General features: G+C 38.8%; 1 protein-coding gene across 1 annotated transcript; it reads left to right on the top strand.

Annotated features, from left to right (window-relative positions):
- The first annotated feature begins 23,592 nt into the window (after window positions 1-23,592).
- IFT57 (intraflagellar transport 57) lies at window positions 23,593-84,364 on the top strand. The gene is made up of 11 exons (XM_060010606.1): window positions 23,593-23,903; window positions 26,451-26,613; window positions 27,446-27,564; window positions 31,403-31,493; window positions 39,457-39,525; window positions 57,685-57,807; window positions 77,823-77,894; window positions 78,683-78,814; window positions 80,302-80,364; window positions 82,173-82,239; window positions 83,533-84,364. Exons 1-11 carry the CDS (start codon window positions 23,698-23,700, stop codon window positions 83,709-83,711), a joined length of 1,284 nt encoding a protein of 427 aa, XP_059866589.1. The 5' UTR covers window positions 23,593-23,697; the 3' UTR covers window positions 83,712-84,364.
- The last annotated feature ends 59,815 nt before the right edge of the window (window positions 84,365-144,179 follow it).

Here is a 144,179-nt window from a genome sequence, read left to right as displayed (position 1 = left end):
TCTTGCCCTGCAAATAGGTTTATCTGTACCATTTTTCTAGATTCCACATATATGTGTTAATATACAATATTTGTTTTTCTCTTTCTGGTATACTTTGTTCCTTTTTATGGCTGAGTAATATTCCATAGTATATATGTACCACATCTTCTTTATCCATTCATCTATCATTGGACATTTATGTTGTTTCCATGTCCTGGCTATTGTAAATAGTGCTGCAGTGAATATTGGGGTACATGTAGCCTCTTATTTATAGTTTCTTTCCAATCTATTCTATAGTCCCTATTGCTTATGGAAGAATATAGCCTCCCAGGCTGTTTTAGCTGAGACTGAACGTATGTTCCAACATGTAATGGGATTTCAAAATGGCAGGAGACGTGTACTTTGTCACTAACACTTTATGTCACAATATATGAAATTTTAACACCATACTTGTAATACTGAGTTCATTTGCAAGAATATCTCACCATTGCTTTCACTTCAACAGTCTGTAATTTTTAAAAATTAAAAAAAAAACAGTCTGTAATTTATCTTGGCATATTAGTCCTACTTCAACTGGGGTTGTTCCTCCTCATTACATATAAATAAGTTCTCTTTCAATTATGCACAAGAGTGATACTAGATTTTATTCTAGTGTCCACTCATACCAATGCTTCAATTTCCCTCTGTGTCTTGCATGGAGTGACTTCTGATCTTCTCACTTATTCGGGAAGAAAGTACTAATACCTGACTACTTCATTGTCTTTTAATATATTTATGACTGAACATCTACATGCTTGAATATCTAATTTTTAATTTTTAAAATTTCTCCTGTATTTAACAATCAATTATATTGATTTTTTAAAACTATGCAGTTAGGTTATATTACTGATTCATTTCATTTTGGCATAGAAAAGAAGGCATTACAAACATTTGTTGTAAGGGTGCACTGGGTCTGATAGGGCTGAGAATCATGGATTCCAGGGAATGTTTACAAACATGGGCTCTCCGGGGTCTTCAAGAAAATTCCTTAGCAGTGAGGCCAATCCTTATTCTGTGAGGAGGAGGCAAAGACTATGGTTATCAGTGTCTTTGAAGAGTATCATTTCCTTTAATTAATTCTTCTGCGTTCATTAAAAAGAATGAAATAATACCATTTGCAGCAACATGAATGGACTTGGAGATTATCATACTAAGTAAGGTAAATCAGACAGAGAAAGACAAATATCATATGATATCACTTATATTCAGAATCCTAAAAAAACGATACAAACAAACTTATTTCCAAAGCAGAAACAGACTCCCAGATTTAGAAATGAATTTATGGTTACCGGGGGGAGGGGTGTGGGGGAGGGAAAGATTGGGAGTTTGGGATTGACATCTACACACTGCTATATTTAAAACAGATAACAAACCAGGACCTAATATATAGCACAGGGAACTCTGCTCAATACTCTGTAATAACCTAAATGGGAAAAGAATTTGAAAAAGAATAGATACATGTATACGTATAACTGAATCACTCTGCTGCACACCTGAAACTAACACACAACATTGTTAATCAACTATACTCCAATTTAAAGAGAAAAAAAAGACACAGAAAAGAAATTCTTCTGCATTGCAAAATAATCTGTTTCCAGTATATATTTAAGAATAAAAATGTAATTTACACTACCCATCTATTATAATGGATAATTTTTTTTTTAAACTGAGAATCCTAATTTCTGGTGAGGATGCAGAGCAACAAGAACACTCATTCATTGCTGATGGGAATGCAAAAAGGTACAATCACTTTAGAAGACAGTTTAAAAGCTCATTACAAAGCTAAACATAGACTTACCATACAATCCAGCAAGTATACTTCTAGATATTTACTCAACTAATATGAAAATGTATGTTCACACAAAAATCTGCACATGAATGTTTATTACAAATTTATTCACAATCACAGAAAACTAAAAACAACCTAGACATTCCTAAATAAGTGAATGGATAAACAAGCTGTGGTACAAATGGAATGTTAGTCAGCTATAAAAAAAAGAAGCAAACTCTCAAATCAGGAAAGGACATGGATTAATTTTTCTTAACATCTTGATTGGAGTATAATTGCTTTACAATGGTATGTTAGTTTCTGCTTTTTAACAAAGTGAATCAGTTATACATATGCATATGTCCCCATATCTCTTCCCTCTTGCGTCTCCCTCCCTCCCACCCTCCCTATCCCACCCCTCTAGGTGGTCACAAAGCACCGAGCTGATCTCCCTGTGCCATGCGGCTGCTTCCCACTAGCTATCTATTTCACGTTTGGTAGTGTATATATGTCCATGCCACTCTCTCACTTTGTCACAGCTTACCCTTCCCCCTCTCCATATCCTCAAGTCCATTCTCTATTAGGTCTGTGTCTTTATTCCCGTCTTACCCCTAGGTTCTTCATGACCTTTTTTTTTTTCCTTAGATTCCATATATATGTGTTAGCATACGGTATTTGTCTTTCTCTTTCTGACTTACTTCACTCTGTATGACAGACTCTAGGTCCATCCACCTCACTACAAATAGCTCAATTTCGTTTCTTTTTATGGCTGAGTAATATTCCATTGTATATATGTGCCACATCTTCTTCATCCATTCATCCGATGACGGACACTTAGGTTGTTTCCATCTCTTGGCTATTGTAAATAGAGCTGCAATGAACATTGTGGTACATGACACTTTTTGAATTATGGTTTTCTCAGCGTATATGCCCAGTAGTGGGGTTGCTGGGTTGTATGGTAGTTCTATTTGTAGTATTTTAAGGAACCGCCATACTGTTTTCCACAGTGGCTGTATCAATTTACATTCCCACCAGCAGTGCAAGAGTGTTCCCTTTTCTCCACACCCTCTCCAGCATTTACTGTTTCTAGATTTTTTGATGATGGCCATTCTGACCAGTGTGAGATGATATCTCATTGTAGTTTTGATTTGCATTTCTCTAATGATTAATGATGTTGAGCATTCTTTCATGTGTTTGTTGGCAATCTGTATATCTTCTTTGGAGAAATGTCTATTTAGGTCTTCTGCCCATTTTTGGATTGGGTTGTTTTTTTGTTATTGAGCTGCATGAGCTGCTTGTAAATTTAGGAGATTAATCCTTTGTCAGTTGCTTCATTTGCAAATATTTTCTCCCATTCTGAGGGTTGTCTTTTGGTCTTGTTTATGGTTCCTTTGCTGTGCAAAAGCTTTGAAGTTTCATTAGGTCCCATCTGTTTATTTTTGTTTTTATTTCCATTTCTCTAGGAGGTGGGTCAAAAAGGATCTTGCTGTGATTTATGTAATAGAGTGTTCTGCCTATGCTTTCCTCTAAGAGTTTGATAGTTTCTGGCCTTACATTTAGGTCTTTAATCCATTTTGAGCTTATTTTTGTGTATGGTGTTAGGGAGTGTTCTAATCTCATACTTTTACATGTACCTGTCCAGTTTTCCCAGCACCACTTATTGAAGAGGCTGTCTTTTCTCCACTGTATATTCTTGCCTCCTTTATCAAAGATAAGGTGACCATATGTGCGTGGGTTTATCTCTGGGCTTTCTATCCTGTTCCATTGATCTCTATTTCTGTTTTTGTGCCAGTACCATTTTAAATGCATAATACAAAGTGAGAGAAGCCAGTCTGAAAAGGCAGTATACTGTACAATTATGTGACATTCTGGAAAAGTATAACTGTAGAGACTGTAAAAAGATCAGTGTTTTCTAAGAAGGAGGGGTAAGAGGGAGGTTGAATAGGTGAATCATGGGGGATATTTTTAAGGCATACATTCTGTATGATAACATAATTGTGGATACATTAAATTATGCATTTTTCAAAACCCACAGAATTCCATAGCACAAAGAGTAAACCTTAATACATGCAAATTTAAAAAAATCATTCAGGAGCTCAGGGGATTCTAGGATGGAATGCAAACTGTGACAAAACAATCTAATTGTACTACAAATGTATGAAACAACTTTACTGAAAAGGTGGAAAGTGGGGGAAAGGTGTTGAGCAAAGTAACTCTGGAAATGAGTGGAGTCTCTAACAAAAGAAAATTGTACGTAAGCACTGTACTCTCATTGATAAAGTTGTTCCCACTGGGGTACAGGTTAACAATTCTGACACCACTATATATGTACATTGGAGCTGAGCAATTAAGTAAATAGATGGCAGATGATAGGAGTCAGTTTTCTCACTGTTGGGAATTTACAGATAAGCAAGGGAAGGAAGCTAGAGTGATCCATATGGTAATAGATTAGAGTTTGAGACATCAATATAAACTCAAGTTTAGCTTAACTATAGACATAGATGGTTACATATAAAAATATTTCTAGATATGTACATGCAAGTTTTAGTGTATGAGTTAGCATAACACATACTTCTTTGATTTGTAGGCTAGAATAGTTGATTCTAGGACTGACGCAGAAAATCAGCCTGAACTTAAGAATAAAAGGTAAGACTGTGAAACTTTTAGAAAAAAAAAAAAATAAGAGAAAATCTTTAGTAACCAGAGCTGGGCAAAATTTCTGAGATTTGACACTAAAAGTATGATCCATAATCATACTTATAAACTTGACATCATCAAAAATTTAAACTTTTACTTTGTGAAAGACCTTGTTTCTTTACAATGAAAAGGAAAACTATAGATTGAGAGGAAATATTTGTAAGCCACATATCTGGTAAAGAACTAGTATCTAAAGTATATGAAGCACTTCCAAAGCTCAAAAGTAAAAAAACAAAGAATCCAAAAGAAAATAGACAAAAGGCATGAGGAGACATTGTACCTAAGAAGATATTTAGATAGCAAATAAGCACATGAAAAGATGTTCAGCATCACTAGACATTAGGGAAATGCAAATTAAAACTACAGTGAGATAATCACTACACAACTATCACAAAAAATTTTAATTAAAAAATTAAATAAAAATGATAAAAAATTTTAAATGATAATTAAAATGTTTTAAAAGTAATGACAACCCCAAACACTAGTGAGGATGTGGAGAAACTGCATCACTCATACATTGCTGAGGGGAATGCAAAACGGCACAGTCAGTCCAGAAAACATCATGGCAATTTCTTTAAAAACTAAACATGCAACTACCATACAACTCAACAAATGCACCCCTGAGCATTTATCCCAGAGAAATGAAAACTTATGTTCACACAAAAACCTGTAATATTCAGAGCAGTTCCATTTGTAATAGTCAAAAATTGGAAACAACACAGCTATCCTTCAATGCGCGAATGGTTAAACAAACTGTGGTACATCTACACCATAGAAAACTACTCAGAAAAAAAAACAAAAGTACCAACTATACATAGTTGTTGAACCATACAACAACGAGGATGAATCTCCAGAGAATTATGCTGAGTTTAAATAACCAGCTCCAAAAGGCTACATATTGTTTGATTCTATTTAAGTAACATTCTTTAAATGACAAATTATGTAAACAGAGAACAGTTTTGCAGATGCTAGTGGTTAAGTGAGGTGCGAGGGAGGTGGATATGGCTACAAAAGTTCAACATGAGAGATCCCTGTGGTGATGTATCTTGACTATGTCAATGTCAATATCCTGATGCTATTGCACATAGTTTTGCAAGACGATGCCATTGGAGTATACTAGGAAAAGGGGACAAAGGATCTCTCTGGATTATTTCTTATGACTGCATGTGAATCTACGATTATCTTAAAAGTTTAATTCAATTAAAAAATCTAACTGAGAATCAGGGCAATGGAGAAGCTTTATTGTATATCCAAATAATTCTGTTAGAGGCTGCTATATTACCCACGTACTCTGGACAAAGCATGGTAATGTTCACTTTGTAGTGGAAAGACTATGGGCTTTGTCATTAGAGACCTTGGATGAGATATAGCTTACCACATATCAGCTGTGTGACCTTAGACAGTCTGACCTTCAGTGTCCTAATCTATAAAACACTAGATTCCTTTTGAGGCTTAAGCAAGGTAGTGTCTAAATTAGATACATAAAACACTGTATACTTAAAACCCTTGGCACTGTGTCTAACCACACAGTAAGTACTCAAACGTTAGCTATCATGAAGGAGAAAGAATCAGAACAATTGTTTAGCAAGCAACTGTTTCCCTGTCCCTGTATTAAACTTGACAAGGGATTATTAGATTATAAAACAACATATAAAAGAGACATAGAACGCCAACTAAGCAAACATGTGTTAACAGAAGTGTATATGTGATTTTTAAAAAAATTGTCTAATAAATTTTCCTTATTTTTAAAGAGTGTATGATTACAGAGACTGGAAAAATTAAAAAAGAAACACAGATAATGCAATCATCATTACAGAATAACATGACTAACCTTATTTTTATATGCATATATTTTTAGAACACTGATATTATGCTGCTTATATACCATTTTCAAATCTACTTTTTGATTGCATGAGTATTTTTCCATGTCATCCAATATCTTAAAACATCTTTTTCAATGTTGCCTAAATTAGCACCTATATATACAATGGAATATTAACTATGTACCAACGGACACGTTAGTTGATTCCAATTTTTTTCTACTGTAAAAACTAACAGAAAAATTCTAGTTACATAAAACTTTGTCTAAGTTGGCTATTGATAAAGGAATGCTTCCTATAGAGGGGATATTAAGAAAAAGAATATACAGGTACCACCCCCCTTTTTGAAAGTTTGCTTTACGCCACTTCATTTTTATAAATTACCCACATTAGTACCTGTTTTCGCTAATGGAAGGAAATCCAAAGAGGATTTTGGGTTTTACAAAAAAAAGGCGAAAAGCAAAAATTACATTCAGCATTTGTTTTGCAGGGGGCTGTTATAAAGGCAGTGTGTGCCCCAAGCAGTGAGAGTGGCCCCGCTAAACTCCTTCCCCAGGAACTACACTCAGAATCTCAGCATCAAGCTGCCATAGCTTTGAACTGTTTCTGTGAGCATCTGTGCTTTATCTTGATTTACTTTGTGCATCCGTTAGCAAAATGTGTCCTAAGATAATTGCTTCTTTGCTTTCCACCATTTCGGCTTACGAAAAGTTTAATAGGAATGCTCTACTTTCAGGTAGTGGGGGAAATTTGTACTATAAAATTCTTGATTTGCGTGACAAATCCTTCTGAGAGGAATGAAGCAGGATTCTTAAGAAGATGCTTTTTTGGAAGTTAAGTATTTGTTCCACTTGAATTAGTTTCACTTTGATCAACATATATTATGCTTTTTAAAGTAGAAGTAATAGAAACTTTGGAAGAAAGTGAAAACACCTCAGAATCTATTACAATCAACGAAAAGAATGTCAAGTACATTGTGAAAAGTACACCAGATATTGGGAAGGTTTATTTCAAAGCAGTTAGAGCATTCAAATGCCAGACAGTCTATTATTGTGAAAGACAGTTCAGGCCTGCAACGGAGGCTCAAACTAAACTCTGGAATCGTTTAGGAAGTGACAGAGGAAAGAAAAAAGGGAAACATATACATAAATTCAACAACCCAAATTATAGTTTCAGGGAACAGGCATATAATCAAACAACAAGAAAGGACTGCAACAGGAAGTTGAAATTAAGTTTTCAAAAGAAAAAGCAATAAAGACAGGATAGACCCCACTACTTGAAGAATAGGATTAAAAAATCATCCAGTGAAAAGAGGCAGAACTGCTTAATTTTGGTTGTGTTTCTTCTTTATAAAGGAGAAAAAATCTTTATTGTATGGTAGAACAATATTGACAGAAAGTTGAAGCCCAAGATGGATACAGCAACGTGATAACTGAGGGAGGAAACTTCACATCGCAAAATGTCACAGGGTAGTGTAGTTAATCCAACAAGCGGTATTTCATGAAAAGGGAGGGAGTTCTGCATTTTAATCCACAGCAACATGATGCAAGATAGAAGCAGTAACGTTACTTTCCCAAGAGGATGATATAGCTCCTAGCTGCATTTCAGATTCAACTGTAGAGATTTTAACCATGTACATGTACAGGCGCCTTCAAATGCAGTAAATCAAAACATTCTTATTGGTTGGGGATAGGCATCTGCATAGCAGCAGCATAACTGCTGCTCAGTGAACTAGTTTTTAGCAGATTAGGGTCGCCAACCCTAAATATTTAAGAAGACTCTCAACAAATGTTACTTTTGTAATCTAAAATGTTAATCCTTAATTACCTTGACTTTATAGCCAGAAACTGCCAATGACAAATTGGTATTATAAAATACATGTTTTATTGATGTATATTGAAAGATTATCTTAAGACTCAGATAAGTTCAATTAATTTCTCAGACTAAAAGAATCTCCTCTCTAGTTTTGTAGCCTTAATTAATGTCAAACATAGGTGCCCTACTTCCCCTCTCTCCAAGACACTTAGAATTGATCTCTAATCAGGATATAACTACCCAAACAGATCTTTCTGGATTCATGGTATTTTTCATTATTATTTTAAGCTTTCAAAACCCAGTAGTTTATGCTAAAACAAATGAAAAGAACTACCCCCCATTTCTAAATAAATATTCTCTCTTTGATCAGAAGTGAGCCAGAGAGACCATGGAGAAAGCAACCCACTTTTTTCTATGCTAGTCTGACTACAAAAACAAAGGGAATATAAGAAAGATAAAGGTGTAATCCTACCAATCTTCGAGAAAGACAGGCCCAAGTCCAAAAATTAGATTCAGTACAACTCAAGGTAAACCTATTGCTTTATCAAAAAAATAATGAAAAGCATGGACTGGTAGGAAAACTGTTTTTCTAATTTCAGTAGATGTTTGTTTTCTCTTTAAAATTGTGTAGATTTCTTAAGTTACCAGGCTATGCAAATTGTCACAGGCAAAATCAAATTTATAAATAAATGATATCTATTGCTACACAAGACTAAAATAAGAATTTTAAATTTAGCGATAGGTCAAAGCTAAGTTTTCAATAAGGATTTCATTAGTGATAGAGCTTTGTACTGAGTTTTGCTAGTCCCTAAGCCAATTTATTTTAAATGGCGGATTTTCTTATCTTCCCAACTCATTTTAGTTTGGAAAAACTGCCTTCACTCTGATACCTCTGAGTTCTCCAAACAATATCACAAATTAGCTAGCTCTTCATGTATAAATCACATAGAGATTAAACAAACTCAGGGGTAATTTGACACTCAGCCATAAGATGTATTTTGGTTGGTCTCATTTATTTCCCTCTTGCTTCTTCTGTTACTTTGCATTTTAACCACTGTGCAGAGAGAGATTAAATACTTTAATCCATTTTATTATCTAACATTTGTCATTTACTTTTTGGTAATATTTTTAAAGGGAGATATAAGATATATGTCCTTCAGGACAAAGTCCTGTCATTCTTCCCAGTTCTCTATAGTTTTCTTACTGTGGTAAACACTGCACTTGAATACACTGAGAAGGTCCTTAAGAAGTCATTAGTTACCTATTAAGGCCATTTAATTACCTTTGGATGAGAACTCTTCCCTAATTCCCAGTTTAGAAAGGCCATTTCAGGAAGCAAGTTAGGATTTTATTATTTTGGAATTAAATATCAGACTACAGTTGAAATGTTTATCAACCACCTCAGAAAAAGGAAGAATCTTGAAATAGCTCCCTGTAGTTTGTTTATTTGGATAATTCCTGGTTTTCATCAACCTGGATTTAATTCAGATGAGGGAGAAAAGAAAACTCTTAACTCTGACTACCCTGAGATCATCATGTTGTAAGAAAGCCAAGCCACATGGAGAAGCCATGTGTAGGAACTCTTATTGGACATCCTAATCGTCACACCATCCCAGCCGAGGTGCCTGTCATGAGTGAATTTGCCTTCGGAGGAACCCAGTCCTCAGCCACGGAGTCGCCCTAGCCTTCCAGTCTTCCTAGCTGAGGCCTCAAACATCACAGAGCAAAGACAAGACATGCTTGTTATGCTCTGTTTGAGTTCCTGGACCAATCTACTCTCAAAAGAAAATTCAGAGAGCATTACTTGATATAAATATTTTATTGAGCAAGAGACAAACCTTTTGCAACAGGGAGACTTCAAAACCAAAAGTAACACGAAGCTCAGGTCTCAGCAGTTACACCTCAATTTACAACGAATGAATGAAAGAGTTCGTTGAACCACCCTAGGGTTAGGAACACCAACCTCCAGCACAGTTCAGCATCCTTGGATTCAACCAACTGCAGATCATGTAGTACTATAGGATTTACTATTGAAAAAATACACATATAAGTGGACCCAAACTGTTCAAACCCATGTTATTCAAGGGTCAACTGTAGATTGTTTTCTATTGTGACTGGTTACTAGAAACTTACATTCCTTTTAGGGTAATAGCATTGTATAAGTTTACTAATTTGCAGCTTATTGGCTAGGAAGCTGTAAGGTCACACAGACATGAAGAAAGCTTAAGATTTGTTTAAGGTCAGAGTCAGCATTTCAGGGAAATCAGCACAGCTTATTTTGGTTATGTGATATGAGTGTTTGATTTAGGGGTATATTCAAACTATGGCCTCCATTTTGTTTTTTCTTTAACACTATAAATATAATAGAATGGTGTCTTGAGCTGCAAAATTTTGGTGTATGTTGTGATGCAAAAATGGTAACTAGAACACTGATTAAGCTGTGGGGGTCATGAGAATGAGCAGAATTGACCAGAGGCTCCAACAGCTGTGCTCTGAAAAACCACTACATGTTTGGACAGAGGCAACACACCCAAGGGCTGCTTGCAGGCAATGACTGAGTTCTGTAGGAGACATGCACCTCCTTGGATGGGCGATTTTGACTGGACTTCCTTGACGGCCTTGCTGAGCCTTCCTTAGACTGTAATGGCATGCTTCCATTCAACCTTCCTTCCATCTCTTCCTCATTCACATTCAGACTTGCCCACGGTCTGACTGCTCTTCCAGCCTTTTCCATCTCCCTCATCATTTTTTCTCATATAGGCATTTTCTCTAATAAAATCCTTTTACACTTAACCCAGTCTTGGTGTCTGATTTCAGAGGACCCAGACAAACACCAGTAGTACCAGAAATGGTCCGAAAAAACACACAGTAAGATGGGGGTTTGGTACTGGCTTACCCACCACCAGGCAGACAGAGGACACCATCCTCCTTAGTAGGTGGATCACACACTTTCTGGCAAAAGATAGTGGCTAAATTGCTAGATTTTAGTGACCTCTCACCAGTGCATTCGTGATGGCCTTGGTAAATGCTCTCTGGAAAATGTTCAGGAGGTGAATGCTGCGACAGGTAGGGATGATACTGGCATTTGAAAAAAATTGGGGGGAACAATGCTTACAAAGATAGAGGGGTTGGCTGGTTACTGCTAAGTTGCATTGACACTTTACAGAAGGATAATGAGAGATGAGGGCTGTAAACATAACTCAGAAACTAAATAGAAGAGCCAGAAAGCCTTGGTGGTAGCTTACTAAGAGGCCTGTCTCTTGCTAGGAGGGTAGACACAGTTAAACAGCAGGCTGAAGACTTGATTATTAAAGTTCCAGAGCTCAAGAAACATTTTAATTCTCAGCCAAGGCAGGTCAGTTGTGTGAAGGTCAGGGCCCTGGTGGGGAAAACCCAGAACCCTGAAACTGGATAGGGACATCTGAGTGGTTGTCCTGAGGATGTTGATTCTGCAACCTTCCAGACCCTCTGGGACTGCAGAGGTAGCATAATCCTCCCCAGTAAGAACAAGCCCAGCACGGCAAAAATTTCACCCTGACAAGGCAGTAGGTGATATACACACGGGCTACCCCTACTATATGTCTTGGCTGCCAGGACAATAAACAGGGTTAAATCTCAGCTTAACCCAGCTGAAGATGGGCTGGGCCTTATAAGGAAGCAAAGAGACTATACACCTAAAGAATTATATGAATGACCTGGGATACACTAGCAGGAGCCAGGAAACTATTGCTGGAAGTGGATTTTGCAGTGCTTGATCAATGGGGACAGAATGTACATTTGAATAAGCCAGAATTCATGGACTTAGAGACACTTTATCAAGACCCAGGATTTAACACCCTAGCAAGGACCCCAGAGAGTAGGTAAACTAGCAGCTGGGGTAGTTCCTAAAAGCCCGGCTAATTCTCAAAGAGGTTACCCTAAAAGAAGGCAAGTGGAGGAATTAAGTAGCTGAGGAAAGAGGGCATGTGGTATGGATATGTAAGGCCAAAAGACCCACCAGAAGATCGAGCTCTGTAGGAGGGCACAAAGAGCACTCCATTTACCAACGCCATCAGGAATGCACTGGTTAGAGGGGCACCAGTACCACTATGAAATTCTGTGATGGCTTTCCTCTACAAGCCAGGGATGTTGATACTAGAGGCAGTTGCATAGCTAGGCTGGTTACCATCCATGGAGATGAAGGGGCTTTAAGTAATAGAGGACAGATGGCAGCACTTGTCTGTCAGGAGCCAGGAGGCTGTAATTATCATAATGACTGGCAAGGCCAGAGGGCAGCCAAGGCTGCTTGACCTGCCGGGAGTTGTAAAAATGGTTAACAGAGCATGGTGTCTCTAGAGGCAAAACATATGGGCAGCTAACAAGGGTGTTGCTTAATATTACAACCAAATAAAGAACAGAGGAGCAGGATGCTGAAAGTGACTGACCAACAAAGTCACAATCGCTTACTCAGTTCCCAGACCAGATGTTCACATCTGTAACCCTCTGACTAAAGAAGGGGCTGGGGATCCAGGAGGAAGGACTCTGTTACACCATGGCAAGCATGTACCATGACAATAGAGTGCCTGTACGTGTGATTCAAGTTGATACAATTGGCGGGTGGAGTAATCTCCACATTGTCTCTGGCCTCTGGAGTGAGAGCTGTCATAGTGGGGATAGTCATATGGAAACCTCTGAAACTGCCTCCCAAAATAATTTAAAAAAGGCATTATCATATCCCATGGAGGGGTGTGGCAAAGATGAGTACCAGCATTAAATAAATATCAGAAGGATGCAGGAATGGTGGGTTCTATCATATCTCAATTTAATTTGATACTCTGGCCCCTCCAAAAAGCCAGATAGCTCTTGGAGAATGACTGTAGACTGTCACAACGTCAACCAAGACGTATCCTAGATTGTAGCTATCGTACCAGGCATGGTATGCTTGATAGAGCAAATTAATATGGCATCAGGTACACATACCCAGCCATTAGTCTAGTGAATGTATTCTAATCAATCCCAGTCAGGAAAGAGAACCAGGAAGTTTGCATTTGCGTGGATGGACGACAATATTCATTTAAAATTTTCCCTCAGGGCTATGTTAACTCTCCTGTCCTTTGTCATAGTCCAAAGAGATCTAGACCTTCAGGACATGCCACAGAACATCACACCTATCCATTATATCCATGATATAATACTGACTGAGCAGGAACAACAGGTGGTTGGTAGGCTGGAGGCCATGGTAAAATGCATGCACTCTAGAGGGTGAGAGTTCAAATTTTCAGGTGCCAGTCCCTTCAGTGAAGTTTTAAGAATCCAGTGATCATAGGTATGCTGGGACATGCTCCAAAGTAGAAGACAAATCACTGTATCTCGAATTCCCTGCACAAAGAAGGAAGCAATACACGTGGAAGTTCTCTTCAGCTTCTGGCAGAAACCTAGGAATATTCACCCTGCCCATATACAGGGTGATACAAAAGGCTGCCAGCTTTGACTGAGGTCCTTGGACTGCATGGCAGTGAGGAGCGAACACTTCCATACACAGTTTCTTCCCTTTATTCTTCACTTGGGTCTCTCTTGCGCCAAGATCTGACTGTTGATCCAGCCTTTGCCAGCTCCCTTCCCATTTTCCATCCCAGGTATATAGCTTAATAAATGAGATTGCATGTCTAATCACATTTTGGCCTCTGATTCTTGGAAGACTCAAACTAACACAAGTGCTTTAGAGAAAAGTCACCTAAAGAATAAGAAATCACTGCCATCTTTAAAAAGAGGCTCTAGAGGAAAGAAAAGGGAGGAACCAAATTTACTGAGTGAAGAGAGGATGGTCACATGGGGTAGGAAACAATGAAAGTATGTGTAGCCGTTCTCATCATTCCACCATCTCAGTCTCAACTGAAAAGAAACCAGAACCATCATCTGGTGTGAGGAAGAGTTAATCAGAGCACGACTTTGGTGGTGTTGACTACAAAGCCAGACAAAGGCAGAAGAGATATAGGATCCAATCAGCCATTGTTAAAACATCATTAAGATTGGTGGCTCAGTCAGACAAGAAGACTGTTAAAATAGATATTTCAACCATGTAGCTAAGGATTAGCGAAGGAAGTTAGTTACTAACGTGTAGAGAGTTGCAATCTCAAATCAGAGGGAAGTAATTTAACTAACTTTAATTTAGTAATTTAAGGGTTGAACTGGAACCTATTTGAAATAAACCTAGTATGAAAACTATGGGCTTAATATTTTCCTTATTGTGGTGACTCTAAAAAGGCTCAAAATATGTCTCATTTTAGGAAGAACCATCCTGGCCATATGCAGCCACTGGGTCTTGAGTTCTAGTCAGATCTCAAGTCTGTAGGGGATCAGAATATAACACACAAAAATATGCCACTTCAGCATAAGGATTATTTTGAGCTGAAGATAGTTGAGAAATAGCAGACGCAAAAAAAAAAAAAAAATGTGCTCTGCCCTCCCCATTTGCCTGAAACAAACTTAGATTCGTAAATCACTGGAGACTCTTACCAGCCCTAAGAGGAATCTACATAACACGCTTTACCAAAACAACCCTCATCTTCCATTGGTTCCCCCATATATTTACCTTGGAAGCTTAAAACCCTCTTCCTTTGTCTTGTCTCTTCTCTACACATTTACTGTTCTTTGTTAAAATGCTACATAAGCCCAAGTTCTAACCACCCGTATGAGTTACTCACCACTGAGTTTCTCTCCTGCATGTGAGCTCACTGCACGTTAATAAACTGTTTATTTTTCTCTCGTTAATCTGTCTTTTCAGTCTAATTCACAGAGCCTCAGCCAAAGAATCTAGAAGGGCAGAGGAAAAAGTTTTCAACTTTAGCTTATTGGACACTTTACCTTAGTCATGATTTATTAACCTGGTAACTGCAACTCATTTGAGATAATAAAACAATTCCCTTAGTAGAGGCAGATACTCTAGGAAATTAGTAAAATTTATGTTTCAAGGAGAATTGCCCCTTGTATTACCCCTTCTAAGACCCTGAGGCTCATTTTGAATTCAAAATTTTATATTAGGAAGGATCCCCACCCCCGAATTGCATAAGCTTCAAGCCCCACAAAGCCAGGATGTGCCCCTAGAGGCTTCTATAGCAGGCTAAAAAGTGCGGACATTGTCCCAAATGCAGGGTCATGTACGGATGTCAGGCAGGACAGTGATGTGTCCATATTTGCATTTTAGAAAGATTACTCTGGGAACAATGTAGACAAAGTGTGAAAGAGGACTAGGTCTGCTGGGAAAACAGAAGGAAGCTGTCATTGTATTTCAAGCAAGAATAAAGACCTTTTTCCTTTTTATTTTGTGAAAGGACTTCATGTTCCTTTTGAAAGAGCAAGATCCTCTGGGGCATTTCTAATTTTACATATAAAAGCTCTGGCTTCCCATTTCAGAAGTATTATTCTTCCTCCAAGAAGCTGAGGAGATTCAAACCTTCTGCAGTATAACAATCTTTCCTTGCCTTCAGAAAGTAAAATATGGAGTTTCCATACTCAACAGTGTTAACCTACTAGCAAAAGTAAGTAACGTAAAAGCAACAGTTTGTTTTAAAATTACCTGTCAGTTTAAAAATTGAAAATATAACAGATTCTCAGAGACCTTTTTAACCCAATAAGAGATTCAAATAGAGTATATGCTATATCCCTGGATGATAAACTTAATATTACAAAAAATATCCTAAGAGTACATATTTTCACATTGAATACATTTTAGAGTTCATCTGGAAGAAGAAGAATATATCATAGTCAAGAAGACTGAGAGAATTAGAGGTGGGTTGTTCTACCTGAGGGAAAATCTTATTTTAAAGCCACAAAAACAAAAACAGTTTTTCTTCACAGGCATGAGAATAAGCAAGGAGAAGTCTGTTCAAAGTCTGAAGTCTGAAAATGGACCAAGTATAAATCTTTCACATTAATAGGGTAAGAATGGGCTGGTAGATGGCTAGCCATTTTCTTCACAGCTCTCTGGGAAACCAGCAACTCCTGCTCTATGTGGGAGCTGTGGGGAAGGTCTCTCCTTCCTCCTGAGGGCTTAGACAATCACACAGGCTATGTACCATAACAACTGTCTACTCTCCCAGAAGGTTACTGTGACAAATCCATACTCTGCCTTGGGGTACTGCAGAGAAGGAAGAAAAGTTTTATACAGAGTTTATGAGTATTCCTCGGAACTCGGTAACTACAAGTTTTCGAAATGTATATTGGGTGTGCAGATCAAGCACAAAGACATACTGAAAATAAGTTGTTAGAAAGTCAAAAGCATTTTTAGTTTATGCTCTTGATTCAGGACTACATTGGGGTGAGTTCTTTGGAATGCACTTAAACACTTTCCAATTCGAATTCTTAGTGAATGGGACATAGGTGCATGTTCTTCTCCAGATTCTGGAAATACCTGACTCTAAATGGCAGACCCCTTGCTAAAGTTCCTAGGTAGAGAGTCAGCTCATACACCCCTGCACCCTTAAGCAAAAGGCTAAAGGGCATTGTCCCCCATACTAGACACAAAGGAGAGGACCCATCACCTTTATTCTGAAGTTTAGCTCTCCAAGCAAGAGATCTACCTCAATCATATGAATTCTCCTACCAATTTCCCCTAAAACTTCGCAACCCTTCAGAGCATAGGAGAAAAATGGGACTCCCGAGAGAGAAAGTATCACAGGCCATGGGGGTACAGAGGAGGCACAACCAACTGTCTTGTGGAGGGGTACAAGAAAAGAATACACTCTACTCTTCTATATCCTAGGTTGCACTTGCCAATTTACACATGTATGCCGTGCTAGAGTATGAGTTATTTGAGCACAGAGAGGAGGCTCATAAGTCTTTGTATCACCATGCCCAAGCATAGTGCCTAACGCATTGTATGTACTCAAATATTTACTGCGAAAAAAAATTTAGAAAATACTCTGTGGCTGTCAAAAGCAAAATACTGATCTCTGGACCTATTAGTCTGGGCTTTCTCCTTCACACCTCCAGAAAGAAAGAAAAAAATTCTCTCGTCAAAATCTCACTAGATGCAAAGGCAGAATGGATTACCTGTTCTACTCATGAAGCAAAATATGTAGGTATGGTGTAGGAAATCATCTCCACTAAATAGCTAGGAATAAAAATAAGGTGTTTGGATTTAATGTTTGATTACCACGTAATGGTTTGAGCAATGGGTTCCAAAACCTCAAGACAAGGTGCCAATAACCATTTGAAAAACAGGCCATCAGAGAGCCTGGTGTACTGTGTATTGCAATGCAAAGTGTGGCATCTAGCAGATTTTGCTTTTATTAGGTTCTAGGGACCCCCATTAAGAAAGATTTTAGGACATTTATTATTTACCCTCCGTCTTGAATTTAATTTTTCCTTGAGGGAAAAAAATGCTGTCCCATAAATAAACTGAATCTTCTCAATCTAGACCTTAAAGAATAAACCTATTTCTATTTAACCTTTAAAACTCTGAAAAATCAATCTTTCTTGTTAGTACCCAACATGTGTCAAATTAAGTGTTACTAACGTATATGATGGAATAGGACTTTATCAAGAAACTAGAATGAGTGTTTCAATATTTGCAGAGTTACCTATTTTGCCATCTGACAGTATATACTACAGCTGATCAATCTTTAGCAGACTTTTTAAAAACAAAAGCTTAAGACCGTCTTCACTACTTCAGAACCACATAAGAAATTCAGAAGTGTTGCATTTTAATGTCAACTGTTGTAGTAAAAGTTGCCAGTGCCTGCCCAGATCCCTTTTCACCAGGCTGATATATGTATTCCCCAGTTGCTATGAATATTGGGGACTCAGTGTTCACAGCTGCATCCTTTTCCAGAAAATTACCCTTGATAATAGAGGCCACCTCACCCAGAGGTGTCTGGGACAGCCCACAGCCAATGACCCAGGAAGACAAGGGTATAAAGACCAGCTATTTTGCCCCACAGTGGGGCACCTTATGGTGCCATTCATGTCCCAGAGAACATATCATGGTGCCCATTACTATGTTCTGTTGAATCTCCTTCCGAATATCTATCATTTTCTCACCATTCTAATTGTTTCTCATCCCAGTTCAGGAGCATCTCTCACCTGACTATTTGAATTGCCTTCTGAATCAATGTTCATCTTTCCATAGTCCCTTCTCTACAATATTGTCAGAACACTCTAAGATGCAAATTTAATCACCTTCCACTGCCCCTCCCACAACACAGGTGCCTCTACTTGAAATCCTTCAATAACCATCGCCATCACCTACACAGAGGCATTAAATGGAACTCAGTTCACCCATGCACTTTGTTTCTCCTCCAAGAAAATGAGACCATGGAGCAAAGAAAAGCCTTGATATACATATAACACAATGCAACTTGATGGCATTTATCTACCTTGAGAGCCAAAGTTAGCTGAAACAGTTAACTATAATCTTGGAGGCGTTAGAAGACTTCCATTTAGTAGAGAAGAACTAAAAGACTAAGTAAATCCATGGGTTACAAAACCACTCACTTCCCTTTCTAAGTTAGGGAGTTTATTACAGCAAGCTAGGACTGAGTGTGTCCTACTGGTGTTTTGGGCAATAACCTCCTGGACCTCTGGCCCAGGAATCTCTTGGAACATTGGATGTGAAATTTCACAGGTTAAGGTTGGGATGATGATTAGTTCTTAAGTGGGTAACTAATGATGAAAGTCAAACCTACAGTAGTATAATTATGTTAAAGAATAATGTGTGCCTATAGATACTTAAGTATCTAATGTTTGAAAGTTTTGCCTGTTAGAGAAACAGACTGACTTGTGATTCCCATTTATAATACACAGTTGAGTAACTGATTTAGACTTTTGGTTTTACATTAAAATCTACCTTTACAACCAGTAATGGAATACTTCATAGAACTTATTTCCCTCCTCTCTCACTTTTTACTTTTAGAGTCAGGAGATTTTATAGTATCTAGAATAGTTTGTCAGATAATATTAAAACAATATAATAAGCTTATGAACAGTTTAAAACCTCTATAGGAATTTTTGTAAATCCCCTCATTAAACTCCACTGTAACAAATTTACTATATTTACAAATTGAATAAGATTTGAATATCAAAATAAAAGAATAAGGTTTCTCATTTTGAACTTCAATGCATTAATAAATTAAATACATTTAACAACTAAAGTAGCCCCTGAAATAGTATTTTCTGGGTTAGAAAGGTCACCCTCAAAGTCATTAGGATCTCACAGTGACATATAAATCCAAGCTCAGATCCTTGCAAAATCATAAAACATCACAAAATTGAGCTGAATTCCTGCATGACAAAAATGTCCCCTCCTTGAGATGGTTCATGAGTTTTCTAGGTCACCACAGTCCCTCCCCATAACACATACACGCATCGCTCAGTCACTCATTTACCTTTACATTCCTGGTTTTTACATAGGCATTAGCTACTTCAACCCATGTCTCTAGAGCAGTGGTTCTCAACCAGAGGGCATATTGTCACCCAGGGGCCAGCTGGCAAAGTCTAGAGACATTTTTGGCTGTTACAAGTATGGGTGGGTGCTACTGGCATCTAGTGGGTAGAGGCCAGGGATGCTGTTAAAATCCTACAGTGCACAGCATAGCCCCCAACAACAAAGAATTATCTAGCCTAAAATGTCAATAGTGCTAAGGCCAAGAAATCCTGACCTAGAAGAATGCATCTAAAACCCTCCAACACGGCACAGAGGCCTTACAGTGATCTATCATCTTTGTGTATCCTGGAAACTAATCCATTACATTAAATAGGTCACAAGTATCTCCTTTCTTCATGGTTTATGGAGTCCTCATTTGTATTTAATTTCTTAAATTTTGATGAGTTTCTCTTTTCTTTAAAATTTGTTCTTTATTTCCTTCAAGAAATCCTTCCTTACATTGAGATTAAAGATACTCTATTTTGCTTCCTTCTAACCATCCTACAAGTATTTCACATTTATGTCTTCAATCCATATGGAATTTATGTGCTGGAATTCAGAGATGTAATTTTGTTTCCATATGGATAACCCATAGCATCAACAGCATTTATTGAACAGTTCATCTTTCTCCACTAGTTGGTAACACCAACTTTGTCATATACTGAGTTTCCATGTAAACTCTCAGCTGTTTCCAGGCTATTCTCTATTTATTCCTGTGATGCTATTATTTTAAGTTATACTTTTATTAGGGAACTTACTACCTGATATGATTCCTTTCTCTTGCTTCTTTAAATTTACTCTTACATGAATTTCAGTGTAGGCCCTCTTGGAATTATACTTGAAATTGTTTATGGATTAGGTAAAGATAACTGACTTTTCTCGTTGATGAATATTGTATCCCTACTTGGATTTTCCATGACTTTAACAATTTCTCTGTAATCATAATGATAGACTTATTCCTGGGTGCTATATATGGTTTGTTTTTGAGGTTTTTGGTTTTTACATATTTTTTCTTTAGTTTGGATCTTATATATGGCTAACTTGCTGAACTGTCTTAATAGCTTGTCTGTACATTCTCTTGGATTTTTCACTTAATCATATTATCTGCAACAGTTTTTTCTTCTGCAATACTTACTAATTTTTTGTCTCATTGTACTGGCTCTGATCTCTAGCACAGTTTTGAAGAGTGGATGTCGTCACTTTGTTCTTGACTTTAAAAGGCTTTGCCTCTAATGCTTCACATTTAAACATTTTTTTCTTTCTAGATTTGTGGCCAATACTTTCTATCAGGTTAAGGAAATTTTATTCAGTTAGTGGTTTTCTAAGTTTTTAACATCCCAAATGGGTGGTACTAGACCATTTATAACACAAAGCAGCTTTGTTCTTTAAGTCTGCCCAGTCTTCCTGAAGGACTTCTTATATTAGGAGATGCAGCTGGAAAGCCTTCCTCCATCTTTGAACCTGCCTCCTTTTCACCCCTAGCCTTGCTCAGCATCTCCCAGGAAAATCTATTTAGCTTAAATCACTTTTGATTGGGATGCTCTTTAGTTTTCAGAGATTAATCCATTCACAGAAATATCTTAAGGGCCCTAAAAACTACCTCCTATCATTTCACAGATAGTTTGCAAGAGATAAAACAGTTAGAAGCCCAGCTATCAATTGTGGTCAACACATAGAGCCAGGGATAAATCTTTAAGATTCTTGAAAGCATACACATGCCTCAACATTCCATTCTCTTCAAGCTCTTATTTAACTCCTTAGTCAACCAGTGAGCAAGTCCTGCCAAAATACTAACACAACTGTACCCCAAAACTCCTGGGTGGCTGAGGAAGCTGGAAGAGGATTTGAGCGTGTACTCTCACACATGTGAAGGAAACTACCTCCATCAGGCAAAAGACCTCTTGAAGTGTTAAACTGTTATGGGTAAACAAAACTTCAGCAAAAATAATCCCTAGGTCTTATAAAAATAAAATGACATTTCAGTGTTCTTTCCCATCTTTTCTTTCTGTGAGAAAATATGCAGTGTTGAACAGTTGGTTTTTCCTTTGTTTCTTTCATTTTCTTCTGTGCCAGTTACTGGGGGACAGTTTATATTTTAATTTCATCTTTTCTTCTTCACACAGTTAAAGGGGAAAATAATTATTCATACTGGTTTCAAGCCAGGCTGCATCAGTATTGTACCTGGGGAGGAAATGGGTAGATTCTGGGAAAGGTTTTTTCTCCCCCCAATCAAAATACATATGTTGTTGGAGGATTTCTCATCAGCCAAAAAACAATGTTTGACTATTTCATTCTGAGTGTTATATATAACTTTCTGAAAATGTCAGAATATCTTATGTAGGCAGCCTGATTTCAAGTGAACATCTCCTTGGTTATAATCAATTTACCTGTAAAGTCTGACACTGTTCTGAGAGTCATCTAAAAAGCCACAGGTTACTTCTGGATTAATCAAGGACCTCAAAGCATATAACTGAGCTTATACTTTTTTTTTTTCAGTCCTAAAAAGCTATGCATCTATCTTGTTCTCTGAAAGTTATATAGACATACCACAGTACCCTTTACCCACAGGTATGGTGGTTGTTGTTGGTATGTATGGGGGAGAAACACTGTTCTACGGAGGCAAAGAAAAACAACAGTTCGGCAGTGGTGCAGAATCAAATCCAAATTTTCCACTCGTTTTTATTAAAAGCAGCTGTTAATGACCTGCAGTAGGCAAATGATGTCATTTATCTAAAAAAATTTTCAGTGGTCTTCCCCTTTGGGTTATTTTCTACATAAATCAGTCATTTTACATATTCCTTTTCTTTGGTAAATAGAAAAAGGTATTTGCCTTTCTGGTTTTTCATTTTGATCCTTTATTGGTATCAAAAGCAAGTTAGGTCTAGACTGATATTAAAATGAGAAGTGTTCTTCTGCCCATTTTTCTAACAAAAAGATACTACAAATAAATTTTAAACTTCAGTTCTGTCAAAAAATGGGCCTCTTCTATGTTCTCTAGTAGCAGATACAGGAGATCAGAGATCAAAAATCACATAAATACAAACATACATTCAACCTCTTGCCATACATTTTCTTCTCCCAGGAAACCTCCAGCATCCACCACTTACCTCATTTTTTATGTAGCTGGTAGGAAATCTGCTTGATACACAAACTCTTTTTGACAACTGTAAAGCTGTGGTCAATTATGCCCTTTCTTGTATTTTCCAGGTCAACAGCTGCGCAGTACAGTAGTTAACACTCTCTTTAGCCACACTTAAGAGTTATAGCGCAGGGAAATTCCTTTCAAGATTATCTCCTTTATTTTGTTGAACAAGGAACCCCCAAACTTTACACTACGTGTAATGGGCTTGCAACAGATTAAGCAGCAGGATGTGAGTTTAGAGTTCTTATTTCTGAGGTAGAACAAATCGTTCCTCATGCCTCCTTTCTGCTTATCCTCAGCCTTTCTTCTTCCCCACCCCCTCCCAACCAACAACTTTTCCCAGCCCTGGAGTAACAGCGGAGAATTATAATACTTCAAATCTTACAATATATTGTTAAACACAGCATTCCCGAATGAGAGAAAGATTAATGAAAACTCTCGTTGGAAAGCTCCTGAGGTAAGGGGAAACCTATGATATCGACTATCTTTACAACTGTGAAAAACTTTCAGTTTTGAAAAGAAAAGTAAAAAAGATACCAGCAGGTTAGCGTAGCCTTCAGTACTGCAGCACGCCTTCCTTTACTCTTTTTAACTGCTACCAGCTGACTCACACTCCGACTCAGGGGCCCTTGGCAACCAACGGCCCAAGCCCCCTAAAGACTGCTAAGGACCACCAAGAGAGCACAGCGGAAACGCCCGCAGACCCTCCTCGGTGTTTAAATTTCAGCGGGAGGAAGCGTGGCCTAACGTGAGTAGGAGAACGCCACGCCCCCACGGGGCGGGGCTGTCTCACAGCCACCGTCTCCCTAGAGGCGGGGAAGGGGCGGGGGCACACGTGACGTCATCCATGGAGCCCTCCCTGGTTGGAGGGAATTTAGAAGAGACAAGGTGGGAAGGAGGCGGAGTCTAGTTTCCCTGGTGATGGGTTGCCCGGCGGTCGCCTGGTAACCGGCCGCGGAGGTCTTGGCTGAGCCAGCGCAGGCCGCGGAGGTCTGTGGGCCGGGGCTGACGCTGGACTCTTTCTGTCTGTTCCGCGATGGCAGCGGCAGTGGTCACGCCGTCGGGTTTGGAGGATGGGGTTTCTCGGTCCCGTGGCGAAGGGGCGGGGGAGGCGGTCGTGGAACGGGGCCCCGGCGCGGCCTACCACATGTTCGTGGTGATGGAGGACCTGGTGGAGAAGCTGAAGTTGCTCCGCTATGAGGAGGATCTCCTCCGGAAAAACAACCTGAAGCCCCCGTCCAGGTGGGTGCCCTCGTCCCCCGAGCGCCTGGATACGGGCTGGGCTCTGGGGAGATGCCTTCCTCCGGCCTTCGGGGGAACGCCAAGCGCGGGTTAGCGAACACTTGCCTCTGTCTTCCTTCGCAGGAAAGGGCACTTCACCCCAAACTTGGCGACGGAGGGCCGGACTACTCACGGAGCTTAGGCTTCGTATTTTTGTAGGAAGAGTAAAGTTTTGGAACTACAGATAGGATTGGAAGACAGCTTGCCTAGAGCACACACGCAGCTCCATAAAACAGTTTTTTTTTTTCGGATTATAAACGTAATAAAACAACCTCATAGAAAACTCAGAAAACACAAGAAAATGTGTAAAAATAGTACTGCAGTCACTCATAATCTCATCCCGAAAGATGAATGCCATTATCAATTTAGATCTATCTCTAGTTTTTGTTTTTCTCTTTGAGAGCCTGTCCCTACAACTTGTAATTGTGGGTACCTGGACCTTGCTGAGCACTTTGTATGCAGTTAGTAAACTTGTTCACTAATTGCTATGGTTTAAAAGACTTCCGCCTTTGCAGTTAACAGTATTCTCGGAAACTGAGAAGTGAAAAAGACAAATGAAATGACAATTATTGGAATTGTCTCTCTCTCATAGAACCCAAAGGCCTGCCCTGTTCTGGTGGGGAATAAGTCCATCATCCTGAAGCCACTGGCATTAGTTACTGAGGGTAGTGGACAGCCAGCACTTTCTTTTCCAGTCAGTGTAGCTTAGTGATAGCCTCATAAATAAGTTTTATAGCTTTCCTTCACATTAGTACTTACTTAATTTTTTGTGTTTATTTTAGATCAAGAATTTGTAGTACTTTCTCTTAAAGGCTACAGCTAGTCTCAAATAATTTCCCTTGACAGTTTGAATCTCATTTCTTGCTCTCTTCCAGTAACTCACATTAGAAGATATGTAGGCTTCATGTAAACTGCCCATATTGCTAAGCCAGTCCATAATAGGAGAAAAGTTAGAGGAAGAATCATTGTTGCTTGATTCATGATAGAAATTGTAGGATTGGAAGTTTTTACTTAAATGAATAGGATAATATAAACAACCAACATCTTCTATGTTAATAAAAATGTGGTTTTTTTCTCCAAGTATATTTTTCAAACTAAAAGAAAGGCCTTAAGGTTCTATAGATATAATCTGTATACTATTTCCTCAGCAGGTTAGCAGGGTACTCTGAGTCATGGATTTGCATGGAAATATCCTAGTTTAATGGTTCTCAAAGTGCAGTCAACAGACCAGCAGAATCAGTATCACCTGGGAACTTATTAGAAGTGCAGTCCCGCAGGCCCTTTCCCTGGTCTAATGTATCAGAAATCCTAGGGGTGGGGCCGGGGCCCAGAAGTCTGTTTTAACAAGCCTTCCAGGTGATTCTGATGCCTGCTAAAGTTTGAGAGCCACTGTCCTAGGTCTACAGTATTTAACAGTATCCATTCCTCTGTCTTGGAGTTGTTAGCAGCTGATACGGAAAAGATGGGTTGTTAGTAGTGGGTGAACATATATTGATACCTACCTGGAAGGACTTCATGGCCTTTTTTTCTTTCCAGCTTTCTGTTATCTTTGAGAACATTTACACTTACCCTGCAGGAAAAAGTTTTGGAAACAGGAAGGAGTAGACTGCTGATTCTTATGAAAAATAGTTATAATATCTATAAATCCAAATGTAAACACAATAGTGATGGCTACACATAAAAGCAAAATAAGATCTTTGATCAAACTGACGAATGCTGTTGCTAGCAGGTTTTATTCCTGATATGTTTAGGTACAAATCATGTTGACCCTCATAGGGCTATTTTTAGTAGTCTGGGGATTTAACCTAAAGTCAACAAATGTTTGTTAGACTGGGGATGTGATAAAACACAGTGGTTCTTACTCCTGGCTGCACCTTAGAACCACCTAGGAAGCTTTTGAAACATGCCCATACTGGAGCTTCACTCCCAGAAGTTCTGATTTAATCTGCGAGGGAAGAAGCAATGTTTAGTAAGGTAGCAATAGTTTGACAAGATCCTCAAGTGATTCAATATGCAGCCAAGATGAGAACAACTGTTTAACCTAGAGGATAGGTTAGAATCAGTAAGCAAAGATAACAGTGACATTGTAAAAAATGTAAAAATGCATAGTGAATAATCATTAAGGTCTTTTTTTAAACTCTGAGCATCTCTTAATTCCAAATGACCATTTTCTGGAAGTACTCTCTTATTAATTATTCCTGACACATAAATGATTTTGGCCAAAGTTCTACATGCTCGGTTTTTTAACATGACTTGCACTTTCTGGATGTAAAGTCTTTGATCTAATATTTTGTGACCAGTAGTAATTGCCCTTATCCTGTTGATTAAAAACTTTAATGTGAGTGTTGTGGTTTACTAGAAACTTCAAAGAGTGAATTATCAATGTGTTTTGTTGTTAAAGCCATTTGGAAAAAAAATCCTTTGGCAATTTTGGATTTAGCTCCTTTAGCTACTATGGACTTGTTTGAAATATTTCATATTCTACCCTCTCCCCTTCTTTTGAAACAGACACTATTTTGCACTGCCTACCAATCCTGGGGAACAGTTCTACATGTTTTTCACTCTTGCTGCTTGGTTGATTAATAAAGCAGGACACCCCTTTGAGCAGCCTCAAGAATATGATGACCCTAATGCAACAATCTCTAACATATTATCTGAACTTCGATCATTCGTAAGTGTAAACAACTCTCTTCTTTCTGCATGTTCTCAAGTTAGGACATTTTTAATATTGGTAATACAGCCACATAAATGCTAGCCTTTTAGAAGAATTCTCTTTGAATAACTATATACACATGCATATATATGTGTATATATGTATATATATAATTATATCTAGATTTATTTTTCAGGTAAAATCGTCTCAGAATGGTTGATATTATAACATTAATGCCACTTCTAAACATGTTTAGTGTGCACACATTATAGCCCAAAGTAATAATATTTTTCTTAATCTTGATATGTCTCTGAGATAAATTTATGGATACTTAGTTCTCCTTCTAAAAAATGACTAAAAACTAGGAAGCTGGAACACTGTATTTTGAAAGGGAACTTTGATTTAATAGACCATGATAACAGTTGTACTTTTCTGACTTTTCCTGGAGACAAGCAGTAAGAATTTTTGGCACACATGTTATTGATTTTTGACAAGTGAATCACTTCATCCTTCGCATGGTTGTTTAATGATATGATACCAACCTAGTGGTTATACTGAATTTTCACCCTAACAAGATCGATGATTTTTTCTGCTGTCATGAGGTTATTGCCTTTTAATTTGATACTTTTGACAGTAAAACATATTCATTTTCCTTTAGTATTTCTGTACCAATGGATTAAAAAAAAAAGACTAAAGAGATGGATTTCTAAGAAGCAATGTAATTAGTTATTTTAAATCATATTTGAAGAATAGAGAAGTGATACATTTATTCAGCAGTACTTTGCTTAAAATATTTTGACATTTGCAATATAAATAACAAGTTATACCCTGTTTATCTTTTGTATTTCAGGGGAGAACTGCAGATTTTGCTCCTTCAAAATTAAAATCGGGTTATGGAGCACATGTATGCTATGTTCTTGACTGTTTAGCCGAAGAAGCATTAAAATATATTGGTTTCACTTGGAAAAGGTAAAAATTACCCCACCTGGCAACAGTAATTTTATGTGCGGAGCTTTTTGTTCTAAGGGTTCAGAGCTGTTTAGTTGAACTGATAGGAAGTATTTCTTCTTGACTGTTCTAAACTGAAAATGCCACACTTAATTAGAAAACTTAGTATAGACAAAATTGGAATATCTGGTATCTTCAAAACCAGTTTTGATATTGTGCCCCTTCCCAGTTCAGATATATAATTATTAAGGATTTAACTGTAACTGTATATCCTGGTCAATTTAGGACATTTTTTTAAAAGTTTCTTTGCATATATTTATTTATACAACCAAAGATAGTATATACATGGGGGTAAATGATAGCTACAGATTTAAGGAAAAAAATGGAAATTAATATAGTATTTTAAGTGGGATTTTCTCCTTTGTTTATAGTGACTGGGCAAGAATAATACTGAAGAAGCCACCTGACACTCTGTTAGACATTGTTCATTGCTTCTTTCTCTGACCTGTGATTTGTTTATATTTCTATTGTTGTATCTATACCATGGTATTAAAGTCATTTGTTTACAGGTCTGGCTTTCTTGCTAGAAATTATGAAATCTTTGTATGTACTCTATGGCAGTTAACATAGCATTTGATATATCATAGATGCTCAATAAATGTTGACCACATGGATAAGGGAATAAAATATTAAGAAACTATCAATTTGTATAGGTTATAATTAGAAAATATATAAATTTGGTCCTTTGGAGATTGGGATTATTGATAGGTTAGAGACTGTGGAAGGCATTATTCAGGTTAAAAACATGAGCAAGCAGTGAATTTGGATTAGAACTACCTTCTTGGAAAGGTGTATATATTGTTTGTATATTTTAATGTATATTCAGTTACATTCTCTCAGGAAAGTTATCTACTCTCTATTAATGAATACTTTTAAAAACGTACTTGGCTTAGGTTATCATCAGGTTGAACCATATGAAATTACCGATATTCATCTATTTTTGAACTAAAAAAAAGTGGTAATTTCATACGCTCCAACCCAAACAGTACCACTTAGTGCAGTGTGAAGAATGAGTACATAATCTACATTACTTCTTTATTAGATTCCATGAAATCTTATGAGATATCCTGCATTTGGCATTTTTTAAAAATTATTAAATCTATTGCCTAATGAATTCTAAATTCACCAGAAATTATTGGTATCTTAACCACTAAGATAACCAATTGGTATCTTCCCCCCCATGTATATACGGTTCCTATAAATTATACAAATCACAATGCGTGACCAAGAATAAGATATGCTAAGAAACAAAGTACCAAATTAAATAGATAATTTGGTACTTCCTTTGTTTCTTAGCATATCTTATTCTTGGCCATGGATTGTGATTTGTATAATTTATAGGGACCGTATATACATGGGGGGAAAGTAGGGGGAAACATTGAAAATAGGGATTAGAGAATATATCAACTATGTGATATGTAAGTGACGTAGAAGTTACGTGTTTATAGATTCTTATTTTATATATCTAAATATGCTAAAACAAACTAGTAAAAAAGAAGGAAATTATTCTTTAAGAAGATTGATTTGGTTTGTAGTACTTTACTTCCTTAATATTAAATGTCGATTTTTGTATTTTGTTAACCTGAGGTATGGATTTTTAAAATAACTTTCCAGAAATAAATGCAAATACTTTTTTTTTAAAGATTTATTTATTTTTTTAATTTTATTTATTTTTGCTTCATTGGGTCTTAGTTGCAGCACACGGGATCTTCATTGAGGCATGCAGGATCTTTCTTTGTGGCATGCAGGCTTCTCTTTAGTTGTGGTGTGCGGGTTTTTTCTCTTCACTAGTTGTGGCGCACAGGTTCCAGGGCGTGTGGGCTCTGTAGTTGTGGCACACAGGGTCCAGAGCGCGTGAGCTCTGTAGCTTCCAGCCCACGGGCTCTAGTTAAGGCACGCGAGCTCAGCAGTTGTGGCACGCAGGCTTAGTTGCCCTGTGGCATTTGGGATCTTAGTTCCCTGACCAGGGATAGAACCCCCATCCCCTGCATTGGAAGGCAGATTCTTTAGCACTGGACCACCAGGGAAGTCCCCAAATACTTTTGAGTATTTTCAGTATGGGAAATGTGTGTCATTAATCTTGATGGAGAAAAGAGTGCTCAATACTTAGTGTTAGGACCACTGTTTAGATTTTGGAAATAAGAACAAAGCTGGAGTCCTTCTTATTACCTCTATCAAAATAAATTTCAGGACTTCCCTGGTGGCGCAGTGGTTAAGAATCTACCTGCCAGTGCAGGGGACACAGGTTTGAGCCCTGGTCCAGGAAGATCCCACATGCCATGGAACAACTAAGCCCGTGTGCCACAACTACTGAGCCTGCGCTCTACAGCCCACAAGCCACAACTACTGAAGCCCACACGCCTCGAGCCTGTGCTCTGCAACAAGAGAAACCACTGCAGTGAGAAGTCTGCGCACTGCAACAAAGAGTACCCCTGCTCACCACAACTAGAGAAAGCCTGCGCGCAACAACGAAGACCCAATGCAGCCAAAAATAAATGAATAAATAGATACATTAAAATTTTTTTAAATAAATTTCAGATTGATCAAAGACGTAAATGTGAAAAATGAAACTATAGGAGTGCTGAAAGACCAAAGGGATGTGGGATGTGTCATGTGATGGAAAAGCCTTATGTATATGATGTTAAAGCTAGGACCCATGCAAGAAAATGTTGCTAAGTCTATGTAATAAGAATTGTAACAGTCCTGAATAGCTAAGAGTATAAGAAATAAATAGGAAAAATATTCTTAACACAGTTAAGCAAAGCATTAATTTTCTTAATATACACACAAGGGCAGGGGGCATAAATATGCATTTCACTGAAAAACACACATAACCAATTGAAATATGAAGAGGTATTCAACCGCTCTCATGTGAAAGAAATGCAGTTAAAACAAGAGTGAGGTTTTTTCACTTAGATGATTGGAAAGGATTAAAGTTTGTTTACCATATTGGCAGATGTTTACCATATTGGCGAATGTATGGAAACAGAGTCCCTGTTGTGCGAGTGTAAATTAGGGTAACGTTTTGGAAGCTGGTTTTAGCAATATCGAGCAAAACAATAAAATGTACAAAGTTGTCGACCCAGCCCTTATACTTGTACAAATTTATTTTAAATGATATACATAAACGATAAATGTATAAGGATGATCTTTTCAGTATTGTCTAGTAAAGAAACTAGAAACAACGTCAATTTTCAGCCAGAGATTGCTAGTCATATGACTTATGGTTCAGTGGAATACAGTGCAGGTATGTTGGGGGCGGTGAGGAGAAGTTGTACACTTGACCTTTGAACGATGCAGAGCTTAAGGCTGTGGAAAATCCATATATAACTTGTAGTAAGCCTTCCTTATAAGTCATCCCTCCAAATCCGCAGTTCTGCATCTGCAGATTCAATCTACCACAAAACGTGTAGCAGTGTAGTATTTACTATTGAAAAAAATCTCTGTGTAAATAGACCCATGCAATTCAAACCCATGTTGTTCAGGAGTCAACTGTATATATACTTAAGTGTGGTATATTAGTAAGTAAAGAAAGTAGGTTGGCTAACAGTATGCGTGGTATCATCCCATTTATGTACTTGATTCTTCAAATTTGGAGGTAAACATTTTTGCTTCTTTACATAGAAGGTTTCAGGAAGGATACGTGAAACATTTAACAGTGATTCTGGAAAAGGGGGCAGGTGAAAAAGGACCAGAACTGGTGTAGCGGGGGGATCCTTAATATTCACATTATGCCTTTTTGCTCTGCTGAAATGTTTTGTTCTTTACTCTCATCTCATGTTAAGCTTTATTATTTTAGACCAACATACCCAGTGGAAGAATTAGAAGAAGAAACTGTTGCAGAAGATGATGCAGAATTAACATTAAATAAAGTGGATGAAGAATTTGTGGTATGTGTGTTGCGGAACTTTTTGTTCATTTTCACCATTGGATTCATTTCCCTTAATCAGTATCAGTTGTTTAGACCTTTAGTTAAGTTAATACTCATGTTCTGTAATGATTGAGGTCTGAATTTTAGCAGAGGTTCTTCAAATGTAGACAGGAAGTAGTAGACCACTAGTTATATGGGTTAACATTTTATTAACAACCATTCATGATCTTAAATAGGCCATAAATAATAAAGAATTTAGAAGAGAGCAATAGAATTTAGGATTAATACATTCCGCTTCATAAGAACACCATTCATTTCTCAGGAACTCCTTTATGCTTCTAAAATTAGGATGAAGACCACCCTGCAGGAACTTAAAAAATACTTATACATACCAACATTATTTAAATTGTTTGGCAGCATCTGGGCCTATCCGCATACTTAACATTCTATCCATAGTGTGAAATTAAATGTTCACGTCTCTACAACAGACTAGACTAGGAAAATGGTGGAGCAAAAGAACTTTTCCTCAGAACCAGATATGGATTGACCCTGGTGTTTTAGGAAGTGTACATATGATTTGAAATTAAAATGGCAGGGAAAAAAACTTTGTAGTATATTTTACTGTCATAAACCAATTAAATTTTTCAGGTGATTTTTTTGAATCCACAGAAAGTATATTCTATATTTCAGCTTAAAGTAATTTATTAAGGTACTATATGCTGCAAAGATATTAATCACTGCATTATTTTATAGTGAATGATGAAAATAACCATTAAATAAATTAGACTATATCAGATAGTAGAATATCATATACCCATTAAAAATTGTTTACAAAGAAGGGCTTCCCTGGTGGCGCAGTGGTTGAGAGTCCACCTGCCGATGCAGGGGACACGGGTTCGTTGCCCTGGTCCGGGAAGATCCCACATGCCGTGGAGCGGCTAGGCCCGTGAGCCATGGCCGCTGAGCCTGCGCATCCGGAGCCTGTGCTCCGCAACGGAAGAGGCCACAATAGTGAGAGGCCCGCGTACCGCAAAAAAAAAAAAAAGAAATGTTAGTGACATGAGGATGACAACTTATACTATATGCATAAACTCAACTATATAAAATATGCAGAAAAAATATTAATATATTAACATTAGTTATATATGGGTAGAGGGATTATGGATGATTATTTTCCCTTCTATACATCTTTATATCTTCAAAGTTTTTAACATGTATTTTATTAGCAGTAGAAATATTTTAAACCATATGTATTAAAAAGATGACTGCTATTTATAGAAGGAAAAAGACCACTATAAAACAAATCAATTTAAAAGGTATCTTTCTTAATGTGATAAATTTTTAAAGTTAAGGTAAAAATGTAGTCATTCATGTGTTCATTGAGCATCTGTTATGTAGCAGGCACTGGGCAAGAACCTGATGGTGCTGGATGTACAAAAACTCTGAGGCAGGAAGGAGCTTAGCATGACCAAGGAACTGAGAGAAAACCACAGTGGCCGTATCTCCTAAGTGAGCGGGAGGGTGGCTTAAGATTAACTGGGAAGATAGACCAGGTCCAGATCATTTTGGGCGTTTTAAGTTTAGACTTTATACTTTGTGTAATAGATCTTTCCATTCAGGCTCAGAAAATTTTAAGTCCTCACATAGTCCCAGTTGTTCATCTCACTTATTTTACTCGGGTATCTTCCTCATCTTGTCTTCTTAGTTACTGTTTATTAGTTATTAGTTAATAGCTTATCTACAGATACCTGGTCCTAGTGCATCAATATTTAGCTTCAGGGCTTCCCTGGTGGTGCAGTGGTTGAGAGTCTACCTGCTGATGCAGGGTACACGGGTTCGTGCCCCGGTCCGGGAAGATCCCACATGCCGCGGAGCAGCTGGGCCCGTGAGCCATGGCTGCTGAGCCTGCGCGTCCGGACCCTGTGCTCCGCAACGGGAGAGGCCACAACAGTGAAAGGCCCGCATACCGGGAAAAAAAAAAAAAAAAAAAAATTAGCTTCAAAGACCTATAACTCAAAACTGCTCGTCAGGGGGAAAAAAGGAAGAAAACCTACTAATCAGAAGGAAAACTCTGTGAGGGCAGAAACCAATTTTGCACATTTTTTGTATCTCCAGTTTATTATGCAGTGCCTGGTGCCTTAGTAAGTGTTCATTAAATATTTGACCAAAAATCACCTGTCAGCATATTGCTTGTAACTTTTAGAAATTATAGCTTTTTTTTTTTTCTGAGAACCATTTAAAGTTCAAAGCAGCATTATTGTTTGTGTAAATTAGAGAAACAAACTAGAAAGCAGCCTCTTCACACATTTCTTGCCAACTGTGAAGTAGAGACCTTCTGCTGTCATAAGATCAAGCTGAAGGCCTTCCTCAGGGGGTTGCCTCTGAGGCTGTCATGTCTGTTGAATTTTTTTCTTTCCTTTCTTCCTTATTGTCATTATATTATCCTAAGGAACCCTCTCTTACCTCTCCCATTCCTCTTGCTAAGGAGAGCTGGATCAGTGCCAAAAAGCCTTTGGCTGGTGGGATAGTACTTCATTTTGTTGCCAGTTTGTGGGATAGCTCAAGGATGGTAAAGATCATTTCTGACAGAGTAAAGTTAGTCTATAATCAACAAGGAACTCAAAACCTTCAGTTTTAGACTGGCCAAATAAAGATAGGACACATTGGAAAGAAAGAAAGTGAGGAGAGAGAGGGGAGGAGGGAGAGAGAGAGGCAGAGAGGAAGGGAGGGAGGATTGGGATCATGACACAGAATATTTTCAAAGAATATTCTCACAGAATGTTCTCACAGTATATAATCATATCCTTAGTAATTGGCAATAAAAGAATTAAGAGGATACATACTAGGCAAAGAAATGACAGGAAATTGTTGAGTGCCTTCTAAATTACTGAGATTAAAATCCTCTTAATTTATTTTAAAACTATTTTTGAGTCTGTTTATATTCAAATTCCTTTCGAATGCTTTCTTAATAATATTTAGTAACTTAAATCCTTTTTCTAGTACCTACTCTTAAAGCTTTTTGCCTATGAGTGTTCAGTCCACCACAATTCAACAAGTATTTATTGATCACCTATATTAATAGTACTGATTAGGTTATTATAAAAACATTATAAACTTGTCTCTTCTCCCATGGGCACTAAGTCACTGGCATTTCAATCATTTGCTCTGGTTAAGTAGACCATCACTAGTGCAAACACAGGATAGACTGAGCTGTTTCTCAAAGGTGTGGCTCTGCATGTATGCTTAAGATTTAACATGTAAACAGATCAGTTTTGTCTACACCTCTATGCCCCACTGCCCCATCCCCAAAAATATGAACGTTAGTTGAGTGTATGGAATCTGCATTTATATTGTTTCATGTTTTACTAAAATCTTTCCAGTTCCCCAAAGATTAGCAGAGTTCCCCTATCTTATTTTAGTGGCCCTACTCCCAGAGATTCTACTTTCTGAGTAGCTCTGGGATGGAGCCTTACATTTTCACAAGCTCCCAGGTGATGCTGATGCTGATGCTGCCTGTCTAAGAACCACATTTTGAGAACCACTGTCTTACATACTTCTTTTTTTAAATTTCTTTTATTAATTTTTACTGGAGTATAATTGCCTTACAATGTTGTGTTAGTTTCTTGCTGTACAGCAAAGTGAATCAGTCATACATATACATATATCCACTCTTCTTTAGATTTCCTTCCCATTTAGGTCACCACAGAGCACTGAGTAGAGTTCCCTGTGCTATACAGTAGGTTCTCATTAGTTATCCATTTTATATATAGCAGTGTATATATGTCAGTCCCAGTCTCCCAATTCATCCCACCCCTCCTAACCCCCTTGGTAACCATACGTTTGTTCTCTACGTCTGTGACTCTATTTCTGCCTTGTAAATAAGTTCATCTCTACCATTTTTCTAGATTCCACATATAAGCGATATTATATGATATTTGTTTTTCTCTTTCTGACTCACTTCACTCTGTCTGCCACTCTCTAGGTCCATCCATGCCTCTACAAATGACCCAATTTTGTTCCTTTTTATGGCTGAGTAATGTTCCATTGTATATATGTACCACATCTTCTTTATCCATTCCTCTGATGACTGACATTTAGGTTGCTTCCATGTCTTGGCTATTGTAAATAATGCTGCAAGGAACATTGGGGTGTGTGCACCCTTTCGAATTAAGGTTTTCTCCAGATATATGCCTAGGAGTGGGATTCTGGGTCATACGGAAGCTCTAGTTTTAGCTTTTTAAGGAACCACCATACTGTTCTCCATAGTAACTGTACCAATTTACATTCCAGCCAACAGTATAGGAGGGTTCCCTTCTCTCCACACTCTCTCCAGAATTTATTGTTTGTAGATTTTTTGATGATGTCCATTCTGACTGGTGTGAGGTAATACCTCACTGTAGTTTTGATTTGCACTTCTCTAATAATTAGTGATGTTGAGCATCTTTTCATGTGTTTTTTGGCCATCTGTATGTCTTCTTTGGAGAAACGTCTATTTAGGTCTTCTGCCCATTTTTTGATTGGGTTGTTTGTTTTTTTGATATTGAGCTACATGAGCTGTTTGTATATTTTGGAGATTAATCCCTTGTCAGTTGCTTCATTTGCAAATATTTTCTCCTATTCTGAGGGTTGTCTTTTCGTTTTGTTTATGGTTTCCTTTGCTGTGCAAAAGCTTTGACGTTTCATTAGGTCCCATTTGTTTATTTTTGTTTTTATTTTCTTACTCTAGGAGGTAGGTCAAAAAAGATCTTGCTGTGATTTATGTCATAGAGTGTTCTGCCTATATTTTCCTCTTAGAGTTTTACAGTATCCAGCCTTACATTTAGGTCTCTAATCCATTTTGAGTTTATTTTTGTGTATGGTGTTAAGAAGTGTTCTAATTTCATTTTTTACATGTAGCTGTCCAGTTTTCCCAGCACCATTTATTGAAAAGACTGTCTTTTCTCCACTGTATATTCTTGCCTCCTTTGTCATAGATTAGGTGGCCATAGGTGTGTGGGTTTATCTCTAGACTTTCTATCCTGTTCCGTTGATCTATATTCCTGTTTTTTGTGCCAGTACCATACTGTCTTGATTACTGTAGCTTTGTAGTATTGTCTGAAGTCACGGAGCCTGATTCCTCCAGCTCTATTTTTCTTTCTAAGATTGCTTTTGCTCTTCGGGGTCTTTTGTGTTTCCATACAAAGTGTAAAAATTTTTTTGTTCTAGTTCTGTGAAAAATGCCCTTGATAATTTGAAAGGGACTGCGTTGAATCTGTAGATTGCTTTGGGTAGTATAGTCATTTTCACAATACTGATTCTTCCAATCCAAGAACATGGTATATCTCTCCATATGTATCATCTTTGATTTCTTTCATCAGTGTTTTATAGTTTTATGAGTACAGGTCTTTTGCCTCCTTAGGTAGGTTTATTCCTAGGTATTGTATTCTTTTTGATGCAATGGTAAATGGGATTGTTTCCTTAATCTCTCTTTCTGATCTTTCACCGTTAGTGTATAGGAATGCAAGAGATTTCTGTGTATTAATTTTGTATCCTGCAGCTTTACCCAATTCATCGATGAGCTCTAATAGTTTTATGGTAGCATCTTTAGGATTTTCTATGTATAGTATCATGTCATCTGCAAACAGTGACAGTTTTACTTCTTCTTTTTCAATTTGGATTCCTTTTATTTCTTCTCTGATTGCCATGGCTAGGACTTTCAAAACTACGTTGAATAATAGTGGCGAGAGTGGGCATCCTTGTCTTGTTCCTGATCTTAGAGGAAATGCTTTCAGCTTTTTTCACCATTGAGTATGATGTTCGCTGTGGGTTTGTTGTATATGGCTTTTATTATGTTGAGGTAGGTTCCCTTTAAGCACACTTTGTGGAGAGTTTTTATCATAAATGGGGTTGAACTTTGTCAAAAGCTTTTTCTGCATCTATTGAGATGATCATATGGTTTTTATTCTTCAGTTTCTTAATGTGATGTATCATGTTGATTGATTTGCATATATTGAAGAATCCTTGCATCCCTGGAATAAACACCACTTGATCAGGGTGTATGATCCTTTTAATGTGTTATTGGATTTGGTTTGCTAGTGTTTTGTTGGGGATTTTTGTGTCTATGTTCATCAGTGATATTGGCCTGTAGTTTTCTCTTTTTGTGGTATCTTTGTCTGGTTTTGGTATTAGGGTGATGGTGGTCAAATGAGCTTGAGAGTGTTCTTCCCTCTGTAATTTTTTGGAAGAGTTTCAGAAAGGTAGGTGTTAACTTTTCTCTAAATGTTTGATAGAATTCGCCTGTGAAGCCATCTGGTTCTGGACTTTTGTTTGTTGGAAGATTTTTAATCACAGTTTCAATTTCAGTACTTGTGATTGGTCTGTTCATATTTTTTCCTGGTTCAGTCTTGGAAGGTTTTAGCTTTCTAAGAATTCGTCCGTTTCTTCTGGGTTGTCCATTTTATTGGTGTATAGTTGCTTGTAGTCGTCTCTTATGATCCTTTGTATCTCTGTTGTTACTTCTCCTTTTTCATTTCTAATTTTGTTGATTTGAATCCTCTCCCTCTTTTCCTTGATGAGTCTGGCTAAAGGTTTACCAATTTTGTTTACCTTCTCAAAGAACCAGCTTTTAGTTTCATTGATCTTTGCTATTGTTTTCTTTGTCTCTATTTCATTTATTTCTGCTCTGATCTTTATGATTTCTTTCCTTCTACTAACTTTGGGTTTTGTTTTGTCTTCTTTCTCTAGTTGCTTTAGATGTAATGAGAGGTTATTTGAGATTTTTCTTATTTCTTAAGGTAGAATTGTATTGCTGTAAACTTTCCTCTTAGAATTGCTTTGGCTGCATCCCATAAGTTTTGGATTGTCGTGTTTTCATTGTCATTTGTCTCTAGGTATTTTTTGATTTCCTCATTGATTTCTTCAGTGATCCATTGATTATTTGGTAACATATTTTTTAGCCTCCATATGTTTGTGTTTTATACAGTTTTTTTCCTGTAATTGGTTTCTAATCTCATAGTGTTGTGGTCAGAAAAGAAGCTTGATACTTCTAAATGCTTAAAGATAAGGGTTATCCTTGAAATCTGCCACTGCAGCTTTTGTACAACTCTACATGTGTAAGTGTCCACCAAACAACACCCACTTATTTTTTTTGTTTTTCTGTACAAGACTTCAGGGCCAAGTTCCATTTGCTTTATTACCATGTCTTTAAGCTTTGGATATTCTTGTTAAATTTGTTTCACCCACTATGTCACTTGTCACCACAAAGACATTTGAAGAGAAAGGGGAACTAAAGTTTTGTTGTATATGCTTAGAGAGCCTGCTCAGACTCTGTATTTACTGTATATTGGAGAGGGAATTGATTCTCAAAGGGTCTCTTCTGACCCCATTCCCCATATCAGTTGGGCTAGGAATCAGGACCAGCTTGGAATCTACCTGAACTTTTCTTTTAGATAGTTAATATCTAAGATACAAGTTTAGTATCTTACATGTATATATTTTACATCCTTATATACATTTAATATTTAATATCTTTAAACTTGAGCATATAAAAGATGAGATGTCAAAAATATACGTTAATGTGATTGGTCCCTGGAGTAGGTGAGAGTATTCTATATCTGTCAGCCTCTTATTTTTGTCCATTTTAGTCATGTTACTCAAAATTTCCATTAACTCCTTCCAGTGTCTCTTTATTTCAGATATGCCACTTGGGACTGTTTCTTGTTATGTTTTTATGTTTATTTATCCCCAGTTTCACAGCAGTGGCATCTTTCTCTCTTTTTTTCTTTTCTTCAGTGACTCTAAAAGAGGTCCTATTTTTAAATGGCATCATCAAAAAACAGATAACATTATGCCCTACTTTATGCACACTACTAGGCTTTTAAATACCCTTTCCTGCATTAGTCTTTCTATAGAGCTTAGCATATTAAGTATGTGAAATCTGAAAATACCTTTTTTAATTACAACTTTTATAATTATTAACTTTTAAACTCTTTTATTTTTCTAAGGAAGAGGAGACAGACAATGAAGAAAACTTTATTGATCTCAGCCTTTTGAAGGCCCAGACCTATCGCTTGGTAAGTTACATGTGATACACACAGGACCAACAAGCAGTCAGTACACATATTCTGCTAGAAATTGAAACAAGTAGAAATCATTCTTGGCCATTGCTTTGTGTGTCATTTGAAAAGTAGCTCTCGAAGCTGTTTTTCTATATATACAATATTATAATTATAGCAAATATACAAATCAGAGGGGCAAGTGGGAAAGCCTTCTGTCCATACCATGGAATATCAACTCAGGGCTTCTCATGTAAACTGGAAATAATTGATTTGCCTTATGTTATTTTTTTATTATGGAAAAACATATATATATGTTATTTTTTATTATGGAAAAACATATATATATATATGTTATGTATATATAATTCAAGTTATTTTCCATTATAATGGGCCGTATTGAATGGTCTTGATTATAGGAAATACTCAAATGGTAATTCTTTGAAATAAAATGGTTTATATTAAGACTGGTATATGGATAGGTAGTCATATGTTGCTTCAAGTCAGTTTTTGCTCTGTTTTAATTAGGAAATAAATCCAGTCTATAAAAGAGAACCCACTCAATGAGATATTTCAAAAGTACATTTGGGATTTTTCTGTTTTCCTATATGTATGTTATATTTCAATAAAGTGATACCTATTGCATGCTCAAAAAAGTACGTATGAAACACAGTCTTATTTGTTCTTTATTTAATTATTCTTATCTCAATTCTACCAACAAGTTTGGATCTAGTTTTGGGTTCCTGTCATGAAGACTTCCTTGGCCACCTCACCCCATGCTAATCTCTTCACTTATCATTCACTGCCTTAGTATTGTTAGTCAGCATTAGTCAGTATTATTAATGATATGTGTGCGTTTTCTGCCCAACTTGAGATGTAATATAACATAACGCTGTGGCTAATTTGACTGAGTGTGTGAGTTGACTTTGAGACTTCCAGTACTTAACTAGCTGTCTGACCTTTGGCAGGTTTCCAACCTTCTTGTGCCTTATCTTCCTCAAATGTAAAATGAGGATAAAAATATTAGCTTTTATGTAGAGTTTTTAAAGATTAAAAGAGTTACTACATCTAAAGCATTTATAATGATGTTTGGCACATAGAAAGTACTTAAAAGGTGTTGGCAAAAACCAAAACCACACCTTCCCCCCACATTCCTTCTCTCAAATCTGACTTGTACAAGCTTCTTGCTAACACGGATAACTATCATTTTTTATATTCTCCATAGTATAACACAGAAGATTCTGAATAAATGCTTCTTAAATGAAAGAATGTATTTTTTGTTGCTCAATTGAAAATTATTTCAGAATAATGTGTTAACATTTAAATCCAAACAGATAAACTCCAGTTGTAACAATACATTTGCACATCACTTTGTAGTTTTCAAAGTACTTTAAAACACGTTTTTTAGTGACCTTGTAAGGCATTTGAGAAGATGTTATTTTCATTTTACAGATACAAAAACTGAAATTTATCACCTTGGGACAGTTTGATCTTTTAAAAAGCTAATAAATTACAGTGGCTTAATTTGAACTCAGTTTCTCCAGACTCCCAATTCTATTTCTTTTTCTCCTTTACCTTAAAACAAGAGTTCAACAGGGTAGATTCCTATCTTAAGCAAGGACACTGTGGTGCTTGGTGTTCCTGTATGTGTTGAAGATGTGATGACAGAGTTCTAAAGTATGAAGAAAAAAGCATAAGTAGAGATGCATACACCGTTATTCTTAGAAAGAAGCTGATATTTGTACTCTTCATTCTTCTGTTGATGATATAAATAGAGGCCGGTAAAGGCCACCTGTAATTCCCTCTGGGCTAAGTAGTTTGAGTATTAGGAAGGAGCAAAGTGATTTAACTTGCCTTTACCATTACTCTAAGTCCCTATTGGTCCTGATTTCAATTTTTCACTTCAATTAAGCTGTGTAAGGATGGGTTTTCCCCCTACGTATGACTTTATAATTATCTAGGTATTAGATCCTTTGGACAATGATTATATAACATATACCTTTTTGAACTAAGACTATGTATAGTTTCATTTTCACAAGAGGAAGAAGTCTGAACACCAGGTGTTTGTGGATGGTCAGCCATGAAGTACTAATGAGGCAGAAAACCCTTTCATATTTAAAAAAATCTGGCAAGTTTATGATGTTGCCCACTAAAGCCATCTGCCTGAGACAGCTGTATCTGACTACAGCTTGCGATGGCTCAGGCTGCTCTTCCCCCAAGACAGAATTGTGCTATAGGTTAGTAACACAGATTTAAGATTTTGTGTTTCATGCAGCATGTGGGCTCACAATGCAGAAGAAATATTATTTTACTAAAGTTGATGTGATGAATTCTGCACTAGAGCAAGAATGATGGATACTATCTAGGAAATTGATGTACTGAATGTATACGTGACTGCCAGCCTAGCAATGTGCAGCTTACAACAGTCCCCCTCTACCTGTGGTTTTGAAACAATAGATGTTTCTCCAGTCATTCTCTAATCCTCCCCATTTTATTGTTCTTCACAGACTTTGGCATTGTATTCATCTGATTTGTTTATTGTCTATCTCAACCAGTAGGATGCAAACTCATCTAGAGCAGAAGCTTTTTTAACTGCTCTTGTACCTGTGCCTGGTGTGTAGAAAGTGCTCAGTACTGAATAATGTTGAATGAATACACACGTGAATGAATGCTATTTTATATTTATAGCTTTATGAGAAAGTATAGTTTAATCTTCAGAGAGAAAAGAACTCAGCAATAATTGGGTCCTCTTCTATGTACTGTGTAGGATAATACAGGGAGAAATCTACTTATATTCCTTTCTTTCATTAAATAAAGCAAAGTCTAGGCCCTGAAAAGTGTGCCCTTAAGTATCATGGTGACTCAAGAAGCTGGGTGTACATGAGCATTTTCCTGAGATTTGTGGTAAATGGAGCACGAGAAAAGGTAAATGAAAGAGACATATGTTGCAGATTGTGTTCTCTGGAAGTGGACACTGAGACAGAGTTTGGGATGCAAGATGTTCATGGTGAAAGGTCGGGGTGAGAAGTGTTGCCTGCTGGGCCGGTCGCTGGAGGCGGTCTGCCCTGGGAAGGACGCAGCCCCAGGTAAGGTGGCTCTGCAGGTGGGACAGAGCCCGAGGGAGCTGACAGCTGGAAGCCGGCTGCTGGCCACCTTGCCCGCAACTGAGCGCAAGTCCTTCCTTGAAGGGAGACCCTAGAGGTCTAGCTTCCTGACTCCCACTGCATAATTGAAGCCTGTAACCGCTAATTTGAAGAATTTGTGAAGAGATGCTGTGTGCCCATTGACTAAACTTTAAGATGTCTGCCTAATCAGACTGTAACGCAGCAGCAGTATTTCATGAGCACTGAAACCGGTGTTCTAAGAAAATGGCGCTTCCTATCAATCACGAACGCTTATAGTGATTGTTTGGCACTGGTTTGTTGGGAAGCAGGTGTTTTTCAGAATAGTTATTTACTTTGAGGTTTAAAAGTATTTTAAAGCCATTTTTGCTGTGATTTCTTCCTCCAATTCTGTTACCCCATTGTGGTTTGACCAACAATACAGGCATACCTCATCTTGTGGTGCTTCACTTTATTGTGCTTTGCAGATACTGCATTTTTTACAAATTGAAGGTTTGTGGCAACCCTGCATCAAGCAAGTCTACTGGTGTCATTTTTCCAACAGTATTTGCTCACTGTGTCTCTGTGTCACATTTTGATAATTCTCGAAATGTTTCAAATTGTTTTCAAATGTTTCAAAATGTTTGTCATTGTCGTTATATTTGTTACAGCAATTTGTGATCAGTGATCTTTAATGTTACTGCTGCAGCTTGCTAAGGGCTCAGATGATGGTTAACATTTTTAATGATAAAATATTTTAAATTAGCACATACCTTATGTTTTTAGACATAATGCTATTGCACACTTAATAGACTACAGTGTATTGTAAATACATCTTTTATATGCACTGGGAAACCAAAAAAATTGCGTGACTTGCTTCTTTATTGTGGTATTTACTTTATTGAGGTGGTCTGGAACCAAACCTGCAATATCTCTGAGGTATGCCTGTACTTTGCAAGATAATAACTTCTGCAATTAGTGAAGGATTGCTTTATTTTTCCAGAGTTTGATTTGCAGGTTAGTTATTGAAATTTTGAATTTTTTCTTAGAAAGAAAAAAATATGGATGGTCTTTGAAGCTAGCCCACAAAGTTCTACACTCTTTCTGTCCCTCTGATTTCTGAATGGTCTTGAAATCTGAAATTGAGCGGAAGCGTCCCTGAGAGTGGCCGTGGTGGGAGGGACACTGGTGTGGAATTAAAGCTCTGACAGTTGGGCAGAGCCTGTGAGGGTTAGGGGTGCGGTAGAATGTTCTGAGATGTGAGGGGTGGGAGCAGGGAAGGAAGGCTCTGGTGGCAAGGTGTTCGGCAGGGTCGTTTCTGTTTCAAACTTGAGTATGCTGATTGGAAAGTACCTGTATGTTCATGGTAACTGTGCTGTAATTATGAGTGGTCTCTGTAGCTCCCCTCCATTCTGAAGCTCAGTAGAATCACAGCAGTAGTGTTCTGGCAGCATGGTGCAGATGTGTCATTCTTCTCCCCCAGTGGAAAAAAAAAAGATGGGAGGGAAGCTGTGTGCTCTCTGAATTCTATTTTTAAATGCCCATCACTTCATTTCAAAACATTTTTTTCAAACATGCCATAGACACCATTCTTACTTGAGATGCTAAATTTGAGGTTTTAGAAACCAAATCCTGAGTTATACAGCATAAAACCAACTATCTCAAAAGGTTTAAACACAATTGGTTTCTAATTACTTAGCAAAAAATTCATTGTACCAAGAATGAGAGAATTTTTAGCTTAAAAAGCAGAAGCTGTAAGGAAGTAAAAATCTGGGCGTAGAATAAAAATCATCATTTCAGTTTTAGTTTAGGATGTCATTGTGGCAAGGCTGCAATATTGTGATCAAAAGGGGGAGAAGATGGATCTACTTCGATTAATATCTTAAATACTTTACATTTTCCTCATTTTACATATGATTTACACTTTACTCTTCAACAAAATGTCCTTTCTTAATACAGGAAAAAAATACCATTCTACAACACAACGTGCCCCATAGGAGGCCCCTGGTTCTGATTCCTGCTCGAGGAAAATGTTTTTTCTTCTCTTTTCCTGAAACATTTGGGTGTGAGTTCTCCTATCTGGGCTCTGACTGTGGGAAGTCTATCGTTGGTGTTTCACAGAAGAAACAATTAAAACGCCACATGTTCGAGTGTGATGGAACACATTGCTGAGTAAATGCTTTTATTTCTCTGGTAGCTAGCCCGTACCACCCCATCAGTTTTACATCTGGAGGTGAATAGGAAATGTAGGTTAGAGAAAAATGCTGTACTCCTCACTGCTCAGAGGAGGCTCAAACAGCAGTCCTTGCTGGGTGTAAAAGAGACTTTTACTTGATCTTTGGTGTAGCTTTTGAACGCACACTTGAAATAGGAAAGATCCTTATTTTCATTCATGGTGTTATTGTGAGCCTAGAAAGAAGTAGGAAGCAAGGACTTTTCAAGGTCCCTTCTAGCTCTGAGTCCATACCTTCAAGGTCAATGCTACAGTGGAAAAGCAGCCTTAGATAAAATCCTGACCACATGTCACTAGCCATGTGGCCATACTGATTTATCCTCTCTGTAACTCAGCTTTCTTATCTGTAAGATGGGGACACAATTCAACCAAGCGTTATTTTAAGATTAATAGAACTTGTGCACCACACCTAGCATGGTGCTGGCCTAGAGTATACATTTGATGCATTTCTTATTTTGTATAATTTTTTACCTCTCCTAGAGACTGGAATTAGTTACAAACATTCTTAGGTGCTGTAGGAGAATAGAAAAAGCCCCAGTCTCTCAATACAAATAAATTTCTAGATCACCATGAGTATTTTTGAATAAAAAGCTTACATAGCATATAAGTTATCAAGAAGGTTGCATTTTGTTGTAAATTAGGAAGCTCTGGTGATAGCATGGCTTTATTTTCATAATCTGTCACGTGAATTATTATTGAAGTCCCACTGGACTCAATCTGCTGTCACGTAGGGTCTCCCCTGCGGAAATGACTAAGGGGAATTTAATGAAAAGTAATACAATGATTTTTTTTCCAGGAATCATTTGAAAGCCGTCCTTTTATAAACGGGTAGGTTGTATTTCCTAAATCAACACTAACAGCCTATATTTATTATGTAATTCAGTATATTAGATGCATACCCAGAATGTGTGCTTTTTTTCAGTCCTCCTCTGCAAACGTACAATCTTTAAATACACCCACCCCCACCCATCCCCCCAACAGTGTTAGTGCTTTGAATATCTGACTGATTCATTTTCATCCAGGACATCTAGTTAGTTACTAAGACCTCTGGATGCTGCCTTTGAAATCTCTCTCATCTTCATCTCCCCACCTCCCTTTTCCAAAATAGTTTTCATCTCGCTCCTCAGTCTTACTTACCAAAATGTGACTTTAGTCAGATCATTCTAAATTCAGTAACTTTTGATGGCTTTTCGTTGCCTTCAGGACAGTTTATACAGATTATAAAGCAATACATTTTTGGTCTGGCTTTCAAAACCCTTAGCAATTTGACAACTGTCCACATAGCCAACTTTATTTTCTTTCACTGGAATAACTTTTCCAGGTTAAGTTAAAGAGGACCTCTCGTAGGTTTTGAAACACCTCAGGAGTATATCTGCTCTCATCCTATCCTCTCTTCCTTTGTCTCTTACCCAAAATGCCTTCCCATCATCTCTCTACCTGACTCTTCAATGTTCAAGGTTCAGCTCAAATTCTGCCTTCTTAGTGATACCTTCCCTTCTAACCCAGCCCCATTTAATCCTATGATCCACAAATGTACAACCCACAAATCTTCATAAAACACAACTAGCATGTTCTTTTATGAGGATTTTTTATCATTTTATTCACTGTCCCTGGAGTAGCACAGTACCTGGTATACAGTAGGTACTAAATAAAGTTTGGTGGGCTAAGTTATTTTACCTTGTTTGTAACTTTACTTTGCCTCCCCTCTGGCTTAAAGGACAAAATTCACATTCCTCAGCCTGTCCTCTAAGGTCTTTCACAATATATTCAATATTTTTTGCTCCCCAGTATTCACCTTTTTAAGCCCCTCGTCTCTCTTCTCGTGTGATCTTCACAAGCTGTGTTCATTCAATATTTCATATTTTGGCTTATGATGCCTTCCTGGCTATATAAACCCTTGGCTTGCCTTTTCTGCCTGTTTACATCCCAAACTTCCTTGTAAAGTTAAACTTAAATCTCACCATCGCCATTAAAACGCACTTCTCTCTCTTATTCCAACTCCTGAAGCATTTACCACCTGTACCAGCTAGTTTTTGGAAGTTAATCAAACATATATTTTTACTTGTTTTTATTGAAAAAAACTTTATTGTTTTTAAAAGGGAAGTATATTCATTGGTTTTTTTTTTTTTTAATGAAAGCACAAAAGAGTACAAAGAAAAAATTTCTTCAAATCTCAGCTCCCGGATATAAACATTATATCCCTTTATGCATAATTGCCCTGAGGTCATGTAAGATGCTAACATTTAATGAATCTGGATGAAAGGTATATGGGAATTCTTTGTGCTACTTGTGTAATTTTTTGTGTAAGTCTGAAAAAAATTATACTGACACAAAAATAGATTAATGAAGTAGTGCAGAGTTCATAAAATAATCCACATATACAGTTATATTAGTATATGAAGCAATGCAAATCAATCAGGAAAACTATTCAATTAAATGGTGATAGGATAACAGGCTATTCATTTGGAGAAAAAAGATGGACTCCTCCCTCATATCTTACACCCAAATAAACCTCACATGGATCAACAAATTAAAAAATGATGAGGCACAAGAATATGAGTGGCAAGTGTAATATTCATGGGTTGAAATAGGCATGATAAAGCATGGCAAGGAAACTAAAAACCATAAAGGAAAAATACTAATAAATCTGAACGCATAAAAATTAAAACCTTATATATGGAGGGGTGGGGAACACCATAAAGTTAAAAAACAAGTAATAAACTGGGCGGATATAGTTGTTACCTATATGACAAAGGATTGATAGGCGTACAGTAAGGTGTTTCAGAGCTTGTGCTCTAGGGTAACATTGCCTGGGCCCTGCCACTTACTAATGATGTGACATTGGGAAAATTACCTAACTGCTCTCTACCTCATTTTTCTCATTCGAAAAAAATAGGAATAAGTCTCCTTTGATTCATGGTGTTATTACTGGGCACTTAACCCATATGTAAAGGTATCTAGTACCAAGCGTGGCATGTAATAATGATAATTATAGCTGCTAACATATATTGAGGGCTTACTACGTACCAAGTATTGTGAAAGCCTTTCAAATACATCATTTAATTTAATCACCATATCAACCCTTCCAATGAGGAGAGGGTACTATTATTATTCCCATTTTACAGATGGGAACCCTGAGGTTTAATGACAGCTAGTAAGTGATGAAGGGGGGGTTTGACCAGAGACGGCATTCCTGATTTCATCCACTTAACATTTACATCATGCTGTGGTGATTCTCAAGACAACTTAGTTCCCTTTTCCCTGAGTCCTGGGAATATTTACTCTTGACAGTTAAGTGGACTTTCATGTTCCTCTCAGTAAGTATATGAATCGAGTTCTTCAGATGTATTTGAGCACTGATATATCCATGTGGTTACAATCTCAAAAGAAACCTTATAGAAATTTGTTCCATTAAAAAGTTAGACTTATTTCACCCTCTACAACAGCAGTCCCCAGCCTTTTTGGCACTAGGGACCGGTTTCATGGAAGACAATTTTTCCACAGACCGGGAGCGGGGGTGGGATGGCTTCGTTCGGGATGATTCAAGTGCGTTACATTTATTGTGCACTTTATTTCTCTTATTATCACATTGTAATATGTAATGAAATAATTATACAACTCACCATAATGCAGAATCAGTGGGAGCCCTGAGCTTGTTTTCCTGCAACTGGATGGTCCCATCTGGGGGTGATGGGAGACAGTGACACCCGAGGTGTGTTGCTTATGTCCAGTTTACTCCGTGATCTCGTTTTGGTTGCTGTCACTGCAGAAAACCCTGCTTCACAAAGATAGGGTGTTGGAAACGGAAGCAGGCTTTTCAGTGCTTTTGTGGCAATCTCAGGATACTCCGCCTTGACTTTAATCCAGAATGTATGGAGATTTGAAGTTGTCTCAAACAAACTTTTAAGGCCACCGTCATTTGCGATCTCAAGCAGTTGATCCTCTTCTAGCACGGACAAAGTCAATTGCCACTCACTGGTAGGATTTTGATATGAGTTTGCAAGCAATTGATTTATTATAGTCCCTGTGCAGTCAAACCTCTCTGCTAATGATAATCTGTATTTGCAGCCGCTCCCCAGCGCTAGCATCACAGCCTCAGCTCCACCTCAGATCATCAGGCATTAGATTCTCATAAGGAGTGTGCAACCTAGATCCCTCACATGCGCAGTTCACGGTAGGGTTCACGGTCCTATGAGAATCTAGTGCTGCCGATGATCTGACAGGAGGCGGAGCTCAGGTGGTAATGCGAGCAATGAGGAGTGGCTGTAAATACAGATGAAGCTTCACTCACTCACCAGCTGCTCACCTCCTGCTGTGCTGCCTGGTTCCTAACAGGCCACAAATACAGGTGTGCGGCCCGGGGGTTGGGGACCCCTTCTCTTGATATTGACCAAGTATGGTATTTGAGCACTGGTATATCTATGTGGTTGCCATCTCGAAGGAAAGAAGCCTTTTAGAAATTCATGCCATAAAAAGTTAGACTTATTTTGCATACTCTGCAACACCAAGTATAATGTCTACATTAGTTCCTCCAGACATACTTCCAGGGATACTTTCTTTTGGTTTTATTTTGAGAAAATAAAAAGTCAGAGATGGTTTTATCTTAGCACTTAGTGTACCAATGTAGCTAAAGTAGTTAAAGTAGTAGCAAAGGTAGTTTGATGTATTAAATAGAAATAATATAGGAGGTTAAATTGTCATTCAAAAATAATTTCATATTTCCTATTGGAAAATTAAATTTATTTTGTGTTAATTTGGGGAGCTTTCTTTTTACCTTTTTTGATTTGTTGGAGCATAATTTATTCGTCTTGGTTCACATTATAACTTAGAATAAAATTTCTTTTGATAGTCTTAAAATTGAACTTAAGAAAACCTTTTATGAACTTCATATATTTAAAGATAGAGGCTACCATCTATCTATTTCTTTTGATAGATTAGCCGGGGTTTAATTTGGTTATTCAGAACAAATCTGAAGATACTTTTTTTATGGTATTAAACATTTTTTTTCTTCATAGTAATATAGTGTTAAATTATGTAAAACCTAATTTGGAAAGAAAATAATGAACCAAAATCACAATTTGTGCTTCTTTAATCATGAAGAAGAATTGGCTTGTAGGGACATGAAAGGTTTTAACTCTGCCTTAAGTATAGTTTGTTAAAATCATTGGATTTTGATGAACACTCTTGATTGAAATAACTTATCCCTCTATCTAGCTTTATTGATAGATTGTAAGGAAACAGGGACACTAGATATCCTTAGGAGAAACCCTGTTTAATTCATAGTAAGACCGTATATACTATGTTAGCCTTTTGGCCACCTATCATATCTTGAAAAAACAGCAGATGAGGAAAAATGCAAAAAAGGCCTCTGAGCAACCAAAATAAGTATAAACACTTCCATTTAAAAATATTCTATGAAGAGACCTAACCTCACTGCCCCCTGTCCCTGAGTGCCCACTTTTTTCCCCTGTATTCTGACTTTGCCTACGTTCTAACAAGCTTGGTTATTAGGTTTCTAAACCCACAGCAGCCTAGGAGGAGGAAGGGGTACTACAGGCAAGCAGGGAGACAGCCGCAGGTGATCACTGGCATCTTGATAACAGGAAGCTACAGGAACAGTATACAGGCAGAATGTGAGCAACTTTAGTTATCTGGGATCATTTAGTGTGGGATCAGTCGTATCCAGATTTCTCCGCCCTGAGGGCATCATTGTATTACGGAATAGTACATACAATACGAGACATCAGAAAGATGTAAGGGACTTCCCTGGTGGTCCAGTGGTTAAGACTCCATACTCCCAATGCAAGGGGCCTGGGTTTGATCCCCGGTCAGGGAACTAGATCCCGCATGCCACAACTAAGAGCCCGCACACAGCAACGAAGATCCTGCATGCCGCAACTAAGACCCGCTGCAGCCAAATAAACAAATATTTTTTAAAAATTACAGCCAGGGCTTCCCTGGTGGCGCAGTGGTTGAGAGTCCGCCTGCCGATGCAGGGGATACGGGTTCGTGCCCCGGTCCGGGAAGATCCCACATGCCGCGGAGCGGCTGGGCCCGTGAGCCATGGCCGCTGAGCCTGCGCGTCCGGAGCCTGTGCTCTGCAAGGGAGAGGCCACAACAGAAAGAGGCCCGCATACTGCAAAAGAAAAAAAAAAAAAAAATTACAGCCAGTAGGGCTTCCCTGGTGGCGCAGTGGTTGGGAGTCCGCCTGCCAGTGCAGGGGACGCGGGTTCATGCCCCGGTCCGGGAGGATCCCACATATCGCGGAGCAGCTGGGCCCGTGAGCCATGGCTTCTGGGCCTGTGCGTCCGGGGCCTGTGCTCCGCGATGTGAGAGGCCGCAACAGTGAGAGGCCCGCGTACCACAAAAAAAAAAAAAAAAAAAATTACAGCCAGTAAATGTCAGCATTTACCAGTATCCAGAATCCAGTCTGACAGTGGTGTCTGATCTTCCTAAGAGGTAGGGATTTTGGCTTGGTAATTGTAGACGTAAGCACCTCCACTTATTCTCATTTCATTACTAGTTCGGTGTTGGGATCTTCTAACTCTCCCTTCATCTCCCGTTTTCACCTGGAAGTCTGTGAATCCAGCTTCTGTCCAGGCCCTTACGATCTAGGTCCTCCCAGCAGGCTCCCATCTGAACTTGTGATCTCTCTGTAATGTCTGACATGGGGACTCCATTCCCAAGGAAATGTCTTCTCATTTCCTTGCCTGAGCCTTGAGCTTCACTCTTGGGTCTGCCCATGCAGGCATATATGTTCCCTTTACCAGACGAGGTCTCAGTCAGTGATCAAGGGATGTAGGGTGGCCATAATTAGTCAAGTTTTAGAAATACTGCCTTACGCTATTCCCAGCTTTCTTCTTTATTCCCAATGGGGGGATGTCTTAACCAGAGCCAACTGCCCAATCTGGCTTGGACCCTTGGGATCAAAAAGATCCTGTAGTACCAGGCTTTTGTTGTTATGGACCTAGCAGAGTTGAAATGAGTGGAGTTAACTCTTGCTGACATCAGGAAGTCATAGTCAACATTTCTCTGGCCAGTAACCTGATTAGTCCCTGTTCTCTTACCGGGTTTTCCAGTAATGTGTGTGCAGTACCCATTAGGAATAGTTTCTCCCCAAAGAGATAGTTTTAAGTTCTTTGTTTTAAGATGGCAACTCAACAGGTATACCAAAAACATGACCAGTGCTTCCACTGTATATCACCTGTAACAGTTTTCTGTATTAATACTTAATAGGTCCATCTCTCTCTGTTAATACATTACTCCCCCTACTGGTAGCCGTGGCCTACCTGTAGCCCCCAGAGTTAAGTAAGAGGTTTTGCACTTTGAAAATGTATCAGGTTTTGTAGTCATACTTAGCCTAGTTGACCAGAACAGCTTTGCAGCACTATGCACGCTATCCAATGCAAAGGGCTTTATATATCCTCACATGATCTCCCTTACTGAAATGCAGGGCCTTCTCTTATTACACCCCTATCTTCATAAGACCAACCACAACCAACTATGTATATTTATGTGTGTGTGTGTGTGTGTGTGTGTGTGTATAAATACACACACACACAGAGAACACAGTATTTCTTCAGATGCTTAACTATCCCATTAATATTACCTGGGAAAAGGGGAGACTACTTTCTGGAACAGGATTCTGAGCAGGCAAGTAACATTGCATTTTGGGGGGGGGGGGTTGTATTTCAGGTTCATTTTATTTTTTAAAAAAATTAATTTTATTTATTTTTGGCTGCGTTGGGTCTTCTTTGCTGCGCGAGGGCTTTCTCTAGTTGCAGCAAGGAGGGGCTGCTCTTCGTTGTGGTACGCGGGCTTCTCATTGCGGTGTCTTCTCTTGTTGCGGAGCACGGGCTCTAGGCGTGTGGGCTTCAGTAGTTGTGGCACGCGGGCTCAGTAGTTGTGGCTCGCAGGCTATAGAGCGCAGGCTCAGTAGTTGTGCCACACGGGCTTAGTTGCTCTAGGGCATGTGGGATCTTCCCGGACCAGGGCTCCAACCCGTGTCCCCTGCATTGGCAGGCGGATTCTTAACCACTGCGCCACCAGGGAAGTCCCTCAGGTTCATTTTAGAAACAAACTTCTCAGGACTAAGGTGATGGTGACATGGTTCAGATCAAATGTCTTGGTGGCAAGCTGGGGAAAATCATAGGAGAAGATCCCAGGCCTGTTGTCTGTCAGCTTGGCAATGATGTTTGAGCATTGACCTGGTTGTGAGGAAATAATGATATCGTCATCCTGTCCTTTATCTGGTCCAAAAGTAGAGTGCAGAGAGCTCCATACAGAGCTCTTGATATAAGGCTGTGCAAGGCAGATGGCCCTCACATCAAGTGTCTTGAGTGGTGGATGACCTGTGAAAGCAAGTTCCTTGACAAATTTTTTAGTGACCGTGTGGACAGTAATTAGCTTGGAAGGATGCTGTGGGAGAAGACACCACAAATATAAAGTATATTTGAATTGCCTCTCAATCAAAAGAAGAAATAGAAGTGACCAAATAAAAATATTTGGAGCCTATGAAATTAAATTTCACTGAAAAAGAAATAAAAATGATCATTTTACATATGAAGAGGCACCCAACCTCAATGATGGTATGGGGAAAATAAATTACAATGCCAGTATAATAGTTTTTATTTCCATTATATTGAAAACTGAAAGTGCCTTTGTAGCATCTCTTGTCATCCTCAGTGGAAACAAGCCCTTTGATGTACTCTTACAGGGAGTATACATGACTAACATCCCTTTTGAGGCAGTTTGTCTCCCCTTTTGCTTCTTCAGGATCTGGGCTTTAGGGGTTCTGTGGGGCTGATGTTTGTGTGATGACTTTTGGTATTTCCTGTGTTCTTGGGCCTCTGGTCAGTCTCCTTCGGGCACTGATAATTTGATTTCCTGGCCCGCGGTCCCCAGGAAGGTCACGGCTTCGGCCGGAGGGGCCCCTCCAGAGCTGGCGGCGCTGCAGCCGTGGGCGGGGGCGGGGTTGGGAGTCGCTCCACCCTCCCATTGGGCTCTGGGGCGGCTCAGCAGCAGTGGAGGGAAGAGATCCTGAGCCAGGAGTTACAGCTCCGCATAAACGCGGGCTCCATTCTGGGCGGCGGGGTTGGGGGGTGGGGCCCCTCTGCCCTTAGTCATTCCGGGAGGGAGGTAGGGAGGCAGGGGCTCCCGGGGAGGGAGCAGTACGGAGCGCCAACCTTCCATGTTCGATCCTTGAACTGACCCTGGGTAGTATGCCTCAAGGTTACGTTAGGGGATGCCTTGGACAGTTATCTTCAGCTCTCCCTTTGGCAGTCTTAGGGTCAGTTCTCATCAGTTTCTTTTTCTTAGGACCAATTATTACCCCCACTAACTAGCCTCAGACTCTTCCTAATAGGCTGTAAACTCTTTGCAGGCAGGGATTAAATCCTTCTATCTCTCCATACCAAGCACAGTGCCTGGATTCTTACCTTGAATGTTGTAGGAGCTTAACAAATGGCTTATTGGTAAATTAATTAATTATAAATGAGACTTCGGGATAACCTGTGTCTTATTGAGCTTCTAATTGTTTCTTCAGCAGCATTAACTGGAAAATGCAGTTTCCCAGGAGCCATGCTTTATCTTCGTTAATGTTGTTTCAGAGAGGAACTTTGTCATGATGATGTAAAATTTTGATTAAATGGAAACAGCAGTTTATTTCTCTTTAACTAATAGCTCCACATAAAATACCATTTGTTATTAGAGAAACAATCGGAAAGGAAAGGTTTTCTCAAAGTATTATAACCAAGGTGTGGTTAAAATGATTTATACTTCATATGTAGGGCTTGCTCAGTTAATGTATCCACTTATTAGGCATTAGGAAATTCTGAGTGAGGAGCAAGGTTATGAAATAGATGTGCAAAGATGGAAGTAGAAAGGGACTGTATAGTTTGAATAAGTTAATGCTGTTCTACCAAGCCTAATGTTCTCTTTTTTTGCCCTTTCTTCATTTAGTAACTAGGCCATTTCCCCCAGTATATTAACTATAGCCTAGGAATGAGTGAAAATTTTTGAGCTGCTACATTAAATCATTTCAGGACATTGGGAGTAGGAATTAGCAAATTATTGCCTGAAGGAACCAAATAATAAGCTAAGAAGGGTAAATGTAACTTACTGAAGTGCCCAATATAAAACCAAACAGTATTATAGCTTATGCACAGGGCTGTCTTGATGTGGTGTTTGATCTCCATGTACTCTACTGTTCGATTCAAACAGAGCCAATACTGACCATTTGCCTTCATGAAAATTAGAAAAATGTGCCCTTCCTTGAGTGAAAATTTTAAGTATGTTATGCACAGCTTGAACAATCTGATGTTCAGGCCTGAAGAAGGTGGGAATGTGGATGGGTACCCTCTCTGGCTTTGTTTGGTGATTTTGGACTCCACCCTCCTGTAAGGAAGGGAAGAAGGGGGGATGGGATGGAGGGGATGATGGGGTTGGGGAAGAGTGGCTCAAGGATTTAATCAGTAGCACTAGTTTCAATTCACCCAAACAGTGGTTCTGTAAGTCAAACTTATTTTTAAATCAGTGACCAGAACACCTGCGTTCTATTAGGAATCATACAGAACTGCTGCTTAAAAGGACGTGCCCCTTTTCGACTCAGTCTGGCTCTGTGCGATTGGGATGTGGAGCTCATAACCCTGGAAGGAGCAAGCCTGTGTATATATCACACACACGCTCCAAATGTCAGCGCTCACATCCCACTGGTAGTGTGTACATCCTCCCACCCCCACTGTCATCCTCATAAGTCTACCCGGTTTTTTATAGAAAATGAGCCAGTCAGAATTGGGCCTCCTAGAGCCAGGGATGGGTACTGGGATGTGCCAGTGAGTGTGCAAGTATATGAACATTAATGAATGTCAGTGTGGAGTTTCATGACTGAGAATTTTCCCTGTGGCTTTAGGTTTCCACTGGGAGACCCAGTATCTCTTCTCATGCCATCACATACATTCTTATATAACTTCACACATGTCTGCTTTGTGAATACTGCCACCCGTCCCCAGCTATGATGCTATTGTGCTACCTTGGATTCAGTTTATAGAGGTCTATAGCATTATATTAGGTGCTCAAAATAATACAATGTTTCTATATTTAAATGAGCACTTTAATGCTTAAAATAGAATCTTGGACATTTTTCATTTGGAGTTTCCACATTTTACTTTTCTTAAATTAATGCTTGTATTTTTTATACTAACTGAATAAATTCAGACCACATATTGTGAAATGCAAAAAGCATATATTAGTTACCCATTCTCTAATTGCGTGGTTAGAACTGTATAGCCCCCTGAATTTCTGAACAGAAAGCAATATATGCTCCTTTTAAGGCTCTGAGTCTGTTTAGAACTTGCTAATATGAGCTGGGAGGTAGGAGAGAGAGAGAGGTTTTTTCACATCAGCAGTGACCTAGAGACTCAGTCGGGAGTCAGTTCAAAGCCCCTGAAGACCTCAAGCTCCCCCCAAAATTAAATCCCAATATAAAGTTATTCTTGTACTTAGTGTTATACTGGACAAGAAGTATCTTTTAGTGACATAAATTCACAATGAGAATGTAATTTCACCATGAGGTTGTTTATATAGTCTTTTATTTTTAAATGTTGTATTATGGGAAATTGCAAACATATACAGAATTAGAATGAGATAATGAACCCTTATGCAACAGTACCTTGTTTAACAGTTAACCTTTGGTTGATTGTGTTTCCTCTAAAGCCCCTCCCTCCTTTTCTCTTCGCCCCATAGTATTTTAAAGTAAATTTCAGACATTATGTAAATTCACCTGTCAATATTTCAACATTTATCTCTGATTTATAAAGCCTTTTTTTAACGTATCCATCATGCCATTGTCATATCTATAAAATTAATAATAATTCCTTAATATCATCTAATACTCTTCGTATTCAAATTTCCCTAATTGTCTCAAAAACATCTTTTTACCGATTGTTTAAGTTAGAATCCATGTAGGGTTTATACCTTGTATTTGGCTGTTTGTATCTCTCAGGTTTCTTTTTTTCTATATTAATAATTTTTTATATTTTTCTTACTTTTTAAATAATTTTTCAAGGGAGCATAAAAGGAAAAATACTACCAAAATTAATGCATTAAACTTTATCTTTAAATCATTAATTTTTACGTTCTTTATGTTTTCAGATCCATACATACTTAATGCCGAAATGTGGAGGGCTGAGAAAATGGAAAAAAAAAATTTTCCTTTTCTGATTCAAAGACAGGACTGAATTGAGCTTATTACTCAACAGCAGAAAACAAATGCAAGAAAGTCGACCTCTACCCTATTTGAGTTCAAATAGGTCTGCATTAAATCACATTTTTAAGCTATATTATGGTTTGACCTAACCAAAGTATCATCTTATAAATACAAAATTTGTAAACAATGTGCCCTTTACTTCTGGGATCTTATCTTTTTTGTCTTTCAGATTTTGGGTTTGTATTTCAGTACAGTGTATTCAAACTAAGGCAATGTTTTGTTACCAAACATGTGAGTGTTTGCATCTTTTCTACCATTACCAATTAACATACCTAAATGGCTTATTCATTTGACAGTATTCCCATTGAGTTCACTCTGATATCTCAAAAAAATTATTCTTTGTAAAAATAGTTAAATCACATATTTGCTTCTTTTATAAATAGTAACTTTTCTATTCTACCAGGTTGGTGCATCATTTTCTTTCAACATGGATAAGAGGACAGAAAAAAATTTCTTCTGCCGCTGTAATTTTAATACTACCATGCTTGATATAAATTGTGCAGTGCTGCTAAAATGCCTCAAAATTTTACCATTTCTTTTTATAAACTCTCAATCCTGTGATATCTTTCCTTTCTTAGGATATGAACGAGTCTGCCAAACAAGAAGATATTTTGGAATCCACAACAGATGCTGCGGAATGGAATCTAGAAGTGGAACGTGTACTACCACAACTGAAAGTCACGATCAGGACTGACAATAAGGTATAGAAGAGAGAACACATTTTGTTCAGATAGATTTTTATAAGGCCATTTCAGGGTCAAGGGTACTCCCAGTTACAAAAGTGATTTAAGAAGGGATTCAGTTTCCAATGTTTTATTTTAATAGAGATTTAATAAATTGTTGTTGAATGAATAAATAATGTAATATGGCCCACAAAGCAAGGAGTGTATCTTTAAAATGATTTGGAACACATCACATTTCCCTAGGATTAAGGCGTATTTTCTCAATACATTTTGATATATTTTCTTGGCAATCATATTTTGTTTAGGTGAATAGTGAATGAAATTGGAATTCTGTGACTGTATACTAACTGAGTAGAGTTAAAAAATGGTTTAGAACTCTGCTGGTTGACAAAACAGAAGACATCCTGGAAGCTACCTTACATAATCTACTCAGTACACATGATTAAAAGTTTAATATTAAGAACATAATCAAGAAATCATATGCAATAAAGATTTGGGGATTAGGCCAGATGAACTGGCCCATTTAATCAAGTTTCTGCTTACTTTTTTCCTACAATTTATGAGTAAGAACTTCAGAACAAGCTAATAGGTGACTAGACAATACTACTCTTATTAGTATTATAATAATCTCTATAAAAGGGGCTAGAGAGACATCTAGGTAAAAAAAATTCAAGGATTTTTATCCTTGGAGGCTAGAGACAAGCCCCAGAATTATGGAACAAGGTTCTAGGGAAACTTGTCACTCTACAAATGTGGTTGTATGTCTGCTCCCCAAAGTAGCAGCTATACAAAGATTGCTGTTTTCAGTGCCTTGGAAGCTAATTCATACTTCAATTGCCTGGATTTGGGCATGTAAAACTGTGTCCTAGAGAAGCTAAGAAGTAGCCTAGACTCCTAGGGCAGTCCTAAAATAAGATAAGGACAACAGAGGTCTTCCTGGACTGTGAACAGCTGTGGAACAAGCTTTATCTGGAGTAAGTGGGCAAATCCTACAGCCTGTTTACAATATATTTACCCAATCATTATGGAGGACAGCTATTATTTGAGTACATTGGGGGTAAATTCTCTGTTTATGTATCTCTCATATGTAAATACATATTAATAAGAATTTCTTTCCTGATTTGATCTCTGCTGGAAGTCATAATTTTCAAAAATGGAATTTTTTTGTGAAAATCTAATTTCTGATTCTTTAGTTTTGTCAGAACAAATTTTCTTTATACAATTAAACATCACTATTATTGCGACTGTAGTTAGAACAACATGTTAAAATAATTGTGTAGTTGGGAACTCTCAAGTACATCTTAGTCCCGTGAGGAAGCAAGTTTAATTTGTTTACTTTCAAGATAAGTAAACTCTTGAAATCAAACATCTCACTTAAAATCTAATAGGATCACACGAGTGTGTGTTTTTTTTTAAGAACTGTCATTGATCTCCACATAGTAGAAGTAACTGAATAAAGAAAGAGAGAATATAAATGTAACTGCTAACCTATACAGTTTTATAAACCAATACTGCAGTAGTCAAAATCCTGGATTTTTAAAGAATCAATGTTCTCCTGATTTGGGGAAGAATTAACTAATTCGGGGTTGGACTCTTAGTCTCATGCCATTCATTACCAGCCTTGACCTTATGAGGATATACTGTGTCATTAATTATACAGTCCATGTTACAGGCAACATTCGAAAATGTCAGATAAAGTTTTGGGGGGGTTGGTATTTTTTCGAATATGTGAATGTCATTTTGAGTTTAGATTTTTGTGGTAAAAATACTGACATAGAGTCCTATTTGATTGCTTTTTCAGAATTCTTCTCTAGATAATTTGGTCCTTGTGTCCAGTGTTTCGTAAACCCTTCTTTCTCCTAAGTATTTCAGCTGTAGCAAATGGGAATTACAGCTTTAGGGTCAATTCTTTATTCAGCTTACTTAAGAAAAATAAAATTATACATTGATTTGAGAAAATAAGGGGCTAATGAATAGAGAAATGTTTTTCATGTCTCAGAAATAAAGTAATCTGGTTATACATGTGGTTTCTCACGGACTCATTATCCTCCTTAATCAGGAAGTGTTGACACCAGAATCATGGTTGATCCCATTCTTCCTCAACTCCTAACTACCAAAACCAAACCCTCTCCTTTACTTTTGGACAAAACAATAACCTCTTACTCACTGCAGGCATTTAGGACCTTTCAAGATTTCAACTTCATGTTTGAGGGGGAAGAAAAGGAATTAATTACTTTCAGATCAATGTGTTTTACTGATCACTGTTACATTAATTTTTAAGTAGCATAGAGATGTAGGAGATAAGTAATATAGGGTCAGCACTATTTAAAACAATGATAAATTTCTTTAAAATTACCTTGTGTTAGAAGTAAAAAAAGTCCCATATTTATTTGGCACTGGATCAAATGTTTTGCTTTTTTTTCTTCACAGGTTCATTTTAGTCCTTGTATGCTTCCCAGCAGTGTATTATATTAAAAAAGTAAATCTTCTTTTCCGTTCTTTTTGCATATTATAGTCTGTATGCTTGATGACATCCTGTCATACACCAGTATTTTATTTTGTATATTCTTCATAATGTAATCAGGTTTTTATTGCTAGGCTAGCTTATTCTTGTTTCTGGCACTACTTGTTACTATTACCAGTTCTCAAAGAATGCAAATAAATTTTAATATTAGCTTAAACAAATTACAACTGGGAAAATAAGTATGTTGCCAAAACTGCAAATAATACATTCCACAACTGAAGATAAAGGATTTTTGTCATATGCTGGCTTGAATGGACTGTATTAGCAGTTCCCTTTTTAGAGCTGGGTATAGAGAATGCTCCTGGTGATTACTTCTAGAGTAGCTATATACCCATCTCAGATCTGCCTCAATTTGGAATAATGTATCTGAAGACAGTCAGAAGTTTTGCCAAGAGAGTTGATAAATTCAGCAAAATCCTGGGTCATTAACCAGGTCATTAGCCAATCCTCGTTAAGGCCTCAGTTCTGACCAAGTGAGTAAGGCTCAGGCATCAATTCCTTAGAAGGGCAGTCTGAGGACACCTAAACTAGAGTGGATGTCGGTGCCACCTAATAAAATCGTCTACGAGTATAATACATCCTGGACTTTTTGTTCTTTCCTTTCTTTTTTTTTTACTCTTTATTTCTCTAACTCTTTCCTTTTCTGATTTTTTTTATCTCTTTTTTATTGTTCTTTATTAGACCCCATAGTAGTGCCCACAAGTGTTATATAACTACGCTGGTGGAATTTAACACTAAGAGCAAACATCTGTGATTATACTCACTAGACTTAAATCTGTAACTGGTCAAGAATTATCCTAATCTCTGAGTCTTTTTAAAACACAATTTTGTTGTTAATTATAAAAATAATACAGAAGTAATATTTCAAGGGGAGAGGAGGCAGGTAGTGTACTGTGAATTAGAAGCTAGGGATTACACATTTAGTCCCACCATCAAATCCTGATTTATTGACCCAGAGTTTCAGAAACTTAGTAGAACTTTGGTAGCTATAAAGACCCAGAGAGGATGGAGCCTATCTCACACACCTTCCCTTGACACCCAAAATTCATATTTCTACCACTTACTAGCTGTGTGATCTAGGGCAAGCTACTATAGCTCTCTGTTCCTCCTTTCCTCATCTGTAAAATGGGACTAATTATATTCCTCACCTCATGGAGGAGTTGTAAAGAAACAAGAACAGTGTCTGACACATAGTTACTGCCTAATAAATGTTAATTATTGTTATGTTACAATATTGTTTTGTAATATTATTGTATTCTATGATAGCTCTCTTAGGTTTGTATCTGTATCGGTATTCAGGAAGAATTTACAAAATTCCTGCCCTAATGCTTCCATCACTTAAGGGAATATTGATAACAATCAGCCTTATATTTTTACCTAGGGTGTAATTGGATTCATATAAGTATCACTTTGGTAAATCTTTCTAATTTTTTCCTTAGTAAAGGTATATATGATATGATGAAAATAATAATAATAAATGATATTTACTAAGTGTTTGCATTGTGCCAAGTGCTGTTCTTAGCACTACGTACATTGACTCATTTAATCCTTTCCACTGCCCTATGATATGCAGGTACCTTTTACTACAGATGAGGAAACTGAAACACAGAGAAGTTATTTGCCTCTGCCTAGTAAGTGACAGATATGATATTTGAACCTCCAACCCAGGCTCTTACCTATTCAATTAGTGACAATATAGCATACTGGTGAAAAGCACAAATTCTAAACTCAGGACACTTGAGTACTCATCTTGAGTCTAACACTTATTAGCGGTTGGAACCTGTGGGTAGGTTACGCAACCACTCTGTGCCTCAGTTTCCTCATCTGTAAAATGGAATTCATTATAAAGCTTACCTCAACAAAGTTATTAAAAGTATTAAATGAAAAAAAAAAGGGGGGCTTCCCTGGTGGCGCAGTGGTTGACAGTCCGCCTGCCGATGCAGGGGACACGGGTTTGTGCCCCAGTCTGGGAAGATCCCACATGCCGTGGAGCGGCTAGACCTGTGAGCCATGGCCACTGAGCCTGCGCGTCCGGAGCCTGTGCTCCGCAATGGGAGAGGCCACAACAGTGGGAGGCCCGCGTACTGGAAAAAAAAAAAAAAAAAAGTATTAAATGAATTAACATATCTAAAGCACTTAGAATGGTGCCAGAAGAATCACTTAATATATGTTGACCACTATTTCTGTGGGCTTTTATGTATGGTGCTGAGATTTTACCTCTTTTTTTAACATATCATTTCATCATGAGCATTTTCCACATATCCTTAAAAATTACAAACCATACCTTTAGATGGCTGTCTGTAGTGCTAGAAGGTTACTGTCAGTCTCCAGCTGAGTGCTTGGTAGGGAGATGGCTTGGCCAAGCTCAGCAGGTTGGGGTCAAACCAGGAGCTCTAGGATCTGGGTGGAGAAATGACAGGGCATTGTCCTGCAGGAACTGATGCTTAGGATATGGGCAAGCCTAAGGACCAGAAGATCTGAGAACACAGACCACTAGCAAGAAATGGATCGGCCAGTGGATCATTTTAGAGAACAAGTGATTGTTGAATTTGGAAATCCAGCTGAAAGAGAAAACATGGAGAGCAAGAAGCAGAAATGAAGATTAAATAGAAAATGAAATTTAGAAATCTTGTATACTTACTCATTGCTGCAAGAATGTAAGTCAGACCAGCCTGTAGGTTGTAGCTGCTTTTACCTGTTTTTAACCGTGTGAGGGGCTCTTCCTCAGGGTACTTTATGATAATTATTGAAGGGTAATATTTCCTACTTGATTGAAATATTTTAAATTCCATAATAGTAATTTTTTAAACTTTTAAGTGAGTCAGTTGACAGTTGCTGAGTTGAATAATAAAATGGTTGAAGCTGAGCTGCGAAAGAATTCTGCATGTCCTGTATTTCTAGGGGAATAGAAAATGTGAATGCATATTCATATAGATTTCACTCTCTGTATTTTTGATTAATTTTGATTGCTAAATAAATACTTAATGCCGTTTCTTGAGGAAAATTATTCTATCTTTTTTAGTTTCTGTTTTACTATTAAAAACAGCAAGCTTTTATTTGGCTTTGTGGAAATAAACAGAAGCCGCCTAAATGAGAACAGGCAGAGGCTATTCAGAGCTTGCCATAGCAAGGGAGTCAGCCATCACTACTTGCGTCGGCAGAGAACTTAAGGCACGCAGGAGAATTTGAAAGACGTGTAGTGGAAAAAAGGGAAGGCTTCAAGTATGTTCATACGTGACTAGAAATTTGGAGGTGGGCTCACTAGAAGCAGGGCCTCTCATGTGATTGGTTTAGGGGAGGATATTTGGCTTTGTCTAATTGGTCCTACATTGGAAATGTGGGGCGGGGCGGGAGAGTGCGGTTTGAGCAAAAATTGGGGAAGCTGACAGTTACAAAGTCCTTGCTACAGAGGTCAGTTGCTACAGAGGTTATATTTGGCTTCCTGCACTAGGTGCCACAGATTGTGGGTCAGGATTCTAAATATTTTGGGTAATGATCTAGCTGTTATCTGTTGTCCATTTGTATGTTCAGTTTCTCAACTTCATTCATTGAACCGAGGGAAAGTGTCTTCTTAAAATGGTCACTCTTATTAATCTTTATCAGGAGAATGATTTTTTTCAAGTCAGGGGTTTTTACAAAGAAACTAAGTAATCATTAATAATATTTATTTCTGTTCCCCAGAATTAAAGAAGAGCAGCAAGCGTGAAATCAGTTTTCAACGAAACCTTACATAGGCCCTTTTTTTTCAATTATGCAGTATTTATTCCTAAAAGATTGTATATTGTAATGATTTAATATTAGGTATATAATGCAATGAACAAATGTTCTATCATGCTTTAATGCCCTGTGGATATTGTAATTAGAATTTTGATTAATGACTTAAATAGACTTTTTTCCAAATTATAATTAAATGTTTCCTGCTTTGTTGTTTTAAAAGATAGTTGGCTAGGTACCCCCTTCATTCCACCAAAATGTCTTTAGTAATTATGTAAATCTTCAGGTTCATTACAAGGAATTTAGATAAAGAGATTATTTTTTATTTAAGGCTTAGGAAGTACTACAGCATGTGTGTCTAATTATTTCAAGCCTTTGCTTCACTGAACTGCTTTTTTACATCCTTACCTGTTCTTCAGTGTCCAACTTTCTGAAGGTTGCAGTTGTAAAAAGAACCTTAAACTTAAAATTTCAACTCTAAGCAATTGGATTTCGTTTTAATGTAAATAAACCGTACAGGTGTTGCCTTGGGTAATTCACAGCAGGAAACCTTTTGGGAGTCTTTTTGCTAAGGATGGAATCATGACAATAGTCTTGAGCCCTTGGGCTCTCTAGTCACTGTGAGAGCTAAAACCTAAGAGGGAATAGAGAGGCCTTCATTAATCAGCAGGTGGAATTCCATTTAAATGAACCTGGGAGGACCACAGAATTGCCATATTAGATCTAAGTCTCTTGAAATTGGAAGCCAAATCATGCAGAAATGGACAATGGTAGGCTTCCTTTTTTCACTCTTGTAGACACATCTATATCTGGAAGCAATGGAGGGTATTTTCTTTCATTCCGAAGCAGTGGAAGGTCACCTTGCTTTGACCTTCTGCCATCACTGTGTTTGGATGCAGAGTAATAAAATTTAGCTTTCTAAATATTTCTGACCTGTAGGGATTTATAAATTATTATAGTTTTGGAGTAAAGAGCATTTCTCAAGACTTGTACTCTGGTTGCCGGATAGGCTATATTGATAGGTTTCTTGCAGTCATGAGCAAAAAAGTATAATATATTCTGTGGGCTAGGATACAGGAATACCTTTTACATATATGTTCCTCATAAAATGGAATTCTGCCTGTTATTTAAATAACGGAGAAACCACATTTATAATTCTTACAGATGTTCTGGTAGACAGACCTTTTGTTGAAACATAGTCACACAATTTCTAAAAAATAAGGAACCAAATTTTTAAAAATCAGCTTTTGCAATTACCAGTAACACATGTAAATACAGGTGGCAATAAGTTGGTCTTCATGAGACTCCATGCAGGAGTAATAGCTCCAGTTACTGTCACAAATGTTTGTAATTGTATCCATTGCTGCCAGACAGTAAATGCTTTTTAATATAGTAAGGCCATAAATGTACATGCTGCTGTTGTTTAAACAAAATACAATTTTCAGCAAATTTATCCTTGAAACACCTGCTGTAATCAGAAAGAGGTGAATGCTATCAAAATAAACTGCCTAAATTAACTAGACACACATACATTTTTAGAGCAGCCGGTGTGATTACTCAACTGCCACGTCGTCTCAGAGAATGAGGGGAAGTATTCACTGATGGACTTTTACAGGCAAGCTTTCTTTAAGGGAGACTACACAAAACAGAATACCGTTTTGGATTTTTGTGTTATTTTTAAAATATGGTGTTATTTGGTGGACTTTAAGTTGTATTCTCAAGGTCAACATTTTTTTTTTTCCTTTGTAGCATGTAGGTCATGGACAGGGTTGTGGGAAAGAATACTATGCTTAAATTATACATTTGAAAATACTGCATAGGGGTGTAGAAAAACCCAGCCATCCTTAAGCAACTGGAAATGATTTTCAGCTGCTTCTGTCCCAGTCTTGTTGAACATTCAGGGTATTCTGTGTTTAAAGTTAGTTGATGATGCCTTTCTTCCTATTTACCCTGAGCATGATAAATGTTTCAGCTGGATCCGTAAAGGTTTCATTTATCACAAGTTGAAATAGGAGAACAAGTGTTTTTGCTTTAGAGATTACCATCATCTCTAACTAAAGAGCATCAACAGTGGTAGATTTTTAAGGAAATAACCAATAAAGACTGCATGTTATGTAAATGCTGAGGAGGAAAGTTACTAATGCCTCACGGTCGATATACCTCAAATAGACATTTGTGATTGAGAGCATTGAGTTAATATACATTGATTATAATTGAAATTTCTAGCCTAAATACATCATTATTACGAAGTATAATTTCATGTTTCCTTTTACTTAATATAAAATATGAATTGAAGCAGAAACCATGTATCGTATGGACCTCCCTATAAACTGCACTTTTTAATTGCCTTGACTCATTTTTCCAATCAACAGTATTAGAGCGGTTCTCACTATCAGAGTGTTTTATTACAAATTTCTTAATATTTGGACAAATTGTTACCCCCATAGTCTTTTTCCCATTATATGTGATTGTTTCTTTAGGCCAAGGTAGTGACTTAATGTTTCTTAGTTCTTCAGATATGGAGATGACTCCATTTTTTCAGTTTTTGTTTTTTGAGTATCAGTATGAGATCAAAGTTTTGATTAGTAGATTCTCAAAGTTGAGAGGGACTGGCGAGGTCATCTCTTCCAGCTCTCCACCATGGTTCCTCAGCATCCTGTGAAACAGTGACATTCTGAGTTAGCCTAAGGGTGTTCCTGCATTCTCAGAAGGCCCCCAATCTCTGCCTTGCCAAATCTCTTCTCAAGGCTTGCAATGCCTTCTAAAGTCTGGAAAACCTCGCTCGGAAGATTTGTGTGGCCCATATAAAAGGGGTGTGGATAGAATAAGCATGAAAAATAAGTCTGAGTCAACATGTGAAAATGCTTAGTAGCAGATGGTAGTAAAGATAATTTCTGAGCACACATTAGAAATGTAATCATTTTACTAACAAGGTATTTTATGGAGAGATTATGGATCTCCAGTTTCAGTTCAATTACAGGCAGGTGTGAGAATCCCAGTGATTGTTATGATAGCCTTTGCTTACCCTCTATGCACACGTATTATTTTTGTCTACAAGAACAATATCTAGAAAGCAAGAACTTTCCCGAGGAAACATATGTTTCCAGCTTGATTGCCACACCCCCTGCAACAAACACACACATACAGCATACAGCACACGTACATACTGAACTCTTCCTAGGTCGTATGTCTAGTTATTTGAACACTTATGAAGAAAAATCATGCTCTCACACCACAAAGGTGTATACCACAGAAGACTTTAAGCTGCTGACAATTAAAGAAAAATGTCACATTTAAAAATTTAGGAAAGCCACACTCTGCAACTATCCTGCAACCTGATGGGCATTTTTCATTAAGAAAGTAATCTCATGAAAAAGTTACTTAATTTAATGGACAGTCTCTCTCTTTCTCTCTCACACGTACACACACACAAATACACACATAAATGTGAGCAGTGATGAAGCTGCAAATTAATCTAACAATTAGAACAGGAAGAAGAGATGGCAAAACTGCTTGTGCAAAGTGGCAAAAGGAGGGAATACAAATAATGTTCTGTCATTAGAGAAAGGAGTGTTCTGGGTAGAGGAGGGAAATATGCTGCTCATATCCTTGCAAAGAGAATGATAAATTATTGACCTGTCCCAAAAATATTTGCTACAGTGAGCTTAGACATATGCAACTCCTTCTATCAAGCTGTCTTCTCTGCCTCTTTCATTTAGCCTGATTTCTTGCCATCAGATTTCCAGAGAATTTTATCATTCACTGTGGATGGAGTATTAAACATGTCACAGGAACATCAGTATTCCACAGTGAAATCTTGAGGCTGATCGCTTTGGGACTGCAGCTCACCCTTGGCCCTACCTCTCTACCACTGCAGCTACAGTTATCATTTTAATAACTAAGTCTGTCTCCCTGTGGTTAAAACAGAGATGAATTGTCCAGATCCCCTTCCAAACAAGGACTTGCCGCCCAGCCGCAGAGAGTGCGGTCAGCAGACAACCTCCAGCTGTCTGCTCCTTCAGTGCAGAGCTGCCTAACTCAAGGTTGTGCCCTTCCAGGGGAGCCCACATCTGGCTTATGTGAGTTGTTTATAGTTTGTGACTTAAATAATGCTGATTTGAAAAGTCTTGAAGTGTCTTTTGGGAAACGTAAGTACACCTTTCTCCTGCAGTTTCTGCTGAGAGTGAAATTGCTAGGTCATAGTGTCTGCATATTTGAAAGTGGTTACACAAATTTATACTCCTAGCAGTATCTGAAAGTTCCAGTTGCTCCCCGTCTTCATCAACATTTAGTATTGGTTCAGTCGTTTTTATTTTAGTCATCCTGGTAGGTTTGTTATGATGTCTCACTGTCATTTTAATATGAATTTTCCTGATGACTGATGAAATTGTGCCCCTTTCCATATGTTTATCTGGCAATTGGATATTCTCTTTTGTCTTTTGCTATTGGCTTATCTGCTTTTTCTTTTGATTTATAGAAGTTCTTTATATACTCTGGATATGAGTCCCTTGTCAGATATATGTATTACAAATATCTACTCTTTAGCTTCCTTTTCACTCTTATTGGTGTATTATGATAAAGGCGGCTTAATTTTAATATACTCAAAATGATCTCTTTTGCAGGAAGTGGAGTATGGCTAATATTTATGTTTTAATCTTTGTTTAAAGAATCTTCGTTTACTCTTTATTTAAGTCTATGTTTAAGAATCTTTGCTTCGCCCGGTGTTATGAACATATTCTCCTGTTTTCCTTTTGATGCTGTATTGTTTCACCTTTTGCAGTGAGATCTACAGTCCATCTAGCATTTATTCTTGTGTACAGTATGAGGGTGTGAGGTAGAACTCAAGATTTATTTGGTTTTCATATGTATATGCAGTTGACCCAGTTTATTGAAAAGGTTATCCTTTTACCAGTGCTCTGCTTTGTCATAAAAAGAGAACATGCTTGTGAGCGTCTGTATCTGGACATTCTGTTCTATTACATCGGGCTATTTGTTTCAGTGGTATCTTTTAGATTTTCTTTTCTGTTTATTTGTTGCTGTTATACAAAAATACATTTCTCTGTGTGTGTATATTTGTATACATCTTCAGCAAACTTGCTAAATTCACTTATTCTAACCGTAAGCCTGTAGATTCTTTTGCATTTTCTGTGTATACAATTATATCATCTGCAAATAACATCAATCTCATTTCTTTCTTTACAAGCTTATCCCTTTTATTTCCTTTATCTTGCTTGAAATACCTAGTCTGTGTTGGTTATAAGTGACATTAGCAGGTGGAAAGCTTTCAGTATTTCAGTTTTACCATTCAGGATGATGTTAGCTTTATGACTTTCACAAATATCATAAGGTAGATTAAGGAACTTTCCTTTGGTTCCCAGTTTGCTGAGTTATTGTTACGAATGGATGTCAAATTTTTTCAAGTGATTGTTTTTTTTTTTCCTTCATCTATTGAGATGACCATTTGACTTATCTCCTCTTTTTTTCTCTCTTGTTATGGTGGATTATAATGGTTGATTTTTTTTTTTTTACTCTCTCCATTTTATTGCTAAACAATCAATATATTTGTTAACAAGCAGTTGACTTTTATGCAATAACATGTATTGTTGTATGTCAGGCCATAAATGTTATCATTTACAATATAGCAAGGCAAAACCAAAACACAAATAAATGAATTTTTGTTAGAACAAAATATATTAAATATATTCAATAAAAAAGCAAAGTGTTTCCACAAAAAGAACTTTTACTCCCAAATGAGAAAGAAAATTGAAGCATGAAAAAAGCTGAGGAAGGAGAAGGAGGTAGGCTTAAAGCAGACACAGTTTGTCACTGGCTGTGAAAGTTTATGGTGCTGGTTTTTGTATGAACATATGTCTTCAGTTGTCTTCGTGTACTTGGCAGCAATTCCAACAAGTGGAAATGCTAGATTGTATGGTAACTTTATCAACTTTTTGAGGAAATACCAAGTGTTTTCCACAGGGGCTGTACCATTTTACATTCCTACCAGCAAAGAATTTAGGATTCCAATTTCTCCACATCTTTGTTAAAACTTGTTAATTTCCTTTTCCTTTTTTTAAAAAAATCACCTTCCTAGTGGATATAAAGTGGTATTTCATTGTGGTTTTAAAACTCTTCCCTGATGACTAATGATGCTGAGTATCTTTTCAAGTACTTGTTAACTATTTGTGTATCTTCCTTGGAAAAAATGTCTGTTTACTCATTTTACTCACTTTTACTCATTTTTTAAATTGGGTTGTCTTTCGTCTTGCGTTATAAGAATTGTTTATATATAATGGGTACTATCCCATTATCAATTATATGATTTGTAAACATTGCTTCCCCTTCTGTGGGTTACCTTTTCACTTTTTTGATGGTTCCCTTTGAGCCAAAGTTTTTAATTCCAGTGAAGTTCAACTTATCTGTGTTTTCTTTTGTTGCTTGTGCTTTTGATGTCATAATTAAAAGGCCTTGTCTAATCCAAACTCATGAAGACTTACACCCATTTTTTCTCCCAAGAGTTTTCTAGTTTCAGCTCTTATATTTAGGTCTTTGATTCATTTTGCGTTAATTTTTACATTTTGTGTGAAGTACAGGTCCAAATTCATTGTTCTGAATATGGATATCCAGTTGCCTCATGACTATTTGTTGGAAAGACTGTTCTTTTCCCATTGAATGGTCTTGGCCCCCTCGTTGAAAATCAGTTGACCACAGATACGTGGGTTTATAACAGTATTACTCATAATAGCCAAAAGGCAGAAATAACACCAATGTCCATCAATTGATGAATGAATAAAGTAAACATTGTATATCCATACAATGCAATATTATACAGACATGAAATAATATTCAGCTTTAAAAATAAAGGAAATCCTGACTTTTGTGACAACATGGATGAAGCTAGAAGACATTATGCTAAGTGAAATAAACCAGACGCAGAAAGACAAACATTGTATGATCTCTGTTATAAGAGGAATCTGAAATAGTCAAATTCATAGAAGCATGTAGTAGAATGGTGGTTGCCAGGGGTTGGGGATAAGGGGAAATGGAGAGAGATGATTAAAGGATACAAAGTTTCCATTATGCAAGATGAATACATTCTGGAGATCTAATGTAAAGCAGTATGAATATGGCTTACAATACTGTATATAATGGTTGATTTTTGAGTATTAAACTAACCTTGCATTTTGGAATAAATGCAACTTAATCATGTTATATTACCTTTTTGTATATTATTGGATTCTATTTCCTGGTATTTTGTTGAGGATTTTTATATCTGTTTACAAAAGATATCAATCTTTAATTTTCTTGTTTTTTAGGTGACTTTGTCAGGTTTTAGTGTAACACTATGCAGTTCTTGTAAAACAAGTTGGCAATTGCTCTCCCTTTTTTTCGTGTTCTCTGGTAGAATTCATACAAGGTTGCTGTTATTTCTTTCTTAAATGTTTGAGAAAATTCACTGATAAAGCCATGTAGGTGTGGCTATTTCTTTGTGAGAAAGTTTTTAATTATATATATATGTTTATCCTAAAATGTTTTAAATATATTTTTTCACTATACAGTTGATATATAAATACATTCTTATAAAAATTCAAATATTAAAGATAAAACTAAAGTCTCCTTTAACCATTGCCCCATTAAAATTTTTAGTTCTGGCTTTACTGCATTTCATCAGGGGAATGACATAATATGATATAGTGGTCTTTGCAGGTTTAGGCTCTACCACTGTGTGGGCTTGGGAAGCCTACTTTAAAGTAGCTGCATCTCAATACCCTCATAAAGTTTTTAAGAGAATCGTATGTGATGATGTACGAACAGTGCTGAGCATAGTGCCTGACACTTATGAAGCCTTCCTTGAATGTTAACATGGAAGTTGTTGTTATTAGACTTAAAAAGATATCAAAATGGATGTGAAGTACATAGGATTTCCTCCCCAGGGTGATCTTGAAAATCCCTAGAGAAAGTGAATTCAGAGCTGAAACAAAGGCCTAAGAAAATTAAGGCCTAAGATGATTAAGAAAAAAGGCCTAAGATGATTAAGAAAAAAATGGGTTAGGCACCTTTAATGGAGGGAGCCCATAAAAGCCCTTGTAAATATTTTTATATTCATTAAAATAAAACTGCAAAAGCAGAACAATGAATTAAGATTTCATCACTAATTATTCATAACAGAATTGAGGGAGGAACAGTAAGAATAGAGGAGAAAAGTGGGGTATATGGCAGAAGTTGCATTTTGTGATGGACAGCAATTCAAGGCACGTCAGAGCCTTGGGGCCCTGCGCCTGCCCTTGGGAGAGAGGCAGGGCCCCTGCTGCCAGAGTCAGCTGTGCTCTGGCATGGACTTTTCGTGAGCCCAGGAGAAAACCATCCCAGTACACATGAAGGTGCCTTCCTCAGCTTTTCTGTATCAAGAGTCCTTTGGCACTCTGCCTCTCCACACATAAAGAAGCTCAAACTTGGGTGAAAAAAAACCTGAGAGTTTGACATTTCACAAGTTGTAAATTAGTGTAACTTATACACAGATAGAAGTTCCATTTGCCATGCTTAGCTCATGTTTCAGTCTGTCTTTCCCCTGCAGTTTCAGAGAGGTACTTTAAGCACTGAGCTGGAGATCCAGCCAAAGAAACAAAATGTCTCTGTGTCCGCAAAGGAAACTGTTCAGGTGCTGTTCTGTTGAAGGAAAACCCAGAGATCCATATAGTCTTCCAGTCACCTTAACTTCTGCGAAAAGATCTCATACGTTGTGATTTTACAGTATACTGTGAATCACCATCTGCAGAGATGTCATCACAATTCTCCAGTTTCTGAAAAAGGGAGATATATAATTTGGTGCTAAAGAATTTGGAGCCAGGAGGGGAGTTATAGTTCAACAATACCTTTGCCATCTACCTCACAGGTGACAGAGAGAATTACACATGAGAGTTTGTATGAAAGGATTTTTAAAAATAGAAAGTCTAAAGAAATGATAGTCTATATCGTTATTAGTCTTCTCATTTCCATAGAGAGGAAATGTGCTAGATTAGGTGAAAAACTCAACTTCAACAGAGATCAGAAATGATGCTTAATAGACACACACGTAGAGCACTTTGGGATAGGTGACTAGTAACCTCCAGTGGCCCATGTGGTCTCACTTGATATATAACAAAAAGAATTCTTGGTTTACCTTAGATACTCTTTGGTAGTTCATTTTATCATAAAGAAAAGCAGCATATAGTATGTGGGAAAAGCACTGGTATGGAGTGCTTTCCGCTTTCCAGACATAAAACTTTGGAAAGGTCATTTAACCTATCTGATTATTTTTTGTCCCTCTAAATTGTGTATATATACTCAGTTTTTTGGTATAACAAACCACCCCCAAATCACAGTGGTTTACAATAAGAATAGCATACATTTATTCTCACTCAAGATACACATCTGCCAAAGCGTGGCACAGCTGTGGCTCTATTCCAGCTATGTTCCATGTTTCATATTCCCAGACTTAAAGGATAAACCCCTCTGTGGGGCATGCCTATTATCATGGCTGAAAGAAAGGGCAAGAGAGCTGGTGGATGCCTCTTACAGCTTCTGCACAGTCCTGGCATAGGCCATGTCCATCATCATTCTACTGGCTGAAGAGAAGCACATGGCCAAGGCCGGCATCACTGGAGCAGTGAAGTGCAGTCCTCCCACAACCAGCCAGCAAGTCACATAACCCTCTTACAGGGAAGGATAGTGGTGAAAAGGAAGGGATGAGAATATGTACTTAGTGCTCCAAATCTTTGTGAGTCTCAAGTAAGGAAAGATGTTTAAAAGTGCATTGTAACCCAATGGATTCTCTCTTATTTAAGAATAGTTATTATTAACAGTTCCTTTTACTGTTACTTATTTGGAGGATCAAATCCTTACATATCATTAAAACCTATATTCTCCATTCTTACCACAAACGTTTGTAAAGTTTTTAACCATCTCAGTTGCAGTTTTTTAAAAGCTGTGTATTCATGTCTTTAAACTGTTACAAGTACAGTCATTTATGTTCTCTGTTATAACTATATTAAACCCCTTTAGGAAACGTCTTGGGCACCCAGAAAGTTTTTGACATTTTTTCCCCGGATGATTAAAAGTGACAAAATTCTCTTATAGGAAATTTGGAAAATGTTGTTAGGATGAGGAAGAAATTAAAAACACCAGTATTCAAATCCCTGTGTTAATACACACATACAGATATACACAAATATTAATTTTTACTAAATTAGACAGCTAATGAATATACTCTTTGGCAGTGTTTTTCCACATTACTGTATGTTGTTAACATGCATTTTTTCTGACTATGAAATATTTGGGGGAACATGAATTTAACATTTCAATATGCAATACTAATGTATTTAATATGCAATCATATAGAATTATAAAATCCAGTAATAAAGCGATCACTTATGAAACCACTACCCAACTTGAGAACTAGACCATTACAACATCCTGGAAGTTACCTATGTGCTGCTCTGCGGCTGCCCCTTCCCACCTTTAGGTAACAACTGTCCCCTGGTTTGTGTACTGTCATTAGCTGCTGCTGCCTCTTCTTCTTCGTGTTTGTGTGTGTGTGTGTGTGTGTGTTTTCACATATGTGTGTATCTCCAAATAGTGTGTATCCTTGAGTTTTACTTTGAGCTTTATAAAAACGGTATCATACCCCATTATTTTTAGGGATGAAATGAACATTACAAAATTAGTTGAAATTGTCCCTCTACTGTTAGATAGAGAGTCTTCTGCTGTTTTACACAGAACTTGTACATTGATCTTTGTGTGTATCCCCAATTATTTCCTTGGAAATAATTTCTAGAGGTGAAATTGCTGGGTTAAAGGGTAAGAACACTTTTAAAGCTTATATAAAAATAGCTGTACATCAGGAAGTGTGTCCACTTAGAAGATTTTAATGAAACAAACATTCAGATTTGCCTGATGGATAATTATAAATCATTACTAGCTTTCCACTTTGAAAGGCAATAAGAATACACAGTGTTCCAGTGGCTTATCAAATTAAAAAGTGCAAAACCAAATTCCTCAATAATTCAGACTCCCTGAAATCTACTCTGTTCTTGTCACACTGTGATATTACTATCCTCTCAGTTCCTCAGACTAGAAACCTTACAAACATCTTCTCTCTACTGGCCCACCTCCACTTCAGCCACCCCTCACTTCCCCTTAGTCAATAATCAAGTGCTGCTAGTCTGTGTCTGCAATGTCCCTCGAATCCATCCTTTCCCTTCCATTCTTACAAGCGCTGCTCTAATTAACCCCTGCTAATCTGTCATGTGGACCGTGACACAACCTCCTAACTGGTCTGCTATCTGTCTTCAGTCTCTTGCCTTTCTAATCAGTCCTTCACTCTGTACTTTCCCAAAACACAGACTTGTCTTTAAAACTGAAACCAAAAGTCGTTGATAGCTCTCCATTATCTACAGGATAAAATCCACACTCCTTAATTAAAGCCCTTGATCTAATTCAACCTACCTCTCCAGCTTTGTTTCCTTGTGATTCACCTTCCACACCCCACCCCAAGAACTTTTTGTGTTATATTCTAGCCAGCCTAGGCTGCCTGTTCCCTATATACTTTCCTGTTTTTCTTTGTTCTTGTTACTCCCTCAGCCTAAAATACCCTTACTCTCCCCCTCCTTTCCAGTGTGTTGAAATGCTACTCATGCTTCAAGGTGCCACTGAAATGCCAGCTCCTCCGTGGAGCTTACCATCAACGTAAATTATCATAGTTATACTTCTTAGATGAGTCAGGCATGTTTTCTTCTCTCAAAGTACTTTGAATATCAAAACATGAAAAAAATACATTTTTTACATTTGCTGGATAGAAAATAATGCTGCGTAGAAAAAGCAGAACACAAACTATTTTAAACACATCAATTACAATAAATTTTAAAACTATATAATATATGTATAGATATATATATATGTGTGTATGTTTATACATTTATATATGTATATATACACACATATACATATATATCGATTGACAGAGACAGAGACCGATAGGAATACTTGAGTTTGGTGTTTATTAAGCTTCTAAAATTCTTTTTGGAATCAGGCAGGATGAGTACTTCTTTAAAAGATTAACATAATGATACTTGTTAGGTTTATTATCTTTCATAAAGATGCTTGCTTGGGCTTAAGCAGGTTTCCATTTTGAAGCTTAACCATATTAGGTCTCGTCGCAGGAGGCCAGCCAGTTGCTTCTCCTTCCTGTTTCAGTGTTCACTGGCTGAGCTGGAGGGGCCTGTTTCCTGGCCGCATCTGTCTAGCCGTAGTCACAGGTGGTGAACAGTCCCCTCAACTGCAAAATGAAGGCATTGCTCTAGATGACTGTTAGACGGATGAGTAGGTGATCTTCAAGGTCCTTTCCACGCTCTGTATTCTGAGATACTTTCCGCTCATGAGACAGAAAAATGCTTAAGGACAAAGGAAAGTGCTGTTTGTTCTCTGCTCTAGCTCTTTCACTGGTGTCACGCAGCCAATTCCTCCTTTTATTAACTCTGAACTGCCAAAAGGTACTGCATGGGAATTAGTGCATTTGGCTTCTGATCCAGGTGTACCACCACCTCTGTGGCCTTGGGTGTGCCCCTTTCTGTCGCTGGGCCTCTGTTTGCCTATCTCTGCAATGATGAAGGTCAGGCTAGATATTCTTTGAGGTTCTTTGCAGCTGTAATGTAATTGTATAATTGGTATGTGTGAAGTACCCAAGGATTTTTTTACCCTATGGTCACTGGCCCACGTTGCAAAGTTAAGAAGTCAGTAGAATGGGATTATTCACAAAATTGTTTTTCCTTCACTAAATAGTGTAGATAGCAAAGTGGAGCGTCAGGGCATGCAAGCAGATGTGTGTGATTGAGGGATATCCTGGCTCCATCACTTACTCCAACTCACCTTAATATATTTTCTCTTCTGATGAGTATTTCTCAAGTCTTAAAATTGTTACCTTTAGTAATGTAAACCAAAACATTTTGAGGATCTTTTGTAGGAAATTAAAATGTTAGATTAGAGAGTTCAAATATGCACACAGGGCTTCCCTGGTGGCGCAGTGGTTGAGAGTCCGCCTGCCGTTGCAGGGGACACGGGTTCGTGCCCTGGTCAGGGAAGATCCCACATGCTGCGGAGCGGCTGGGCCCGTGAGCCATGGCCACTGAGCCTGCGCGTCCGGAGCCTGTGCTCCGCAACGGGAGGGGCCACAGCAGTGAGAGGCCCGCGTACCGCAAAAAAATATATATATATATATTTATATATATATATATGCACACAAATTCAGATCGGTCTAGCAGTAGTACAATACATCTCAAATATATGAACTCTAACTATCATTACAGACTTCCTTTCTTAAGAAAGAGATTCCAAAGTCCAAAGAAGCGTCCCACTTTAATTTCAAGGGACAAGCTAATATTTGATATATGTTACTTGATTCCAGAGTTGCTTCTGGCAAACATAATTGTTACTGTTTAAACAGGTATTTTTTTCTAGCAATTAGAATTTTTTTCATTTTGATGGGTAGTCATAACTATTAACCACCAGCAGTGCAGGGATAATTTACATTCAAATTGTGAGACATCACTCTGTGAATACATAAAATAATTTAGATTTATTTAGAACCTTTTATCGTAAAGTGCTCTACACACATTTCTTTACAATCTGATTGCAAGCTATATATAGGACTCTCCTACCTGAAATAGGGCAGCAACCAAAGTAATTAAAATAAAGGATACAACTTCAAAAAAGTAGTGGAAATGTAGTATGTTTTACTTGTTCCTGTATGCTCTTATGCCTATAGGATTGGAGAATCCATGTTGACCAAATGCACCAGCACAAAAGTGGAATTGAATCTGCTCTAAAGGAGACCAAGGTATGTGAATTACTTCAGATGAGTACATGAGTACATTTACTCATCTGTGTAATACCTATTAAGAGAGAACATGAAAGGAAAAAAGACCCAATCCTTGCCCTTGAGGAGTTTCCTGATTGAATGTACCATATTATGTTTCAACAGCCCTAACACTTAAACCAACTAAAGAAAGGTAACTGTATAAAAGCAATATGATATATACCTAGTATATTATTACATACTCTAGATATATAGGTAGGCACATTAGAATCATTTCATCATTCTTTCCCCACTGAATCTCAGGGGATAACAGCATCAGCCCAGCAACGCCTAGAACCTACAGCTTCCCAGGCTTGCTGCCCTGCCAGAAATAGGGACTTTTGGAGAATACCACAAAGAAGCAAAGCTGGAGTAAGAAGTTATGGGTCCCAGCCTAGAGCTATAAGTTTAATGATCTACTTCCAACTGGAATATTCCAGTCATCTTTGAATTGTGCTATAAGAAAATTGTGTTATTCCCGTACCTACTTTGATTGTGGACTTTATATAAAGCACATTCCACTCACATATATTTTAGATTTGTGTAAGGACAAATAAATTGACTAACACTACCAGGTGCTTTTTTATTTTAACATTCTGCAAAGTGTGACTAAAATAATTTTCATTACAGACTTTTTTGTTGCTGAAAATTTCAAACTACTTTTTCATTGGTGGTTGAGAATTTGTGAGATGAATTGAGGGAGATTTAACCCATTTAAAACTACTTTTGAAGAATATATTTGTGAATTCTCTGTCTACTAAAATTTCTAGGGACTTTTGGACAAACTTCATAGTGAAATTAGCAGGACTCTGGAGAAGATTGGCAGCCGGGAAAAGTACATCAACAATCAGCTTGAGCACTTGGTTCAGGAATATCGTGCAGCTCAAGCCCAGCTGAGTGAGGTAACTGAGGAATGATATCCAGGGTTCATTCCGATTAATGACCCTAATCCCTAAACTTGACACAGCACTTTTTTTTTTTTTAAGTTTTTGGCCTCACCCCACTGCATGTGGGATCTGATTTCCCCGACCAGGGATTGAACCTGCGCCTCCTGCACTGGAAGGCAGAATCTTAATCACTGGACCGCCAGGGAAGTCCCGACACAGGACCTTTCATTTGAGAATCATGAAATACTTTTCACAAACAGCAGCACATTGATTCTCTGCCCACTTTAGGAAGCAAATACAACTTGTCATCTCCATTTTACATGTGATAGAAATTATCTCCTAGAAGTCTTTAAATGTATTTCTTCATTTGATTTAAGTAAAAGAAGTCATATTGCTGAGAAACATGGCTTAGAACAGGAACAGAGTGTCAGGACACCTGGTTTTGTTTCTAAGTCTGCTGTTAATTTACTGTCTGAGTAGGAGGAAGTGGAATAGTATGCATTTACATGTGTCAGGGAGAAAAGACATCCTTGCCATTGTGGCTTACAACCACATAATAAGGAATATGAAAGCAAGACACGTTCGAAGGCAAGCAGTTTAATTAAATGAGCAAATTTTTTAATCTTTTCAAAGTTTCAGAAATTCTACCAAAATAAAATAAAACCTTCAGCCTTTGAAAGCAGCAGTGCTTTGTTCCAACAGTAGGGATCTAAAGGCTTTCCTTTGGGATTTATGCCCCCTCTTCCCTGATGTTGAGGAAGACTACTAATGTCTTCCTCAACAACTGCGAATGTCAGTTGAAGGCATATTTTTTTCTTTCAGCAGACAAGGTTAGAAGGAGAAAAAAATGGAAATAAACTTGAGATACTTCCATACTTTCAGAAGTTCTCAAAGACCAAGCAGAAAGTAACCTTCACTGTTTTATTATTTGTTTAATTAGTTATTCACACATATACACGTCTATTTGCAAATGTTTTTACTTCTAAAATGCTATAAAAAGTCTCTGATTAAAGCCACCCTGTATCTCTCAAACATTGATATTAAATAATTGATTAAGTTCGTTCCCAAGGACATATTCCATATTGTCATACTGTTTGTTAATCCTTATTACTTACTGACTCTGATGCTGTATTATGATTTATTTTTTAGAACATGTTTTCTCTGCATAGCACGCAGATTAGATCGACCAAGAGCCGTTGTCTAAACTGTTTAGGAGTGGCTGAGGACAGTTTTTATTGTGAACCATGCCCCTGTGAGTTACACAATTATTATATGAAGGTTAAGGTAGTTCATCGTTGTATAGTGCTCTTGTTAAATACATGGTGCCTATGAGGGACATAAAATAGCTACCGTTAAAATGTCACTTTTCACAATAGTATTCACAAACAAGGAGGGGCGTTGTCATAAAATGATATGCAAAAATTACAAACACAACGAGGTCATATTTAAGTCATGGGCTTCTGTTTTGAACTTGCCATTAAACAAAATGTTTTCTCCCTCAGGCAAGGGAGCGTTACCAGCAGGGAAACGGTGGAGTAACTGAAAGGACCAGACTCCTGTCTGAGGTACATACTGTGTGCTCCTGCCAGATTCTCACCTGTCAGCGGGGTACCATGGTTCAGAGCCATGAATGGTTTAATCTGCTACTGCCGTGGGTTGTTTCCTCTAGTAATTGCCTCCTGTGGCTCTTAAATCCTTTCCTTCAGGAGAAAATCCCTAAATTGTCTTATCAGTGAATCAATTACCTATTTATATACTACTTGTTTCCACAAAAATGCCTGAAGTTGTTTTACTAAATGTAACATAACACATGCTCATAATATTAGCACATTTATAATCTTCCTTAATCTTTTTTAAAACATAATTGTAATTAATATATAGAAGAGTAGGTAAAGCATTGACTTAAATATCTTATAATAAATTTTAATGTTAGTCTTTAAGATATAAGATTTGTTTTTAGTGCTTGTTGTTAGTAACTTGTGTGTGATCCTGCGTATTTCTCTGTCCACAAATTGGGAATGGCTTGTAACCCTTTCCCTTCTAAAAACTTATGGAATATTTACATATAGTGTATTTATTTTCATCATCTTGCAGGAGATGTAAGACCTAACATATAACATACTACATGAATTATATTAGTAATACATATATATTATATATTAGATCTTACCCATGTATATTTATATATGTATATTAATAATATATACTCCCATTTTTCACTGAAGAGCTGAGAGGAAAAAAAACCTTACAACAAGGTCAGTAGCCAATATGGGACTAAAGTCCAAGATTATCTTTGGATACAATCAAGTATAATTGTCACAAATTTTTCTGTATAATAGAATTAAGCTTCTTTTATGGAGATTATTTGAAGAGTAAATAGTTATTTTAAAATACTAAAAATATAACTTTAGAAATATTTAGACTCTAACCCCGTGGTGCTTCTAGGCAGATAAAACATTATACAGAAGTAAAGTGCTCACTTATGTTAGGTAAATTAACACTTGAAGGGAGTCCAGGGAACCATTTAGTTCTTTTGGAGTATGTAGTTATCCCCAGTTGTAACATTTCAGGTGCCTGAAAGAAGTTAATTTGCTTTTACTTGGATGAGCACTTTATTCCCAAGGAAGTTTTTACTCACCAGCATGATAAAAATAAAGCCTACTAAGTTACGATTATGGTTTCATTCTAGATCATATCAAAATTTTTCAATTTTTAAAAGATATTTTCTACATACATTTATGCTAGTTTGGAATTTATAGAGGCTATAGGAGTATAATTTTGAGTATGATATAGAGTACAGATTAGAGCCAATATAACAGCCCAGTGTGCCTCTTGGAGTTCATGGATTAGATAAAGTAAAGCAGTTAGAATATTTTTATATATACCCATATGGTATAAACGTTATTTTTAGTGTCCTGTAGAGGAAAAGGTGGCATATTCTCTTATAAAACTGTAATATTAAAGATACGTAGTAAACTTCTAGAAATTTAAAATCTTTTTAGGATGTTTGTGCTGTTTTAGTTAATAACTGATCATTAGAGACTGGCATGGTAGATGCTATGAGATAATTGCAAAGCTTGAGTGCTTGATGCCTAAAAAAACAACTTGATCGTTTTTATTCTATCATGTTACAACCTGAGACAGTCAATAAAAGAATAATTTGGTGAAGTTTAACAATAGGAGCACTCTCAGAAGATAAAAAGCTTTTCATGTCTGCATACTTTATTATTCAAATTATGTCCAGAATACTGCTAATATCTTTGTATCCCTTTATGTATGTATTATATCTGAATTAATTTTTAATACATCATACAAAAATTTTGAAAGTTTATTAAAATACAGTGCTCATGAAAACTTTTGTTTTCAATGAAAGGTTACAGAAGAGCTAGAAAAGGTAAAACAAGAAATGGAAGAAAAAGGCAGCAGTATGACTGATGGTGGTAAGTACACACTCATTTTAAGAAGAAAATGAGCAAAAGAAGAATATATCTTTAAGAAATCTATTTTTTAAAGAGGTATTAATAAATAGGAAGGCTGCTTTTTAAAATGAATTTGTTTGAAGGGGAGGTACATGGTGCAAAAATGAGGTCTGATAATCAGTATACTGTTTTCCTTATAAATGAACTGAGAAGAGTCATAATTTTTTTTACTATCATTTAGGATTTTTAAAAAAATTCAAACTGTATTAATTCAGAAATAGAGTAGGAGATAGTTAAATATGCACTTTGTTATGCCAGTTTAAAAAAATAATATTTTGTTCTGTTTTCATCAAATGAGCTTCATTATTCCATTTTATGTACAAAAAAAGCACTAAGTGTACGCCCAAACAGCGCAAAGGTGGTGATGTGATGACCTTTTTTTCCCCTCTTCCCTGGGGAAAGGTCAAAGACTGGGCAAGGGTCAAATAGAGAAGAATTAATAATCCTGCAGTAATCATCCTCTGTTGTGAGCTAGTTACTTTGACATGGCCCAGTGGTGATTGCCTAAGGCCCTTCGTTGCTCTAGAAAGATTTTCTAGAGTTCTAACAGAATATACTGAGTGATCTTTCAGAAGGTGATGTATAGGGGGTTTGTAGAATGTTTGAATGAGCCATTAGCTATGTCTTAAAGGTAGTTCTTCCTTCTCTTTTTCTTCCATTGTATCCCCTTTTCCTTTAGATAAATATACTAGCCCCTTAAAAAATATTGAAGACGTTCTTGGGCTTCCCTGGTAGCGCAGTGGTTGAGAGTCCGCCTGCCGATGCAGGGGATATGGGTTCGTGCCCCGGTCCGGGAAGATCCCTCATGCCACAGAGCGGCTAGGCCCGTGAGCCATGGACGCTGAGCCTGTGCGTCCGGAGGCTGTTGCTCCGTAACGGGAGAGGCCATAACAGTGAGAGGCCCGCGTACCGCACAAAAAAAAAAAAAAAAAAAGTGTGTGTATATATATATATATATATATATATATATATATATATATATAGAAGACATTCTTAAACACACCTTTAGCAACTCTTCCTCTAGAAAAGAAAGGAAGTTCAGCCTCAGTACCTCAAATGCTGCATCATTTCCCAGCCTAGAAATCTCAGGTGTTTAAAATGCCACAGCAAAACTGTGTGAATGTCAGTAAATTGTTGGCTGTGTTTTTAACCCCACTTTTGGCTTAAGACAAAGTGAGGAAAATGTCATACCATTCTGTAATACACTGATACTCCAAATGGACATTTTTATTCCATGTTATTTTCATTCTGCAGCTCCTTTGGTGAAGATTAAACAGAGCTTAACGAAGCTGAAGCAAGAAACTATTCAGATGGACATTAGAATCGGTGTTGTGGAACACACATTACTCCAGTCAAAACTGAAGGAGAAGTCCAACATGACCAGGGACATGCATGCCACAATCATTCCAGAATCTGCAATAGGCTCTTATTAAAACATATCGTTTTTCAGGCTTCTGATTAGTTTTTTTATATCAAATCATATTTCATGTTGCATAGACTTCAAAACACAGTTATTCCTTTAAAAGCATGTTGAACGGGTATTTTTTACATATATACGTACATATTGTATGTGTGTATACATACAATGATGATTATGGATGGTCAAAGCCTTTGAATTGAATATAATATTTAATAAAGTAATGAAAAATTCTCACTTTCAAAGAAGCTTTCACTAATCATTACATATGTTAAAGCCCCCACCTGGTGGCTCACTGTCCTTATGGTTCCGTGCACTTGAGGAAGAGGTACATGATGCCAAATGTGTAGGGCCCGTGCTTTCTGCAGGTGCTGCCGCTGCTGTCAGCACATGGACCTTTGACATAAGCCTGGCCCCTTCCACTGGATCCACACACAAGTACTTCTGCACCCAGAGGCAGCCAGTGATGGCTGGGGATTCTTTCCAAGAACCCAAACTACCCTTGCCTCAGCTTTATGGTTACCTAAAATTACATTTTTTAAAAAGAAAGCATCAGAAAAATCTTCAGTATCTTTATTAACATTTGAAGTTTATTATTTATCACAAGCATTTCATGACTAAACTGATTTTATATCTTCTATGATCTAAGGCCACCTAATAAAAAATAAACATTTCAGTCGTGTTTGGCTTTGCTCCTATAGTGATGAAAATGTATATACATTTCTCAGTTCTACTTTTTTCTTTGGTATCAGCTATACTAAGGAATCATGTTGTAGCAGAAGGAGAGACAGCAAGTCATGTCAAGATCAACCTCCTGATGCTGGTGATCTTTACTTACATGTATTACTGAGCAACTTTCTAGTCTGGGATTTCTAAATTGGTGAAATAAGTAATATTAGAGTGACCAACTTGGAACTGGGGGAAACTGGTGAGATGCACTCAAACCACAAGATAGTCCACATTTATTTTTTGAAAAGAAGGGGAAAATAAATTTACCATGTGATAAATTTTGATAAGAATACATATATATACAACAAAAATAATAAAATCCCTTTCTCATTTTTATCTTAATATTTTATCCCCACCCCAATTTCTTTTTTTAGCCATTACCTTCTAGATATATACCCTCACACACACAAATCTTTTTCTTTCCTTCATACTCTCTCTAGTTCAAGACTGAGTTTAGATAAAAGAAAATCAGTATGTGTAAACTATTGCACAAGAGAGTGGCAATCGATACAATGGCAAAGTCAGTTTATTTAATTTGGGATAACAGGCAGTTTGAAAAAGTCCAAAATTTTTCCCTTCCTGTATGGTCAGAGGAAGGGGCAGAATAGAAAGTGTGAAACCTAACCTTTGGACCCACAAACTAACAGTGATTCCCGTGGAACTTATTTGCATAGGTATTGTCAGGGCTGAGTAGTTTTGTGATGAATTCAATCGATGCAGAGAACCCTTCTAGATAAATCAGAGCTCTCCACAAAATGTACTTTTGCTTGGAAGCAAAGTGCACTCTTCATTTCATGCAAATTCAGTAATCTAAGAACTCTTCCAATAACTACTGTAAGCAACCTATTTTTACGTCCTTTGAAATAACCCAGTTTACTCGGGTTGGGTTGGGGGGCCCTCCTCTCTGTTTCCATAGAGCACTGTGAATAATACAGAACTTATTGTACTATATTGTAATTATTTTTTCCTCAACTGTCTCTAGTAGATTGAGCTGCTTGAGGACAAGGAGAAAGTCTTTTTCATTTCCATATTCCTAGCCAAGTCCTAGCACATAGGGTGTGACTTAGTAAGTGAATGGGTAGATGACTGGAATTATGCAGTTCCAGAATATCTTGTAGCTGCTATTCTACAGCAGGTGAATTTAATGTCTTCATGTCTATGAGATTTGACACAGTTTCAAGATAGTAATTATAAATGATGGGTCCAGGACTGGAATTGGCAGCATCAGTATGAACTCATAGGTTTTTCATACATATAGATGAATAGAAAATATAAATATTTATAGATACAGATATGCATATACACATATACATGTATTTACTAGTTCTGTCCTCTAAGAGGGTCTAGAAGCAGTGACAGCCCAATAACAATGAGAATACCTAACACATCCTGGTTTCTAAATTTTCTACTTAAAGAAAAAAACCCAACAAACACACCCAGACTTCTTAGAAAAACAACTGATTCCTGGGCTGGGGCAGGGAAAGCACAAGATAAGCCTGGAATACCTTGCTCTGCCAGATAGTAAGGACGTGCTCAGAGAATGATGGGGATATGCCTAAAGGACACAGATTGAGGGGTATCCCAACAGCCAATCTGAGATAATCGAGTGTCAAAACAAATAATTATAGTAATAAATTATAACCCACAGAATGAAACAAGAAACCACAAATCCATACAGATAGAGATAAATGAATCAACAGCAGAAGAGAAGGGTCTTCCTTACAATAGAATGACAGTTAAAGTAAAAGGAATACTGCATTTAGAAATCACCATCTGGAAACTACCATGCAGGAACATCTCAGAGACACTGCAGGTTCAATTCCAGGCTACCACAATAAAGTGAATATCACAATTAAGTAAGTAACATGAATTTTTCAGTTTCCCATGCATGTAAAAGTTATGTTTACAATATACTGTAGTCTATTAACTGTGCAATAACATTGTCTTTAAAAAACAATGTACATATTTTAATTACAAAATACTTTATTGTTAAAAAATGCTAACCATCATGTGAGGTTTAGTGAGTCATAGTCATAGTAGTAGCAACAAAGATCACCAATCATATAATAATATAATAATAATTAATAATAAAGTGAAATATTGCAATAATTACCAAAATCGGACACAGAGAATAAAATGAGCAAATGGAAAAATGGCACCAATATTTCTGGTAATTTGAGCTTGCCTCAATTTACCTCTTTATTTAGGGTGACAGATGCTAAAACTCGTAGGTGAAAGTTTAATGAAAAACTGAATATTTACATAATCTCGAAGCCTATAAGATATTACATGAAAAGAAAAATTGTAACTTTATGGTAGAGAAACCTGGCAGATATCACTTTAAGTGATCAAAAGTTAACCTTACTAGTAGTGGAACAAATAGCCATCATGTGTCTCTCCTGAAAAGAGCACACATTCTTGAAAATGTATGACTTGAATCTAGTCATGAGGAAACATTAGACAATCCAATGGAGGGACACTGTTCAAAATGGCCTGTGTTCTTCAAAAATGATAGCGTCATGAGCTCAAAGACTGAGGAACTGCTCTAAATTAAAGGAGGTGAAAGAGACATAATTAAATGCAACAAGTGATTCCAGACTGGATCCTGGGCCAGGAAAAAACAAAACAAAACTTTGTTTGTTAGAAAAGGACTTTTTTTTTTTTTTGGCTGCATTGGGTCTTTGTTACTACGCGCAGTCTTTCTCTAGTTGCGGCGAGCAGAGGCTACTCTTCGTTTCAGTGCGCAGGCTTCTCATCGCAGTGGGCGGGCTACTCATTGTGGTGGCTTCTCTTGTTGCGGAGCACGGGCTCTAGGCGCACGGGCTTCAGTAGTTGTGGCTCGCGGGCTCCAGAGCGCAGCCTCAGTAGTTGTGGCACACAGGCTTAGTTGCTCCACGGCATGTGGGAATCTTCCCGGACCCGGGCTCAAACCTGTGTCCCCTGAATTGGCAAGCGGATTCTTAACCACTGCACCACCAGGAAAGTCCCAGAAAAGGACATTATTGAGACAGGTAAAATTCAAGTAAGGTCTGTAGACTGGATAATAGTATTAAATCAATGTTAATTTTTTGATATTTGTACTGTGGTTATATAAAGGGATATCCTTGTTTTTAGCAATACACACAAGTCTTTGGAGGTAAAGGAGCATCATGTCAGCAACTTGCTCTCAAATGGTTCAGGGAAAAAAATGTACATATACATATGTGTGTGTTTGTATATTCACACACATATAGAGAGAAAGGGAGAATGATTTTTAAAATGTGAACCGTTAACATTTTGGGGAATTTGAGAGAAGAATATATAGAAATCCATTGTACATTTTTTACAACTTTTCTATAAATCTGAAATTATTACAAAATACAAAGGTTAAAAAAAATGATGTTTCTTGGAAATGATATGCTTTATACAGAATTTAGTCCCCCTCTGAATCAAATAGACAATCAACTGTGTAAATCATATAACCTCTCCAATAAAATTATATGGCCTGGTGAACATGTCTTAAGCTTATATAATCATTTACTCACTGACCAAGTAGGAACAATTTTTTGACACCTCTAAGGAAGTTTTTCTCTACTGCCCTCTTAATTTATCTAGGTCAGCATTTCCCATGAGTTTAAACAAAAGCAAAATTCTCTGTAACCAGTAAATTTGAGAAACGTTAAACAAGTTTCATTTTCTTCAGGACTTCTCATCTACATTGTGAATCTGCAAGCAACAAATGTAATTCCTTCTTTTTGCAAATATGTAATCACAGACACTGTTCACTCAGAACATGCTTTAAGAATGCAGATTTAATTAAATGGGTATGTGAAAATCAGTATACAAATCTGAGATTATTTTCCAACCTTTTATTAGAACTGGTGGACCTGTGTAGGAATATGAGAAAACATGTAATTCTGATTCAAAGCTCTGCTGCGTGGATGGTTAACAAGCATGGGATGGATGCTCTCGGAATGTCAGTAGACTGAGGATTTGGGAAACTTTGTAGAGAACATGGGATTAAATGGCCAAGTGCTTTTCTTCTTAAAACTCTTCTCTGCCAGCCCAAAAGGCTTTTTGTGTTTTCTTTAGTCTTCATTATAACAATGCAATTATAGTAGTTAGAAAGGACCCCTCTACTTTGTGATCAAATAGCAACCATTGTCAAAGCATTACCTTTTTAAAACTGAGTGTGCCCAACAGCCAGGTCGTAATTCCTAAAACTTTATATTTGAAGAGGTGTAATGGCATTTCTAAAGGGTAAAAGCAATTTGGGGTTCACTAGTTGTTGTTGTTGCTGTTGTTTGACAAGTCTTTTTAAAAATACAGGGAAGAGAAGGGCAAGAACCATGCTCATCTTAATATGTTCTAAATAGCAGGTCTCAAGCATTGGATTTCCATAATTGGGTGCTGTTGATACAGACATGCAAAGTTCAAACCTGTGATTTGCTGACTTACCATCAGTGCTTTATTTTAGGCCCACCTTGGTCCCCTCCATACTTTGTCCTTGCATTGCTAAGTACTACAAGGACATTTTCCAGTTGACCCTCAGACAGTACCCTAGAGCCCACCTGCTTCTTCTCATCCCCTACTTGAGAAGCTATTGGATAAAGTCTTTGTACATAGCCCCTACTGTATGGGTCAGTAGTTAACAACTAATTACTGCTTTCTTACCTTACACAGCAGTCTCTAGGCTAGAAACGGCTGAAGTTCCTAACTCTAATTGGGAATCAAAATCAAACAGGCAACTTCTAGAAAAATACCCAATTTTTCAGCCCTCTTCTCCCTCAGTTCTTACTTCACAGGTCTCTGGTGGGACCTTGGGTGATCAGAAATTTTAAAAAGCTCCTCACGTGACTTTTTTTGTTTTTTTTTGCGGTACGCGGGCCTCTCACCGCTGTGGCCTCTCCTGTTGTGGAGCACAGGCTCCGGACACGCAGGCTCAACGGCCACAGCTCACGGGCCCAGCTGCTCCGTGGTATGTGGGATCTTCCCGGACCGGGGCACGAACCCGTGTCCCCTGCATCAGCAGGCAGACTCTCAACCACTGCGCCACCAGGGAAGCCCTCCTCATGTGACTTTGATGCAGCTAATGGAAGAACTACTTTAAGGAGCTACCACTCTAGAAATGTTTCCTGGCTGCGAGTAAACAGGTAAACCATTTTAGATCGAAAAGGGTCTTTAAAGAGGATCTAAATTATTGTTTTTTAAAGTATGGCCTGTATACAATCTCAAAATTTGCCCTGCCTGGAATGATTTTTAATAAGTACCCTAGATTATGTAACAAACACTAGAGTTTAAGACATACTAATATCAAAAACTGTCACTTAAAAAAATCATAAAACCTAAGCCCCCAAAGGTTAAGTGGCCTGCCCATTTAACAAACCAAGATTAAAAACTTCACGGTTTCCTAAGTGATTCTCAACACGGCTTGAAACAGCTCTGAGGGAACTTCTCGTTCACAGCCCCCGTCACTCATCCTGTCCCAATCCACATCCCAACGCAAGATTATACAGTAATATTTCTATTTATATCCAATGACTACTTTTTTCTCTACTCCCTATATAAAGGCTTTTGCATAGAATACTGCATGGGGAGTCCAGACACTTTGATTCCAATCCCAAGTTTGCTAGTAATGGCCTGCATGACTTTTAGGATGTTACTTCTCCTTAGTGTCAATTTTCTTCTTCTGAAAAGTTAGCAGTAGGACTAGAATATTTTGGATACTTCTAGTCCTAAGACTGCATAATTTTAAAACTTTAACAGGCTCTCCTCCACTGTTTGTGATAACTTGCAATGGTGTACCATCTCCTAAGAGCTGATTGTCAGAGATTCAGAAACTTTGAGGGCATTTGTTAAACTTGGTAGCTTAAAACCAGCCCATAATGGGAGTACTTACACCATAGAAATAGGAAAACACTAAAAAGCAGGGCTTTAAAAAACAAAAAGAAAACAGAACAGAGATCCGGTTTACCAGCACACCGCTGATAGTAAGTATTATAATGTTCCATAGACTAGAACCAAATGCAGTGAATATACAACTGAATGTTCCACCATATTTTAAGGTAGATTATTATAGTACTAACTGAATTAGACCAGATTTGCAAATTGTTCTCAAAAATCATTGTCTCCATAAACCTACTGAGTGTGTCAGATGTGCATCCCCTGCACCATTTTATTGATGTTACTTTACTGCCTTCCTAACTAAACCCAGTTCCTTTTACTGCTTCTCGAATCAGTAGGCTAAAGCAGCTCAAGCATCTTCTTACATGATAGATTCAAAGATCATGCTTGTACAACTAAAAATATGTAGAATGCACAACGAGTTCAATTACTTGGCTGTAAGAAAACAACTAATTCAGTTCACTGCATCATTAATCCATTTAATTGTATAGCAGCTTCCTATTGATAACAGGAAATGTCCCTGACCCAACCATGCTGAGACTGAGGCTGGCCAATTTTCCACAAGCATAAATTTCAGTAAGAATTCTTCATAATACACAGGGACTAAAAATCACAGCCAGAGTTTATTAGGTTTTTTTCGTAGTTTCACTGATCTATTGCCCTTGCGTATGACCTGGTTTCTTTTACGCTTCCTGGACTTCGTTAGTCATTAAATGTTAGCTTATACTTATGTTCATGACTGGATATTTTATTTCAGATAGATATTGTGATACATTTTAAACCACGTATTCATCTGGTTCTTGGAAACCATTCAGCAGCCCATGAGCTTTACAGAAGGTACTGCTGATCCAGAAGTGTCACCTTCCGTCATATGTCTGACCTATTGGTTTAGGCGATGCTATTTAGTACATTTAAGTAGTACAAATACAACAAAAATTTGATGAATTACTCCTATATTTTGAGCACAATATTAGGTACTGAGGGAAACAAATATGAATAAGACATTATCCTTCCCTCCAAGAGCTCACAGTCTAATGGGAAAGATATGTGCATATAATTAAAATGTTATAATGCTAAGTTTCCTAACAGAGAAATAAACAGCGTTACTGAAGCTAGTTGAAAAAAGTAATTCTAACTTGGAGGAGACAGAGAAGGATTCATAGAGTTGGTCCTTGATGGATGAGTAAGATTCCAGTAGCAAAGAAAAATGGGGAAAAGCCATTCCTGGCAGAAGGAAAGACACAAAGTCATGGGGGTGTGTTACAGTAAGGGATCAGGTGGTTGAGAGGAAGTATTAGAGGAACATTGGGAGAAAGGAAAGGTAAAATCAATACCAGGATAAAGAGTCAAGCAGGGAAAGTGGTAAATCAAATATGTATCATGCAATAAACTGTAATAATAGACCTGAATGCAGTGGAACACAATTGAGGAAACATGAATCCACGAGGAAGAAATGAAGTTTCAACCAGGTCTTTCTTCTGGAATTTTGCAAAATGAAGAAGAGGAGAAGCAGTATTCTAAGAAGACTAACGTGAACAAAGGCACAAATATAGTGATTGTCACTCTATATGCCAGGCACTGTGCTGAGCGTCTTATCTATATTACCAGATTTCATTTTGCAACTGAGTGAGGGAGGTATTATTTCCATTTTACAGATATGAAACTGAGCTGCAGAGAAGCTAAGTAACATGCCCAAGGCCCCACAGTAGTAGACTTGAACCCTTTATGCGATAATACTTTCAATCTGAGAAAGGTAAAGATATATGATGTGGGAGGGCAACGGTAAGTCAAGCTGGTTATAGTGTAATACATTTTTAAAATTATAATAATCCTTTATTGAGCAACTACTGTTTTGAAAGGAACTTAATATACGTACAGGCATACCGTAGAGATACTGTTGTTCAGTTCCTGACCACCGCAATAAAGTCACACAAATTTTTTATTTCCCAGTGCATATAAAAGTTATGTTTACACTATACTGTAGTCTATTAAGTGTGTAATAACATTATGTCTAAAAAATGTAAATACCTTAATTTAAAAGTACTTTATTGCTGAAATATGCTAACCATCACTTGAGCCCTCAAAGGGTCGTCATCTTTTTGCTGGTGGAGGGTCTTGCATCGCTATTGATGCTGCTGACTGATGAGGATGGTGGTTGCTGAACGATAGGGTGGCTGTGGCCAATTTCTTAAAATAAGACGACAGTAAAGTTTGTTGCATCGATTGACACTTCCTTTCACGAATGATTTCTCTGTAGAGAAATCATGATTTCTCAATTCTCTGAAACCCTGCCGCTGCTGTATCAACTAAGTGTATATCGTATTCTAAATCCTTTGTTGTCATTTCAACAGTCTTCACTAGGAGTAGATTCCATCTCAAGAAACCACTTTCTCTGCTAATCTATAAGAAGCGACTTCTCATCCGTTCAAGTTTCATCCTGAGATTGCAGCAACTCAGCCACATCTTCAGGCTCCACTTCTATTTCTAGTTCTCTTGCTATTTCCATCACATCTGCAGTTACATCCTCCACTGAAGTCCTGAACACCTCAGAATCATCCATGAGGGTTGGAATCAACTTCTTCCAAACTCCTGTTAATGTAAGTGTTTTGATCTCTTCCCATGAATCTCGAATGTTCTTAATGACATCTAGAATGTTGCATGCTTTCCACAAGGTTTTCATTTTCTTTGCCCGGATTCCATAAGAGAAATCACTATCTAAGGCAGCTATAGTCTTACGAAATGTATTTCTTAAATACTAAGACTTAAAAGTCGAAATGACTCCTTGATCCGTGGGCTGCAGAATGGTTGTTGTGTTAGCAGGCATGAAAACAACATGTATCTAATTGGACATCTCCATCAGAGATCTTGGGTGACTGGGTGCATTGTCAATAAGTGGTAATATTTTAAATGGAAACTTTTCTTCTGAGCTGTAAGTCTCAACTGTGGGTGTGTATTCCATAAGCTATGTTGTAAAAAGATGCGTTGTCATCTAGGCTTTGTTGTTCCATTTAGAGAGTGCAGGCAGGATAGATTCAGCAGAATTCTTAAGGGCCCTAGAGCTTTGGGAAAGGTAAATGAGCATTGCCTTCAACTTAAAGTCACCAGCTGCATTAGCCCCTAACAGGAGAGTCAGCCTGTCATTTGAAACTTTGAAGGCAGGCATTGACTCCTGGGCCACTATGAAAGTTTTAGCTGGCACCTTCTCCCAATATAAGACTGTTTCATCTATGTTGAAAAATCTGTTGTTTAGTGTAGCCAGCTACCTTCATGAAGTATCTTAGCTGGATCTTCTGATAACTTACTGCAGCTTCTACACCAGCACTTGCTGCTTCACCTTGGACTTTGATGTTATGGAGGCAGCTTCTTTCCTTAAAACTCATGAACCAGCCTCCACTGGCTTCAAACGTTTCTTCTGTAGCTTCCTCACCTCTCTCAGCCTTCACAGAATTGAAGAGAGTCAGGGCCTTCCTTGGAATTAGGCTTTGCCTTAAGGGAATGTTATGGCTGGTTTGATCTTCTATCCAGACCACTAAAACTTTCTCCATATCAGCAGTAAGGCTGTTTCTCTTTCTTATCACTCGTGTGTTCACCGGAGTAGCACTTTAATTTCCTTCAAGAACTTTTCCTTTGCATCCACAACTTGGCCAACTGTTTGGCAAAAGAGGCCAAGCTTTCAGCCTGTCTCAGCTTTTGACATGTTTTCCTCACTAAGCTTGATCATTTCTAGGTTTTGAATTAAAGTGAGAGACGTGCGACTCTTCTTTTCATTTGAACACTTAGAGGTCATTATGGGGCTACTAATTGGCCTAATTTCAATATTACTGTGTCTTAGGGATTAGAGAGGCCCAAGGAGGGGAGTGCTGGGGAACAGCCAGTCAGTGGAGCAGTCAGACACATGCACCATCTATCCATTACGTTTGCCATCTTATATGGGCATGGTTCGTGGTGCCCCAAAACAATTACAATTGTCACATTAAAGATCACTGACCCCAGATCACCATAACAAGTATTATAATAATGAAAAAGTTCAAAATGTTGTGAGAATTACCAGTGCATGACACAGACACGAAGTGAACAAATGCTGTTAGAAGATTAGTGCTGATAGACTTGTTCAACGAAGGGTTGCCACAAAGCTTCAATGTGTAAAAAACACAATATCTGTGAAGCACAGTAACGTGAAGTGCAATAAAACAAGGTATGCCTGTATTAAATTTTCAGAACAGCTTGAAGAAAAACTTTGACCCAAGTCACCCAGTTAGTGGCAAAGCCACACAAAAAGGGCAGAGGGAGCTGAGTGAGGGAGGGAGACAAGACACCAGTCATGACTTTCCAGAGAGGTATCAGTGGAAAATAAGTGAGGAAGTCTTCGTAGCTATGGATGACAACTACACCATTCTAGGCCTTCTGCCACTGACCCTTCTTCCATTTGAACAGAGAGAAGGAACCAGAGGCAGGGTCAGGAGAGAGGCCCTACTTTATCTGAGTCTCGTGGGATTTGAAGCATGTTCAAAACATGCATGTGGATACACTCAAACAGGCAGCTGCTGGGACTGTCAGTCAGTAGTTGGTATGGGAGATGGTGGAGGAACCTGACTTGAAACTAAAATGGAAAATGAGAAAATGGACCAAGCCTCCGTTCCTTGGAGGGGGTCCATATGGCAAAGACTGAGTCTGCTCAGGGATGTCACGATTTAGTCCAGTCTGGAGTCAGGAAGTGGCGATCCTGAGGTTTCAATCCAGGGACATGGGTCAGAGCAGAGTGGATATGATACCAAATGCTAAAGTAGGTAAAGCCAGATTGTGGAGAACGAGTATAAGAGCTGGTCTTCCCAGGCCCTGGGGCTGGTAGGGAAATAGGATTTGGTAGGGATACTGGATGGGTGTCCCCATGCAGTGAACACACCTGGGAGGGGATCCAAAATGCCCAGGACGCCAGAAAACACAAGGCCCTTGGAAACCACTCAGCAGCCCCATTATTTCCAGAGGGTACTGCCGATCCAAGGTGCCCCCTTCAGTCAGATTTCTGACCTCCTGGCTTAGGCAGATGCTCTTTGGTCCTGCTCTCACCGGGATTCTGGAAGGGGCTGGAGTGACTCTGGCCTCACACACACCCATTGCCCGTGAGCAGTTCAGCCCTGCCCATTTAGGTAGGGTTGGGAGCCCTCAGGTAGCTGGGAGCCAGCAAGGCTGCACAGGTCTGGAATTAGGACAGAATCAGGGCTAGAGATGGGAGTCGTCTTTCAGGAGGCTGTACCTCAAACCTGGAGTAGGTAAGATCTTTCAGAAACAGAGACTGGGAAAGGACCAAGGATTGGAAGTGCTTACCCTCAAGGGCTGTCCAGAGGAAGGAAAGTAAGGATTAATCAGATCAGTTAAAGGTAAGTGAGGAGAATGTAGCTTTTAATGTTTCCCTTCTTTCCCTCCTTCCCTTGTTTCCTGTGTATCACTTTTATTTTTCACTTTGATTTCCAATTAGAACAAACGTTCAAAAAGAAAACTCGTTTCATTAGAAAATGAAGGTAATGACACCTCCCTCTGGGGAAGCTGTGAGTATTAAATGCGACCGTGGACATGACTGCATCTTTGGGTGCTCAACGTGTGTTGATTTGCACCACTTCCTACCCTCCCGCTTCCCTGGGGTTATACGCCTCAGCTTATAAATCCCTTGATCTCATCATCAAAATAGAAACAGGTGTGATTATATTAGGTGTGGTTGATTTCTACACACAGGCTTAATAGTGAAAGAAAAGAATCAAGCCTTTGGTTTCCAAATCAGCTTTCACGGTGTATGAAAAGGTGTTCTTTGCTATACCCTTTAATGGGTGAGAAAATTGAAATAATCAACTGAATAGAAGTACCCTATCCAGACTTATAGTTCTAGTCTGTGCCCTGGCAGACACTTTCTTGCCTGTCGCTTAGCATTTGGGAAATTCCAAGGAGTCAAAAGAAACAAGACAATGAGTCATTTGGAAATACTTATCCTTCCAGTTCTGGAGCAAAGCAGTTCCCCAGAATTACCTTACAGGAGGCCTGTTGCTTAGCTCTTACATTTCAGCTCTTCTATTTCACAAGTGCAACGAAGTTAATCATTGGCCTGTTTACCTTTTCCCCTTATTAGAAGTAGCCAGCGTTTATGATTCTAGGAGTCACCAAGACCACTTCCCAGACCCTCATTTCCTGTAATACAATGCACAGTGTTTTCGCTTAGAAACCCACACAGCTGTCAAAGCATAGTTCCATTATCTGCCTGTTAACTCTCTTACGGCCGGGGGAACCCCTGATCCTTGACAAATCCCACGGGGAATCTAAAACAGTTGTAAAGGAGTCTTTCTCAGCTGCCAGTCCCTAAGAAATTGATGAACGTTTCCGTCATGGCCCAGCAGCCTCTCTTCCCACACCTTGGAGGTTAGGGTGAGTTCCAGAAGGAGAGACCACGATATTGTTGAGTTATAATCATGTCTGCTCCTTGTGCCTGGCACCACTATCTCCACTCCACCCCTGAGGGTCCAGGGATCCCCAGGAGACCACCCCAGCTTGCCTCACATAATGATCTGTGCATGTATGTATAAGTACATGTATACACACGCCAACATCCAAAACTTAGAATAATGTCACATAGAATTCATTAGACCTCAACTAAAAATCGGAGGATGCCACAACACGAAGCCTGCATCCCACCTGTGACCTCAGATCAAGAGGATCGATACCCTCTGTTGAACCTCAGTCCGTTGCAGTTCTGATTACGAAATATAACGACACTGGTTGATAAGAATTCTTATGTCGGCTGTTTCACTCTTCTACATTACCTGATGAGCCCAGTAGGCATTTGAGTGGAAACGAGTGAATTTTCACTTTCTCCTAGACTCTCATCGCCACCATGGGCACCAGCATCACCAAGCCCTCAGTTAGCTGTCCACTTTCAGGGAAAAAATAAGGATCAACAGGTTTTTTTCTCCCCCCTTCTCACTGAGTCCCTAGAGCTCTTGCAATGGAGTTGTACCAGGCTCCTAAGGGCATCCAAAGGCCACGAGCCTGTTCCCGGGGCTGGAACGTGGGCTGGCAGGGCTCTGAGTTTGGCATTGGCCCCTTTGACCTTTCTTGTCTCTTCAGGGGGCAGAAAACCAACTTGTGTCATAGGCCAGTTCAGTGTGATCTGACTGAAAGGAAGATCTTTTTGTTGTTGCTATCACTGAAGTATTGGTATCCCTATATTTTATATCCATATATGCATATTTTACATATATCCTGTGTACATATTTTATACATATATAGGCCTATGTGATTTTGATATATCACAGTAGAAAACTTAGATATATTACCGGTCTGTAGTTCAGTTGAGGTTGGGAAGCCCTGGCCTGGGGTGTGTGGCCCCTGTTTCCTGACATCTCAGTTTTCTTTCCCATGTGAGGAAGTACCCTGCATAGATGTTAATAGTCATAGTAATCTTTAATGGACCGTATCCTACAAAACAGCCTGTCCATCCATTGTCACTGAGCTTTCCCATTCACTCACAGAGACGCACAGGGCAGGAGTCATTACCCTGATTTGCTGAAAAGGAAACTGAGGCTCCGGTGAAGCGGCTGCTCACAGGCTTTCAGGTGGTTGGGGAGGAGTCGTAGAAAAGCCAATCTCCTGGGCAGGAGCCCAGGGCTCTTTCTGAGACTGATGCCTCCACAGAATCCAGTGAACATCTAAAACATATCTGCTGATTGACTAAACGACCACAGTCTCCGGCAGTTAGTACATAAGAAGATAAAGCTGAATATTAAAAATACACATGCGCTGTACTGAAAGTTCCTAGGTATTGTATTGGAGTGCGAGGCTTAAAGCAGTTGTCAAGGTACTCTACAATGAAAAATGGTCATGGTTGGAATGTGCTTCTTTATCTCACTAACTCTATACCCCAATTTTTATGAAGAACCTCAGGGCTGAAGAGCTCAAACTGCATTTTGAAGCTTATTAATATTCACCACCACACCTTCAATGGGTGCAGTGTATGTATTATTATTTTCATGTTTCCGAAGGAAACATGGCAGGGAACAGAAGCATAGCCACGTGTGTCTGGGTTAAGGATTCAGAGACTGTTCTATTTTAGCACCATCATCCACGTGCAGTTCGGCTCTGCCCTCCCCTGTAAGAAACAACACTGAGATAAACCAAGGGGGATGCTGTCATTTCAGCCTGATGTCCCTGGTGTCACAGTCTGACCAAAATAATAAGATCAAAGCCCCAAGGCTATGATGAAAATAAGAGGCTATGGTGAAGCGAGATCAGCAAAGAACCCTGGGTACTCAATTGTCCTTAGAAAAGAAGTAAAAACATAGATGTGTATTATGATACAGTGGCAATTAAGACCTATCTCTCACAGTGAAGACAGCCAGCTTAGCCATCCAAGCAGTGGCCACACAAGAGCTGGGATTTTAGATTCGATTCTGCAGTGATGTTTCAGCCTGATCTTAAACATCCATGTGTCAATTTCACTGCTTCCTATACTCTACTATTTCTCATCCTGCAAATCTCTCTGGTTTTTTTTTAAGCAGGCCAAAGACACCTGGCGTTAGCAATGACCACTGAAAAACACATAAGAAATGTCATGCAGGGCAGGTCAGTGGTCCATTTGATCAAGAATTCTGTCACCACTATCTGAGACATTTAAGGGAAGACATGACTTCTTAAAAACTGGTGTTGCACATCTGAAAACTTATCCTACAAATACAAGAATCACACAAGATTATTCATTGCACTGACATTTGTAAAAACAAGAACTTGGGAACTAACTAGGTGGTCATTAGTGAGATTGGTTGAATAAATTATGGCACATCCATACAATGGACTATAACTCAGCTCTAAAAAAAAGGACGGGGGCTTCCCTGGTTGGCGCAGTGGTTGAGAGTCCGCCTGCCGATGCAGGGGACGCGGATTCGTGCCCCGGTCTGGGAAAATCCCACATGCCGCGGAGCGGCTGGGCCCGTGAGCCATGCCCGCTAAGCCTGCGCGTCCGGAGGCTTTGCTCCACGACGGGAGAGGCCACAGCGGTGAGAGGCCCGTGTACCGCAAAAAAAAATAAAATAAAAAAAATAAAGGATGAAGGCCTTTATGTACAAATAAGGAAATATCTCAAGGACGTATTTTCAAATACACAAAGCAATATGCAAAGAAGCAAGTATGTATAGGATGCTGCTATTCGTTTAACAATTGTGGGGGTAAATATATTTGATCATTTAATATATATTTATTGAACATCTTCGATGTCCCAGGAACTCTTCTAGACTCTGAGGATATGACTGCAAACAAAACAGATTAAACTCTTTGCCTTCAAGGAATTTATTCTTATCTGCCTGTATATGCACTTTAAAAAGTATTTTAAAAGATAAAAGAAAATCCATAATAGTGATTACTTGTTGGGAGAGGCAGGGACTGGGGAGATGTAGAACAGGGGTTAAGAGAGCAAGTTTTCACTGTATGGCCTTTTACATTTACTAAATATTCAAATCAAATGAAATACATATGAAAAAATAAACAAGAAAATCTTAAACATCTTTCTTTATTAATCTGATATGGATTTGCACTCAGTAATTTATCCAAACCTGTCTTGAACCTCTTTATCAATTTAGCCTACATATTACACCCTGTGAGCAGGGATTCTTCCATATATTTCCTTGTTGAATTAAATAAAATAGCATTCCTTTTGTTTATCCTATAAGCATTTCTTTCTTGGTTGAAAAACAAACACCTTTCATCTAATATGCTGAGATTAAATGAACATATTTATGTGTACTGTCCTCAGACCATTCATTAATCTATAAGCCTTAATGAAATCTCCCCATTCTCTTTGCTTTTTCTCACTGAAGAGTTCTCATTCCTGCTAATAAAATCCTTATTTCCATTCTGTTCATTACATAAATCAGCTTCTCGGCTTGTAATTGAAGTGACTGGGGCTTCATTTCTTCCCCCTACTGGAACCATCAGCCACCAGTCTCACCCCTCCCCTGACTACCTTTTACCTTCATTTTCATCCATGAGCTCTTTTCCCTGAGAAAACATCCAAAAATGATCATTATGCAACACAGACATTTTTAAAAACATCCTAGCACTGAATTCATCTCTTCCTGTCCCCCGTCATTCCTCTAACTCCCAGGTTTCTTGTTCCCTTTACACCCTCGTCCATGGAGGACGCTGCGCTGTCTACCCATTGTTGAGTTTCATGCTGTACCATTGTGTGTCTGCCCCTCTTCTTTCACCCATGCCTCTAATTGCCAAACTAAAAGACAGTTCCCCACTCTGGTCATCCTCGGCCCTTCTGCAGTGTTTGAAACAGTTTGAAATCATTTATACCTGTCATAGGTCACAGGCTCTTATCATTAAGAGGGTCCTTGACTGCTGGTTGAAGTCCAACATCCCTGGACTCTTACAGAGGTGGCTCTGACGAGTCCTGTGAGCCCCACTCTCTCCAGTTTAGAGATATTCACGCATCCGCTATAGCAGATGCTGTCAGGCTCTGCCCATGTCCCCTGGGATCCCTTTCTAGGGTGACCAACTAATTGTTTGACTTGCCTGGAACTGAGCAGGTTCCCAAGATGTGGGGCTTTCCATTTTAAATCCAGTCCCTGGCAAACTGGGATGAACGGCTTACCCTCCCTTTTCTAATTTACATCCCCTGCTTCTGTGAGCATCTTCACTCCTGGCACCTGTGTCTCCTTGCTGAAGAGCTGCCCTCAGGCTGCTAACCTCCCCTAACCTCCTCCCCACCCCTCCCAAAGAGCGAGAAGTGTCTGAGAGTTTATCTGTCCCTGGGCCAGCTCTTAACCAATGACTGAAGGGTGAAGGGGTTTAGCTACACCAGTGTTTTTGACCCTGATGGGGTCAATGCTGAGTTAGGACTTTCACTGTCTCCAGTGCTCCTGACAAGATTAGGTCAAACTTACCCTCCGTGGGACTTTGATGCCACATCCTGGCTTGGTTGTCTTCCCTTTGCTGTCCCACTTCCCCATTCACTCCTAGTATTCCTGGGAGTACCTCCTAATAAATCACTTCCTTATCTCAGAGACTGCTTCTGAGGAATCCAAATATTTTGGTTATCTCTCGCTGTGTAGGAAAACCATCCCAAAATGTAGTGGTTAAAACAACTGCTTTATTCTCTCTCACAATTCAGTGGGTGGACTGTCTCTGGTGCGTGGTTCTTCTATCGCAGGTGATGACAGCTGGGGCTGCAGTCATCTGGGCTGGAATGTCCAAGACGCCCCATGCCGTGGATCCTCATGTGTCCGAGGCCCCTTGACAGTTCTGCTTGTCACACCTGGGGTCTCTCGTGTGGTTGTGGTCAGATGACAGCTGGGCCTAGAGTCACCTGAAGAACCAACCAGAATGCTGTATAGCTGGTCTTCATTCCCTCTCCATGCAGTTCCAAGGCTGCTTCTCTTATATTTGTTTCCTAGGGCTGCTGTAAAAAAAAAAAAAGTACCACAAACTGGTGGCTTAAAACAACAGATATGTGGGCTTCCCTGGTGGCACAGTGGTTGAGAGTCCGCCTGCCGATGCAGGGGACACGGGTTCGTGCCCCGGTCCGGGAAGATCCCACATGCCGCGGAGCGGCTGGGCCCGTGAGCCATGGCCGCTGAGCCTGCGCGTCCGGAGCCTGTGCTCCACAGCGGGAGAGGCCACAGCAGTGAGAGGCCCATGTAATGCAAAAACAAAAACAAAAACAAAAGAAACAAACAAAACCAGATATGTATTGTCTCACAGTTCTGGTGGCTAAAAGTCCAAAATCAAGGTGTCAGCAGGGCCACGCTCCTTCTGCAGGCTCTGGGGAAGACTCCTTCTTCATTTCTAGCTTCTGGCAGTTGCTGTCAGTCCTTGAGGTTCCTTGACTTGCAGTTGCATCACTAAAATCTCTGCCTCTGTCATCACATGGCCTTTTCCCCTTGTGTATCTGTGTATTTACATGGCCTTCTTATGAGCATACCAGCCACTGGCTTTAGGTTCCCTCTAATCCATATGACCTCATTTTAACTTGATTCCATTTGCAGCGACCCTATTTCCAAATAAGGTCTCACTCCCAGGTTCTGGTTTGGCACATGGTCTATCCACCTGGTATCTCCATCAGAGTAGCCAGACTTCTTATAGGCAGCTCAAGGTTCCCAGAAACACTGAAGTAGAAGCTAACAGGGCTTCTTGAGACGTACCAATTACTCACAATGTGCTTGGCACTGTTTTAAACGCTGAGGTTACAGTGAAGAACAAGACAGGCAAGGTGCTTGCAGTCATACAATCTCCACTGTAGTGGAGAGAACATCATTGACCATTTCCCTTGCCTAGAACTCTTTGAGTTACCATGTTGTGGTAATGTGGGAAGAATAATAAACTACATCTGACACCTGGACTTTAGCTGTGCTTTGGGTTCCAGACAGAATAAAAGATAAAGTAGCCCATCCTTGGGCTCAATCGCATAATGTCCCCAGGCCTCCATTTCCTTGTCTACGTAGTGGAAGGTTTGAACCAGACAATCTAACAGTATCCAGCTGAGGTCTCCACTCGACACAACTGCTTTCTTTTGTTCAAACAATGTTCCAACTTCTATCTCCTTCATAGGCTTTGGAAGTACCTAAAGCTTTGGGGGACGAGTAAGGAGGGAATGAGAACTTATAAAGACGAAGAAAGAAAATGATCTTCCTGGACAGTTGAAAACTGCCTCTCCCACTTCACAAGACAGCCCGTCTTCTCGTCCTCTTGCCTTTAAATTGTCACACTTCCCTAACTTATTAATACACATCTGCTCAAATTGTGGTTTCCACCTCAACTGACCCATTTGGCAGGAGTGACAGGCTGCAAATCGTGATCTGAGCCAACATCATCTGATTTTTTACCATTGCTATCTCGAGCATACACCTGTCACAGAGAACGCCAGGTGTTAAGCAACAGATGTTCCTGGGATTCACAAAGAAAAACAGGTAACTGCTCCTCTATGCTTCTTAGCATAAAAACACAATAATAGCCGTTAACATATTTAATAGAAGGGACCAGAGGATCAGCCCATTGGTGGAATATATATATCTTGTTCCAAGCAAGTCAGTAGAGCTAAGACTATGGGCTTTTTTTTTTTTTTTTTTTTTTGAGAATAAGTGTTAACAGTGCTCTGAATAAAAGGTGACTCTATGCCACTGTTGTTTCAAAGTGCAGTACAGGGACCACATGCATCAAAATTACCTGGGCTGCATATTAAAGTGCAGATTTCTGGGCCAGTCTCAGAGATTCAGAGTTAGAAGACCTGGCACTTAATCATTTCCCCAAAGCACACTGAAAATATTGAATCCTATTAGTATCTCATCTTTTCATGCAATTCTCAACACTCCCTGTTCTTTCTTCTAGACTGTTTGGATTCTAGGTCAGACCTTCACAAATTTCCCTCCTGCCATGCCTCTGGAATGAGCCCAACCATCAGTATTCCCAATGCCATCCTCTCTTCCTTCCATCCCCAGCCCTGCACTCCCCACTTCTGCTGAAGCTGTAGGGACACAAAATCCAAGGATGGAGCAAAAAATAGAGCCTAAGAATCACCCCAACCAAGGGCCAGCAACAGGCTCTGAGTTGAAGGCAGGGTAGCTGGGAAGCCCAAATGGTTGAAGATGCAGGGAAGTGTAGTGAGTGTGGTGGAAAGGGGGCAGCAAAGCCAGTATCCCAAAGCACCCTGTGGCTGCCACACACTGCAGTGAGGCCAAGTTTCAAGACCCAAGGATGGAAAAGATTAGATCATACCCTTTTGTCATATGTCAGTAAGAAAATTAAAAGGATTATACAATTCAGAGTGTGGTAAGAGGCTTACAACAGAAGAGAGTTTTGAGTCAAAAAATTTTAACTACCTTAAAATTTAATATATTCCCTATCACTCAACAGAAATTTAGTTCTTGCCATTTAATCTGTTGCATTTAAAATGAATTCTGTTGTGTTTTAAAAGTCGACTTGGATTCGTTCAATGAATATTTATCAATGCCTGCAGGGGATACAATGTTCAGCAAAAACTGACTTGGTCTCTGCCCTTAGAGAGTTTATATTCCCACAGGGAAGAGAGTGGTTTAGTAAATAATCACATTAAAAAAAAGCATTATTGCAAACAGAGCTAAGTGTTAACGACAGTGAGGTTCAGGGTATTATAAAGATATATTACAGGAGTACCTGTCCTAGTCTGGGAAGGTCGGGGGTGGTGCGACAAGAAGGTGTCCCTGCAGAAGTGACATGTGGTCTAAGAACTGAAGAATGAGCAAATTAATCAGACTTGGTGGGAAGAGCATTTCAGACAGAGGAAACAGCATTTTTCCTCTGCAGTGGGTTGAAGATGTCCACATGAAAGCAAGCAAGTGGTCCTGAGTACAGAGAACAGAGAGAAGGAGATTCGCATGAGGCTGGAGCTACAGGCAGAGGTCAGACTTTGCAGGGCCTTGCTGGTCCAGCTAAGCAGACAGTTCTTTATCTAAGAACAACGAGAACCATGTGAAGCAGGGGATGATATGGTCAGTTTGCATTTTAAAAAGTCCTCTTATACTGCAGTGTCAAGAACAGACGAAGAGGGCCAAGGTTGGAAGTGAGAACACCACTCAGGGGTCTATGGAACCAGGTCAGATGAATGATAACCGTGGCTTGGGCAAAGCGGGTGGCAGTGGAGATGGGGAGAAGAAGACTGCTTTGAGACACATTTCGGAGGTATCAGTGACAGGACTTAATAATGGATTTGATACAGGATTAAAGGAGAGGAGAGGGATGAGTCAGGAATTATGCCTAGGTGTCTAGCTCGTACCACTAAATGGAGGACTCTGTCCTTCCCTGATGGAGGGAACACTTAAGAGGACTGGGTTTGGAGGGGAAAATAATTATGTTAACTTTTGGATATGCTTAGCTTGAAGTGTTTCTGAGACATCCGAATGGAGATCTGGAGGAGGGACCTGAAGTTCAGGAGTCATCATGCTTTGATGGTAATTGCACTCGTAAGTGTGGATGAGATCACTTAGAGATTCCATGTAACCCATGTAATACAGAGTGGTGATTGAGGGCAGGGGTCCTGGAGTAAAACTGCCTGGATTTGCAGCCCAGCTCGGTTTCCTCCTAACTGTGCACCCGTGAGGAAATGGCGCAAATACTCTAAACCAAATTTTCCTATCTATAAAACAGAGACAATAATATTTCCTACCTTATAACACTGTTGGGAATATGAAACGGCATGAGGAATTTAAAACTCTTAGCATGGTTCTCAGAGTCTAGTAACTATTTTATAAACCAGTGTAGACTTTCCTTCTTCCACCCAGGGCTAAGCCTTGTGGAAATCCAATGTTTAATGACTGGATACAGAAGGATGAAGAACAACCGCATTACAGTCTGAATCTGTGCTGTCCAAATCCACCCACCAGAGAAACTAGGTCAGCAGCTGTATCTGGAGTCTGCTGGGGTGGGTTATCCCTTTTCAAGCAGATAGAAAGGGAGGCAAGAGTCCTTGAAGGGAACCCAAAATCAAAGGCCTGGTTCAAGGAATAAAAGGAGATAGAGAGTAGGGGACAATAAAGCAGAGTCAGGAACAGGCTGGAAATAGCCCAGGAACAGGTCAGAAATGAAGGAGCGAGAGACTGGGAACTGCCTGCTAACTATGGGATGCCCAGAGCATCTTACTGAAGATAGAGGGACAAGATGGGAGAAGCCACAGGATTTCATACCATTCTTAGGTAGATAGATGCCTGCTGCTCAGAACCACTTACCCCTAAAAATAATTAAAATTGTTCTATACATAAACAATGAAATAATAGAATTTGGTAGCCCTTCTAGTTTAAGAGTGTCCTGTGTTATATAAGTTAAGCCATGACACATTATGAAATTCTGATACTTATATATGATGTTAATATGTTACTTTAAAAAACATTCTCTATAATTTTCAATTACTGTTATTGTTTTGGGATATATCGTACAGGAGGTATTTACTTTATCCAAAACGCAGTTCACAGCCACATTCAAAACGTTCTAAAAATGTTTATCAAGATGATGATAATAGTGATATCCTCCATGTCATTATTAATGTTGTCCAGAGATAATAGGATCTGGTCAAATGTGATACCTGTGCTATAATATATATATATATATATATATATATATATATATATATATATATATATATATATATATATATATATATAAAGTTTGTGTGTGTGTGTGTGTGTGTGGAGAGAGAGAGGATCCTGCAATGGCAAAAAACTTAATTAAAAATTGAAGCCAAATATATAGCAATCGAATTTGCATTATTAAAGTATTGATATTGGCTGCTGCTCCTAGAAGTCTATTCTCATTATTATGATAGCTTCTGTTTCTCCCATTAGATTGATGAATTGCTGAAGGAAGAAAAAAGTGAATTCGTTTCAGTAAGTGAAAATCATTTCAGTGAGCATGAATTTCTTTTGGTCCAGCCCCAATACTAAAATAGTCACAGGGTGAATATCAAATGGTGTCTAGCTCAGGCTATTTTCAGTCAAAGGCAAACATGCAATGAGGTTCAAAGGAAGAAACATTATTACCTGAAATTTAACAGAGATCTTGGGGAATATTTAAATAGACTCAATCTACTTTTATTTATTTATTTATTTTTTCCGGAGTAGAAATGTTGTTCTGAAAGTTCTTCAGGCTGACATGGTCTGTTTACTTATCGATTGCATGTTCCTCACTGTGCCAGCAGCATCCTAGTCCCCGGGATCAGTTTTGAACATAGCTTTTTAGTTTTTTATATTAGGACACTGTAATGTATTAAAGGCAGGCAGAAAGTGAAAAGTAGCTATCTCTCCACACACACCCACAGGCACACCCATTCCTCCACGATATCCTCCCCTCCCATCTCCTTGCTGCTCTGCCTCTCTTCAGGGATGCTCCCGCTCTATTGGAGTTTGGGGGGCAGGGTAAAAATCACTCATCCAATCCTCACCTTCCAATTCCACGCAGTTAAGAACTTGGCAAAAGGAGCAACTGGAGAACCGGAGCACAGCATCAGCTTTACCAGCAGTAAAGCCGGATAGGGTAACACTGTGACGTCCAAGCAGAGGATCAGTTTTCTGATAGGGCCAGAAAACACAGGGCGCTTTGTTAACCTGCGCGGAAGTTCAGCCCGGACCTCCTAGTTCTCTGTTCAGTGTCTATACCTGGGGATCCACTGGACCATGACTTATTACCCACCTGCAAGTGGAGAAGCAAGAACAAATCACTTAGCTGGACCCATCAGTGACAAGCTAACCTCTTGGAGACTTGAGATAGGCACGTGCAGCTCCTAGGAGCACTTGGGTCTAAGAAACCAGGAGAAAAAGAACAGTGACCTATCAACACTTAACTTTGCCCAGTAAGGAAATGTGGCGAGTAGGTGGGACACTTTCCCTAGTCTCACCAATCAGAAGACCATCTTCCTCCAAGAGAAGAACTGAGGAAGGTGGGAAGGGCAGGGCTATAGAACATTTCCTACCAGGGTCATTGACCATTCCGAAGCATGTAGAGAAACTGTTATTTTTCATTATTTCTCCAGTGGAAATAATACACCAAAATACTTTTTCCTTTCATATCAAGCACTGGTTATTGATGACCCAGAAATCACAGGATGGAAAAGAGTTTATTGAGGTCAAGTTTAATTATTCATGTTCACCATTTTGGTGATTATTAACCCTCTTTTCAACTGGCAGCAAAGGATTTCTGGAGATCAGCTAATTCAGTGTCTCTGAAGAAGCTGGTACAGTTTGTTGTAAATGTGTTTTGCTTCACAGACAATAGTGCTGTGATGGAATGGTTTGTCCATGAGTCTGTGAATAAATGAATAAATCACACACCTGTTAAATTATGTGCTGCACATAATGAAAGGGTTGTGATGTGGGGCTTTTTTTTAAAACAAAATGTTGCTTCTCTCCATTTGCTGCTCCTAAACAATTTCTCAGTGTAATGTCTTGTGTATCTCCCCTTTTAGTGAAGCTCAAAGTACCTCATGGCGTTCATATTTATGAATTCCAATTCTATTTATTCTCCCCATCAACTTTCAGAGTTGCAAATATAAACACTGCAATTTGGCATATGAGCAAATTAAAATATATCAACATTCTGATCCTGTACTAGGTCATACTGTAAGTTAAATAGGGAGAAGTAGAAGTGGTAGCTCCTGAACCGGTGCCAGGGCATGCCACTCATCTGGGTGCCCTGTGGAAGGTGTGCAGGACCCTGGAGGGACTCCCCTAAGCCTTGGAGCCTCAGGCACCTATTCAGGAACATCTACAATGGATGAGATCTCTACGCCAGGAACATGGCCATTTTGTCCACTGACCCAGGCTAAAGGAAGGAGGAAACCATGAAGATGCTGTGTTTAAAAACTTGTGCATGGATAGCTTCTGAATCTTCAGTTGTATCTTGTAGCTTTAAAGCAATTTCGTCTTCAAGGCTAGGGAAATGTATTCCCTATGAAGGAGGATATTACATCTTTATCTAAGCTAAGCAGTAATTGCAACACTCATTTGGTCCTACTTTGTACATGTTATCTCCCAAGATAGGCAGGGAAAAGAATAAAGGCTTTGGAGCCAGACAATCTGGCTTTGAATTCATGCTCCACATTCTAGTTATTGACCTAGCTACTTAACTTACCTGATTTGTTTATTCATCTTAACATAGGCATTTTTTAGATTCCAAATGGAATAGATTCTAAAAAATACAACTAGTGAATATAACAATAAAAAGAGGCCGACTCACAGATACAGAGAACAAACTAGTGGTTACCAGTGGGGAGAGGGAACAGGAGAGGGGCAACATAGGAGTAGGAGATTAAGAGGTACAAGCTATTAGGTATAAAATAAGCTATAAGAATATATTGTACAACATGAGGAATACAGCCAGTATCTTATAACTATAAATGCAATATAACTTTTAAAAATTGTGACTCACTATACTGTACTCCTGTAATGTATAATATTGTACATCAACTATATACTTCAATAAAATTTTTTTAAATAGGCATAAAATTATTATAGAGTAGTGCTGTTGGGGGAATTAAATGAGATTGTGTGTGTGTGTATATAAACAGAACATGTCACATGTTTTGTTAGATGTTAAACATGTAGAAGTTAGATGCTTTTACTGTGCTTTGGCTGCTTTTTATATTAACTTCTTTATTGGTCCACCTGGTCCACATATACTTATCTATCATAGCATCAAAGAGGTTCTTTAGCTTGAAATATCGTAACTGCAAAGGGAAGTGAAAGAGACAGAGAGAGAGAGAGAAAGGAAAAAGAAGAAGAAGAATTGAAAATGACTGAAATGCCATATTACTGAGAGCTACATGCAGTTGACTTAGCCATAGCTGTACTAAAAAACTGTATGTTCCGTACAGTGGAGTTCTGATATAACTCACAATTCCTCCTCACTGAGAACTGAAGAAGACTCCCACGGGCAAGACAAATAGAGTAGTCTCTGGTCTAGGATAAACTTTCCTTTCCTCCTTTTTCAGCCAAGCCTTCCCCGCCTGCTCTGAGAAGCTGCAGTCTAGCTGGCCCCTGTTCTCAATATTTTCTCATTCACTTGCTCCACGTTTGCTTTACTTTGAGAAGAGCTCTTATCACTGTATTGCTAAGGAAGGTCTCATACTCTCCAGAGACTGAATCAGAATGCTAGCCACTATTTATTGGGATATCATTGAAATACTCCTCTTTTTATTTTTGTTTCCCTCAAAGCTTTTTTCTCTTTTTTATCCGGCCAGAGGAGCCCCCTGCCCTTTTCTGCAGGAGATATGTTTCACGACCTCCCAGTGGATGCCTGAAACCACAGATAGTACCAAACTCTATGTATATTAAGTTTTTTTTCCTATACATAGATACCTATGATAAAGTTTAATTTATAAATTAGACACAATAAGAGATTAACAACAACTCATAATAAAATAGAATAATGATAATGATATACTGTACTAAAAGTTAGGTGAATACGGTCTCTCTCTCTCAAAATACCTTATTTTACAGATTTAATACCCTTTCCATCTTAACTAAGCACTTATCACTTAATGTGGTGAATGTGAATTTCTTTTTCCCTCTTCCAATTTTACAAAGAGAAGATTCATTCTTACCATAGATCTTAGCAAACACAGCACATGATGTTTCTTTTTTCTTATTAAGTTGAGAACTTTCACCTCTACATTAAATTTGGATAGCACTTTATGGCTTCTCTTTGGCGTATCTGAATTGCCAGCATCACTACTTTGGGGCCATTATTAAGTAAAATAAGGGTTACTTGACAATAAGCAACGTGATACTGCAATAGTTATCTGATAACCTAGGTGACTACCTGGCGGAATACACTGGACAAAGGGATGATTCACGTCCCGGGAGGGACAGAGCGAGATTTCATCATGCTACTCAGAACAGCGTGCAACTTAAAACTTATGAAATGTTTATTTCTGTAATTTTCCATTTAATCTTTTCTGACCAAGGTTGACTGTGGATAATTGAAATTTCAGCAAGCAAAACAGCATAAGGAGGGTCTGCTGTATTCTAGGTCATACTGGGGAGATTTTACTTTCGTTTTTCTTCTCATTCTCTGCTCCTGTTGGTGGAGGGAGTAATTTTCATGTTGGTTTCAACCTGAACAATGAATTCCCTCATTGAGTAAGACGTGGATGCCATGACTTTTTCTGTATAATTTCTGTATATGAACGGTACCTCTGGCTGTAACAGATTAAGACTGCACCCCTTAACTAACCATTTACATCCAATGCTGAGTGGGTTTCGAAAAGCACATAAAGTGATATTGAAATCTGTGTCTGTTATCTTCAAGTGCCGTTTTCTGAGGTTGGTCAGCAGGGCCTTCTAGCCTCATAAAATAACTAAGTAGGAAGCACAAACAAAAACCATCTGGCCTCGAAAATGCTGCCCTCCTCTCCCCTCACTCTTCTATAGCTTCTGAAATCCTCAGCACTTCATTCATTCTTCAGTCCACAAGTATTTATTGAGGTCCTCCAAGTATTTCATCACAGAACTAGGTGGTGGGAACTCATAGAGCAGTATACGTATATGAATATATATGAGGCTGCAACGTACACAGAACTCACAGTGGGTCCAGAAGGGGGCCAGTTAAACAGTGATCACAGTAATTGGTGCTCAGTGCCATGGCAGGAAAAGTACCCTTTGCTTGGGAGCCTTTCTATAACATTTTAACCTGTGGGGATGGAGGGAGACAGGGGATACTTCCTGGAGGAAGTTAAATTTTAACAACCCTATGATGCCAGTCTTTTGAACTAAGGCATTTGTTTTTACCTTTGTTAAAATGCAAACTATGTACTCGGAAGAAAACTACTTTTACATCATAAGAACTGTGGGTATTAGTACCAATTAATGTTCACAAACTGAGGCCCTGAAGAAATAAATATTTGAACTGTTAAATTTTGGACGGTGGCGAAGAAAAATTAAGCCCAGGGCACTGGTAAAAAGAGCAGGGAGCTGCTTCTGTGGTGGATTTTGTGTCTGCAGGAATTCGAGGTGCTTGGGAGGGGATAGGGCTTGGGCTCAAGACACTGAAACTAGGTGCAGCTACAGCAATAATTTCCCCTGCATTTAGCTTTGCCTAAAGCCCACTCCACTCTTGAGCTAGTCCTTACAAATCCCCCTCATCAAGGAAAATGCCTCAGCTTGGCTTCTAGATAGTGAAAGTGAAGTGTGAGAGGAAAAATATCTTTATAAAATCTAACAATATGTCTAAGTTGTGATCCAAGACAAGTTTGGCTGGAAAAATGCATCTTGTTTTCCTATAGGTTATCTCTATGACCCCCTCCTTCTAGGTAAATTGTTTATAACTGTGTGATTCTATAACTTAACATAAAAATTGGTCGTTCATTATTTGATTACATTACATGAACATGAGCTGGCATCTCCACTTCCTCATTCCTATAGCATTTCAGAAATGCCAGTGAGTCTCCTCTTTATTATTTAGAAAAACTTTCAGTTAAACATAACTGCAACATAATTTATATTGGTGCTCTGGGATGTAATAAAAATCCTTCACCCTAATCTCAATCTGTGTCCTTTTTTAGTCCAATTCAAAACATTTATCAAATGATTTGCCTTCTTCCATTAAGTAAATAATAGGAACTCTTTCCTTGTGAAAATGAAGAGAGTTTGCAAGTTATCTGCAAATAGGAATTTTGTCTCTATTCCCCTTCCTGCTGTAGGGGATGAAAACTCTGCAAACCCGGAACCTTACCTCTCCTGATAGTGGGGTGTGTGTGTGTGTGTGTGTGTGTGTGTGTGTGTGTATTAAGCAACTTATCTAATTTGTTTATTCATCCAAAAATTGGGCATAACATTATTATAGAGTTGTGCTGTTAGGAGAATTAAGTGAGACTGCATGTGTGTGTATGTGTGTGTGTAAATAAAACATGTACCACCCTCAGATTGAAATAGACATGTAGAAGCTAGATATTTTTACTGGGTTTTAGCCACTTTATATACTAACTTCTTTATTGGTCCACTCGTCCATATATATTGATCTGTAACAGCATCAACAATGTTCTTTAACTTGAAATATCATAAAGACAAAAGAAGGTAAAAGAGACAGAGAGAGAAGAAAGAGAAAGAAAAAGAAAATAAAAAAGAGAATTGAAGATGACTGAACACATGCTCATATGTTTGAAATAAAGAGGGATTGAGCTTGGAGTTCCCACTTTTGCTGTGGGACAAAGATCTGGCCCTGGTGTCCCACCATGGAAGTGCAAAAATGGGGCATGTTTCATGGAAATGATAACAAAGCTCCGAATAACATTTCACAGTTTCACTTCACTTTATTCCAACAACAAAACTGTGAAGAAAGTAGATTAGTTACAGTCACTCTTCTGCTTGCCGACTTTCAACCTATGGATGTGCACAGATAAAAACAGAACTCTCCTGTGAGAACACACTGCATGGTACCAGCAGTTGATGTTGGAATGTGGGCTGCTGCCTTTTGGACTCTAAAACTGCATTACTTACCATCAGTGCATCTTGCTGTGTTTGTGTTTAAGACACTTTTCCCGAACATTATTAACCACATCGGGTCCAGTAAGTCCAAGAGCACTGAGTGTTAAAAGTCTTTGCAAGATATACAATCACCATGGAAACAGAAGAGATTTTTAAATGTTTAAAGTGGTGAGAAAAGTAGAAATGTTTCATGTTAATATAGAATGTATTATTCAAGAGTAGAAATGATTCTGAAGGACAAAGAGCAAATCATGTAACATATAAAGATGCTGTGCTTGTTGCAATGGACAATGTCGTCCAGAGAAGGGAAGAGGGACACAGTGGAACACTATTTGAGTGTGTGGCTAGACACGGGGTGGGTAGGAGCCTTGGGTTAATTCTAGGCATTGGAGAAGTTTAAGGATTAGCTGATGGGGCCCTACTCCTGAAACTCCTGTCTCTAGCCAAAGAGAAAGTCTCTTCCAATCTGCCTTACATCCACCCAAGTGGGGAGGTGGTAAGATGGTGACTAGCTGCTAAGGGACAGCTCAGGACCCTGGTAGATTCCCAAGGAGAGCAGTTATCTGCCTGCATAGACTTCCAGTAGACACAAACAAGGATGATGTGGAGAAAATAGATCATTCAATCATTCAAAAAATATTTATTCAATATTTTGTGTGTGCCAAGCTCTATTGTCTCATCTAGGCGTTCACGACATAGCACATGTATGAATAAGACTGCTAGCCTTAGTTAAAAGTTTACAGAACTGATTCATGCTCCTATTTCTGGAAATGCACTTGGGACTGCAAGTTTAGTCACTTTGGACTTTCTGACAAATGGATTCACTTGCAACTTGATTGTTGGTAGAGTTTCTGTATTCGTAGCTGGTCTACTGATGAGGAAAGTGGGCTTTAGAGAGGTTAAGAGAATTGCCCAAGTAGTCAGAGGTGGAATGAAAATTCAAATCCTGGAGCTGACTTCAAACCAGTTCTGTCTTCTACTGCATCATGATTCTTTAAAATAGCGTTCAATGTATTATCCAAAACTGGACCAAAAACGAATCCCCAAAATTTCCTTCCTCCAGTTCTTGGAAGTAAACGACATACATGACATACAATGCCTTAGATTTTCTTTTTTACATATAATGAGAGTTTCTTTCTAATAACCAACAAAGTATGTTGCTAAGGATTACTAAAATATGGTATTGTGATCTAAAATAACACACTATTAGCATTTACCAAGGACTTAATTCTACATTCTACTAAGAAGATTGAATAGCACCAAAGGATTGTCATCTTTGGCATGTGACCTCCTTAAAGGCATGGAGATAGTTTGGAACTTCTGTAATTTTGAGTAAATATGCTCTACATTTTTAGTGCTGTTATCATGATGGGCGGGAGACTTCAACTTCTGTTGAAGTTACTGTTACCTTTAATTACAATTCATTGTTACTTTAATTTTAGAATTCTTGTTTTAGTTTGCAGTGAGTTGTTGGGTTAATCCTACAGTGAATAATGATGTATCCATAATATTTGGGCTCAAAATTACCTAATGACTTGATTTTAAGCCATAGGTTCTTTGAAGAGCAAAATAAGCATTTATTTTGCTAACGCACATATATGTAGAATCCACCCTCATCCAACAAATGTACTTGTACATGGCCTTCATTTGGAAAGTGGAAATGAGTAGAATAGTAAACAGTCTTTTCCACCTGTGCTCAAGAATGTCTGAGAGTCACTTTAACCGGTAGAATTCAATTGTTACTATCCTCTAGGTGTGTCATTCACAGCTGGTTAGCTGTTTATGAGCTGCTCCCAATCCCTTGTCTCTTTCCACCTCCCACTATCGAGGCTGAAAAACAAAACATGTGCTTTCCCCATTTTTCTTGAAGCTAGAGACAGTCAGTGATCCTGTCTGGCCCATGAGATGTAAATGGAAGTCTTCTAGGGGAGGTTTCATAGAGAGCTCGTTCTTTCCTCATTCTTTCCAGGGCAACCCCACTTCCAAATTCTTCTGGCATTGAAAGCAACATCTGGAACAAAAACAACCATTCTGTAACTATGAGGAAAGCAGCAACAGAAACACAGGGATGCATTGTGAAAACCCTGAACTCATGCTGGCTGTTGCCTATGTACAAATTTCTTACTATGGGAGAAAAAGAAAACCCCTATTCGATAAGGTCAATGAGTGTTGAGTTTTTTGTTAGGATCCAAAAGCATCTCTATTAATACTTATGTATGGGAAAGTAGGAATTTAGGTGCTTACTTTTGTGTATAATTCTTATTTATAACGTTGCTTCTGGGGGGGACAAAGTATTCTGGGTTCAGACTTTTTAAAAAGTTTTAAACGTGTTTTTAAACTAACACAACATTGTAAATTAATTATACTTCAATAAAAATGTTTTTTAAAAAGTATTTGAAACTTAAGTCCCTAACTAATAAACAGGTTCAAGTGTTCATTTTCGTTACATCTCCCTCAACTCTTTGCTCTCCCTAGCACCCACACACATGCACATTTGTGCACACACACCTGCTCAAAGACCCATATTTGTCCCTATTACCTAGTGCTGGGTTGATAAATTGGTTTCATCTCAGATGCCAACATTGATAAATTGTCAGTGGCTGTCTGGATCACTATGCTGAGAATAATTTTGAGGCAGACAACACAACTCATGAGGAAGAGTGTTGTGATCAATAGGCCAAGGCCCCATGAATGTGAAAAATGGAGTGGCAGCACCCTATTTTTGTAACAGTTGACCTGACCCAGTGTATCAGATTTTAATTGCTCAACCTAGTGTAACCCCTTTTCTTCTCTTAACCCTGTAGGCAAGAATTTAGTATTTTCAAACTGAGACGTTTAGTCCTTACGCAGGCCATAGTTTACTAACTAGAAAGTCAAAGTATTCTACGTAAAACAATATCCAGCTAGCGTACCTAAACTGTATTTGTAAAGAAAATGTCATATCTTAACTAACATTCAATATTTGCTGTACTGACCATGGGGGTGCACCGCTTGCCTCTCCCCTTGAGAAAGAACTTGTCACTCAGCTATAAGAAGAGCAGTTAGCTGATAACATCCAGCTGCAGTGCCTGCAGAATCCACCTCAACCTTCAAGCCGAGGACACATGCTTCCTGGGCAGACCCAGACATTGATGAGCGAGGTGAGGGGTCAGAGCCTGGCCATTTCTATCTAACGTGGGGCTCCACTACAGGTAATCTTTGCTCAGGGATGCCCCTCATGTTGGTTAAGACTTCATCAGATCTGTAACATGGTCTGAGGCACTCTCAGCTTGAGTCTGCTTCCTTCCACCTCTTCTCTCACAAGGAGGGATGCAAGATCTGCATCCCTGCCCCATCCCACTCCCTCCTTCTTTATCTTTCGCATGTGGTACTTCCTCTTCCTCCTGCCACACTCCATCAGAGTGTCAGCTTCCTGGAGGACCCAAACTTATACACATACCTACTACGGGCATAGCTACTTACATTTACAAGGCTTTTACATCAAGTGTACAACATTCCAAAAGAGGCAAAGTGCTGTATTGGCTTTGACATCGGAGAGTATGGATTAAAATCCCAGACACTTACCATCGAATGGCATTAAACTAGTGTCCTTATCTTTAAAATGAGGTTGCTAGTGGTGATAACTGATGGGACTGTGTGAGGATTGAATGAAATAATATCCATGAAATTGATTTCTAAACTATTAAGCACTGCATACATTTTAGTCATTACTATTATTATTATTCCAAGTAATCTTAAATAGCAACTACCGGCTGATCAATTAACATTCCTTTACAAATATTGATTGTGCCTTTACCAGGACACTAGTGCTGATCTAGGAAATGAGGTAGACAAAGTCCACCTGCTCTGCTGAAGCTTACGTTTTCTACGCTAACCAAGTAAATATGAGTTTCATTTTTAAAATACTAGTAAGTTAGCATTAGCTCACTAACAGGGGAGGCCATATCTCTGGCTTGGTTCAAGTGTAATCCCAGTTTGGTCTAGTCCCAGGATTTGTCTTTGTTGATCTTTCCTGCTGAACTGCCTTTTCCTTCTTTTAGTTTCACCATCCTTGATGCTGTGAATCCTGCAGGGGGCTAACAGACTAGAGCGATAGCTTTTTACTGTGCTGTGGGTCAGCTGGCCCGCTCCTTGCCTTATACACTTGCTGTTTTTCTCTTTGCCTTTCTCTCCTTGATGACCCTACCCCGCCTTCTCCTGAACATTTGCCACAGCTCACCTCTCTGCCCCCTATTTCTCTGTCTTCACTTTCACATTTCCTTTTTTGCTGTCACCCTCAGTGGGAGCCGCTCTCTCTGTGTCTTCAGATGGCTTTGGTGTTTTGGCAGGAAAGAACAAACTTCCTGGCAGAAATAACAGGAAGACACACTTCTCAGGAAATAATATAATACCTCTGTTTCTAACACTTCTTGGTGCCTGGTAGCCACAGGAATCAACATGTGTCTCTTGAGAGGTTTCATCATTTCAGATTAACTCAGGCCTCAACAAGGCAGAAAGAGATGTAGCCGTGCCTTACAAGCCGTGGTCAGGGCCAGCTGGTGACCAACCACCAAGGGGATGGATGTCCAATGTCAAATGTCTGCATCCAAAATATAAATATTTTACCACATTCTGCAGCCATCATTTTTAAATGGGATTTTTAAGTTTTTACCCTAATATCTAGAAGCCAATAGATTGGTGGCTACCAATTTTTTGGACCATACTCTACTGTTATAAATAAATATGTATACGTATAAACACACACATGCACACATATATATACATATGTGTGTGTGTACACACACCTATTTATGTATCTGAAACAAAAGTTTCACAAAATAATACTCACCCTTATCACATACAGAGCTCAAATTGTTCTTTTTCATTTTAATCTAGTCTATCATAATAACTTTTTTAAAATACTGGTCTTGATCTTGGGATTTTAACCTTTTTTTTTGGTGCCATTTCTACTCAGTGTGGTGAAGCTCATGGATCCCTTCTTGGGCTAATGTTTTTTAATGCATAAAACAAAACTCATAGGATTACAAAGGAAATCAATTATACTGAAATACAGTCTTATGCTTGTGCCTCTGGGGGGAGAGGGGACTGTGTCCGTGGACCCAGGTTAAGAACCCCTGCATGACCAAATTGATCTCACAAACGTCTGCAAGGTACAACCTGCGGTACAGAAACTTTGGCTGTAGATAAAGCCGCAGAACACTTTGTAGTAATTAAATATTTCAGATGCTTATTATCCTGTCATGGTTTTACAGCTCTCTTTTCAGTCCCTTTCCCCATGCTTCCCCCTCCAGTGAGAGCCCACCCCCCCGCGCATGCACACACACACACACACACACACACACACACACACACACACGCAGATCTTAGGTCACGTATCTGAAGTGAAACCAGCCCCTAGGCTACTGTGTCTGGCCCCCCTTATCTCCCCATTCCCACTCCCTGACTTCTCCTCCATCCCAGCCCCTCTGGCTGCCATCTCAGAATTATTTCCATGGCTCATTATCTCTGCAGGCCAGTGCTCACAGTAGCGGTTTTCTTGGTTTCCTTCATGGCACTGTGATCCAATAGGTGCATTCTAACCAGAATAATGGTGGAGGCCACAGCCCTGGACATTTATTTCTCAGGCTTCAGAGAACCCTCTGTGGCAGGTGTTTCCATTTGATAGGTGGCTCTGCCACCACCCAACCCACCGCAAGGCAGCCTCTTGCCTGTCACTCCCAGGCTGCAGCTGAAGCTCTAACTTGGCTCCCCATGGCCATGCAGGGCACACGGCGTCCCTAACCCCAAGCGGCTCAGCGAGGTCCTCTGGGAGGAGCTGTAGTTACGGCCACACTGAATTGCTCAAGTGCTTTCTTGAATGGTTTGCTGCTGTGGCTCCCCACAAAAGTGTGCGCCCTCGCCTGAGGAAAGAAGGAAACAGGAAAAAGAAGAGCCTGTGTTCACTTCCTCTTTGGCCTGCGAACAAGGCAGACTGCTCTAGAATCATTCTATCAGCAGAATTTCCTGGTCCGAAATATGAATGTTTCACCAGACCCAACACTCCGAATTTTAAAAATAGACTTTCTGGGTTTTATCCTAATGTCTGTAGCCTATAGACCAAGGACTACAAAATGGTTCTTTAACCATGTTCTATGATGAGAAATGCAAACATGCAGAATAGGGCCTTGGAGGCATTCAATCCAATGACTTCATGCAGACAGGAGGGCACTGAAGCCCTGAGAGAGGATGGGACTTGCCCAAGGTCACACAGCAGGAAGAAGCAGATTGGGAACTTGAATTCTGCCCTGTTCTCCAGGGGTCTTTCTACCAGGTTTCCATGGTACATCCTGCTAAGGAGCATTCTACTGTAAAATCTATACCGTGAAAATTAATTTTTAAATTCATGCCTTACTACCTTTCCCTCAAATAGGCATTTAGCTGTTGCAAGAGCACAAGGGCCTCGTAAAATTACCCAGAAGAATTCTAAAAAAGGCAACTGAAGACAGAAGTCTTTGTTTCAAAATCTTTGTTTTTCATGAACACAACTTTTGTTTTCCTCAGATAAAATTAAATTTCTCTTTTTTCCTTCCTCGTGTTTTTCTAATTGTGCTTAGGCTTTCCTTTTAAAAATTCTCTGAAATAGTTCTTTCTTTCTATATGTTAGTCACCTTACAATGCACACTTTTTTTTTTTTTGCAGTACGCGGGCCTCTCACTGCTGTGGCCTCTCCTGTTGCGGAGCACAGGCTCCGGACGCGCAGGCTCAGCGGCCATGACAATGCACACTTTTTAGCAAACAAAATTCTAAAACTTTTTTAAACTCTTAGTCCTTTTCCCTTATCCTAATTCGTTTTTCCTACGCTGTTCAATCAATTATATAATTATTTTCTCAGCTTCCAAATAGTTTGCTATTGTATGTGTTGTAGTTCACTTCTGGATGAGAAAACTCTTATTTCACACAATAGTGTTATTGCTTTTATTATTCTTCCTGTCACCGAGGGGGCAAAAGATCAAGAACCAAACAATAAGACTTTTATTTCCAGCCACTGGAGAGCTGTCTTGAAAGTTATTACAGGCCTCTGCTATTGTGTGCTTCCATCTTGGACATGCTATCCGAGATGCGTAGAATGGCAGCAGCCTTGGTCTCCTAGACCATGGAGTCTAATCCCTTCATTTCACAAAAGAAGAAACTGAGGCAACCAGGTCTTCCCAGGACCACACAGCTAGCTAGAGGCAGATACTGAACCCAACCTCAGGCCTCTGATTCTCGACACACTGTCTTTTCCACTGTCCGATAAGTCTCAGGAATTCCTCCTGATCTCCTCAAGTTCATCCCAATCCAGGTTGTGGTCCATTTGTGTTTATCTCAACAATATGGAGGAAAGAGGATGTCATGACTCCTGGCTTAACAATAAATTTTAATACTAATTTGCATAATTTTGTTGATTAATTTCAAACTGCTCCAACTCCAACCTTCAATCCATCTTCAGAAGTTCTTCCATCTATCAGAATCTAGAAGCTGTCATCAGGATCCTGCACATGACCTTGTGTTGGCCAGAGGATGGGCTCTGGCATCAAACCCAAGCAGGTTAGTAACCTTCCTCTGCCTCAGTTTCCCCATTTGTTAGATAAGGATGCTGATAACACCTGCTCATGCTGCTGTTTTTGAGGATTAAATGAGATAATGCATGGAAAGGGCTTAATATTCATAACAGCTCAATAAATATTAACAGTTACAAGTATTATTATTTATAAATAATAAATAAATATTATATTTATTTATAAATAATATTTATAAATAAATATTATTATTAAACAGTTATAAATATTAACAGCTACCAATGAGGAAACTACTTGACAGTGTTTTAATAAAAATGTATAAACAAATGTAAAAGAAAAATTGAGTGCATCTTTATTTATTTATTTTTTTTTATTTTTTTGTGTGTGTGTGTGTGTGTGTGTGAGTGTGTTACGCGGGCCTCTCACTGTTGTGGCCTCTCCTGTTGTGGAGCACAGGCTCCGGACACGCAGGCCCAGCGGCCCTGGCTCACTGGCCCAGCCGCTCCGCGGCATGTGGGATCCTCCCAGACCGGGGCATGAACCCGTGTCCCCTGCACCGGCAGGCGGACTGTCAACCACTGTGCCAGGGAAACCCCGAGTGCATCTTTAATAGTTGAGGTGCGGTAGAGATCATTGTGGGAATTGGGAAGTCCCAGCACCAGATTCAGCTCTGCCTCTAACTAACTGTGTGGCCAGAGAAAAGCAGGCTCATCTCTCTGAATTTTTTAATCAACAAATCTAATTCTAATCTCTAAATGGGAGAAAAGGACTCCCTGAGAAGTATGATTTAATGGACTCAAAATCTGTCAGAGTAACACCATCTCAAGCCAGAAGAAGGTGAACCTCTGCCAACAAACATCGTCCTCTCTGCAGCAAGGAAGCTGGTTCCTTGGTCCACCTACATGACAGAAGCAATTGCTGGGACATTGCTCTGAAGCACCCTGTCCCCAAAGCAACCCAGAAATAATTCCATCCTTGCCTTTGCGTAAGCCACCTGCCTGAGCTCAAGCCAGAGAAGAGAGCAGATGAACAATGAATGTCACAGCAATTAGTTTTGGCAATTAGGCAGCCAATTAGTTCTGCTGCATGGAGAATGGGAAGAGAAAGTAAATCAGTGCTGAGAGGTGACAGGGAAATATGATTAGGACATCAGTTTCCAGTGACACCCAGGTGGAAAGGCGTGCAGCAGGGGCCCAACCTCCCCTTTCCCATCTCTGCCATGACAAAGGAGGGTGCTTTCCAGAGACCTTGGAAACAGCTTTGTGTGGAAGGAGCTTCCAGCCCACAGTTCTCTTCTGTTTCTCAGGGTCACCTCACACCTCCCAGTGTTGTTCACTCCACGCTGCCAGCGTTCACTTCAAGCTACAGCTCTTGCTGGTTTCTCACCAGGAATTCTGCCCACGATGTTAAATAAATGGAGCAGTAGATTCCTGGGGGTTGTCTTCTCTTAGCTGAAAATATGTTTGATTTTTGGTTTGTTATTTTTTTTGTTTCACGTTTGCTTATTTGTTTTAATAGCTTTGGTAGTTCTTCTCTAGAACTAATTCCACGTTTTGCTTGGAGTGGGTCAGAGGGAGATTTTGCATAATTGTATCATATGATGAAAGGGAAAAAAACAGCTTTAAAACCAAAGACCTGGGCTTGGATTCCACCTCTGCTTCTTGCCGGACTCTGAACTTCAGTTTCCTCCACTACAAAAGGGGCATAATAATTCGGTTGCCAGTAAAATGTATGGCGTTTTGGTAGCTGTTCTCCAAGGACAAGTTCACTTCACATTTTGGGGGAAGGGGCATACTTACATGAAAAATTACTTGCTTTTATCTGAAATTTGTATTTAACTGGCATTCGCTATCTTATTTACTAAATCTAATAACGCTAGGTAATAATAATAATACCTAACTCAGAGACTTACTGTGAAGATTAAGTCAACACTGTATTAAAACCCTTCCCAGTGAGCCTAGTAGGGAAGTTGAGGAAGAACTGAGTTATTTCCTTTTCCCTGCTCTCTGCCATTGTCATCTGAAAGGCTGGACTTGTTCTACTGAACCCATGAGAACAGAGCCATACCAGCAGCCACAAGGTTTGACACAAGACGAGAAAAAAGCCTTAGCAGTGCGTTGCCTCTGGCACGGGGTTGAAGCTCAGGCTGGAATATGCCTTGAAGAGGAGAATGGAGCGGCAGAGCAGTGGCTGAAGTTGACTCTCAGGTAGGGCCCTTCCTACTCTGAGATTCTAAGCTGGTATTTCCAAGCTGCTTTTCCCATTAATAAGAACCGAAATCAGCTTAGGAGGAGACAGAGTGGAATCAGAAGTGTGGTGACCCAAACACAACAGCACTTTCTAAACAGTACTTAGGAAAAGTCAGGGATGGACTCTGGTGGCAGACTTCACACTTGGCAGTCCTCAGTTAATGTTCTGAGGACCCAGCTAATCAAAGGCACCTTAAGGGTTTGTGAAGCATGAAGCTTATACAATTACAAGAGCCCTCGTTAAGGAAAAACAATGATGCAGATTTACAAATACAAAATTAGGCATGGAAGTGAATATTTACTTTGAATGAGAAAATAGATAATGACAAATTTCAGGAGCACTGGAGGATCAAGTCCCTTTCTTCTGAGATCTTTTCAGGCAGTTTACCAGAAATGCTGACATAGAAATTCTTCTGATTGTCACGCGGCTCTTCTCTCCACCTGGAACACTCTTCAGAGCCCAGCAACTCAGGTTCTCACTGGGCCCAGGTAAGTGAGGGGAACTGCAGCTTACACTTTACTAGGTTCCTGCTGTATCTTCTCCTGCACCCAACTGAATGCTTTTATAACTGTACTTACTACACATGCGATATTGTAAGAGTGCCAATGGAGAACTAAAAACAACTGGGGGGAACTTTCATAATCCCACCATCTTAATCAACCGCCTTTTTCCTCTGTCCATATTCCTTTTTCAGTCCATGCTCATATATACACAACGTGTGTATTTGAAATCATGGTACAGATACAATTTCATATTCTTTTTCCCTTAACATACCATCATTTCCCTATGGTGCTCCACTGTCTTAATCAACGTGATACTTCCAGGATGTGGAATTATCCACTGTCCGCCATTGTTAAAAATTCATATTATACAAACAAGAATGATGAAGATGGGAATGGAATTTTACCCTGACTATGAACAGTTCTAACATCCAAAAAAAAATATTTTAAAGGAAGACCCTTGTAACATTGTAATTCACAGAGGCAAAAATAATCTGTCAATTTAAAAAGAAAAATCAGTCAAACCAATTATTAGGTGTGGGCAGATAAAGAAACTATGAGCAGGTTGGATTTCCACTTTTCAACTAATTTCTTCAGGTAAGCAATTGAAAATCCAGTGCGAATGACCCTTCTCAATGTGTTATTGAATAGAATAAATAGAGATTGCCAGGTGACTGGGTGCTACAGGGAACATTTTTTTTTGTAAGGGGTATTTCCTAATTGAAAGTGTTTCTACCAAAGTCACACCTTGCCAATTCTAGGGAAATAATTTAATTATGCCATTTAGAATAGAAATTATTCCACAAAACACTGTGAGGACCCTCTCTCTGAGAAATTCTGAACAAAACATTTCCATAGGCTCAGTAGTTTTGCCTTCCTGAGTGGAAATTTGGAGCTGAACACAATGATTCATAACTTCATGGAACAGTTGCTGTGGGTGGACTCATGTCACTCACATCCCCCTTTACACCCATGGCTACACCTTCTGACCTTTTACTTCTCAGCTTCTCAGTGGGGTGCAGCAACCAAACCACCCTTTAGGGGGTTGACTTTTTAAAATTCCAACATAAAAACCTTGGGTAATAAAGAAGTGGCAGAAGAATCAAAAGCTCCTATTCTAAATTCTCTGAGTGTCATAATAGGTGGCAAGATCAGGGTCTGAAATTGTTGTTTCTGTGGTTGGGAACTGTCTCCACAGCCCATCCGATTCATAAGTAACGTGATTACAGCTCATCACAAGTCTCTTGCAGCATTATACCAAAGATGGGTCTAAGCTACTAAAATTATGCCTAAGTCATTTTTAGAATGAACCTGCGCATTAACTGGCATGATTCACTTTATTTGGGGGTTCCTAATATATCAAAGTTTGTTACAAAGGTCCCCTATGAGAATTTAAATCTGTTATCTCTCATGTTCTCATGTGAAGTGCAGGATAGGGGTCTGAGAGCGTCTGAGAACATCTGAGCAGAGGCCAGGTCTCCATTTCAGCTGAAGGATATATATATATATATATAAAAAACATCCCCTCAGACTTTATGGCTTTAGTGCCTTGTAATGAAAGGTGAGATTTGGGGGGTAACTACGAAGAAGTGATTTCACAGAGTCTCCTAATGTATTAATCTCCCTTCTGCATCAGTGACTCACCTGATGTCACAGGGATGGCGACGATCAAAGGGTTTCTGCCTGGCAAAGACAAACATGTGTACATTTATTTTTTTTTCTAATTTTATAAAAGCCAATGTCTATGTGAACCAAAAACAGGGACTGACATTCTGACCAGCCAATTTTCTCCCTGACGCTTTTGTAAAATGAAATTTTCTTTGCTTCCTATTTTTATGCGGTCTTCTAGTGTTGCTGGCACGGGTAACAATCACACTTGGCGCTTCTGTCGGGCTTTTCATCCAAAGATTTCAAAGTGCTCCACAACAGGATTTCATCCTCACTGCAGGGCAGGGAGGAAGGTCAGCTGCATTTTGCCTAGTGAGCAGATAGGATGCTGAGAGGTGACGTGACTTATATGCCTGCCCTGCAAACTTGCAGGGGCAGAACAAAGTGAGAGCCAGTCTTCCCAATCCCTATCTCCATCTGCTGTTCACTTGTCCGAACTGATGTAGCCTCTTTTCCGAAGGGTTGAACATTAGATCCAGCAAGACACATTATGAACAGCTTGTTAAGGGTTTTCCTGTAAAGCCATCATGCCAAGGTGACTGACCTCAAGGAGACACTAGAAGCCCAAATCCAAAGAGGTTGGATTTGTTTTGAGAACTAGTTTTCAGACTTTAAGAACTTGGACAAATAAGCCTAAAAAGTGAGTGCAAATCTCCTGAGTAAAAAATGGCTACCAGATTTCAATACTTGAAAATATCAAAGTATTGGCAAGAAAGTCAAGCAACAAGAATCTTATACTCTGCAGTTGGGAATGTAATTAGTACAACCACACAGGAAAACAATTTAGCAATAGCTTATAAAATTGAATATGAACATACACTTCAGCCCAGCCGTTTGATTACTGTGTATATACCTGTATGTAGAGGTATATGTATAATATATATAATTCATGAAATGAAATATTGTCCAGGGGTGAAGATGAATGAATCATATACTCGCATAAAAGATGGATAAATCTTATATATAGTACTTAATGGGGGAAAAAAGTGAGACTGAGAAGATAAGTTAAAAGATGAATCTATTTTTGTAAAGCTCAAAAATATGAAAACTAAACATATGGTTAGAGGTACAAACATATACAGGATCAAACGGTTTTTTCAAAAAAAAACAAGGGGATGATAAAGGCAAAAGCAGGTGGTAGCTACATCTTGGGAAAGACAGGAATCTGAGATTGCGGAGCGTATTAGTCAGGATTCTCCAGAGAAACAGAACCAATCATATACGTATAGGAAGAGATTTATTATAAGGAATTGGCTCATGATATGATGGAAGCTGGGAAGTCCTGTGATCTGCCATCTGCCATCTGCCAGCTGGAGACCCAGGAAAGTCAGTGGTGTAGTTCCAGTCCAAAGGCCTGAGAACCAGGGGAGCCGATGGGGGAAATCCCAGTCCAAGGGGAGGAGAAGACCCATGTCCCAGCTCCACAGGCAGGCAGGAAGCAAAGGGGACACATTTTTCCTTCCTCCACTTTTTTGTTTTATTCAGGCCCTAAACAGATTGGATAATTCCCACCCACACAGAAGAGGGCAATCTACTAAGTCCACCAATTCAAATGCTATCTCATCTAGAAACACCTTCACAGACATACTCGGGTATAATGTTTAATCTGGGCCACCCCAGGGCACAGTCAAGTTGACACACAAAATTAGCCATCACAAGGAGGAACACTGAGTAGTTAGTATGTTTTAGTTCTTAGGTTGGGTGGTTAATTCATGTGATTTTGTTTTACCATTTTTCTTCAAAACTACATATATATTACACATATTCTTTTCAAATATTACAAAATAATTGAAGTCTGATGAGCTGAGTTAAAAAAAATAGACTTTTAAAGGAAAGCGTAGACCCCTCCCAAGTGTTGTATGTGTGCCCATGCATGTGTGCAGAATTTGATACACTGTCATTAACATCTAAGGTTTTAAGGGTATTTTTTAAAATAAATTTATTTATTTATTTTTGGCTGCACTGGGTCTTCATTGTTGCGCCTGGGCTTTCTCTAGTTGCGACGAGGTGGGGGGCTACTTTTCGTTGCGGTGCATGGGCTTCTCATTGCGGTGGCTTCTCTTGCTGCGGAGCACGGGCTCTAGGCACGCGGGCTTCAGCAGCTGTGACCCACAGGCTTAGTTGCTCCGCGGCATGTGGGATCTTCCCAGACCAGGGCTCAAACCCCTGTCCCCTGCATTGGCAAGCTCATTCTTAACCACTGGGCCACCAGGGAAGTTTTAAGGGTATTTAAAAAACGTCTATCTAACATTTACTCAGGAAAAGTATTTGAAACAAATATGACATAAAAAGAGTTATTATAGTTAGACTGTAAGGAATTCATATAAACTGAGAAGCAAGATATGAAATACAAAATCTGAGAAACTATATGAACAAACAATTTACAGAAAAGTTCAAATGAGAAAGATATGAAAGAGGTTTAAGCTTTATTAACAAACAAAGAAATGTAGATTGTTTAGAGTAACTTTTTTTTAACCTGTAACATTGATGAAGGTTGAAAAAATTCTCAGTGCTGGCAGGAGTTGAGTGGGGCAGGTGTAAACACTGCTGATGTACAACCTTTTCTGGAAGCATTTTGGAGATAGGATTCAGTAGCATTAACTAAGCCCATAACTTTTCACCCAGTTCGGTCCTGGAAACCTTTGCAAGAGAAATCATTAGAAAACCAGAGATGTTCAATGCAACATTACCTTTAACAGAAAAAAATTTAGCCTAAATGCTGAACAATAGGAGAATTGTTAAATAAAGTATAGCACATCCTCAGTGGAAATTATACAACAATTAGCAATGATCTTTTCAAAAAATATTTACTGTTATGGTAGAATGCTCATGCTAAGTGAAAATCAGGACACAGAATTATTTGTACTGCACAATTTAGATTTGTAAAATATACGTACACACACACACACACACACACACACACACACACACACACACACACAGAAAAATGCATGGAATGTGCCAAAAGGTTTAAATAGTGATCTCTGCATTATGGACCTGTGTGGTTTTTAGTTTCTCTTTTATTTCCTTCCATGGTTTCTAAATTTTCTAGTTTAATAATAAAATATAATATTTTTGAGATAATAGAAAGTATCTGCAATAGAGAAACAGGCATTTCCTGTAGCATAATGGTGTTGGGTCATAAAGTGTCTATTGTAGTGTGATCAACTCACATGTTTCAGCAAAGAAAATATATCACATCCTGGGAACCCTCTCAGCCCAGGCAAAAGCAGGACAGTTGGTCATCCTATTTTTGGCTTAAAAAAAATCACTGGAGTGGAAAGATTTCCCAACTGTGAACTGCAAAAGTAGTCTTGATAATTCCTTGAGTCTTCCTATAGATAGAAGTGGCTATTTTGACCTTGCATTATTTATGAAGATTTTTAAATAAGTCACATCTTAAAGAGCTTGTTGAAAGCAGAGCAGATTGCATAAATGCTAAATAGGCTGGTTAAGCTACATTATACAAGCTCTGAATGCTTACCCAAATAGGTCAGGTTAACTACCTCTTGTCTCTGGGAAGAGAAGCCTATTTATCTCTCTTTTCATTTTTTTTGTGCTGTGCACATTCTTTCCTTTGGCAAGAGTGGGAGCGGCAGGTGTATCATGTCACCAGAGGAAAACTGAGCTCCAGGGAGTCAGCTCAGAGGGTGAAGTGTACTCCCAGTTAGGGCTAAAGCCCTCTGGAAGAACAACAGTTAGGGCTAAAGCCCTCTGGAAGGCAGTCTGGTTAGACTGCCTTTACCTGCCTTTCTTACATGATCAGGACAAATCCCCTCCCTTGCTAAATCTACAGGAAGTTTTTCTACATCTTTGCTTAGGAAGCATCTCGAAAATATGATAGAACTAGGATACTGTGTGTGCCAACAGCCATCTCTTGTCACAGAGGAGAGCTCAGGGAGTGGCAGGGCTGTCAGTTGCCTGTGTGTGAGTCATGCCTTTGTACCTTTGGGTGATCAGTTAGCCACTCTCCGTGCCTCAGTGTTCTCACATATAAAATAGGGATGCTAATAGCACCTACCTCATAGTGTTTGAGGATTACATACATTCATAGCTAATAAGAGCTTGGAGCCGTGCTTGGAGATGGGCGAGCATGGGGTTTATTAGAGAATGCTCTTAAAATCCTCAGCTGGTGTAGCTAAAGGAAGGAAGCAGGACTGAGCAGAGTGAGACATTGAACTGTGATGAAATCTTGACAGAGCCTCGGTGGGGACCCTCCAGATCTGTCCTGAGTTGGGGTGAGAGGGCAGTTCGCCTTGAGAGCCCTGCAATCGATCAAATGAGGACCACCCCAAGAAGAGGGCATGACCCTGGTGTGGCAGCCTTGTGTCACCTCTCAGGTCTCCTCCCACAGACCCAGGGCTGGGATCTGAAATCCATCAGGATGCCAAGGCAGGTCTCTTCCTCATCTGATGGCTGATTTAGTCTGGAGAAATCCCAATGGCTTTGCTGAAGTTTTCTTAAATTTCACAGGGTCTAGGATGCTTCCACCCAGCTTTCTGTCCCTCTCTCCTGTACTCAGGATCTGATTCCTTAAAATTTGTGTTGAATTCTGTGATATGCAACTCCAATCCCCCTTTAGGAACAAATTTTAAAGTTAGCTTTAAAAAAAAATACTCTTTAATTTTATTTTTTGAATACATAAAACTATGTGATTTGAAAGCCAACACTTAAAATACTAAACAAACAAACACAAACAAGAAGCATACTTAGATAATTCAGATGTCCTCCCCAAAAATGCAGAAAACAGGGTAGAGGAATTGTTCTAGACTAAAAGAGACTAAAGAAACATGGTGACCAGTTGGTTCAGGAGAAAGAAATCTAGCTATAACTAGATACAAAAAAACCAATGTGGCAAAATGCTAGCAACTGTTGATCTAGGTAAAGAACATTGTATTAGTCTTTGAGTCTTTCTGTGGACTTTGATAGTTTTCAAAACTATAAATTCAGGGAAAAAGTAAGAAATCGCTCCATGCTGAAGTGTCTGGCACTTGGGTTCTTATTTGTTGAGTTGGCCAAAAAGTTCGTTCGGGTTTTTCTGTAACACCTAACTTTTTGGCCAACCCAATATCTGCAAAGATGTTAAAACAAAAGATGAACAACATGGCCTGAAGGGGAACAAATAAGTCAAACACTAAAAACACCCTAATTTCTTATAAGTCAAGCAGGAATTAGTAGAGGGAGATCTCTGGGTTTTAATATAAAACACCCTTTAATTCTCAATGAAATTTTAGAGGAATTAAATGCATGATGTGTGAGCACTTAGAAAGGACACGACCATTAGGAGACTACATATGTTATGAAGAATAAGTCATGCAAAATACACCTTTCCCAGTGGGGAATATCAAAGATACAATTTAATTGCAACAAAGTATTTGAAAAAGTCAATCATATTGGTATCATGATTAACATGGAAAAATATAAACTGGGTTATCAGCTAAGCTTTCCTTCCCATTCTTCATTCCTTCATCCCTTCACTCATTCATTCAGTATTAACCATGTGTTTAGCACTGTGGTAGACAACCACCCTATTAGAATGAATGAACACATTACTGTTAACTCCGGCTTAAAGAAATTTCTAAATATGTTTCTAAAGTGTAGCCTAGGACCCAAAGCATCAGAATCACATGTGGTGCTTGTTAGAAATGCACATGTGAAGTCCCATCCCACACTTACTGAATCAAAATTTCCATAAATGAGACTTGGTCATCTGCATGTTTAACAAATGTCCCAGATAATTCTTTTGTACATTAATATTTGAGAGCCACTCTAAAGTTCTCTGCCCTCTTTCCTAAAACCCTAAACATATTAATCAGTAAGTTAGGTGAATTCCAACATAAATTTTGTCTATCAAATTAATAGATGACTGAAAGTGGGAGGAAAAATGGATAAACCATTTTAAAGAATCAAACTTGAAAAAGACCTTGACAAAGGAGAAAGGTGGAATGCAATTAACGATATACAATTTAATAGGGTTAAATGTTAAGTTCTGCATCTGAGTTCAAAGAATCAACTACTTAAATACAAGGTAGAAAAGCTCTGGATTGACAGCAGTTCACTTGAAAAAGATTTAAAGTTCAATGAGAGTCAAAAATATGGTATTATTTTTAAAAAATGAATACAAATTTTAGGATACATTAATAGAAACTGAAATTAAGGAAGGGGGGAGGGTTGCACTCATCATATTTTGCACTGGCAGAGCACATCAATTTCAAAATATTTAAATACCTATTTTTTAAAAAGTCATTGTCAAACTAGAGTTTGTCCAAGGGAAGGTGACTAGGTAGTAAACTGTCTTAAACCCACATCATATGAAGACTCAATTAAGAAACAGAATATGTTTCACATAGAAAAGGGAAAATTTACTTCTTCATGATAGCTGACTTTGTAGGGTTGAAAGGCTATCAGCTGAGGAAAGAATTGATTTTTTTTGTATGGTTCTACAGGAAAAACCTGGGAACATTGGGGCAAACTTATAGGAAAGTTATTTTTGGTATAATGTAAGAAAGAATTATCTAAGAGTTGGAGGGCTCTATATATGGTATTATCTGTTCTCTTTAGAGATAGTGAGTTCCAGAAGTAGTTTAAAATGTCTGTCAGAGACATTGTGGAGAGGATTCCAATTAATCACTCAATCAACAAAGGGAGGCCTTGCTCGGACCAATAGTAATGGTGGGCTGGGAACTGAGTATGGTCAACTCAATGTTCTGTAACTGAGATACAAAAAAAAAAAAGTAACAGAAAGAAAAATAAATAAGAAAGAATACCTGCATTACCTATGTGATCCTTTCAAACAAAGTTTTTGTTCTTTAAATTTCTATATAATTTTATCCAGATTTCTGGTGTCAATGAAAGGGCTTTAGATCTTTATCTTCTTATATCAGCTGTGCCTCATTCTAAAGGAATCCATTTCTGACATCTTTTAGAGGGGCTGTTTTGGAGAAGGCAAGAGTGAGAGTGTCCATGACACACTTCCACAGTCTCCTGCAGAGGAAACCTGACCCAGGTGAATCCTTCAACTGATGTGATTTTAATCCTTAAGCTGTGGTACTCCTCTGACACAACAACAGCCAACCTCCCCAGAAGTGGGAACTGAACTCAAGGGCAAACAAAATGTAGGCTGGCTGGTGCTCTATGAGGCAGCTTGGCACAAAATCTATGTCAAAATAGGGATAATGGTGATTAAATAAAGGAATTACTTTCCCTCTTTGGAGAGTTTTACGTGTAATACGCAAATTGGTTTGAGCATTTGAAAGATGGAGCAGAAGAAAAGATACCCAGAAAGAGAGTCGGCTGGAAAGGATATGAAAGACTACTGGATATACTAAAATTATTAGAAGGCAAATGCAATAAGAAAGAAGAAAGCAAAAGATATATAAAGGAATGGAGAGCATGGTTGGCTGGTGGCAGTAAGAACTGTCAAAGCAGTCATATAGACCCTAGATGGAGTTATCTTAAGGGCAGAGGATGAAGCATTCACCTGCTGAAGTGATGTCAAGATAATTCATTTTCTACAGCCATCCTGGAATTTTTTTTTTTTTTTAGTTTGCTCTGTTCTTTGAACAACATTCCAATTTCCAACATTTTGTTGAGCAGTTCTTGCTATTGTCCTTGTTTCTATGTAAATCCTATACAATACTTCTCTGACCTTTCCACTTAACTAAAGAAAAGAAAATCCTGTGTACTACTAGCAGTCTGGGACACAGCCCAAGCAGCTTATCACAAGTTCAACATTTCTTTGCAGTCTCTCGTTATTTTTATCTTTAAAATTTCATGAGAAATTTGCATTCTCCTCAAGAGATCTGTACTGGTTTTTATATAAAAATAATTTTTAATCCATTAATTTAAATTAACAACTTAAGGAGATGTGCCACAATTTTTTTCAGTTGCTTTCCATAAACTCCTGGCCAATAACTCATGTAATCCTCGGAGGTGTGGTGACCTCAGTTTGAGAAACATGGTTGTATGATAAACTAACACTACTTGTGGTTATCTGAGTGACTGTTCCCTGAAGGTTCTAACAGATGCTTTTAGGGAATATTTTTCTATTTTTTTAGAGTTGACAGTGAAAGTTTACAATTTACTAATTGAGCTGTCTTGCTAAGGATATTAGTTTGCATCTGGGTTTGGTTTGGTTTGGTTTTTGTTTTATTTACTTATTTATTTTATTGAAGTATAGTTGATTTACAAGGTTTCAGGTGTACAGCAAAGTGATTCAGTTATATATATATATATATATGTGTGTGTGTGTGTGTGTGTGTGTGTGTGTGTATATATATATATACACACACACACACACACACACACACACACACACACATATATATATTCTTTTTCAGATTGTTTTCTATTATAGGTTATTAGAAGATATTGAATATAGTTCCCTGTGTTATAAAGTAGGTCCTTGTTGGTTATCTATTTTATATATAGTTGTGTGTATCTGTTAATCAAATGCTTTTAGAGATATATTAATGTGTGTGTGTGTGTGTGTGTGTGTGTGTGTGTGTGAGCCAAAACCCCAGAACCTCTTCTGAATCACAAAAGCCAGGACAGGCAGCACTGCAGATGTTTTAAATACTTGTTAATTTATAATAAAATTAACCACAGCCTATAGAAAAATGGAATTTTAAAGTTTAAACCCAAAAATGTTTATTTGTAGACATTTTTATATCTTCCTATATATTAAAAGTAACTATATTTTGTTGTCTTTCTTTAGTCAGTGTTGTTTTCCCCACGTTACAGTAGCCCTGAAGAAAGTCCATCTTCTTTCACGTAAACCTTACTGAAGAAATAATAGGAAGAAAAAAGGAGAGAAAGCTGTGGAATGAGAAACACAAAGAGAATCAAAGATAAGATTAGACCTAAAACTTGGTCAAGGGGTAGAGTTGCATGCAGAGTAATTTTTCTATTACATTTTCTTTAAAAATTAATTATGTTAAAAATTAAGTGTTTTATATGCTAAAATATCATTGGCAGTTATTACATGTTATTTATTAAAACCCTAATAAGAATTACATTTTTAAATTAAACATTGACTCCCAATAAACTAAACTTAATAAGTAAGCCTAATATTAATGGTGAAGGATTACAGGAGAGAAAGACAATCGTTAAAAGTTTCATACATAAATAATGCGTTCAAAGATTATGATTTTCCAAGCCACTTTTTTTTTCCCATTACTAGTGTTTACATTCTCTAGAAACTGGTTTGTTCTTCCCAGGCACTATTATGTCCAGTGACATTTACTGAGAACCCACCAGGGACTGTACACACCAGTTTAGTTCAAAAGCCCTTACTGGACAGTAATATCTGCCGGACACAGTGAGGCAAGAACACTAAGACTGGCCCTGCCTCCAGAAGCTCACAGCCTGGAGACAGGGAGGGATGGGTAAACACATCATTACAGTGAAGCGTGATGCGTGCAAGAGGGGAATGTGTACAGGGCATCAAGGCAGGAGGCTCAGAAGAATCTCCGCAGACATGAGGGGCCCTAGGTAGGACTTTGACAGCTGAATATCAGAGAGGAGGATTCCAAGCAGAAGTACGCAGTGTGTGCAGAGGTGTAAAGCAACATGGGGTGTTAGAGGAACAGCGATTATTTCAGTGTAACTGGGAGAGGTTAGAGGAAATGAATCACAGCTTGAGTAAGAAAGGAAATGGGATCAAAGCTAGATTTGTAATTTCTTCTCTCTGCGTGACCTTAGGCAAATTACCTGACCTCTGTGAGCTTGTTTCATCGTTTACAAAATTTATTCTTAGAGTCATTGTGAAAATCAAATGAGATAAGGCAATTTAAGATTACGGGCAAGGACTGGTCCTGAGCACTCAAAGAAGACTAGTTGCTCATGGCGTTTGTGGAGTTTGGTACAATTAAACACAAGAAGGGGGATACCAGGCCCATGACCATACAGGACCATCTCAAATTCCCTGCCATGCCAATGTCTGTAAACTGGTGACAGCACAAAGACAGAACTTTGGTGTGTGCATGTGTGTGTGTGTGTGTGTGCATGCGTGTGTGTTGAGACACACACAGAGAGAGAGAGAGAGAGAGAGAGACACGAAGACAGAGACAGAGATGGACCCTGGGAAGCAGGAATTCATTCCACCTGTGTCTTCTGCTCTCTGACACCTACCAGATGATTATACTTCATCCACTTTCATAATAAAATAAGTGTGTTAGTACTGCCCCTTTTCTTCTCATCCTAACACCTGTCCTGGACAACCATGGAGCTTGTAGGAATCGTACATGTTCCTCCCCCACTCCTTCAGAAATCCACTAGAGTATGGCAAAAGAACACCCGTATGTTTGATGCCCATTAGAGTGAAATACAATACACTTCTTTAAAAACCACTTGATTGAGGGTTTTTTTTAAATTATTATTATAATAATCTTTTTATTTAATTTATTTATTTTTGGCTGCGCTGGTCTTCTCTGCTGCGCACTGGCTTTCTCTAGTTGCGGCGAGCAAGGGCTTCTCTTGTTGCGGAGCACAGGCTCTAGGCGTGCGGGCTTCAGTAGTTGTGGCACACGGGCTCAGTAGTTGTGGCATACGGGCTTAGTCGCTCCGCAGCATGTGGGATCTTCCCGGACCAGGGCTCCAACTGTGTCCGTCCCCTGCATTAGCAGGCAGATTCTTAACCACTGCACCACCAGGGAAGTCCTTGATTGAGGTTTGATTGATATACAAAAAGCTGTAGGTAGTTTGTGTATACCACTTTATGAGTTGGAGATATGTATATATCCATGAAACCATCACCACAATCTATGCCATAGATATATTCATCACCTCTAAAAGTTTCCTCCTGCCCTCTCGCTTATTATTTTTAATTTTTTGTAATAACATGTAACAGCTACCATGTTAGCAAATTTTTAAGTATATAATACAGTATTGTAAACTGTAAGCATTTTGTTGTACAGTGGATCTCTAGGACTTGTTTATCTTGTATAATTGAAACTTTGTACCCTTAGACGACACCTCCCCATTTCTGTCTTCCCTCAGCACCAGCAACCACCATTTTACTCTCTGCTCTACCAGTTTGACTTTTTTAGATTCCTCATATAAATGGTATCATGCATCATTTGTCCTTCTGTGTCTGGCTTATTTCACTTAGCATAATGTCCTCCTGGTTCATCCACATTGTCACAAATGGCAGGATTCTCTTCTTTTTAAAGGCTGAAAAATATTCCATTGTGTGTATATACCACATTTTCTTTATCTTTTCATCTGTTGATGGACATTTAAGTTGTACCCATCCCTTGGCTATTGTGAATAATGCTGCAATGAACGTGGGAGTGCAGGATCTCTCTGAGACCCTGATCTTAATTCCTTTGAGGATATACCCAGAAGTGGGATTGCTGGATCATATAATATTTTATTTTTAATATATTTATTTATTTATTTTTTGGCGGTACGCGGGCCTCTCACTGTCGTGGCCTCTCCCGTTGCGGAGCACAGGCGCCGGACGCGCAGGCTCAGTGGCCATGGCTCACGGGCCCAGCCGCTCCGCGGCATGTGGAATTTTCCCGGACCGGGGCACGAACCCATGTCCCCTGCATCGGCAGGCGGACTCTCAACCACTGGGCCACCAGGGAAGCCCTATTTTTAATTTTTTGAGGAAACTCCAAACCTTAATTTCCATAGTGGTTGCACAAATTTACATTCCCACCGTGTACAGGGTTCTTTTTCTCCACAATATGCTCAATAAAAGTCCTCACATCAAAGCCCAACCGGACATCTTTCTAGTTTTTGATAGGATATAGGCGCTGGGAATTCATTTATCTGAAAATCAATTTCCTTAAACATTGCCCCCAAGCTTGTATGCCCTCCCCTGCTCCCAGTGCTGGTCAATAATAGCATCATCATACAACTAGAGCTCATGCTAGAAGCTTGCAAGTCATTCTTCATCCTTCCTGTCCTTTACCACCCACATTCAGTCAATCACCAAGTCCTAGTAAATCTGTCTCCAAATCATCAAGCTTGTGTTCTTCCTTCCGCTTCTGCTGTGGCTTCCTCAGGTCAGGTCCTTATTATTTCTATGTTCTCGCGAGACTTAATTGCAAAAGCCTTCTCATTGGACTTCCTACATCCAGAAGGGCCATCCCACATGGTGGCAGAGATGTAACATTACACATTTCTGCTTAAAATCCTTTCAGGGCACATTACTGTCTACAAAAGGAAGTCAAAATAGGGTGGCCATGGTCCTCCCTGCTCTGACCCTGCCTCCTTCTTTAAGTTATCTCCCACCATACAACCCTTCGCATTTTGTGCTCTGATTATACCAAGTTCCTGGTAAAACTCTTCCAAGACTTCATACCTTCACACCTGCAATCTCCTCTCCTTTGCTACTCAGAGTGTGGTCCATGGACCAGCAGCATCAGCATCACCCAGGGGCTTATTACTGAATCAGAATCCACATTTTAACAAAATCTCCAGGCGATTCTTATTCACATTTTAGAGTACTGCCTAGAATGCTTTTTCCACCTACTTTGCCCATCTCACTGGTTCTCACCTTAGAACCCGTTTTTAATATATTTTTTAAAAGTAACCTGCTTTTTACTATCTTGCAACAAATGTCATGGGTAACATATAACTCATAATTTTAAAAAATCCAAAATAATACTTTAACTATAATAGGAAAAAAATGCAAGTAGTACAGAATAAAATATGTGTTTCTGTATGTAAATGCTTGGGCACAACTACACTCAAAGACATAACAAATGTTTGCCTAGAACCACTGGGGATTGAGAGATACAAATGGACCAATTCAGGTGTATTGTATCGGCAAAACAAATAGGATGATCAATGAGACAGTCAGTGATGTGACTTTTCAGGATGGTGATTGACTCTTGACAAAATTCCAAAAAGAACAGAATGCAATCTTTGACTCATAGAGAGTCATATTCCTGGAAATGCAATTTTTATTAAAACCGTGCAAAGTGTACTTTGTGTTTATATATGACATGAGTTGGATTTTAGGCTCAGATAATTATAACCAAATTTTCACCCAGATAAATGTCTGGCAGGACACTCAAACATCACGTTGGCTGCAGGATTGTTCTTTGCAATATAGGACCAAACCATGTATAGCAGGACATCTAGAATCTCTGGCCTTCATCCACTAAATGCCTCCCATCAGTGACCACCAGTAACACCCCCTAAGATTCTCAAACTCCTGGAAGGAGCAATACCTGTCCTGCTGAGAACGGCTGGTCAGCTTAATCCAGTCTAGACCTTCCTTCAAGCCTCGATCATCCTCACCACAGTCCCCCTCTCCAACCCTGGTGCTCCCTGGCTCTTTCCTTCTGTGGTCCTTAGCTCTCCTGAATATAGTTCTGGTCCAAGCCCTTGTAGTGCAGGAGGGCAGGTGTGCAGGGCAGGAATGTCTATCAGTCACCTTCATACCTGCCCAAGAAATCACACAATCTGAAACTGAATAAATGTTCAACAAAGGTTGATGAATAAATGACTTTAAAACAAACAAAAATAAATAAATAAATAAAAAGAACAACTCTAAGAGAATGTAGATTGGAGATTAGACAACAACTGAGTGTTTTCTAATTTATCGACTTTACCCTGACATGATAAAAATAATACACTTCTCGGAGACGAGGGGAAGATGGTGGAAGAGTAAGACGTGGAGATCACCTTCCTCCCCACAGATAACCAGAAATACATCTACAGGTGGAACAACTCCTACAGAACACCTACTGAATGCTGGCAGAAGACCTCAGACCTCCCAAAAGGCAAGAAAGTCCCCACGTACCTGGGTAGGGCAAAAGAAAAAAGAATAAACAGAGACAAAAGGATAGGGACGGTACCTGCACCAGTGGGAGGGAGCTGTGAAGGAGGAAAGGTTTCCACACACTAGGAAGCCCTTTCGTGGGCGGAGACAGTGGGTGGTGGAGTGGGAAAGCTTCGGAGCCAGGAGGAGAGCACAGCAACAGGGGTGCGGAGGGCAAAGCGGGGAGATTCCTGCACAGAGGACCAGGGCCGACCGGCACTCACCAGCCCAAGAGGCTTGTCTGCTCAACCGCTGGGGCGGGCGGGGCTGGGAACTGAGGCTCGGGCTTCAGTCGGAGCGCAGGGAGAGGACTGGGGTTGGCAGCATGAACAAAGCCTTCAGGGGGTTAGTGCACCACGACTAGCCGGGAGGGAGTCCAGGAAAGTCTGGACCTGCCGAAGAGGCAAGAGACTTTTTCTTCCCTCTTTGTTTCCTGGTGCGCGAGGAGAGGGGATTAAGAGCGCTGCTTAAAGGAGCTCCAGAGATGGGCGCGAGCCGCGGCTAACAACGCGGACCCAAGAGACGGGCATGAGACGCTAAGGCTGCTGCTGCTTCCACCAAGAAGCCTGTGTGCGAGCACAGGTCACTATCCACACCTCCCTTCCGGGGAGCTTGTGCAGTCCGCCACTGCCAGGGTCCCGGGACCCAGGGACAACTTCCCCAGGAGAACGCACGGCGGGCCTCAGGCTGGTGCAACGTCACGCAGGCCTCTGCCGCCGCAGGCTCGCCCCGCACTCCGTACCCCTCCCTCCCCCTGGCCTGAGTGAGCCAGAGTCCCTGAAGCAGCTGCTCCTTTAACCCCGTCCTGTCTGAGCGAAGAACAGACGCCCTCCAGCGACCTACACGCAGAGGCGGGGCCAAATCCAAAGCTCAGCCCCAGGAGCTGTGAGAACAAAGAAGAGAAAGGGAAATCCCTCCCAACAGCCTCAGAAGCAGCGCATTAAAGCTCCACAATCAACTTGATGTGCCCTGCATCTATGGAATACATGAATAGACAACGAATCATTCCAAATTGAGGAGGTGGACTTTGAGAGCAAGATTTATGATTTTTCCCCCTTTTCCTCTTTTTGTGAGTGTGTACGTGTATGCTTCTGTGTGAGATTTTGTCTGTATAGCTTTCCTTCCACCATTTATCCAGGGTTCTACCCATCCATTTTTTTCTTAATAATTATTTTTTATTTTAATAACTTTATTTTATTTTATATTAGTTTATTTTATTTTCTTTCTTTCTTTCCTTCCTTCCTCCCTCCCTCCCTCCCCCCTTCCTTTCTTCCTTTTTTTCTTTCTTTCTTTCTCTCTTATTTTTCTCCCTTTTATTCTGAGCCATGTGGATGAAAGGCTCTTAGTGTTGCAGCCAGGAGTCAGTGCTGTGCCTCTGAGGTGGGAGACCCAACTTCAGGACACTGGTCCACAACAGACCTCCCAGCTCCACATAATATCAAATGGCGAAAATCTCCCAGAGATCTCCATCTCAACACCAGCACCCAGCTTCACTCAACGACCAGCAAGCTACAGTGCTGGACACCCTATGCCAAACAACTAGCAAGTCAGGAACACAACCCCACCCATTAGCAGAGAGGCTGCCTAAAATCATGATAAGTCCACAGACACCCCAAAACACACCACCAGATGTGAACCTGCCCACCAGAAAGACAAGATCCAGCCTCATCCACCAGAACACAGGCACTAGTCGCCTCCACCAGGAAGCCTACACAACCCACTAAACCAACTTAAGCCACTGGGGACAGACACCAAAAACAACGGGAACTACGACCGTGCAGCCTGCAAAAAGGAGACCCCAAACACAGTAAGATAAGCAAAATGAGAAGACAGAAAAACACACAGCAGATGAAGGAGCAAGATAAAAACCCACGAGACCTAACAAATGAAGAGGAAATAGGCAGTCTACCTGAAAAAGAATTCAGAATAATGATAGTAAAGATGATCCAAAATCTTGGAAATAGAATAGACAAAGTGCAAGAAACATTTAACAAGGACCTAGAAGAACTAAAGATGAGACAAGCAATGATGAACAACACAATAAATGAAATTAAAAATGCTCCAGATGGGATCAATGCCAGAAAAACTGAGGCAGAAGAACGGATAAGTGACCTGGAAGATAAAATAGTGGAAATAACTACTGCAGAGCAGAATAAAGAAAAAAGAATGAAAAGAAATGAGGACAGTCTCAGAGACCTCTGGGACAACATTAAACACAGCAACATTCAAATTATAGGGGTTCCAGAAGAAGAAGAGGAAAAGAAAGGGACTGAGAAAATATTTGAAGAGATTATAGTTGAAAACTTCCCTAATATGAGAAAGGAAATAGTTAATCAAGTCCAGGAAGCACAGAGAGTCCCATACAGGATAAATCCAAGGAGAAACATGCCAAGACACATATTAATCAAATTGTCAAAAATTAAACACAAAGAAAACATATTAAAAGCAGCAAGGGACAAATAACACACAAGGGAATCCCCATAAGGTTAACATCTGATCTTTCAGCAGAAACTCTGCAAGCCAGAAGGGACTGGCAGGACATATTTAAAGTGATGAAGGAGAAAAACCTGCAACCAAGATTACTCTACCCAGCAAGGATCTCATTCAGATTTGATGGAGAAATTAAAACCTTTACAGACAAGCAAAAGCTGAGAGAGTTCAACACCACCAAACCAGCTTTACAACAAATGCTAAAGGAACTTCTCTAGGCAAGAAACAGAAGAGAAAGAAAAGACCTACAATAACGAACACAAAACAATTAAGAAAATGGGAATAGGAACATACATATTGATAATTACCATAAATGTGAATGGACTAAATGCTCCCACCAAAAGACACAGATTGGCTGAATGGGTGCAAAAACAAGACCCATATATATGCTGTCTACAAGAGACCCACTTCAGACCTAGAGACACATACATACTGAAAGTAAGGGGTTGGAAAAAGATATTTCATGCAAATGGAACCAAAAGAATGCTGGAGTAGCAATTCTCATATCAGACAAAATAGACTTTAAAATAAAGACTATTAGAAGAGACAAAGAAGGACACTACATAATGATGAAGGGATCGATCCAAGAAGAAGATATAACAATTGTAAATATTTATGCACCCAACATAGGAGCACCTCAGTATATAAGGCAAATACTAACAGCCATATAAGGGGAAATTGACAGTAACACATTCATAGTAGGGGACTTTAACACCCCACTTTCACCAATGGACAGATCATCCAAAATGAAAATAAATAAGGAAACACAAGCTTGAAATTAAACAAGATGGACTTAATTGATATTTATAGGACATTCCATCCAAAAACAACAGAATACACATTTTTCTCAAGTGCTCATGGAACATTCTCCAGGATAGATCATATCTTGGGCCACAAATGAAGCCTTGGTAAATTTAAGAAAATTGAAATTGTATCAAGTATCTTTTCCGACCACAATGCTATGAGATTTGAAATTGTATCAAGTATCTTTTCTGACCACAATGCTATGAGATTAGATATCAATTACAGGAAAAGATGTGTAAAAAATACAAACACATGGAGGCTAAACAATACACTACTTAATAACGAAGTGATCACTGAATAAATCAAAGAGGAAATCAGAAAATACCTAGAAACAAATGACAATGGAGACACGATGATCCAAAACCTATGGGATTCAGCAAAAGCAGTTCTAAGAGGGAAGTTTATAGCAATACAATCCTACCTTAAGAAACAAGAAACATCTCGAATAAACAACCTAACTTTGCAACTAAAGCAATTAGAGAAAGAAGAACAAAAAAACCCCCAAAGTTAGCAGAAGGAAAGAAATCATAAAAATCAGATCAGAAATAAATGAAAAGGAAATGAAGGAAACGATAGAAAAGATCAATAAAACTAAAAGCTGGTTGTTTGAGAAGATAAACAAAACTGATAAACCATTAGCCAGACTCATCAAGGAAAAAGGGAGAAGACTCAAATCAATAGAATCAGAAATGAAAAAGGAGAAGTAACAAGTGAAACTGCAGAAATACAAAAGATCATGAGAGATTACTACGAGCAACTCTATGCCAATAAAATGGACAACCTGGAAGAAATGGACAAATTCTTAGAAATGCACAACCTGCCAAGACTGAATCAGGAAGAAATAGAAAATATGAACAGACCAATCACAAGCACTGAAATTGAAACTGTGATTAAAAATCTTCCAACAAGGGCTTCCCTGGCGGCGCAGTCGTTGAGAGTCCGCCTGCCGATGCAGGGGACACAGTTTTGTGCCCTGGTCCAGGAGGATCCCACATGCTGCGGAGCGACTGGGCCTGTTGTTTATTTGAGATGTTTCCTGTTTCTTAAGGTAAGATTGTATTGAAATTAAGAAAACACTCCCATTTACCATTGCAACAAAAAGAATGAAATATCTAGGACTAAATCTACCTAAGGATACAAAAGACCTGTATTCAGAAAATTATAAGACACTGATGAAAGAAATTAAAGATGATACAAATAGATGGAGAGTTATACCATGTTCTTGGATTGGAAGAATCAACATTGTGAAAATGACTCTACTACCCAAAGCAATCTACAGATTCAATGCAATCCCTATCAAACTACCACTGGCATTTTTCACAGAACTAGAACAAAAAATTTCACAATTTGTATGGAAACACAAAAGACCCCAAATAGCCAAAGCAATGTTAAGAACGAAAAACAGAGCTGGAGGAATCAGGCTCCCTGACTTCAGACTATATTACAAAGCTACAGTAATCAAGACAGTATGGTACTGGCACAAAAACAGAAAGCTAGATCAATGGAACACAATAGAAAACCCAGAGATAAACCCATGCACATATGGTCACCTTATCTTTGATAAAGGAGGCAGGAATGTACAGTGGAGAAAGGACAGCCTCTTCAATAAGTGGTGCTGGGAAAACTGGACAGGTGCATGTAAAAGTATGAGATTAGAACACTCCCTAACACCATGCACAAAAATAAGCTCAAAATGGATTAAAGATCTAAATGTAAGGCCAGAAACTATCAAACTCTTAGAGGAAACCATAGGCAGAACACTCTATGACATAAATCAGAGCAAGATCCTTTTTGACCCACCTCCTAGAGAAATAGAAATAAAAACAAAAATAAACAAATGGGACCCAATGAAGCTTAAAG

The sequence above is a fragment of the Delphinus delphis genome, chromosome 4 (genome assembly GCF_949987515.2).
Source record: "Delphinus delphis chromosome 4, mDelDel1.2, whole genome shotgun sequence".
Taxonomy (NCBI): domain Eukaryota; kingdom Metazoa; phylum Chordata; class Mammalia; order Artiodactyla; family Delphinidae; genus Delphinus; species Delphinus delphis.
This window is presented reverse-complemented; position numbering and strand designations above follow the sequence as displayed.

Excerpts from the sequence above, each read along its gene's own strand:
- IFT57 (XM_060010606.1), top strand. The coding sequence starts at position 23,698 with ATGGCAGCGGCAGTGGTCACGCCGTCGGGTTTGGAGGATGGGGTTTCT. Across the intron at positions 26,614-27,445 it reads TATCTGAACTTCGATCATTC|GGGAGAACTGCAGATTTTGC; the intron begins GTAAGTGTAAAC and ends TTTGTATTTCAG. Across the intron at positions 80,365-82,172 it reads GGACCAGACTCCTGTCTGAG|GTTACAGAAGAGCTAGAAAA; the intron begins GTACATACTGTG and ends TTTCAATGAAAG.